General features: G+C 38.6%; 1 protein-coding gene and 2 pseudogenes across 3 annotated transcripts; all 3 read left to right on the top strand.

The window, feature by feature from the left end:
* Window positions 1-68,400: 68,400 nt before the first annotated feature.
* Window positions 68,401-73,213, top strand: LOC149156220 (gibberellic acid methyltransferase 2-like; annotated as a pseudogene). Its single transcript, XR_016263377.1, has 3 exons — window positions 68,401-68,768; window positions 72,149-72,604; window positions 72,722-73,213. The product of XR_016263377.1 is annotated as a gibberellic acid methyltransferase 2-like (transcript).
* Window positions 73,214-75,937: 2,724 nt separating this feature from the next.
* On the top strand, window positions 75,938-77,351 carry LOC149156219 (amino acid transporter AVT6E-like; annotated as a pseudogene). The gene is made up of 2 exons (XR_016263223.1): window positions 75,938-77,038; window positions 77,200-77,351. The product of XR_016263223.1 is annotated as an amino acid transporter AVT6E-like (transcript).
* Window positions 77,352-81,640: 4,289 nt separating this feature from the next.
* LOC149156218 (uncharacterized) lies at window positions 81,641-126,381 on the top strand. The gene is made up of 2 exons (XM_089438008.1): window positions 81,641-82,077; window positions 125,708-126,381. The coding sequence occupies exons 1-2, from the start codon at window positions 81,790-81,792 to the stop codon at window positions 125,882-125,884; spliced, it is 465 nt and encodes a 154-aa protein (XP_089294134.1). The 5' UTR covers window positions 81,641-81,789; the 3' UTR covers window positions 125,885-126,381.
* Window positions 126,382-144,179: the final 17,798 nt, after the last annotated feature.

The following is a 144,179-nucleotide window of genomic DNA, read 5'->3' as shown; positions in this document are numbered from 1 at the left end:
CCGCTCAAACCATTCATTTCATACTTGCAAACATTTCAAAGTAGTATTCATGTAATTCGACGAAAGAAAGGGCGAGGCACTTACCTGTGCGGCCGCGACATGATTTTCTAGGCTTCAGGACGACGATGACTAGATTTGCTTGCTGCTGCTATTTGCACAGGCCCGGAGGTTCCTCTTCGCAGGCTGCTGATGATGAAGCTTGTGACTCGGCTGCATGCGCCCGCTTTATTATTGCATGTTGCAGGCGATTGAATGGTGTACACTCTAGTTGGCTGAACTGCTACGGGATTCCTGTAGGATGTCCTGTAGCAGTTTTTCCTCCTCGGGTGCATGCTGAACGGTGAAGACAGTGGCATCACGATCACGCTCGCAGGGCCCTTGGATAGCTATGATGAGTATTGCATGGCATCTCGGCATCTTTTTTCATTTAAGAATCGCTTCCTCTTGATAATTCAATGATTTGTTTTGATTGTGCAGGTACTTTTATTGCATGTCAACTGGGGTGGTAGAAGGAGGTGACAACAGTGTGTGATGGAGAAAATAGTAGCTTGCATGCCTCCATGTCGAACCTTGGTCGTTAGATCTCCCCACACAATTAGTTCTGGGCCGTCCAAAACTTCTACAGGAAGTTTCCTGTAGAAATACAAAACTTCCTGTAGAAAGTCTGTAGCTTCCTATAGAAGACTAAGCTGTGATGAAATCGTGCCCATACCTTGGAGAAGATGAGTGTTTTCGGAGGAGGTGCTGGTGAGGTCACCTGGCAGCATAATAAGGACCCTTGTCTTTGAGTTGAGGGACCTCTTCTTCCTTCATAAAATACCTGCAACCTGCATGCATTGCCACATTGTGAACTTGCTGTCCCTGTTTTTTGTTTTGTTTTTTTTTTTTTTTTTGAAAGACAGCAGGGGCGCCTCAATGAGGTTTTCACCCTTGCCATCTGCCTTAAGCGCCTCAGAGAGGTTTTCACTCAAGGGTCTTTTTCAAACCTTTTTTTTTTGAAAGACAGCAGGGGCGCCTCAATGAGGTTTTCACCCCTACCATCTGCCTTGGGAGCCTCAGAGAGGTTTTCACCCAAGGATCTTTTTTTTTTTTTTTTTTTTTTTTTTTAAGATCTTCAGGGTATGCCCAAAACAGAGGCAGAACCCTTCTCTATGACCAGCACTGATTTCTCCACAGTTTTGATGAATTCTTGTCTTGAGAGAGGTTTCCTGTAGATCTTCAGTCGATGCCCATTGACAAGCATGGGGATGGCCTCCTCATCAATGGTCCGAATAAGAACAGATCCATTGTCATGACATTTTTCCACTGCATATGGTCCCAGCCATCTGGTTCTCAGCTTCCCCTTGAAATCTTTATGCCTGGAATCATACAACAGCGCCCAATCTCCTGGCTGAAATTGCTTGTCATTGAGGTGTTGGTCATGCCACACCTTTCTCTGAAGTTGAACCACTTTTGAGTGAAGAAGGGCCTGCATTCGGTGCTCGTCCAATCCATTCAGCTGCAATAACCTTTCTTGTTGGGCATGGCTGAGATCTAGGTCCAGCTGAGCTGCCATCCTCAAAGTGTTGTATTCAAATTCGATTGACAACAAAGCTCTCTTCCCATAGACCAGCTCATAAGGTGTGAAGCCGGTTGTGGTCTTCCAAGTGGTGTTGTAAGCCCATCTGGCCTCAACCAGGCGATCTGCCCAATCTTTCCTACTGCTGCTCACCACCTTAGTCAAAATCCCTTCCAATGCTCTATTGGTGACTTCCACTTGCCCATTTGCCTGAGGATGATAGGGGGTGGAAGTCCTATGCTTGATTTTGTGATGAGCTAGTAGGTCTTCAATCAAGTTGGATGTGAACTGGCTTCCTTGATTGGTGACTAGCTCTCTTGGATAGCCAAATTTGTAGAAGATGTTTTCTCTTAAGAACTCAGCCACCTTTTCTTCTATCGCTGCTTTGATTGCCTTAGTTTATGCCCACTTTGTCAGGTAGTCTGTGCACACAATGATGTAAGACCTTTGCCTTGAAGGAGGGTTGATTGGACCCACAAAATCCATACCCCACTTCTCGAATGGCTCAAGAGTCACTTGAGGTTGGAGAGGCATCTCATCCCTTTGAGTCGGTTTCCCCATCCTTTGGCATCGGTCACATTGGCTGATATACCTTCTGACATCTTGATGAAGTGTGGGCCAATAGTAGCCTGCCTGCAGGATTTTGAAGGCAGTCCTCTTTGCTGCAAAGTGTCCTCCACAAGGCCCATCATGACAAGTGAGGAGGATATCAAAGACTTCCTCCTCCCTTACACAACGCCTTAAGATCTGATCAGGGCCAAGCTTGAATAGGTTGCCCCCGATCCAAGTGAATGAGGCACTTTTTCTGACGATTCTGCTCTTCTCTCTTGAGGATAGGTGCGGAGGGAACTGTGCTGAAACAAGGTAGTTTGCTATATCAACAAACCATGGAGAGAGTACTGAAATAGCAAACAGATGTTCATCGGGCATCTGGTCATCCACTGTTCCATCCTCATATGCAGATAAATCCAATCTAGATAAAAAGTCAGCAACAACATTTTCTTTACCTGGTTTGTCAACGATAGTCAAATCAAACTGCTGCAACAAAAGTAACCATCTAATAATACGAGCATTCACATCTGGTTTATTCATTAAATATCTAATTGCAGCATGATCAATATGTACAAAGGTTTGATAGCCAGTGATATAATGTCGGAACTTGTTCAGTGCATGGACCACAGCCAAGAATTATTTCTCGGTTATAGTGTAGTTCAGTTCTGCTTTGGATAAGTTTTTGCTAACAAAGTAAATGGCATATGGAAGTTTTTGTTCAACTTGTCCTAAGGCTGCCCCTGTGGCTTTGTTCGAGGTATCAGTGTGGATGTGGAAAGGTAGGGCCCAGTTTGGACCTCTCAAGATTGGGGCAGACACCAACTTGTCCTTTAATTCATTCAGAGCCCTCTGACAATCGTCAGTCCATTTAAACTCCACATCTTTTGCCAAGAGGCCGAACAATGGCGAGGCTAGCTTGCTGAAGTCTTTAATGAATCTCCTGTAATACCCTGCTAATCCTAAGAAACTCCGAACATCCCTTGCCTTTTGAGGAGGTGGAACCTTCTTGATGAGAGCAATTTTGTTAGGATCCACCTGTAACCCTTGGCAAGAAATGGTATGGCCTAGCACGGTCCCTTCAGTCATCAAGAATTCACATTTTTCAGGACTAAGGGACAGGTTCATCTCAATGCATTTGGTTAGGACTTTTCCCAGATTGGACAATGCTTCCTGGAAGTTGGACCCATAAGGAGTGAAGTCATCCATATAGATTTCCACCGCATCATGGACCAGCTCAGAAAAGATGCTCAAGACGACTCTCTGGAAGGTAGCAGGGGCATTGTATAGTCCAAAGGGAAGAACTTGGTAGGCAAAGGTACCGCAAGGAAAAGTGAAGGTGGTCTTATCTTGGTCTTCCAGGCTGATTTGGATTTGGTTGTACCCGCTAAACCCGTCGAGGAAAGAGAAAAACTTCTTTCCTGTCAGTCCATCCAACACTTGATCTATGAAAGGTAGAGGAAAATGGTCTTTCTTGGTAGCTTTGTTCAGTTCTCGGTAATCCACACAGATTCTCCACTTCCCATTTTTCTTGGGAACCAACACCAGAGGGGACACCCATTCGCTATCCGAGATGGGGTAAATGAATCCGGCATCCAACGGTTTTTGCAATTCTTCCTTGACGATGTCCTTAAGGGCTGGATTCATTCTCCTCTGGGGTTGCCTAACCGGTTTAAAATCCTCTTTGATGTAGATGTGATGGGTACAGACCGAAGGATGGAATCCTTTCATCTCCTTATAGCTCCAAGCAAAAGCATCTAGATGACTGGCTAACAGACTACACAGCTCCTTTTCCTGGGAAGGAGATAGGGAGGAGTTGATCTTTAACGTTCTCTCAGGGCCGAACTCCACATTTTTTACTCTGGGAGTGACAGGGTTGGTCGCACAAAGGTCCACTAAGGTGCTGGCTTGGGCATCCTCCACCAATTCCTCTAAGGACAATGCACTGGGAGGTGGATTCTGGATCAAGGTCTCAATCAAATCATCCTCGGTTGGGGGATCTCCCCTAGTGGTGTCTAGGGTGCACAAAGGTGTTGAGTACACCTCATCCTCTTCTCCTTCCTCCAACCAAAGTGGTAAGTCATGCTCTAATGAGGGTTGGGCAAGAGGGTATAGGACTAGCTGCTTGGACATAGGACCATTTTTGATGGTCATGTTTCCTGCACAACAGCTTATGTAAGCATCTGCAGTGGCTAACCAAGGCCTTCCCAAAATAAGAGGATATCCAGTGAGCTTTGCCTTTGGTTGCAGAACCAAGAAATCTGCGGGGTATTCCCAAGAGTCAACAGAGACCAAGACATCCTCCACAATCCCTTCGGGAGTCACGGTGGAGCGATCTGCTAGTTGTAGGACTGTCGAGGTCTTCCTCAAGGAACCCTGAAGGTTGAGTTTGAGCATGGTATCTCTGGTCATCACATTAATGGCAGCCCCCAGATCAATCAAGGTGTGAGGTATGATGGTGCCATTGATGTGGACATCTACTACAGGACTCCCGGGATCTAGATACTTTGGGTAGATGACTTGTCCCAACATAAGGTCAGACAGTTGTCCTATGACATTGATGGTTGAAGCATCTCTCTTCCGCCTGCCTGGGTGTCTGAAACACTTTTCCTTAACCAGTTTGTTGTATATTGGTACATCTTTGATGGCTTGGAGAAGTGGTATTTTCACACACAACTGTTTGAGTTCTCCCAGAAGCTCGTCCTCCTCTGGGTTGGGTTGTGTGGTGGCTGTTAGTCTCTCAGGAAAGGGTGGAATAGCCTTTGGTTCACTTTCCTGTTTATCTTCCTCATCCTCTGGGGGAGGAGGTTGGCGATCCGGAAGAGTCTTTCCAGACCGCAGATTGATCTCCTGGATCTCCACAGCATAGGTAGGGCATGATGTTTCCCCAGTATATACCTGCTGGGCCTGTCTGTTGTTGGGGTTCGGGTTCGGTTGAGCAGGCATTTGAGGTTGCCTTGGAGGAGCAGGAGGTAATGGTTGTGGTTGAACTGGTGGTGGAGGCAAAATTGCGGGAGGAGTGTTGTACTGGGGCCTCCACCCCGATTGAGGTGCATTCCACTGAGGCTGTGGTTGGGCATGAAAGTGATATGAATGAGTAGTGGGTTGAGTATGGTACTGAGGTGGGTAAGACCATGGAGGAGGCATAGACTAGGAAGGATGAGCAGGGGGACCCCAGGAAGGCATAGGAGTAGATTGGTTGGGGCTGTAATAAGCTTGGGGTGCCCCTTGCATCCCCTGCTGGTAAGGTCTAGGTCCTTGTGGCCTCCTTTGGTTGAGGAAATAGAGAGGTTCGGTGGGGCTTCTGTCCCTTGATACATGGCTTTAAGCCTAGGTAAGGTTGGACATTGGTTTGTGGGGTGGTCCTCCTCACAAACAAAACATACTTCAACCGAATGTAATGGGCATTCGTTCTTAGGGTGTTTCCTTGTACACCTAGGGCAGAAGATAGCCAAGGCCCTCTCAGCTTCTTCTTTCTTCTGCTGGATCCTGAATGTATCCAGTTGCATGGCAATGGTCTGTCTCACCTCACTCTTGAGATCCTCTAATTGATTTGCAAACTCATGTTTGGAGAAAGGAATACCAGCTGAGAGGAGGTTTCCTCTACCTCGTTTCTGGGCTGCCCTAAAGTGGTTTCTAAACACGGTCTTTATGTCCTCGTAAGGTAGTTGGTAAATATCTCCTCCAGCTAACATGTGAAGGGTATCTAAGAGGTCTTCAGGGACTCCTCGGAGCAGGACCAACTTGAGGGATTCAGGGTCAAGTGTGCACCTGGCCCATTTATAGCTAAGTTGGAACCTTTCCTCGTAATCCTCTAAGGACTCATCATTTCCCATGGTCATCCGAAAGATTTCTCCCTTGATTTCCTTGGAACTACAGTAGTCCCGGTATTTGGTATTGAAAGCTTGCTGCATCTGAGCCCAAGTGGTGATACTGTTCCCAGGTAAGCCCATGAACCAGCGTAATGCTGCATCCTTAAGGGTTGAGGGGAAAAGTTTCAGCTTCTGCTCATCTTCAGTATAGTCATATGTTCGACAAAGGACAACAAACTCAAACAGGAAGGTATTAGGATCTTCAGTAGTCAGTCCATGGAAGTGAGGTAAAGTAGAAGGTCTTATGTTCTTCATTTTCATGTCTCCATTGGTCTCTCGGATGGGGAAGGCACCTTCTATTCTCTCATCTTCTCCCCTATTGTCAGCCATAGCTTCAGATGGAATGGTCTCTAACTCTTCTTCTGCTATAGGATCTTCGTATATCTCAGGAGGTTAACCTATAGGTTCTTCTGGATTACTGTCACCAAAGAAGAGAGAAGGGTGACTCAGTGATGTGGTGGGGGTGTTGGGTAAGAATTTGCCTGTTTTATCTCGATTCCTACGAGGCATGAAATGGAAAGACTTTTGATTGCTTTTGTTTTTTTTTTCTCTGGTACCTGCAAAAACTGAAACAGATTGATCTACAACTAACTATCTTGCTGAAATGAAAATGCAGAATTGAAATGAAAGCAGGAAAGAACTAATCTACTTTGCTCAAATGAAATTGCAGGAATGGAAATGCTAGTCTACGCTTGCAGAATTGAAATGCTAATCTACGCTTGCAAAAATGAAATTGCAGAATTGAAATGTTAATCTATGAAAGCAGGAAATGTCTATGCTACTTTTGCAGAATGGAAATGAAATAAACTACTTAGCAGAAGGAGAGAGTAGGAAAATAGAAGAAAAGCAACAATTACTAATACTTTGACGCTTCCCCGGCAACGGCGCCAAAAAGGATGGTGGGCTCCAGTATTGTAGCAATAATGCTACAACTCCTGGAGCTTCCTTCTCTAATTTTATCAACCCGGTAGTTCGTAACAAACTTGGAAGCGACGGTGCTGTATGCACAAGTACTAGCTCTTGTCATAGTTGTCACTTGGTCAGCTGGCACAAGTCCGCTAGGGCTCAAGCCAACTTCTATGAGTTCTCAGAAGAAGCTTTTTAAACGATGAACGAAAGCTATCTCAAAGGAAATTAACCTACTGTAGGAAGGAACTGAGAGCCAACAAGAATCACAAACCCTAGCAAACCCTAATTCTACCAGCTAGTCCTACTGATGCAAAAGGTGGGAATGCAAACTACTGAAAGAGATGCCATTACTTCTAGGGAGGTGAGATGCATGTGTCTAGACTACTTTGATCTAAAGAAAACATATTTTTGTATTTTTGTTCAAGTTGTTGGAATTATTATGTGTGTGCTTCTAACTGGGTCTTGACTGTGCAGGGATAGATCAAGGAGGGAAATGCTTGGAAAAGGTCAGGAAGGCTCAAAGAGGGTCTAAGGAATCCCTAACATCCTTTCAGAGAAGTTCACCAAGTCTGGATGCCAAGCAACCGTGGTTATGAGCTTCTACAGGAAGTTTGCAGGGGTTCTACAGGATGTTCAAGATTTCTACAGGAAGTTTAGTAATTCCTACAGGATGTTCTGCAATCGGATTTTTGGGTGATGGATGAGTGGAAGAGGCTGTATGGATGGATAGGGAGGTAGGAGGGGAGCTTGTGATGGCCTATGGACAGAGAGATGAGATGAATAGGGGGTGTGCAAAGCTGGTTGGTCTAGAGGAGGGTAGAGGGAATGGAAGGCCGAAAAGGTAGAATAACGTGGGTAATAGAAGAGTTAGGAGGCAAGTGGTCTAACTGGGAGATGAATAGATGGCCCAGGCACGGCTGAGAAGGATAAGGGAGTGAGGGAGTAGTACTCCACAGTGTAAATGAAACAAATCACCCATGTCTTGCACATAATCGAAATTTCATCAACCTATTCTAACTGTTTTTATAAAACCAAAGAACAGCAACGTGATTTTTAAGGAAAATCATGCATGGTACTGAAGCAAAGAATCATTCCACAAGATCTGAACGCATGGACATTGCTACAAATGAGAGCATTGCATCAAAGCTTGCATGAGCATGTAGAACAGTGTTTTTGGTGGGTGGCACGGTCTGCAATTCCAGTCCCTAAACAGAGGTGAAAATGAGTGTGCAGTCAACCCTTTTTGGAACTCTGATTAACTCCAATCTCCTTACTCTAATCTAAACTACTGAAGCAACTCTGTTCATAAAACTAACCTACTTAACCACACCAAGAAATTTAACTCAGCAAACTGTGTTTCCAAATGCATGTAAAGGAAAAGAAATACAATGTTGAAAGAAAGGTAACAATACAAAGGAAGGAAGCCTTAGGCTCTCAGGTTGGGCCCAACCCCGAGAGCTATGGCTCCTTTAAGAACTCAGAACTGAACTCAAATCTGCCTGCTTTTCATTAAAAGATAATAGTCATAAGTCAAATAACATGCCAAAAATGGCTTACAAAGAGCAAAACAGAGCTATCAGCTCCTAGTTCAGAATATGCAACAAGGTTTCAAAAGTCCCCATCGAAGGCTACAGCCTCATCATTTATACATTACGAGGGCCAAGCTGGCCTCCTAAATTAGTGGGGTTTGGCTGACCAAACTAAGAGTAATCTGTTGCTTCCTCAAAATCCGTTTGGCTGCCTTCTAGCTCGGTGGTGGTGGCTGTTGGAGCTCGGAGTTGGGGGTGAAGATCACGAGGAAGGCCATTCAATGTTATGGACAACCTTCCTACAAAATCTCAATCCCATCTTGGTTGTCTCCTAGCCCTCATCTGCGTGGTTTTGCTCCATTAAATGTAAAAAAAAATCTGAAATAAACATGTGTTAGCCACCTAGGAATAGTGACTGCCCTCATTCGTACAAATGACATAAATATACTAAAAAATGATGCATAAGTTATGAAAAATGAAGGGTTGAGCAAGGGTAGTTAGGCCAAATGAGCCCAAAATGTTACCAAATTTGGGGCTCATCAGTAACCATTATTGGTTAAGCTTGGCGTGTTCACATGGGATCTAGTGGTGATGATTGTCAGCAGTCACAACAAATGCAAACACTTGGTGGTTATGGTGATCACATGGGGGCTTCGTCCGACAGTTAGGCGGTGATGATGACCTTGGTGGTCACAGCAAACATTTGCAAGTGTTCACATTGACGGAGCCTTTGGTGGTTTAAGCGGTGGAAATGACGGTAGCGTTCAGTGTCAACGGTCATAATAAATGTTGGTTGCATGTTCACATGGGGGGAGGTTAAGTCCGCCCGACCCCCCAACATTGGCGGTAATACATGATAAATAAAACCTGCAACCCATACATGTTAAGTGACATTGTGTAGGCGGATTGGAAACTCGATGCACTATGCTGTGGGAGGTCACAGGGTCGAGCCCGGCCTCCGACCTCTCTGCCATACAAAATTTTACAATGTCATTAGGAGGACACATAGCGGCCGCCGGCTTAGACATGTGTCACCTCGTGATTGGCCCAAACCCAAAACACACGGACCAATTGGACAATGCCAACTCAATAGAATATTTTGAGAATATTTTGGGAATATTCCCCTTGCCACCTAGGTGGTATGGATGCCCAGTCAACATCCTTGTCAGCGTTCTGCAAATTTTTTCCCTGTTTGACAAAATGAACAGATTGCATTTCTGGGAGCATAGGGTGTCGGTTTCATGTGAAACGAGTTGCGTGGGATTCAGGATGACAAGATCTACGTGATCATTCAAGTTCCAAACTATTTTGACAACTTTTAATTTTCACCAAATTTTGAGCTCCTGATCACTCTTCCCCACTGAAAACTTTTGGTCTCCAAAAGTTCACTTTCAATTGTTCAGCATTTGAAGGTACAATTCATTCATTTTTCCAAACTCGTTCATATCGATGATTGTAGTGCCTTGACTTGTACTTGTCTTGTCTCTTTCTCAAGCTCAACTTGAAATATAACTTGACCAAAGAATTCAAGTTCAATGTTCTTCTCAGTTTGTCCATGTCGCTATGGCCATCCACAATAACATCCTTCCCAAGAAGAATTCCGAAGTTCTCATCTGCAAAATCCTTATCGAGGATAAGATCCCAAAAGACTTTAACAGATGAACCAAAACAAGCCTCACATAGTGAATTCTTGTATAATCTTAAGTGATTAACACATTTGTTACATATTGATTGTGTTGCAACTACTCAAACAACAATTTTAAAATGCTTTCGTAAACTACAAATAGAAATGCATTTTACAAGATGGAATAACCTTGACTCTCAAATTTTCCATTCAAATTGACTATCAACAAGCCAAACTAGCATAATAATGCCAAAGAAAACACTATTTCATATAAGTGATTTATTTAAGAACATCACTTTTACAAATTTCCCCCAACTATGAGGATATGCAACTAGTGCAAAACAAAGATTTACAAACTTCAACTGGACAAATAGTCCGCCCATTTCTTACCCAACCAGGTAGATGAACCCTCTATTTGAACTTTTTCTTCTTCTGAAGCTGCTTCAGGGATGGTCGCATCTTGTGTCACTTTTTCTTTTGTTGCTACCTCTTTTGGTGCTTTCATAATTTGCTTGCCTTTACCATGATGAAGTTATGGAAAAAATTTCAGACACTTCTCGACCCAATGCCCATTGATATTGCAGTGAGTGGAAAATTTATTTTGAGCTTCTTTTGGCTCACATGTCTTTAACCTTGGATGAGATTTTCTCTTTTCGGTCTCAATTCCATTAGACATAAACATCTTCTTGATGATTGTTTTTCTTTTATAGCACTTATCTACACAATGGTGAGATGAAAGGCAAAAGGTGCATGGAAACACATTCCTCAACATGTTATTCAAATCAACATGTTTTTTTCCATTATGAAAAGCATTTAAATTAACAAGACGATTATACCTCTTTTTGTTGTCCTTTTGCTTATGCTTCTTGCGTGAGGAACTTGCATGGTAAGAAGAACTTAGCTTTATTTCTTCTTCAACTTGTTCATCTATATTTGGAGATGTTTTGCACTTAAAGTCCTCCTTATTCTTGAGGAACCAAGTGAGTACCAATTATGGATGCAAATCCCAATATCTTGCCTCCTCATGTCCTCTCTTATGGCAAAAGGAACACGATACCCAAGAGTTGTCGCTAGAAGACCATTCTTCTTTTGCAACATAGCCTAAGCCTTAATATTTAGGAATCTCCTTTGCCTCAATTGGATTTTTAATGCCTTGATGATTCACTCCAAGGCCTCCTCCCTTGTAACCCATCTTGGTCAAGAGATTGGCTCCAATACCTTTACTATGTTTTTCAAAGGCTAGAAATGAATTTACATCAACACTTTCATGTAAAGAAAAAACATGTAATGCTTACCATTTTCCTCATCTTTTGATTGATATACAAAGATGTTTTCAAACTCAATTTTGATTCTAGATGTGTCCTCTTGGACTCTTTGGATCCCTTCTTTCAGCTCCTTGAATTTGGGTACTCATAGAACCTCATCCTCCACATCATGTGGACAAAAGGTGCAAACTTGTCCATCTTCCTTCTTTGAGGGACTTTCTACACTAGCATTTTACATAAGAGTTGTAGAAAAACATGAATATTGTGGAGAAGATGGTGGTTTATCACCATTACTGTTACCTTATTCCCTTGGATAACATTCTCCCCTTAGAGGTCTAGAGCTTTCACCTTGCAATTTGGTATTCTCTTCATAGAGGATTTTCACCATTTGTGCCATGTCTAAGAAAACCTTTCTAAAAGCCTTTGCATCCTCTGACAAATTTGCAAACTCTCCTCCTTGGGACATGCTTTTCTTGAAGCTTCTACTGCAACTTGAGGTAGAACTGGTGGTAGAGATTGTAATAATATTACTCTCCTGTCCAAAACCTTCTCCTCACTTAAGCTTCAAAACACATTCACTTGAAAATAACAGTGAATTCCTCCTTTCACAAAGCAAACCAGTGCTCCGATACCAACTTGATCTAAATTTGGAATATTAGATTTCTGTGCTAAGATCCTCATCATAATATAAAAATGTGCTTAAGGTTTATACTCCAAAATAGCAAGTAAAAACATGAGTTTTTATGTGTGCTTTCTTAAGTTAATTTCATGAAAAACTTAAAACATGAAATCAAAATACTAAATGGAAGCATGCATCAATCAATAATACACCAACCATTGTTAAAGGAGTTCACCCCTCCTGGGCTACATCTCCTTGGATCAACTCAAATGGCATGACCCCTTCTCATTATGCTCAATGTCTAGAAAAGAAGAGTACATAAACTGTTGAAATGGAATGGTTAGTTTCTTCTTCAAAGAAACAACTTCTACAAGAATTCTCACTCCAGACACATGTTATCCTATAGTCAAACATGTAAACCTTCAACAAACATAGGCATCTTACACCAAGACCCCATACTCCAACTTCAAAGAGCATAAACAATACCACAATCCACTTGAAGTACATAAACAAGTCTCTGCTCCAAAACACGTATAGAGAAAAGATGAATAAAAGCTACACCATTGATGTGATGGTTGTTACAGAAAGCACATGGAGGCTGGAAAACCCTTGTAACGTAATCTCCATCTTCAAACTCCTCCATAAACTGAATAAACACTCAAGTTGACCATGGCACCCATAGGCTTAAATTTGCAAAAAGCCTATCTAGAAGTGCTAATTGATCCTGAAACCTACTCCAACGAGTCCAAAATGTCAAAATATGGCTATCTAGCCTCTTTTTGCACCGAATTTGGTCGAAAACTCGAGAATTTATGACCTCTCCTAGTTTCTCCACTATTCGCTCTACAAATTGCACAAAATTCGGCACCATCCTACAAATTGGCCCCATTTTCCGCTAACGGAGCAACAAATTCCCCGAATTTCGAGCGGATTTGTAGGACCGTTAACTTTTCAACCAATGCCTTAGAACCAAAATTTGGGTCATATGGGGCCATGCATCTAGGGGCTAGCCCTTGATATTGATTTCCTCTCTCCGACGGTCACAGTAATCATTAGTGGTTAAGCTTGGCGTGTTCACATGGGATCCGGTGGCGGTGACTGTCAATGATCACAACTAATGCAAACACTTGGCGGTTATGGTAATCACATGGGGGCTTGGTCTGGCGGTTAGGCTGTGTTGGTGACTGTGACCTTGGTGGTCACAACAAACATTTGCAAGCGTTAACATGGACAGATCCATTGGCAGTTTAGGCGGTGATGGTGGCCGTGACGGTTGTGGTTAGCATCAGCGGCCACAATAACTGTTGGCCGCACATTCACATGGGGGGCGGTTAGGTCCACCCAACCCACCAACCTTGGCGGAAATACATGTTAAATAAAACCTGCAACTCATACATGTTAAGTGACAATGTGTAGGCGGATTGGAAACTTTGTGCACTATGTTGTGGGAGGTCGCGAGGTCGAGCCCAACCTTCGACCTGTCTACCATATAAAATTTTATAGCGCAATTAGGAGAACACATGGCAGCCTTCGGCTTAGCCACGTGTCACCTCCTGATTGGCCCAAACCCAAAACACGCGGACCAATTGGACAATGCCAACTCAACAAAATATTCTAAGAATATTCCAATAATATCCCCTTGCCACCTAGGCGGTACGGATGCCCAGTCAACATCCCTGTCAACCATCTGCAATTTTTTTTACCTATTTCACAAAGTGAACAGATTGTGTTTCTGGGAGCATACTATGTCTGTTTCGCGCGAAACAAGTTGAAGTGGATTCAAAACGATAAGATCTACACAGTCGTTCAAGTTCCAAACCATTCTAACAACTTTGAAATCTTCGCAAATTTTGAGCTCTTGGTCACTCTTCCCCACTAAAAACTTTTGGTCCCCAAAAGTTCACTTTCAATTTATTTATTTATTTACATTTTATTTTATTTTATTTATTTTATTTATTTTTTATTTATTTTTATTTATTTATTTTTTATTTATTTATTTATTATTTATTTTATTTTTTTGCTTTTGAAGGTACAATTCCTTCATTTTTCAAAACTCGATCCAATCGATGATTGTAGTGCCTTGACTTGTACTTGTCTTGGCTCTTTCTCAAGCTGAACTTGAAATATAAATTGACCAAAGAATTCAAGTTCAATGTTCTTCTTGCCTTGTCCATGTCGCTATGGCCATCCACAACAACATCCTTCCCAAGAATATTTCCAAGTCACTCATTTTCAAAATCCTTATCGAGGATAAGATCCCAAAATACTTTGACAAATGAATCAAAACAAGCTTCACATAGTGAATACTTGTATAATCTTGAGTTCTTAACACATTTGTAACATACTGAATGTGCTTCAACTACTCATAGAACTGTTTTAAAATGCTTTCTTAAACTACAAATAGAAATGCATTTTACAAGATGGAATAAACTTAATTCCCAAATTTTCCATTCAAATTGACTATCAACAAGCCAAAATAGCATAATAATGCCAAAGAAAACACTTTTGCATATAAGTGATTTATTTATGAACATCACTTTTACAAATTGCCTAACTATGGGGATATGAAACTAGTGCAAAACAAAGATTTACAAACTTCAGCTGGACAATTAGTTCGCCCATTTCTTACCCAACCAGGTAAATGAATCGTCTATTTGAACTTTTTCTTCTTCTGAAGCTGCTTCAGGGATGGTCACATCTTGTGCCACTTTTTCTTTTGTCGCTTCCTCTTCTGGTGCTCGCATAATTTGCTTGCCTTTACTAGGATGAAGTTTTGGAAAATATTTCCAACACTTCTCGATCCAATGGCCACTGATATTGCAGTGAGTGCAATTTTTTTTTGAGCTTCTTTTGGCTCACATGTCTTTAACCTGGGATAAGATTCTCTCTTTTTGGTCTCAATTCCATTAGACATAAACATCCTCTTGATGATTGTTTTTCTTTTATAGCACTCATCTACACAATGGTTAGATGAAAGGCAAAAGGTGCATGGAAACACATTCCTCAACATGTTATTCAAATCAACATGTCGTTTTCCAATATGAAAACCATTTGAATTAACAAGATGATTATACCTCTTTTTGTTGTCCTTTGGCTTACGCTTCTTGCGTGAGGAACTTGCATGGCAAGAAGAACTTAGCTTTGTTTCTTCTTCAACTTGTTCATCTCTCTTTGGAGATGTTTTGCACTTCAAGTCCTCCTTATTCTTGAGGAACCAAGCGAGTACCAATTATGGATGCAAATCCCAACATCTTGCCTCCTCATGTCCTCTCTTATGGAAAAAGGAACACGATACCCAAGATTTGTCGCTAGAAGACCATTCTTGTTTTGCAACATAGCCTAAGCCTTCATATTTAGGCCTCTCCTTTGCCTCAATTGGATTTTTAATGCCTTGATGATTCAATCCAAGGCCTCCTCCCTTGTAACCCACCTTGGTCAGGATCTTGGATCCAATGCCGTTACTATGTTTTTCAAAGGTTGCAAATGAATTTACATCAACACTTTCATGTAAAGAAAAAGCATGTAAATGCTTACCATTTCCCTCATCTTTTGATTGACATACAAACATGTTTTCAAACTCCCTTTTGATTCTCGATGTGTCCTCTTGGACTCTTTGGCTCTCTTCTTTAAGCTCCTTTAATTTGGGTACTGATAGAACCTCATCCTCCACATCACGTGGACAAAAGGTACAAACTTGTCCATCTTCCTTCTTTGAGGGACTTTCTACATTAGAATTTTGCAAAAGAGTTGTAACAAAACATGAAGATGGTGGAGAAGATGGTGGTTTATCACCATTATTGTTACCTTCTTCCCTTGGAGAACATTCTCCCCTTGGAGGTCTAGAGATTTCACCTTGCAATTTGGTATTCCTCTCTTCATAAAGGATTTTCACCATTTGCGCCATGTTTAAGAAAGCCTTTCTGAAAGCCTTCACATCCTCTGACATTATTGTAGGCTCTCCTCCTTGGGATATGCTTTGCTTGAAGCTTCTACTGCAACTTAAGGTATAACTGGTGGTAGATATTGTAACAATCTTGCTCTCCTTTCCAAAACCATCTCCTCACTTGAGCTTCAAAACACATTCACTTGCAAATAACATTCAATTCCTCCTTTCACAAAGAAAACCAGTGCTCCGATACCAACTTGATTTGAATTTGGAATATTACATTTCTGTGCTAAGATCCTCATAAAAATATAAAAATGTGCTTGAGGTTTGTACTAAAAAATAGCAAGTAAAAACATGAGTTTTTATGTGTGTTTTCTTAAGTTAATTTCATGAAAAACTTAAAACATGAAATCAAAACACTGAATGGAAGCATGCATCAATCATTAATACACCAACCATTGTTAAAGGAGTTCACCCCTCCTGGGCTACATCTCCTTGGATTAGCTCAAATGGCATGACCTCTTCTCATTATGCTCAATGTCTAGAAAAGAAGAGTACATAAACTGCTGAAATGGAATGGTTAGTTTCTCCTTCAAAGAAACAACTTCTGCAAGAGTTATCACTCCATACACATGTTAACCTACAGTCAAACATGTAAACCTTCAACAAACATAGGCATCTTACACCAAGACCCCATACTCCAACTTCAAAGAGCATAAACAATACCACAATCCACTTGAAGTACATAAACAAGTCTCTTCTCCAAAACACATATAGAGAAAAGAGGAATAAAAGCTACAACACTGATGTAATGGTTGTTGCAGAAAGCACATGGAGGCTGGAAAACCCCTGCAAGGTCATCTCCATCTTCAAACTCCTCCATAAACTGAATCAACACTTTGGTTGACCATGGCACCCATAGGCTTCAATTTGAAAAAATCCTATCTAGAAGTGCTCCTTTGATCCTGAAACCTACTCCAATGAGTCCATAATGTCCAAAAATGGCTATCTAGCCTCTTTTTGCACCCAATTTGGTCGAAAACTAGAGAAGTTATGACCTCTCCTAGTTTCTCCACTATTCACTCTACAAATTGCATAAAATCCGACACCATCATACAAATTCGCCAATTTTCCACTAACAGAGCAACAAATTCCCTAGATTTCCGGCGGAGTTTTAGGACCGTTAATTTTGCCACCAAAGCCTTAGAACCAAAATCTGGGTCATATGGGGACCATGCACCCAGGGGCTAACCCGCAACGCTGACCCCGTCTCTTTGGCGGTCACAGTAACCGTTAGTGGTTAAGCTTGGCGCGTTCGCATGGGAGACGGTGGCGGTGACTGTCAGCAATCACAACAAATGCAAACACTTGGTGGTTATGGTGATCACATGGGGGCTTGGTCTGATGATTAGGCAGTGACGGTGACCTTGGCGATCACAACAAACATTTGCAAGCGTTCACATGGACGGAGCCATTGACAATCTAGGAGGTGGCATTTGCGATCAGTGTTGGCAATCACAATAACTGTTGGCCGTGTGTTCACATGGGGGGGGCGGTTAAGTCCGCCTAACTCCCCAACCTTGGCCGCAATACATGTTAAATAAAACCTACAACCCATACATGTTAGGTGACAATGTGCAGGTGGATTAGAAACTTGGTGCACTGTGCTGTGGGAGGTCGTAGGGTCAAGCCCGACCTCCGACCTGTCTGCCATACAAAATTTTACAGCACCATTAGGAGGACACGTGGCGACATCCAGCTTAGCCACATGTCACCTCCTGATTGGCCCAAAGCCAAAACACGCAGACCAATTGGACAATGCCAACTGAACAAAATATTTTGAGAATATTTTGGGAATATTCCCCTTTCCACCTAGGTGATACGGATGCCAACTCAGCATCCCTATCAGCCATCTGCAAAATTTTTACCTGTTTGACAAAGTGAACAGATCGCATTTCTAGGAGCATATGGTGTCTGTTTCGCACGAAACAAGTTGCGCCAAATTGAGGACGACGAGATCTACGCGGTCGTTCAGGTTCCAAACCATTCTAACAACTTTGAATTTTTAGCAAATTTTGAGCTCCTCATCATGTCTTTTGTAAAGTTTTATGGCAAATCATATGAAAATGAAGATAGGAAAAAAAGTGTATGTGTAAGGGAGATCATGTTAACTAATATTTCTCAATATGAGGGAAGGTAAGTGTTAACTTAGAAACCCCATGTTCTATTGCTTTACTACCGATAAATATATACACTTTCTATAAGTACTTTTATTTTTATTTAAAAAAAAAAAACATAGAAACATTTTAAGAATAAAAGAAAATTCACTTTTCACGAGTAATTGCACTATAAGAGATTTATGTAAACCAAAGCCTTTCTCAAAAAATAAAAGAAAAACTTTAACCCACTTTACTCCATAATCAAAGTTTAAACTTGATAGCCAAAGCTAACGTCCCCATGTCATCATGCATATAAGTACTTAAAGATCTTAAAAGTTATTAAGTGAGATATGCTTGTGCATATAAAATTGTTTAATTAGCATAATGAAAATCATAACATCTAATGCAATATGAGCAGGCCCTATCAAGGCCCAGTCCCATAAAATTAAATTAAAAAGTAGATTAGAGATGGATACAACTCCATCCATGTTATTTTTTATTATAACGTTTCTCATAACAACTTTTGTTTTTTAAAGAAATACATATGAGAGTTTTATTAAAAAAGAAAGCTAAGATCCGACCCAAAAACGTTACATTTCTTCAAAATTACCAGTATTCCTTGCAGGTTTGAGATTGAGCATGAAGGCTTAATCTAATCCCTAAAGTGATTGTCCCGTGATACAATTTTAGTTCTGTTATAACTAAACCTATTTCCAAAAGACTCCTAAGATCCAAATACATTTACATTCCATTTTTCACTACTTTTGATTTAATTTTGACTAGCTTCTAATTTTCCTTGGTGAAATATTTTTTCCCTTCTTTCCCACTTGAATCCAACCTGCATTTTTTATTGTATTTGGTGTATTATCGTTCGATGAGTGAGTGTTATTGTCTTTTGTTTCTTCGTTATTTTCCTAATCTTCCTAGGAAGTTGCTTTTTCTAGTTGTTTTCCTTGTGGATTCAGAGAGGTGTTCGATTTTCACTGAGGTATGTTGCACTCTTGCTGTTGTTGAATCTGGAGGATCCTAATACACATCTTCTTGATTGGTTTTTGTTTCCTTTGGTGGATCTTCTTTATCAATAACTCCTTGTTTTTCATTTGCTTGTTTCTTACCCTGAGTCTCTTCTTCTTTATATACTGTATAATGTTTGCTCTAAGCTCCTTCCCAACGTTTGGGCCTCTAGTTATTTTTTCGGACTCTGTCATTCTACAAATTCTCTAGGCAGTTTTTGATTACATGTCCTATTTCATAACATCCACGACATCGAAATGAAACATTCTCATAATCCAACTTCTAAACCCATACATAGTCTAGAGATGTTAGATTAATCTCAGCACATATACGAGCATAAGTGGTTTTACGAAAAATTATATATTTTGGGTTATGACAATAAAACATCCCCAATGCATTAACAATGGAAGATAATGTTGGAAGATTCCAAAGATGCAGGGGAAGGTTCGGGAGCCTTACCTAAACAGGAGCCATGGAGATTGATGTTAAAAACCAAATCAAAGTTAGGAGACCAAAGCTACATGAAAAAGGCTAGAACTGCCCCAAAATAAGGGCCCATATTCACAAATATTCTACTTATACTCGATCTCATAAAAAACCACAACAAAAAAACCCTGAGCCAAAGGGAAAATATTCAGATCATCAATTAAGAGAGGTTTCCCGTATCAGAAATCTACTTGTGGAGATCGGTCTGTCGTGGCCAAAACCCATTAAATCTGAACACTTAACCTTGTTATGAAAACACAAATTCAACGCTAGAGAAATCCTCTTCCAAAGGAACATTAAGTGTCAGAGCTTCTTGGACAACAAGAAGAACAAATCCAAATTTCAACATTTCAATGTATGAAATCGAGGCTTGAGTTGCCATTCCTTCAATAGATTTCTTCTCTGAATCACTATAATTCACCATTGATCAAGGAGTTGCAGAAACCCTCCCCATAGCCACTTGTTATCCCTCTCTTGATAGTTTCTTTATTGTCAAGTTTTGTTCTTTACAAACATGAATGGATGTAATGGACTCAGATTAATTTGCAATTTATTTTAAATGATAGCCTAAGGGTCTTAATTAAATTTCGTGTAATTGATTTGTGCCATTTATTTAATTGATTATTAATCTAGAACGTCCATACACCTATAATTGGGAGACATTGTTATCTGGAGCATATTTTAGGTGAAATATTAATGACATGAAATTTGCATAGTTTTTATTATAGTTTCAAATCATGGTCTAATATCAATAGTATGGTTTTTAGATATATACAAAATACTCCTAGTATTATTGTTGTTTTGAAGTCCTTGTTTGGCTTCATCGAAGAATCCGTAACATGTTCTTTATTGATTGTCAAATTCTTCAATTATCTCTCTTTCTTTGGTAAGATTGGTATCCTATATGCATTATATAAGGATCTAATTTAGTAACAACAATTGATTAAAGGAATGCATTTATATTTGAAAAAAAAATAGTTCCTTATTAACCACTATAAATTTTCCAATCAAATGGATGATCTTACATCTCCATCCTCTCTCTTCCTTTAGTTTACTGTTACTTTCCCCTTCACCAAATAAATCCCTTCTGCACGTTACTCCACCATCCACAAAAATATAAACACCTTCTTTTGAATTTTCTCCAGAATTCACTTTGGAGTATTATAGTGCATGGTATACCAGAGTCGAGTTGCCTTGTATGGGTAACCATTTGTTACACTGATGATTAATCCTCGTTTATTTTTCCCCCATTAACCATTGCCAACCCTTTTTACCATAACCATTTGGCTTAAGGGGAAATCACAAATATTTAAGTCACAATTGAAACTCCAAGTGCTTAAAATGAAACATTTGTAGGATCTACTTTCTTAATTCATTATTGTGTCCTTAATTATATATTTATAAACATTTACCTCCATACCCATAGCTTGGCATTAGAGATATCAAATATCTTTTAGTTTTTTATTTTCCTCATAGATCCATTACTATATAATAAAGTATGAATAACAAACAAAGTATGGGCTAGACTTCTCTCTCCCTCTCTCCAAATGCACCCTAGATATTTTCCTTGCTCTCTTTACTTCTAGAATTGCCCTATTGAATCCTTTTACCAATATCAAGAGCAACAAAGGAAAGTGGAGGAGTTATTGTCTCAAACCCTTAATAAGGTGAAGTTCTTGGAAGTAATTCAAATCATAACAATTTCAAAAGATAATGATGTCAAACATCCCATTATCCATTTTACGTTAGGAATAATAAAACTAACATATAAAAGCAAGAATTTGATCTATAACCAATGTGACTTGCCATAAACCTTTGATAAATCCAATTTCATTATGTTTGTTGTGCTTAATAGAATGTAATCCCTCTTAGCTTGAACCTATTGCATCACAAATCTACTTCCCTTTCATAAAACCAAACTTTTATCCAGAAATTGCCTTCAATAATACACACACACACATTAATTGCTAAAATTTTAACTAGTATCTTCTCTATACAATTACATAAAGAGATCGGTATAAACTCATCAAAGTTTATGGATTATCCTTTTTTAGGAAATAGTGCTAAAAAAGAAACATTAGAAACTCCAAGCACTTTCCCTTTTGTGTTAGCCTCCTCAATTACCCCTAAGAGATCTTCTTCCAATAGCTCATAAAACACTAGAAATAATTCCACTAGCCATTCGTCTAGCCTTGGACTCTTATCTCTTTTAAAAGATGTTAAGGCAAATATGATCTCTTCCTTTAACACCTTTTTCAACATAGGTGACCTTACAACCTTATACACAACCATTATAGGAATTTGATCTCTACCCACATAACGCACAACTATTGGTATGCTAACACAACAAAAATTTAAAATTGTCACATACAATGAAGAAACTAAGAAAAATAACAGGAGACAAGATATGAGACAACATCAATATTTCATTTTTATTCACATGTACCAAAATTTTCTTATACAATCAATGCTCAATTTTGTTACGTGTTATGCCTTAACATATGCACTATCTGTTTCACATTAGACTCGACAGCTATTATCATCTCCTATGTTCTAGTCTCTTTTTCCAACTTCATGATCTCCTTCATGTTTTAGTCTCTCAAGCTCTCCTCCTCTTCTTTTATTGCCTCCATCCTTTTCTCCTATTCGTTTCATGCCCCCAAATGTTAATTAGAAGGTTAAACCGTCATAGTGGTTTGGCTTCCTCAATTTTTTTCCCAATCTATCCATCATTCCTCCAGATGTTGAATAATCATGATCCTTCAACTCCCTAGCCAATAATAATTTCCTCTTATGGTTCCATAGCTAATAATTATTTCTTTTTTTTGTTCCTCAACTAATCATTTCTTCCTCGCATAATTATACCATTGATTCACCACAAACCTGCTAAGACATGTGGAATTTTTTCAAGTCACGATTCACAATATTCAACAAATTTGTAGTGTAGAAATAACATTGGGTTTGTAACAACATAACCGTAAGGTGGTGTTGCAACAATGTAACAACATGGTGGTGTTATAGCAATGTTATTGCAACAATTATGTCACAAAAACATAATGACATTGTAGCAACATAATAACAAGGTGATGTTGCAAAAATTATATCGCAACAATGGTGTTGCAACACACTTTTTTCATCTCTTAAGCTAGTAACTGAAATTTATTAACGCAGATTGCTTTTGGATTAAATACAATTGTACAAATTTCATCATCAACATAACTCACAAATCATTTAAATACCCTAAAACTAAAATCACAATTGCTTCTATAGCATGATAAAGGTAATTTTTTTTGCTTATTGCAATAATGTGCGAGGGAGTGGAACATTCTCTCTATGCCTAGAAACTGGGAAACTCGACAATGTCTAAAGCATGATCAAGTTGCACTTCTAGATTGATTTTAATAGGAAGTAGGGGATTGGATACATAACATTGTTGCATAAGGACCAATCATGGTAGTGGAGGAGTTGAACATTGGCAAGCATTAAGCACGCCATAGTAGATCCATAAATGTTTGAGACAGAGTGCATAGAGGCAATGGATCTACTTTTATATGCATTGAGAATTGGTTAATTTATTCATGGTGCACATCATTCCATAAAAAATAATAATTCATACACCTAGAAACATATTCCATCTTTACATGTCCAACTTAAAAACAATAGTTACTTTAAGATATTTAGTATAAATTCTCAACGCTCACTTACAATATTTGCTTGAAGAAGATATTGTAACAATGAGGGCAATGTGGTAGCTGCTGCTACACGCGACTCGGCCCTGTAACTCGCGAGATCCGCACTCGGCGAATCTTGAAGCCTACGCGCGTGCCCGCCCCTGCATCCCTCTGCTCCCTGCGGATAGGCCCGCTGCTGCATCCTCCGTCCCCTGCGGACTGGATCGCTAAGAGCTCTTTCCTCTGGTTGCGGTCGGCTAGGGTTTACCGCCGAAGGCCCAGCTTCTGGCTGTGGTCGGCTAGGGTTTGACCTGCTTCATCATGGAGGAGCTGGATCCCTCGCAGGGGCCTTCCTCCCCTTCCTCCTCATCTGCTGTTAAGGCCTTCAGATCCTTGCTAGCCTCTCTACCTAAGAAAAAGGTTGTGGAAGCCACCAAGTTCGTGAAAAGACTTGAAGACATTCCTGAGATCGCTCTTCCTCCTGAAGGGCCGATTCAAGTAGCTTTGTCTCTGGCGGATCGCGCTCGGGTCGGTCTTTTTACAGGTCTCTGGCCCTCCCCAAAATTAACAGAGAACTGGGTTGCTAGAAACTGGGCTCCTCTGATCAAGAATAAGGTAACGTCTTACTTCCTCGGAAGAGGATACTTCCTATTTGAATTTTCAGATAAAGAGGACAAGGATCTAATTTTCAGAAATGGCCCCTACTTCATGGGGCCTCAAGGGTTGTATCTGAATAAATGGACGCCAAACTTCGATCTGGCGGTGGACGTGCCCTCTACGGTCCCGGTTTGGGTAAGGCTTCCTAACCTCCTGATCCATTGTTGGAACTGGGATTTTTTGAAACACATCAGAAACACCCTTGGGAAGTTCATAGATAAGGCCAACAGCAAGGACCAGTACGACTGCGCTAGAATTTGTGTGGAGGTAGATATGGAGGTCGGATTACCAGAAGCCATCAAAATAAGGGTCGCCCCTTGGACGTATGTTCAGAAGTTGGACTATGAACAGCTGCCGTTCAAATGCCAGAAGTGTCAAGTCTACGGACACTTCGCTAGAGATTGCCCGACCAAAGCGGTAGAGGAAAAAGGGAAGGAAGAAAGATGGAATCAGGAAAAAAGTGTTGAAAAGTGTGCAACAAGAAATGCTTGTTGAGAATGCAACAAGATGATGGAGCTTAGTGGAAAGGAGTCGCCTTCACTAAGTGGTCCCGCAGGCAAATTATGGCGCAAAGTCTATTTTTAGACTATGTCTATTTTTAGACATATGGATCATGGTCTATGAGTTGCAGGATGTTGTTTATGGATGATTGGTCATGTTGGGAAAAATAGATGGACTTCTATTTTTGGATCACAGCAGGAGTGATCAAAGTCTATTTTTAGACTGCTAGTCAAAAATAGAAAAGTCAAATATTATTGTCTCATAATAATATTTAGACTATAAACTTTATCTTATCCTCTTGGAGCACTTCAGTTTGAGCTACAAATGTGGCAAATGCAGTTGTCAGAAGGAAATACGCTTTCTTTGTGGGTCAGTTGAGCTATTGCATGCAGGACATCAGTTAGAACTCATGTGGTTGAGTTCTGTGGAGATGGATGAGTAGTTAATGGAGTTGTGTTCAGTTTGACTTAGTTGAACTAGTTGTATTTAGTCTAACTGGCCAATAGACTAAGTGATGAGTTGTGTGAATTAGTTATTAATTAATTCACTAATTATTAACTCATAATGCAACTGAAGAATACATCAGTTAACTCAGTGCATGTACAGTTCAGTGGAAACAGGTGTTAGAGGTTGAGATTGCTATCAGTTGTGACTATAGTTGTGCATGAGATTTTGCACAATCAAAGGATTGAGTATGCCCATGAGAATTGCATATGCCCATTGATATAGCCTGTGCTCACATGATTTCCAGTGTGAGTGATTTTCCCAAGGTAAATAGAACTTGGAACGAGTTTGGATTCATTCATTCTCTTGCAGGATTGTGCAGTGGAGGCGGGCAGCAGTGGAGGAGATTTGGAGATCAGAACTGAGATGTATTGTGTGTAACAGGTGGAGATAGTACTGAGTACTTGTGAGGAGTATTGTACTATGTAATGTTACATGTTCTCAATCATTAATATGCAGATAGTGTGGGGTTTTCAACTGTAAGCTTTCCCCAGGTTACATACTGTGTTGATATGTGTGATTGATGCTTCTATGTGCGCATGTTATTGTTTCTGCTTCTATAAATTGATGATCAACGTAGAGGAGGCTATGTATTATGCATGTATTCCACAATAGTGTATAATCGGGATAATCTCTGTGAATATGTGTCATATTATTCAAAATTTCTACATGGTATCGGAGCGAGCTGATTTGTAGAAGAAGTTCTACATGATATCAGTGCTGTATTGATCATCAGATCTATTATTCAGAAAGTGTTTACATTTTATTTCTTCAGGCAGAGTCTGTGATCGGGCCAGGTAGCCTCTGGATTCATCCTTCTTTTGGAAGGTGAGATATCCGGTGAATGCCCATACAGTCGATCTCTGTATGAGAAATACTTTGTTCTCGTGAATTTTAGATCAGAAGCGGTTGAGTTTTTTGAGCTGGTGGAATTTGAATTTGCAGCAGTGTTTTCTTGGTGTCAAAGTTGAAATGTCTTTCAACGGATTGCGATTGGAGTATGCCCTTGAGGGCAGCTCAAACTATATTGCATGGAAGGACAGGATGGAGGTGGTGTTAGATGATAATGGGTTGAAGGAGTTCATAGATGCGGATGTCCCAAAACCTACTGATGCTGCTCAAGTCAGGGATTGGCAAAAGAAGACAGCAAAGTGTCGAAGGATTTTGTTGGAGGGCGTGAGGGATCACATTGTGTCCAGCCTCCATGGAAAGGCTTCTCCATATTTGATGTGGAAAACGTTGACAAAATTATTCCAAAGCAAGAGCGACCAGAGGAAGTTGGCGCTCAAGGATAAACTGAGAAACATTAGGTGTAAGAATGGAGACAGTATGCCCCAGTATCTCACGAAGTTCACCCAATGCCGGGATGAGCTGGGAAGTGTGGGGGTAACTGTTGAGGATGAGGATATGGTGAGCCTAGCACTCCTTGGCCTTCCTAAGAGTTGGCATAGCTATTAGGACTCGGTGAATGGAAGGGAGAAATTGCCAGGATGGGAGAGACTTTGGTCGGATCTTGTGCAAGAGGAGATTAGACGGCGCACCAGAGACAGTTCTTCATCTATGCATGATGAGGAGAACTGTGCCTTAGCAAGTAAGGCGAAGAAGGGGAAGGGGAAGGTTTCTCTTTCCGAATCCAGTTCTTCTAATGATGGGAAGAAGGTTGACAAGTCGAAGGTGTGATGCTTTCGTTGTCATGAGTTGGGCCATTATGCTACTAATTGCCCAAAGAAGAAATCCAAGAAGGGATCCGGGGAAGGATCTGAAGGTGAGGCACTTGCTTCACAGTTTGAGTTGGATTTCACACTCTTCGCATGCATGGTTTCATCCATGATGGGAAGTGGTTGGTTTCTTGACAGTGGAGCTTCTTTCCACATGACCGGTGACAAAAGTTTGTTCATTACTTTGGAGGAGAAAGATCTCCAGATACTCATAGCGATGAGTAATGATGAGAAGTATAGTGTCTCAAGTGTAGGCACGGTTATTTTTTAGAGGGAGAATGGAGCTCGCCTTACCTTGACCATGTCAAGTATGTACCAAGATTGAAGAGAAACTTGGTGTCGATCGCGATGCTGGAAGATAGAGGCTATGATGTAGTCTTCAGTGAGGGAAAGGTTTTCCTTAGACACATCATCACTAGACAGGTGAAGCAGATTGGTTCACGGGTCAAGAACCTGTATGCTCTTGAGGTTCAAGATGCATGCAAAGCCTTGAGCAGCAAGGCAACTGATGGAGTTGAGAGGGAGCGTATATTACCTCTCAACATGCAGAGCCAGAAGAAGTTTCAGACGATTGTGGAGGAGCCACGATTGGTGCAGCAGCTTCAGGAGGTTGTGGAGCAGCCACAACAAGGGAAGCTGAGAGGAGATCGAGTAGAGACATCTACTCATGCAGAGACCTCCAGTAGGGGGAAACTTCGAGCCAGGTGGGCTGAGGGATCGCATGCAGCCATACCTCCAGGTAGGAGGTGGGGTGATGTGGATTGATCGTCCCAAGGAGGAGGGGCATGATCCTTGAGGTACCCAACCTCTTGGATGAGACCTTGCTACGGGAGCCCCGATGTGGAGTAGCAAGAACTGACTGATTGGCTAGAGACAGATGCGGATGGAGCGGCAGAGAGAGCGATAGTGCAGGGAATCCCAGGACAGCGCATAGCATGCAGGCTGTAGCAATGCGAGAGGCATAAGTGTTTTGCACAGTGCTAGGTGGCACAGAGAGGTGTGAAATGGTGCGAGATGCATGGGGATGTTGCAGTAGCGCAGATGTCAGAGAGGGAGCACTTGTCAGCAGCAGGTAGAGCTTCAGCATCAGAGTATGTTCCTAGCCCAACAGAGTGGTCAGTTGGGAGTGTTTTTGTTCCAAGTGTTGTTGGAGCAAAGTGGACCGGGCAGATGTGTTGCATGCAGAACATTCGAGAGTTACACGATCTGGTTTGAGAGGAAGCCTTTCTTGTTGAGAGGGAGTGTTGAAAAGTGTGCAACAAGAAATGCTTGTTGAGACTGCAACAAGATGATGGAGCTTAGTGGAAAGGAGTCGCCTTCACCAAGTGGTCCCGCAGGCAAATTATGGCGCAAAGTCTATTTTTAGACTATGTCTATTTTTAGACTATGTCTATTTTTAGACATATGGATCATGGTCTATGAGTTGCAAGATGTTGTTTATGGATGACTAGTCATGTTGGGAAAAATAGACGGACTTCTATTTTTGGATCACAGCAGGAGGGATCAGAGTCTATTTTTAGACTGCTAGTCAAAAATAGAAAAGTCAAATATTATTGTCTCATAATAATATTTAGACTATAAACTTTATCTTATCCTCTTAGAGCACTTCAGTTTGAGCTACAGATGTGGCACATGCAGCTGTCAGAAGGAAATAAGCTTTATTTGTGGGTCAGTTGAGCTATTGCATGCAGGACATCAGTTAGAACTCATGTGGTTGAGTTCTGTGGAGTTGGATGAGCAGTTAATGGAGTTGTGTTCAGTTTGACTTAGTTGAACTAGTTGTATTTAGTCTAACTGGCCAATAGACTAAGTGATGAGTTGTGTGAATTAGTTATTAATTAATTCACTAATTATTAACTCATAATGCAACTGAAGAATACATCAGTTAACTCAGTGCATGTATAGTTCAGTGGAGACAGGTGTTAGAGGTTGAGATTGCTATCAGTTGTGACTATAGTTGTGCATGAGTTTTTTCATAATCAAAGGATTGACTATGCCCATGAGAATTGCATATGCCCAGTGATATAGCCTGTTCTCACGTGATTTCCTGTGTGAGTGATTTTCCCAAGGTAAATAGAACTTGGAACGAGTTTGGATTCATTCATTCTCTTGCAGGATTGTGCAGTGGAGGCAGGCAAGCAGCGGAGGAGATTTGGAGATCAGATTTGAGCTATATTGTGTGTAACAGGTGGAGATAGTACTGAGTACTTGTGAGGAGTATTGTACTATGTAATGTTACATGTTCTCAATCATTAATATACAGATAGTGTGGGGTTTTCAGCTGTAAGCTTTCCCCGGGTTACATACTGTGTTAATATGTGCATGCTATTGATGTTTCATTGTTATTGATGCTGCTAAATTGATGATCAACATAGAGGAACTTATGTATTATGCATATATTCCGCAATAGTGTATAATCAAGATAATCTCTGTTGAATAAGTGTCATATTATTCAAAATTTCTACAAAAAGATCCAAAACTGCTTTCAGGAATACTGCAAATACTAACTCCAAAACCACACAATGGGGCCCTGCTCAGCACCCAGCCATGGAGAGCCAAGGAAATAAATTTGAGATACTGGGATCTGAAATCATGAAGACCCAGGAGACTGAAACTAAGAAAGAAGTCTCCCCGCCCAAATCTAAAAGCAAACCAGAGAGATCAAAAGGGCATATATCGGAAGAGGAGGAGGAAACCCAAGACTCCGAGGATTCAGAGGAAGAAGGGGAAATAGGAGATTCGCATTCTACCCCCAGAAGATCTACAAGAGGCCAAATGTCATCAAAAGAAAAAAGGGAGCAAGAAACATACAAAGACAAGCTCCAGGGCAGCAAGCCAACGCTAGAGAAACTTCTAGCAAAAACTTCGAAGACGAAGAAGATCCAAACCTAGAGCTCCAAAGGAGCTCACCACAACAAAAGTAAATGATGAAGATAGTCTCCTGGAATTGTAGGGGAATAGGCTCCAAATCCAAAGAAGAAATAATGAATAGTCTAATAAGATTGGAAGCCCCGGACATTCTTCTCATCCAGGAGACTAAGCTGGAGGATTTAGCCTTCCTCCAAGCAAGCAGAAAGTTTTGGAAAAAAGATGGAGCGCATGCAACCTCTGCCCGTGGAGCATCTAGAGGTCTTGGGTCGCTCTGGAATCCAAATAAGTTCTCCCTTATCTCTGAGTCCCTGAATACTCATTGGATTTTGTTAAAACTGCAACATTTAGAAACTAAGGAAACTATTAGTTTGGTCAATGTATATGCCCCTAACAATGCAGGTGAAAAGCAAACATGCTAGAACTCCATCAAAATCTTGGCAGATCTGGAAAGTTTGGAAAACATTATCATAGCTGGGGACCTCAATCTCACCCTCCTTTCGTCAGAAAAAAGAGGAGGCAGCATTGTCAGAGATCCGGTAAGAGAATCAGTAGAGGACCTCATGCAAGACTGGGATCTTATAGATATCAAGCCAACCGTTGGCAAGTACACATGTTCAAACAAGAGGGTTGACCCGAGACACATAGCTGCAAGACTGGACAGATTTTTAGTGCAAAGCTCCTTTCTACTCCTTGGTCTAGAAGCCAGATCGCATATTCTCCACAGCAGCATATCAGATCATAAGCCCATCAGCCTTGAGCTATTGACCACTAAGGACTTGGGACCTATTCCCTTCAAATTCAGGTCCTTATGGATCAAAGAAAAAGATTTTATGGAAAAAATCAGAGAGTGCTGGAAGAAGCCAGTCAATGGATCAGCGTTCTTTGTTTGGGAGGAAAAACTCAGAAGAGTTAAAATCATGCTGAAAGCTTGGGCCAAGACCCTGCCTAATCTGGCACATCTTCATTTTGAAACAGCGGAAATTACTAAGGCTGAATTGGAAAAGGAGGCCAAACTTCAACAAAGTTTCCACAAGGCCTGTCTGGTAGAGGAAGAATTCTGGAGGCTCAAGTCTAGGAGCCTCTGGCTCAAATATGGAGATAGAAATTCCTCATTCTTCCACAAACAAGCCCAAGCCAGGAAAGGCCGCAACTCCATCAGCAAGATAAAGGAAGACAATCAAGTTTTGAAGGATTTTATCAGCATAAAAAAGGCAGCTATAGCTCACTTTGAGCAGCTGTACAGAGAAGAAGCTGGAGCTAATGTCAACTTTGCCATGTTGGACGCAATCCCTATCATGATCTCCTCTAAAATGAACCAGTCTCTAGAAGATAAAATCACGCTAAAGGAATTTAAGGAAGCCATGTTCTCAATGGACCCGGACAAAGCCCCGGGCCCAGATGGTTTCACGCCCAGGTTCCTCCAGGTTTGTTGGCAGATAGTAGAAAAGGATCTTTACAAAATGATACAGAAATATCAGGATTATCAAAAGATAGGTGGCAACACAAACTCAACCTTTCTTGCTCTCATTCCCAAAGAGAAAGGAGCGAATTCTTTCAGCAGATTTCGCCCAATTTCCCTTTGCAATATTGGGTATAAAGTCATCACTAAAGTGATAGCCAATAGATTGAAAAGGATCCTCCCCAAAATCATCCCGGATAACCAAGGTGGATTTATCCAAGGCAGGCAATTGGTGGACAACTTCGTGCTGGTCCAAGAGGCGATCCATTCCAGTGTTCACCACAAGGAGAAAGGTATGGTTGTCAAATTAGATCTTGCAAATGCTTTTGATCGTGTTAGGCATAGTTTTTTGTTTGATGTTTTACAAAAAATTGTGTTCGGCCCAAGCTTTATAAAATGGATTAGAGCCTTCATCTCAGAGCCATGGATTGCCCCACTGGTAAATGGAAGGGCAGTTGACTTCTTTAAAGCCTCTAGAGGGCTGAGGCAGGGGTGCCCCCTGTCCCCTCTCCTTTTTGTTCTTTAGGCCTATGTTCTCAGCTTCTATCTTCAACGCAAACAACAGGATCAAGAATTAGCTGGTCTTTGCATAGCTAGAGGGGTCAAAAGCATCAACCATGCGCTCTTCGCGGATGACACCATTTTGCTGGGGCTTGCATCACCGCATTCAACGTCCAAATTTAAAGATGTCGTGGAAGAATACTGTAAGATCTCGGGCAGTGTTCTAAACAACGCCAAATGCCACATTTACAGCTGGAACATTCCTGCCTCAACTGCGAATTCCATTCCTCGTTGCCTGGGTTTGCAATCTCTGTTTCATGGTCCTCGTTCAAGTACCTGGGCTTGCCCATCTTTCACTCAAGGGCGTCGGGCAAAGACTGGTTGTCACTGCTAAAAAAATTTAAACTAAAACCGCAGGTCTGGGGGTCCTCATAGCTAAATTTAGCAGGGAAAGTAGTTCTCATAAAATCTGTGCTCAACAGTCTTCCTCTATTTAAATTTTCAGTTCTATTGGCACCTGTAGGAATTATAAAAAAGGATGGAGGACTTAATCAAAAAAATTTCTGGAAGGGAGGTAAACACAACGAGAAAATATTTTCTTTGATAAATTGGGATACTATCACTAGACCATTCCAAGAGGGAGGTTTAAATGTTAAAGATCTCAAGGTTCAAAACGTGGCCATGGGAGCCAAAATAATTTGGAAGATCATAGCTCCAAATCCTAGCTGGGTGCAAATTGCACTATGGAGAAATACTTCAGAGGACCAAGAACTCGATGTCTAGACCAACCCAAGAACAAATTCAACACCCCTTTCAACAAGTTCATCAGCAAAACCAGTTCTTTGATTAGAAATCACGCATTCTAGGTTCCAGGCAATGGAAATTGTATTCATATATGGAAGGACAACATTCTCAATAGACCCCCGCTGGCTGAAGTATTGTGCATGCCTTACTTGCAGCGCTGTACGACAGAAGAAAATATCAATACGCTGTGGGATCTATCTAATTGGGAGGAAAATGCGTGTGTCGGTTGGAAACAACTCGCTACTCCTGCTCATCTGCGTTCTGATCTGAATTCTCTATCCACACACTTACATGGGCTCGCTCCAATTCTAAAAAACAAGCATGATGTGAGAGGCTGGGGAATAAATCGAACAGGTTACTCAGTAACCCAGGGCTATGCCAAATGCCTAGAGAGGCCTCATGTGCCCCCCAACCCTGCTCCCTGGACTGGCATTTGGAGAATTCCTTCAATCCCCAAGGTTGATCACTTCTGTTGGCTCCTTTGTCACCAGAAAAAATTGACTGAAGACAGGTTGCAGAAAAGGGGTTTCTATGGGCCGTCTAGATGCTCCTTATGTAAGGAAAATCCTGAATCTGCTCTACATATTATGATCGAATGCAGATTCATATCCTCTATCTGGCAGGAGCTTCTAGTCCCCTGGATTCATAATTTCACCCTCCCATATTCAGTTCCTGAATTATTTGCAAATTGGATGACCAAATACCCAGGCCACCCTCCAAAAAATAAAACTGTCAGGTCAGCAGGGAGCGCTTTACCAAAGTTTATCAGTTGGCAAGTATGGTTGGAAAGGAACCGAAGGATTTTTTGTAATAAAGATCAGGATTTCAGATTAGTGGCCAATGCAGCAAAATGCCAGCTAGCTGAGTGGCTGGAAGACAAAGGGGATGATGCTAACTTAAGCCAGCGGGACATTGAGCTAGGATCTGCTCTTAATCTCAAATTCCCAAAAGCAAACAGTTCTCCCCCTTCTTGCAAAGATTGGCAAATCAGGAAAAATGAATAAGAATTCCAAATCTGGATGTCCAACCAAATTCTTCCATCTCTCTTCTTTGATGGGGCTGCCAAAGGGAACCCAGGTATTGCGGGAGCAGGAGGTATCATAATAAATTCAGACGGATTAGCTATCCACAGATTCGCTTGGGGCCTAAGCCACTCTACAAGCATTCAAGCAAAAGCGATGGCCCTCTTCCAAGGATCCAAATTTCTCAAAGAACTGGGCTATAAGGAGGCAAATGTCTTTGGAGATTCCCAGGTAATTATCCAAGCATTGGCGAACAATTCCAACTTAGCAGACCTGCAACTTGCAAGGATAATCTCAAGGATCAAAGGTATGACAAAGACTATGAAACTGAATTTTTTCCATGTCTTGAGAACAAACAACAGAGAAGTAGACAGAGAGGAAAACAAGGCAGCTCAATTAGACATTGGCTCCCTTCTCAGAGATAATGAAGTTCTTTGGGACCCAATTCCCTAAAGTGAAATGTTTTTTTGTCTCCTTCTATATCAGTTTGTTTGTATCTTCCATCTGGGGAAATTAGCAGCAGAAACCCACTTTTCCGGATGTAAAAAGAAGAGGCTATTAAGAGTAGAGGGCATAGTTCGCTGGTTGAAAAATCAAGCAGAAAATCTACCTGCCTATTGTAACCGATTTCATGGCTTCTGGTCGCCCAGTTAATGAAAGCTCATACCCGTTTCTGTTAAAAGAAAAAACAATGAGGGCAATGTGTTTTTATGTCATGGAGAATATTTATATTTCATTTTTTTTCATGGGATTTTTTTAAATAATGAATACTACTATGCTCAAGTTGAAATGCAATTTTAATTATACAAAGTTGTTTTTATACAAGCCTATATCCATCTTAACCCTAGATCCATCAAGTGTCAAGAGGGATCAAATATCTTGAGGCACAAGATTCTTTTAGAGTGCAAAACAAGAGGAAAGGTTTATACATTGAGATTTGATCCCTCCAAATGCTTCATAGATCTGGAGTTAAGATGTATTTAGGTTGGTATTTTACTATATGTTGTTAAATATAAAACACATGGTTCGGTTTCACAATCCTTAATTATGCTACCTTGTCGTACAAATGGATGTGATATTCATCATCATTGACATATTGACACTACCTTGTAGTACAAATAGATGATATATATTTTCATCATTGACATGCTCTTAATACCTAAAGTTAACCAAATAGATGGATCTTTACTTTTCATATTATGTAGTCATGTTGAAGTAACACTTCCTTGATTGCTTAATCACAAGAAACTAAATGCCTCCATTACTGAGCCAAGAGTCAAGATTCTCTTTTTAGGAAAAATCCTTTCACCTTTTTTCACCACCTATACTATAGTTAGATTGTTGCTTTTTTCTAGACTTAAGAGAAGTTAAATAAATGCAAAAATACAACTATATCCATTGAATAAATAAACTTTATTAACCAAATAGATGGATCATTACTTTTCATATTGTGTAGGGATTTTGAAGTAACACTTTCTTAATGTTTAATCACAAGAAACAAGGATATTGTAAATGGGGTAAAAATACCGGTTGCAGAGAAAATAGGTCGTCGAGAGATCTCATTATATATGTCATTGAGTCGGGTATGACAAGAATATTAGTACATGTATGTTGGCAAGTTTTATCCACAAAAATTATTCCATATATTCCTATGTATTATGATACTTTGTCATTGCAATTATACATCTTACCATGTTAATGTTGCTCAAAAAATTTGAAAATTGTTTAGGACTAATGTTTTTTAAAATATGTTCTTCAATTTGACTTGCTACTGCTCAAACATTTATCCTCCCCGAGACGTGCCAATAGCATGTGGTTTAATATGTTATTAAAAGAATGGATGTTTGGGATTTCTATTAAAGTAAGGAAGAAGGAAAGGCCTTTCTCTCACCTTTTTCATCCATGACTCTGCTCAAGCTAGGCGAGATACAATAACAAAATGCTCGACGAATGAGGACCAATTCTCAACAAAATCCTTTCACCACCTATACTATAGTTTGATTGTTAATTTTTCTAAACCAAAAAGTTAAGTAAATACAAAAATACGACTATATCAATCAAATAAATAAACTTTAAAATTAAAACACAAAAATATGAGTAATAATAATATAACTAACTATAATATTAATATTAATAACCTTTCACTGTCAAGTGTTTGTATGTCGAGTGCTGGGGAGGAATTGTTGTCATCCTCCCTACCCAGTTTTGATTCTCGATTCATGACATGTCTACTCCCTAAGAGCCTCTTGTAATGTTGTCTATGTAACGAGATTACCCTTTGGATTCCTTAGCAATAAGGTGTTATTTATTTATAAATAAATAATAATAGTTTTTTAAACATATGCCTATATTATTTTAGTGTTTCCTTCCTCACTTTGAAGGTATGTTAGTTAATTTTATGGCTAAGGTAGAAAGTTTCTTTAATCCTTAAAACAATGACACAAGGAAGTTTCCAAATAAGTTGCGATATCATGATATGGCATTTTCATTCTTAAAAATGATTATAAAATTTAACTCAAAGACGTTCATAAAGTTAGAATAAAGTATTCTTTGCACGCAGACACGCTCTCACACACATACCCTTTTTCCCTTTATTTTTTAATTATTATTTTGCATTTATATACTTTTCATAAACTACTAGAAAAAAACATAGATTTGTTACACACTAAGAGATTCCAAAAAACAAAACAAAAAGGAAAACATGGATTTGTTACCCATTGAAAGATTCCAAGAAAAAAGGAAATTGTCACTGTAAATTAATAGATTTATTCTTTTATCAAAAAAGTTTTTGTTTTTTTTTTTAAGTATTTGCACAAACTACATTATTGTTTTATTTCCATGTTATTATCTGTGCCGTAAGTGGATAAACACAATTGATATTACATTGACTTCGAATTACTTATAAGATTGACTACAAATTAAAGTGTTATTTCTAAAGTTAACATTTTTTTTTTGACAAATTCGGTTGCTATATTAAAGGCTGAAAAAAGAGGAGTCAGTTCTCCTGGAGTACAATATGTTCTTGGTGATTTGGATCAAAGGAATTACAAAATGGGATCTTTCCTTGATCCTTGTTCTGCTGGTTTTACCTCTAAAGCTTCCTGAGTTGCTATAGATTCTTACATATTGAAATGACCAAAATTTACAATTGCATAACATCTTTAATCTATTTCTATGTGGCTTATCTGCCTTGCCGTGGACTCTTCCGGATTTGGGTCCGGTTCTATCTGCTTAGCACTGGAGGAACTAGTTGCTGCCTTGTTCTTTTTGTCCATCATATATTGAAGTATTACTATGGATTCCTCAGCATGGCTACAACGGTTCGACAGATTTCTGAATTGCTCATGGGGAGCGGCTACCCTATGCAAAAAGAGATCTATCTCTGCTCTATATTTATCATTGATGGTGCGATATTGATCCTCCATTCTGGTCTCCAGATTCCTGACCTGATTCTCCAAGGTGCACTGTTGCGCCCTTACTTCCTCCAGTTCCGCTTGCAGGTCCGCACAATGGAAGCAATCCTCGGAGCGAGCCATGCTTTCTTCAGGGTTGTTGCTATTCAGAATCCCTGCAGCAAATAAAGAAACAAAAAACAAGGGAGCACGGGCTTGCTGGAAGGCGTTGAAGGTCAAAAAGGAGCAGGGAGGGGCTGTCTAGAGGTTCTGATAGGCGCGAAGGGAGTAGGGATAGCTTCTGAGGGAAATGTAACAAATCGTTGGAGAAGACGAGACAAAGAGGACTTTACAGAACTGTTGCTCGCAGAGGTAACAAAGCACAATGTGATGAGAAGGGCGATTTGAGACATAATAAATAGGAGGAGAATGCGTGGATCGAAGGTGGGAAGGGGTCATGCTTATTGCGTTGGAGGTATGGAGTATCTGCAGTAAGGACTGGAGCGTATCCTGCAAAGCTTCAGGATCGGGTCCGAGAAGACGTTTACTGGCTGGGGTATTGAGACTTTCAATGCTCTTGAGCGTTTCACGAATTTCATATCTATTCAAAATCTTCATACCATAAGCTGTTCTGTTGTCGGCCCAGATCGCATGATTCATCGCAGTGATTCTGTCAGTGATGCAATGCTTGCTGCCGAGGAGATGTGACTGAGTCATTGAAAGGGTTGGAAGGACTCGCTGGAGTTACAGCTCAGAATGCCGATGGGTCTTTCGCATGCTTTGTTGGCACGCTCATTCACTTTTTTATTCAAGTTACGGAGAATATGGTAGTATTTTATATCTTCCATTGCCTAATGGAGGATCTGGTTGCGTCTATTGATTTGCTGAAGGAGAGTATTTGGTGTATTCTACTGATGCACCATGAGACGAAAAATGACTGAGGAGTCCCCAAAAACCTTCGCCTTTTTTATTCCTAGTTTACATAACTGGGTGAGGCCCTGGAACAGAGCTAATGCTTCAGCTCTGTTGTTAGAGTTCTTCCCAAGACCCCATTCGTAATGGAGAATACATTCTCCATTGGCGTTACAAATCAGCCCTCCTGCTCTAGCTAGACCTGGATTTGACTTGGATGCCCCATCGAAAAATAAGTGGAAGATGTTACAGTTGCATATCCAGTTAGCAAATTCCTCTTCTTTTAGTCTCAGTTTCCATGTACTGACTTCTCCTTTTGCCTGAGTCTCCTTCCTGTGGGTTTCCTGAGCATTTGGATTGTTCTCCAGGATGTAACTGATTAAGTTTCGCTCCTCTATGCTATAGTTTGTTGCATCAATCTTGCCGGCGGTGTTACTTGAGATTGTTTCCAGAGCGAGTGTTTTAGCTTTGTAGCAAATTTTACGTATGCTTGAGCCTTTATCCTGGAAGACTTTATGGTTTCGAGCTAGCCAGATGCGCCAGAGTAGAGTGAGTGGGAGGGTGTTCCATACTCTCTTCACCAAACTACTTCTTTCTTTCCATGGGCAATCTTTCCTCCATTTATATATTGTTTCTGCTATAGTGGGCTGGGGCTCCCAATTTATATTTCCTATTAAGGCCATTCTCCCCCAACAGCCAACAGCAACTGGACACTCTATGAATAAGTGGTGCATCGTTTCCTCTGCTTTACAACAGTTCAGACATCTGGATGGACCAATTATGCCTCTTCTTCTTAGATTTTCAGCTGTTAGAGTTTTACCTTTCAGTAGGAGCCAGATGAAGAATTTTATTTTTGGAGGAGCCTCTGATCGCCATACTATTTTCCAATGATTCCAAAGGCTTATTTGGTAGATGCTATTACAGAGGTATTGATGACCGACTTTAACTGTATAATTTGTTCCAGATGCATCCCATCGAAACCCATCCATTTCACCTTCTTGAATGGGAGCCTTGCTGTGAAGGAGCATCTTCAGAGAGTTGAAACTAGATTCTAATGCATTGGGAAGCTCCGGAAAATTCCAGCCAATCCAAACATGGGAGAGGGAGTCCCAACTTGAGATTTGAGACAAATGGTAGAATCCTTTATTGTTAAGCCAGTTTATAACAGGAGTTGCCTCTGCGTTCATGCCCAGAGGTTGCTGCCCCAGAATTTTGTCTGTTCCAAAATTAATGCTGGTTCCCCCGCCAGGGACTTTCGAGATATTTTGATGCATAAGTGGAAGAGCCTTCTTGCAAAGTTTCCAGATTTTTGTGGATTCTCTGTTAGGAATGTTGGTGTCTAAAAGTTGTTGTCTTGGACAGCTCAAGTATTTTACCTCCAGTACCTTTTTCCACCACACTGTAGGTCCTGTGATCAGTCTCCATATAATTTTTGCGCCAAAGGCCAGATTTAGGAGCTTTGGTGATCTGATGCCAAGCCCGCCTCTGTCTTGGGTTTGGATTACATTTTTCCAGCTAACTAAGTTGAACTTATTCTTATCAGTTTTCCCCCCTTGCCAGAGGAAATGTCTAAGAGCAACTTCCATTTTATGATGAAAAATAGCTGGAGCTTGATATAAAGAAAAGCGATAGATAGGAAGTGAAGCAATACCTGATTTAAGGAGAATAAGCTTGCCTGCTGGATTAAGCCACATTGTACCCCATTGCTGCACTTTCCTCTTAATCTTGTCAAGGATTCCATTCCAGGTTTTGGCCTTCAAGGGCCCCATGCTTACAGGGATACCTAAATAGGAAAAGTGGGTCCATTCCAGGTTGCATGTGACTCCAAATATGCTTGCAATGTTGTGTATAACATGATTTGCAGTGTTCCATCCATAGATGCAACTTTTGAGCTGATTGACTTTGCCTCCGGAATACTCCATGAATTGGTCCAGGAGTTTCTTGAATCGCCTTGTTATTGTGGTGGATGCTCCCCCAATTAGCAAGGTGTCATCAACAAACTGAGAATGGTTAATATTCTTTGCTCCATTCCCAAATTTGACGTCAGTAATGAGCCCTACTCTGCGATTGTAATCTAAGGCTTGGCTGAAGGATTCAGCCATGAGGATGAACAGGTAAGGAGAAAGGGGGCATCCCTATCTTAGCCCCCGAGAGGATTGGAAAGCTTCACAGGGCCTCCCGTTGATCAGGGGGGATATCCAGGGCCCAGAAATGCAGGCTGCAATCATGGTGATGAAGGATGGCTCGAATCCCATTTTGTATAAGACAACAAAAAGGAAGGAGTGTCTCACTCTGTCGACGGCATTTACAAGATCCAGTTTTAAGACAAACCCTTTTTCCCTCCTAGTTAAGCTTGAGTGGATGGCTTCTTGGACAAGAAGAATGGAGTCGGTGATATGCCTGTTGGGGAGGAAGCCTCCTTGATTTTCAGAAATCAAAGAGGGAAGGAGAGGTTTGAGCCTGGTTGCTAAGATTTTGGAAATAATTTTATAAGACGAGTTACATAAAGAGATGGGTCGGAATCTAGAAAAGGAGGAGGGGTGGTTTTCTTTAGGTATGAGAGCAAGATAAGTGGAGTTAGTCAATCCTCCCATCTTTCCTTTTTTCATCACCCAACGGATCATCTTTATCAGGTCTTTTTTTATCATTGTCCAATACTCCCTAAAGAAGCAGATGGGGAATCCATCCGGACCTGGAGCCTTGTCAGGATGCAAGCTCCAAATAGCTGCCTTGACCTCCTCTTCCTCTATATCTTTGCTGAGCTTGTTGTTCATTTCTTGAGTAACCCCTTTGGGCAGATGTTGGAGCAAATCTGAATAGTCTTCCTCCTCTTTACTTTCAGTTAGTAAATCCCTGTAATGCTTGGTGGCAGCTTTCTTTATAGTTTCCTGAGTGCTGTATCGATTTCCTTCATTATCCGTGATTATGCTTACTGTATTCCTGAGCTTTCTAACAGTAGCTTGTTTGTGGAAGTATGTTGTATTTTTATCTCTTGCTTGAAGCCAAAGTTGCCTAGATTTTAGGCGCCATTTTATCTCTTCCTCCCTGTTAATTTGGCTTAGTTGTGCATATAAGTTGCCTTCTTGATCTTTGTTTTGCTAAGATAGTCCTTGTGCTTCTATTTTTTGTTGGACATCTTCTAGCTCTCATTTGACTTTCTTTTTGTTCTCTTCTCGTTCCTGATAGCTGTCCCTAGCCCAAACTTTTAGTGCCTGCTTGACTCTTTTAAGCTTTGATTCCCAAATAAAGCTTGGTGAGCCTTCGACATGTTGGATCCATGTCATTTGTACCACTTCTCTAGCTGCTGGCATCCGGTTTCAAAGGGGCTGTATTTAAAGGGGATGGGACCAAGAGGGCAATGATTTTGCAGAGTCAACGTAATAGGGTAATGATCAGAGGCTGATGTGTTGAGAATATTAGCGTAACCCGCTGAGAAAGAGGAGAGGAAAGCTATATTGATAAGAAATCTATCTAATCGTTCCATTATGTTACCAACACCGATCCTTCGATTGCTCCAGGTGTATCTGCGATTTTTGGGGATAACATCAACTAAATCGTGCTCCTGGATGATGGTTTCTAGCCGACCTCTGGAAGGATCTGGAGTGAAAGTGCCTCCTCTTTTTTCATTGGCGTGAAGGATCAGATTGAAGTCTCCTGCAACTATGAGATTGTTGTTTTGTTCCCCTTCTATGCTTGCCTTCAGATCGTCCCAACAGATTTATTTTTCTCTGTAATGGTTGGGAGCATAAACGTTGTAAATGGTTACTGTTTGACTGCCTGTTTTGTTGTCAAGGGTGGTTTTGATCCAGTTCTGATGAATGTTGGTAGAGCTGCAAACCCATTTGTTGTTGTCCCATATGGTTACAATGCCTCCGGAAGCTCTTCTTGCTTCATTGATGCTTCCAAAAAACTGTCTCTGCTGGCTTATTATTCTTTTCATCTCATGATGATCTTGCTTTGTTTCCTGTATTAGCATGATTTCTGGTTTTTCATTGTGAATTAGTTCTCTGAGGGCAGCTAGCTTGGAGGGGTGCCTTAAACCCCTGCTGTTCCAAGAAAGAATTTTCATCATGAGACATTGGGCGTGTGGAGAGGTGCTCGCCTCTCTAGGCCTTTACTGCTTGTTTCTTTTTCCTGATGCCCAAGAATGAAGGATTCTATTGGGGTTTGCGTGCCCATAGCTATATCTTTTTGGGCGCTCTCATCTCTCTGTTGCCTGGTTGATTTTCTGCCCGGTCCCTGTTTTTTCGAAACATCAGGATCAAGAGGGGGCTGAGAGGAGAAGGAAGGAGGGTGCTGAGAGATTGGGGGTTTAGAGGAGGGGTTGACTGGGGCAGATTCTACCTCAGAGAGGATAGCGAAGGGATTGGTAGAGGGAGGAAGGGGTGGTTCAGGGGGTTGAAGATCTGAGGGTAAAGGGGAAGAGGAGGAAGGGCGCGGATTGGATGGTCCAGGGATTTCAGGATCCAAAGAAGGCTTGGAGGGGGGGGATGGTTTCTTCTTTTTGACAGTTTCCCAGTGGCCATCCTGCTCTTCATTGTCTACATTAACAACTTTTGTGCATCTATTAGCGAAATGTCCATATTCGTGACATACCTTGCATTTAAAAGGAATCTGTTCGTAGTCCAGCTGCTGGATATGGCTCCAATCGTCCACTTTCAGCTTTATCGCTTCCGGCAATCCTCGACCTAGATCCACTTCAACACAGATCCTTGCGCATGCTTGCATGTTGTCCTTGGGCTCACTGCGATCGATGTACTTGCCAACAACATTCCCTATTGCCTTGACTGAATCATCCCCCCAGCAGTGCAGAGGAAGGTGAGGTAGGCGAACCCAGACTGGAACAACACTTGGGATATCCAGTTCTGGGTCGAAATCAGGGGTCCATTTGTTGAGATAGAGTCCCCTTGAGTCCATGAAGTATGGCCCGTTCCTGAATATCAGATCTTTGTCCTCCTTTGATTCAAAATGAAATGTGTAATACCCTTTGCCACAAAATCTGATGGATATTTTCCCTTGGATCTTGTCTGACCAATTTCGCTCGACCCATCTTTGAACTGTTCTGGGCGATGGCCAAAGCCCTGTAAACTGCCCGATTAATCCTTTCTCGGCAAGGGAAAGTGCTGCCATACGGGGAATAGTTGGCGGCAGTTGAACTTCCTGCAGCACATCGAGTTTCTTGACAAATTTCGTGGTAACAAGTCTGGGTCGTTGCGGGGGGAGGGACTTCACCAATTCAGAGAACGCTCTTTGCAGATCAGGATCCTCGTGGGACGGATCCGAAGGGCCCATGGCTGGGCCAAGGCCCAGGCCGAAGAAGATCTGTGATCAGAGGCACGCGGTTCAGGAACGTGCGCAGCGCAGCAGCTCAACCCCAAAGATTGTCTTACCTTGACATCCCTTTTTTTCTAAAGTTAACATTAGTAAAACTATTTAAAATAATTTTTTAAAATATTTAATTGTATTTATCCTCAATTTTACTAGTTGGATGCTTGTTTTTTTTATTGTGTAATCATACTAGTTTGTACTTCTACTAGTCCAACGATGAAATTGTTGTACAATCCAACCTACATATAGATTCATGGAAGATATGAACAGATTTTCTGGAATAAGATAATCATACCAAGATTTTACTTTGCAGCCAGTTCCGAAATAAAATTTATTATTTTTAATGATGTTGGCTTAAAATGTTTTGTACAATAGATTTAAGCTATCACATCTTCGTATATGTAGTATCAAGGCTTTTTCTACTATAAATTCTCTTGTTTTATGACGTAATAAATGCTGAATGAACTTAGATAGAAACACAATAGAATAGACACATCGTTCACTGTGCAAATCTGTCAAGGTAATCAATATCCCCTTTGATATACGTAAGATGGTTGTATGAAGTTGGATGATCTTTCTTGTGATACAAGTTTTGTCGAGATCCTATATATATTCTGCCCAGAATTTGACTATTTGAACAATTCAATGTAAATTAAGTGGAGAACATATAAGGGAGGACCAATTGCTCTCTCTTGCCTGAGGCCTCTTTGTCCAAAATATTGGATTGCAGTTTACACTCGCACTAATAAGTATGGTTAACTTGAATTGCTTTTTTTTAATTAATACAATATATTCAATGTTTTAATAATTTATGTATAAATCACAAGTAAACAAGAAACAAATTTGAATAATTTCCCTCTCTTGAAATATTAAAAATATAAAATTATTTTTCAACTCTTAATATTTTTATTATCTTGGACTTATCTGCATACCAAAATTTGGTGTGCATCACTCTCGTCTTCATAGCTATTTCGTTTTTGTCATTTTCCTCCTAGAGAGTAGGTGTTCTTTGGAGTTTTCAAAAAGAATTTTTTCCCTTGATCTTAGATAGGCTTTATTGAGTTTTTGTAATGCAGAAAATATATTTCTATTTTATTTTTTTGATATAAGGTTAAGAGCAGTTAATGCTACAAAGTAACTATTGACTTTTTAAAGTGTATTTTAATTGTTTTATGTTTTTATTTTTGATTTTATGTTGTTATGCATTCAACTTGATAATATTATTGATAAATGCTTTTTAATTTCCGTATCTTTAGAATTTGAAATGTTTGTATGGAAGGGAGTGGGCGTCAAGGTAGTGCAATTTTAAGTCATAAATTTGATAATATATATTATATGGTTTTACTTGGTGATTTTAAAGTGGTTTTATGCATTTACTCAAAACAATTGTTATGAAAATATCGATGTTTTCTGGTTAATAAATGAATATAAACATCGATTTGATATACAACTAGGTTGTAATCTTAAAATTAAATTATTATTATATTTTATTTTATTTTGTACAATAAATAATTTTTCTAAAAAAATTTTCAACGAATAGAAATATATTTTTAATTTTTAATGAATACAAACTTCTTTCCACACTATAGTTCACAAAAATACTATAAATAGAAATATTTTTTTTACTAACTAATTTTTTTCAAAAACAATTATACTCTTAACTCATATTTAAAAAGCATTGTTAAATACATTATTCTAACAATTATAATATGTATTATTAATGTAGAGAGTAAAAAATTTAACAAATAAAAGAAAATTAACTACAATTAAAGTCTATTATCTATATATATATATATATAATTTATTTTTAAGTGGTCAATATTTATTAAACATTATTTATTTATTTATTTTTTAATTGCTTCATGTAAAAATAATCACATAAATTTGGTTTTCTTCGCCACTTTTTCATTTATTTACTTTGGCTATATCTAAACTAAGCGGTAGGGAGTGCCAGCGATGTGGCCTTGTTAAGTTTTACATTTGAGAACTTTTTTACATATGATAGATTCCATTTTTATCATGTTTTCTAAAGATGATATTTTTGTTTTTAATATATATATATATATATATGTTTTTATGGTGTCTTGTGTGGGAGTGTTTAAATCTCATTGGGATGTGGAAGAGCTTGTTTTCTTTAAACAAGCTTAAAGTACATATTACAATATGAATAAAAACGAACATATGATATTGTGAAGCATCAATTTACTGGAAGACAACCAAGCAAACAACAATATTAAAATTGGAGCAATAATGATACTATTTAACAATGTAGCATAAAAAATATAATAGAAGGTTGTGCATTAGAGATAGACATAAGAATATCATGTTATGAAACATTAATTTATTTGAAAACAATTCGACAGACAATGATGTTTTTTTAAAATAGTAATGAGTAAAGATTTTATGAAGTTTGCACCTGGGTTGTATAAAAAACCGGGAAATTTACAATATTTCTAAGTCCAGATTCTATGACATCATAAAGATTTATGGGAGGTTCTACCTCCATTTCACAAAAACCATGAACTACAACCTTCCTATTGGCTTGTTTACAACTGTATATCTTGCAAAATGGACCACAAAGGAACACATTTTTACAATAATTATTTATTCAATGTGAGGGGGATCTCTTGACATTGCATCCTCCAATTCAACATTTACATTTCCTTCTATTGGTTGTGTTCTCGCTACTAAGCTTGGCCTCAACATATTCTCCATTTGACTACGAAGAGCATCAATTTCATCATTCTTACGGTCCATCTGTTGCTCCATGGCAAGCAACTTGTCTGATTGATCCACTACTTGGAGGGAGAGTTGTTGAATAAGCTGCAAAAGAAGGTGGCAGTTAATGTTGTTGGCTACAGGCTAGTGGGGACAAAGAGGGCACTTTGGGGGATCTTCCCCTTCATCTTGATGTCTGTGAGAGTCCATTAGGTCCTTGCAGTCATTCTTCTCCTATTTCCGAGCTTGTCTCCTTGCAACACTAATCTAGAGCCCTCACATAAATGCCACCAATGATGCAAAGAGACAATGCCTTCTATTGAGCTTGCAAACAGAATAGGAAACTTGAGCCAAGTTTGGAAGAAAAATATTACCAAATTCGAAGCCAATTGCAAGGAGAAATCTTGTGAGTCCTTTGTACTATTGCTTCCCTTTCGTTTGGTTTATTGGGTATGCAATCTCGCCTTGCCTCTGTCTAATGCCACCTGCATAGGCTGACAAACAACGATGTTAAAACTAGATTAAGTATTCATACTATTTAGTAATGCTTAAATTGGACTAAGTAAAGATGATATTACATCATTTCACAATAAGGAAATTATAACATTTGGTAAATCTCATGAAGGCCTCCTGGCCATTAAAATCATTAGTGATGAGTAGCTTATAACTCTTTATTAAGGGTTAGCTTATGAACCTTTATTCACCAATGACCATCTTCATGTTTTTAGGTGAGGGGCCATATCATTTTATCATATCCTTATTTGTATCATCTTGGAGACTTGGAACCCTTTATTAAAAGACAACTTGTGAACTTATATTTATTGAGGGTTTTAAATTAGGGAACCAAAGATTTTTTCATCAAGCTCTCCTTTGCACAACCTTGAAGGCTTGCAACTTTTTATCAAAGGCCAGGTTATCAACCTTTATCCAATAAGGTTTTTTAATGAGGGGCATATGATATTTTAATCAAGCCCTCCTTTGCATAACCTCAAAGGCTTATAGAAGTTGTGTCTTACCATGGACATACTTAACAATGTTATTCATATAGTAATGCTTTATAAAGCACCTTTTTTCTCTCCACTATCCATGAGAATGCTTTTATTATAGAAAATAAAATATCACTTTCTTCCCCCCCCCTTAATTTTTTCAAAAAAGTTGAGTATACACTGAGAGGTCATATCCATAGTAGCATATCCATTACATATCAACTATGACCATTTAGAATTGTCTAATAATGATCTTCTAGCCCAGGAAAGAAAGACACTTAGCACAGGTTGTGTTAATTTTGGTAGCTAAGGGACAAATTTCCTCCTTTATACAATATTCCTCTTCAAGGAAGACCCCTTCTAGCCCTTGGAAGAATTTAATTTGGTTAAGGAAAATATAACTTTAATTTGGAAACCCACATGTGCACAAAAAAGATAGGTCATCCCAAAAGGAAATTGGGCACCCTTGGATGGTTATAAATACAAGTCAAGTGACCCTCATTTGGAGATCATCATCGAGCATATTCTTCTTCTCTCTTCATTGATTTGGCTCGCAAAGGTTTGAGGTTGGTTCGCATAGGTCTAAAATTGCAGGGTCTGAAGCTCACATGTGTGATTAGGGTTTTTGGTTCTCAGCCACAGGGATGCTACAAGATATTTTTGGTTGCAACCGCAAGCTAGCAAGCTTATGGGTGTGGTTGGAGGGTTTCAACTGCATGCACATCTCCCTCTTCGTACGGTTGGAACCTAGGGTTTGATTTAGACAACTGACCGTAGAGTCTGACAATTGATGACAGTTGACCACAGGCTGGTGAACAATGATTTTGATTAGTATTATTGCTGGGTTCATCTTTGGGATATTGTTTGGTTGATTTTGTTGGATAGTCTTGTGGATAAAGAATTGGATTATTGTACTCTCTCTTTGTTGAATCATTCAATGACAATCTAATAAGAAGAAGAATTTGAAAGGGTTTCCCCCCTTGTGGGGTTTGCCATGGTCTCCGACCAATCCTGGTGTCTCTATGTGTGAATGCTTTTCTTCTATTGTTCCTTTATGTTCTGATGCATTGATGATGATATTGTTCTTTCTATATAATTGCATATGTTGTTGAATAATGTTATGATGTTATGGGGTGAATTCAATATGTAAATAATGAAATGCAATTATCTAAAGTAAAGAACAATATAGTCGTAAGGAAAAGTAACAGGTTGATCATAAATGATACTCCATGGCCTCCATCTTTAGGCCATCCCAAATTCATTTAGATTGAAAATGCCCCAAGACACAATTGTGGAGCTTCTTTATATAGTCGATCTGCCTTTTCATTTAATTCTACATATACATGGTTGACAGAGGTCCACTAAAAAGACACTAGATTGTATTTCATGGAGAATACTAGCAAGAGAAGGAATGTTTACTTTTGTAGCTTTGTGGGCCCAATTTATGACTAGTTTGGAGTTCCCCATGATCTAAAATTTCTTTACTCCTTGATGATTTACAGAATAGAGAAGGGTCCAAAGAGCAGAGAATTCACCCTTCATGTTGGAGCCTCTTCTTATAGTGTATTTGATATGGAAATAATGTTTATGATTTAAATATAAAGTGTTCTCACTCCACATTTAGGAGGAAATCCTTGACTAGCTCCATAAAAAAAATCCGAGGAATTTGTTGATCCAAATTAGGTATGGCAAGGGTTTAGATTTTTCTTTTGCACTTAGGATCATTTTTGAATTCCTTGCACGCTGTTTCAATGAATCATTTAGAAATTTATGGTGGAATATGGTTTTCCTAGAAAGTGACTAAGTTTCGAGCCCACCAAATGTGATAGACAAAAATAGGCGGGAGAAACGCAAAGTATTTTATTACAATACCCTGTAACTAGTCCAACACACAATCTGCTAGAGACATTTTATTCCAGCTTTCCGAGATTGGGGAGAGTGCATTCATAACTAGGGCCCAAACCTGGACTGCGTAAAGAAAAGATATAAACAAATGAGGCATTGTTTCTTCTTCAATTTTGCACAAGGAGCACTTATTTGGCCCCACCAAACCTCTTTTGAGGCCATTATCCCAAGTGAGAGGTTATTGTTTAAAGAAGTCCAAAAACTCCTTCTCATCTTTCTCTGCCAAGGTGAGAATTTAACATCTCCTCTATAAAGTGTTTGCTTTCCACCTTTATCCACCTTTCCCCACAATCTCATTCTCACACCTATCCACCAAGATGAGAGTTTAACATCTATTTTATGAAGTAAAGAGTTGAACAAAGGTGAGAGTTAAACATCTACTTTATAAGTAGAAAGTTTATAGTTTAGCGTCTACTTTATAAAATAGACAATATAAAGTTTGGCATCTTACTAAAAAGATAGTCAACGACATTGTTACTAGTACGTTTCAATATTCTCCCCATTTTCATGAGTTGAACCAATGTGAGACTTGAGCATATACGTTATGAAGCCAAGAGTTTAGAAGGGCAATGTTGTTAATACTCTTTTCCACCATTTTCACCATCATCGCGAGTTGAACCATAGTGAGCTTTTAGTATTTATTTTATAAAACTCAAGGTTCAAGGTTTAAAGTTTAGATAACAATGTCATTGCTACTCGTTTACACCATTCTCAACCAACATAAGACTTTAATGAAGTAGAGAGTTTGATAAACAATGTTGTTACTCCTCTTTTCCATCATTCTCACCATTACACTGAAGTGATTCTCACCATTATACTGAGCTGAACCAAAATGAGACATCTACGAAAATTTAAAATTTATCGTTTATTTTATATAAAAAAATTTACAATTTAAAATTTAACCTTTACTTTATAAAACATAATTTAGATTTACACACTCAAAAAAATTATAAAATTTAGATTTAAACACTTTGAAACCCATAAAGTATAAATTCACATATTAAGTAAATAGTTGGCAATATTGCTACTTTTCCTTTTCACCATTGTCATGCATGTGGGATTTTGTTGCTATTACATGGACTTGAAGGTCAACCTTCATAAAAAAAAAAGATTTGCATCGAAAATGTTTTATAAACCACCTTATTATCCTTGCCACAGGCTAGGGTATAACGTATTCAAAAATACGTTGACCCTTCAATTAAATCCATGTTGACCAATTTTTTTTGAAAAACATATAAAGTGAACATTAGAACTTATAAATATTTTATTTTTTACAATTATTAAATTAAATTTATCTAATTTCTGATTGGTGCAAAAGAGAGGGACTCTTATTTAGCAATCATTACTTCAGACTAGAGTATAGGCTTTACATACAATAGACATTACTTCTTATTATGAAATTAAATTGACAAATCATTTACACCATGTAGACCATGTAGAAAATGATAAGTGACATGACATGTTATTGTAAATATTTTTTATAACTATTTACAAATAAATAAATATATCTTTCAATAACTACCTATTTAAATATGCATAGACTTTATATACAATAGACATTACTTCTTATTATGAACTTTAAACTTTATCTTTAGTACAATTAAAAATAATTATATAAAATATAAATATGCCTAAACTTTATATACATTAAATTTTGTTGCATCTTATTATAAACTCAAGTACAATTAATTTTTTATATAAAAATTATATTTATTGAATCTGCAATGTCAAGGCACTTAATTTTCATCGTCGTCATTCGAACATATTGTTACTGTGAATCAAGTTCCCAGCATCGAGATGGATTTCAGTGTTTCGAGGTAATCAATTCGCTAATTAAATGCTTTTCGGTGGCTCTATTCTCCATCACGGTGTTAATATATTATCCATTGTAGTAACTAAATGTTCTTCGTTGGCTCTATTCTCCATTTCGTTGTTAACATATTATCCATCATAACATTTTCGAGGTAATCAATTCACTAATTAAATGCTCTTCGGTGGTAGCCCATACGATAGTCTTATGGCGATGACTGCAATACAGATCGCCCATTTTCATGTCATTACATTATCTTTATTGCGAATCAGGTTCCAGCATCGAGATGGATTTCAGATGCAACCTATCCTTTTGGATAATCTGTGATTAAATGCATATCAGAATTTATACTCTTCTTAATGGAAAGAAAATAAATCACTGGAAGAATAGAGGAAAGAAAATAAATCACTAGAAGAATAGAGGTAGATCACTAAAGAACTAGAACTCCTGTAGCAGGTAGCGGAGGTAACGAAACTGACATTGACCAATATCACCAGAAAATAGAGGTAGCAGGAACTGGAAAGACCATTTGTAGCATCTTCGCAACTGATTGAAGGTATGGCTTCCTACAATATTTGTGCCTTTGTTTTTCTCTCTGGTTTTCTTTTGTTTCCTCTCTGGTTTTCTTTTGTTCAGTTTGCTGATTGTAACTTTCTTTCCTCTTTTACAATTTCTTTCCTCTGTGTTGTTGTGTAATAAATCAACTCACATTGGAATGTTATACTTACAAGTTATAATATTGTTGCCTGATTGGCATGGAAATTTGTATGGTTTTCAACAAGTTTCTTTAGACATTGTGTTATAACTAAAAACTACATACAAATTTTAAAATATAAAACAGAAAAAATGTTAAATATACATATCTACGGGGATTTTCCTGATATGCGTTCACATTGTTTATATCGCCATCTTGTGAAACTTTATAAAACAAAAAACAGAGGAACGAGTCATGTATTCTTACCATATAAACAAAATTTTGCTAAATACTTCAACGAAGTCTTTGTTATACCAAAATGCAGTTTGGGCAAAGCATATAACTCTTTTCTCGGGGCACAAATAAATAAATTTTGCTTTAGTTATAAAAAAACACTAGAAAATAACTTACAGCAAGTTCAGAGCCGAACCTGCAAGGCTACATAGTCTTGTTGTGAAAAGCCTAGTTGATGATCTTCCCATATTCAATTCGCTCCCCCATAGCATCATGTACATATATACCTGGGGTCCCTAGTGTGTTTTTCTTGACCCCTTTTCGACTGGTTTTTTCTCAGCCTAGCATTGTAGGGCCCTAACAAACTTCGCCACCGACGTATGCTTATCAGCATTAGACCATTCGACAGGAAAACCATGTTCACTTCTGACTCTGGCTTGAGCTTCTTCCTAGGAAAAGCTCGAAGGAAACCCTCATTGTTGTTTTTTTTTCTTGGTAGAAGATTTTGCCATCCTGGACGCAATAGACAGCAAACAAAATAGGGAATATATGGTCTTCTAGTGTAAGGCTTGCCTTCAGACAAAAATTGCAAGAATCAACACATGAAGCGAGCTTGAATTACTTCATTTGGAGAATGTATTGGCTGGGGTCGAAATATCACAAACTTCTCAGAGAAACCATGCATGTGCAGTTCAAACCAAGTTCTGGCACTTCACCTCTACAACTCTCTGCTCAGCTTAGAAAACAAAAAAATCCTTAGGCACAAGCTTTTGGGTTTCAAACTCCATCAATTGAAGTATGGAAGCCCATGCAACAACACAAAAGTAAGTTTGATAATCAAAACCAAAACACTTCCTTTACGATTAAAAAAAAAAAAACAAAACAAAACAAAACAAAACAAAAAAAAAAAAAAAAAAACAAAACAAAACAAAACAAAACAAAAAACAAAAAAAAAAAAACAAAAAACAAAACAAAACAAAAAAAAAAAAAAAAAAACAAAACAAACAAAACAAACAAACAAAACAAAAGAACAATTCATAAATGTACTAAAGAGAACCTGTCCGAGGATTGGAACAACAAGCAGACTAGAGCGTTACCACTTGGAAGAATTTAGAGACAGCTGAGTGAAAAATCGTAACAATGAATATAGAGAAAACATTTGTACCATAAATACATCTTATGGGACACTAAGTGTTGGAAATAATACTGAGCGGGGGGGGGGGGGGGTGAATCAGTATTATCAAGTCAATTATTTTTCATTTCATAATCATATTTGCATACGCTACTTCAATTAGTGAAAATAGCGTATATACACAACTGCAGTTAAGGAAACTCACGTATAACTTGCAGACTTATAATTTAATTTATTCTTCAGATGTTGATCATTAATCTGTGTGTCAGAACCATATAAACAGTAACCAGGAACAGTAAAACAAAACAAACAGTCACACACAAGAACACAAGATATAAGGTGGAAACCCAATGTGGGTGAAAACCACCTGCTGCAATTCGTCTCTAAACTTCTTTACAATGTTTCTGTACTGGTGCAGTCTTGTACTAGTATGCAAGCTTCTACTTGCAGAAGGCTACAACCTTCTCTCGTTTTCCAGCTTCTCCTGTAAGAGAGCTACAACCCCCTTAGCTCTTGTACTAGTTGATGTACTAGTACGTAGGTGCTGACCTACAGAAGGCTACAACCTTCTCTTTTCTTCCAGGGACCATGTTTCATAAATTTTCAGACTAGATCCATCAATAACAATAATCAAACATCAAATACATCTGCATCTATCAATCTCCTTTGCTCCAATCAAAATTGAATCAAACAATTACTTCTCTGAAAGTTGTAACCAGAATACAGTAACAGTAACCAAAAACCAATCCTGAACCCAGAACACTACAACAGTAAATAGAAGTAGCTAAAACATATTTCATGAGACGTACGCTACTTCAATATGCATAACCTGCGTGCATACGCTGTTGTATTAAGGCCAACCTCCATATACGCTATTTTGAATTACCGAACCAACGTGTATACGCACCTTTGCTTCGTTGAACCTGCATACAGATCTATAAAAGATAATATTACCCTTTTCAGTTATTCAGACATTAGTAATACCTAGATCATCAGATTTATAGATCAAGTCATGCGCCAAATATAAAGGTCAAATCACACAAAAATACTTCTCTTCAATCCTTAAGATCTTGACCCATCAATAAAAATTGTCCTTCTTCTTGCGCTCAGGTTCCTCCTTGATTCAGATCCAGCTATATACCATAATCCTATGACCAGTATTCTAGATCTTGCTCTTCATAAGATATTCACTGCTTGAGCGAATGCCTTTGCCAAATGATCTCCTTCCCTTTTTTATAGTCTTAGGCCTTACTCAATACCATGGTCCAAAACCATAGAGAATCAATACCATGGATCCAATACCTGGGTTTAACACTTCGGATGAGATACCATGGTTCAAAACCATAGGTTCAAATACCATGGATAAAAAAATAAGTTTTCCCACATGTACGTGTTTTTCCTTGCATGAAAGTGTGTGCATACATATACACGCCTTATGATCGTCGAACCCGCATGTATACACGACTTTGTTAAGAGGAACCTATGTATATCTCTTATTCCTTCTTTCTGAGAGCGTGAACTGTGATCTGTCATCTGAGTGAGTTGTCATCAAGGACAACACCTGTGTCATAGCGCCAAACCTGTGTCATAATGCCAACAATCTCCCCCTTTGGACTTGATGGCAACCCCAAGTCACTCATAGTCATTCTCCCCCTTTGTCATCAAGGGCAAAGGGTTATGCTCCCCCTGAGTACATGCTGAAATCTCTGTTGTGCTGTCCATGCTCCCCCTGAATGTAGGCAAGGTCTGTAAGAAGATGTTTTACAAGAAGAAACATGACTTTATACATCATAAATGACCTTCCTATCACCAAAGACTCTATTCATACATCCATATCCCAACCAAGTGGGGATATACCAATATTGACTCATCCACCCAACCAAGTGGGGATACACCAAAAGTTTACACATGATAAAACAAGAACATTACATCATCCATCCTAGGCATAGTGGGGAAACCAACATAAGTCGTTACATGACCTTGATAATAAAAGAAATATAGAGACTAATTATGTAAGACAAGACTATGATAGTCATCAGCAACTAACATCAGCAACATTTGTCAATCATCATCAAAACCAGCAACCATGATCTCCCTCTGCACCTGTTCCACCTGAAAGAAAATGAACCAAGATCTTCTAAGATAATGCCAACAATGCATTATTAGAAGTATATGCTCCCCCTGAACCTGTGCCAGATGGTCTCTGTCAGACCCATATCAGACTCTTTTCATCCTGAGTCTGGCCCCACTGCTTGTCTTCAATCCAACATATACGCGACTGTATCCACATATGTACGTAGATACGCTTCATCAAATTCACGTCAACCATTGTTCTATGGAACAGATAATTTCAACAGCAAGATGATGCATCAACTACTCCCAGCTTTTGTCTGAGGTATTCAAATGTCTCCCTGGGCAGTGGTTTGGTGAATATATCAGCAACTTGTTCCTTGGAGAGAACATACTCCAATTTGACCTTTTGTTCAAGCACTTGTTCCCGGAGAAAATGATATTTGATAGGCATGTGCTTTGTCTTCGAATGCATGACTAGATTCTTTGAAATACTGATTGCACTTGTATTATCACAAAAAATGGAGATAGGTAGAGTACAAGTGATTTGAATATCTTGCAATGTTTGCATCATCCAAAGGAGTTGTATGCAGCAAGATGTAGCAGCCACATATTCTGCTTCAGCTGTAGATAATGAAATTGAGCTTTGTTTCTTGTTGAACCAAGATACTAATCTAGAACCCATAAAGAATGCACCACCATTAGTGCTTTTTTTGTCATCCACGCTTCCTGCCCAATCTGCATCTGTATATGCATGAAGTGTGAGATCTGTGTCTCTAGGATACCATAAACCATGGTTTTTTGTTCCTTGAAGATATTTGAAAACCATCTTAACTGCTTGAAGATGTGCTTCCTTTGGATTTGCCTGGAATCTTCCAACTATTCCCACTGCATGCATGATGTCTGGCCGGGTACCTGTCAGATAGAGCAAACTTCCAATCATGGATCTATAGTTTGGTCGATGCACTACTGTTGATTCATCATTTGCGCTGAGGCTGCATCATGTTACCATAGGAGTACATACTGGTTTTGAATCCTCCATCCCATATTTCTTCAAGATCTGCTTGAGGTACTTGGGTTTGTGATAGAAAGACATCGTCTTTGTTTTGTTGAACTTGTAAACCAAGAAAATATGTGAGCTCACCAAGTAAAGACATTTCAAATTCTTTCTGCATCACCAACGCAAAGTTTTGACTCATGGTTTCTTCATTGCTACTAAAGATGATATCATCAACATACACAACAAGTATTAGCAATTTATCATTATCAATTTTTATATATAGATTGCTATCTGTTGATCCTTTTGAAAAACCTTGTTGATGGAGGTATTTTTCCAATCGAAAATACCAAGCCCTTGGAGCCTGTTTAAGGCCATAGAGAGCCTTTTTGAGTCTGCATACAAGTTTTGGATCATTTCCGAGGATGAATCCCTCTGGTTTCTCAATGTACACTTCTTCTTCTAAGTCTCCATTTAGAAAAGCAGATTTCACATCCATTTGATATACTTTGAACTCCTGAAAGCTAGAAAGAGTAAGGAACATTCTTATGGCATCAAGTCTAGCAACTGGTGCAAAATTTTCTTCAAAGTCTATGCCTTCTTATTGAGAATACCCTTTATAAACAAGTCTAGCCTTGTTTCTAATAACATCTCCATTTTCATTCAACTTGTTTTTGAATATCCATTTTGTCCCTATGACATTCTTATCATTTGGTCTAGAAACCAACTCCCAAGTGTTATTCTTTTCAATCTTCTCAAGTTCTTCATTCATGGCCTTGACCCAACATTCATCTTTGCATGCTTCACTTACATTTCGTGGTTCAGTGGAGGAGAGCAATGCTAGATAGCTTGAAGCTTCTGAAATAGTTCTTCTTGTTTGTATACCTGCCTCTTTCTACCCCAAAATTTGAGTCTCTGGATGATTCTTCTGGACATACCTGAATGGAGTCTTTTCTTCTATTCTTATCTATTCTTCTGGTGCGTCATAGGTTTCTTCTTTATCATAAGTCTGATTTGATGTTGAAGGATAGTCCTCATCATCTTCGAAATCTTCGGATTTTACTTGCCTTGGATTGTTTCCTTCTTCATCAACCACTACATCAATACTTTCAACAATTTTTCCAAGTCATTTATTGTAACACTTATATCCTTTGCTTTGGGGAGAGTAACCAAGGAGAATGCCTTCATCTGCTGTTATGAAACCAGCTCACAAAAAGATAGAAAAGATAGATCAACGCCTTAGAATTCAGCCTCTTCGAGGGGGCAACCTCCTTTACATTACATAAATGAACAATTCTTGGATGATACAAATGAAAATACCTCCTTTCTATATATAGGAGTCTAAGTGGTCCCAATACAATCAAAGCCTACATAACAATAATATTGTAGGGCACAACAATAACAATAGTGGGCTTCTATGTGGCACAATAGTAACAATATGGGCACTACATGGGTACATCAATATAATAAGTGGGTTGTACTAATAACAATAAGGGGTTACACTAGTAGTATAGGGGCCTAACATACCCCTCTCCTTCAAAAAGCGTTGTCCTCAACGCTTGAGTAGTTCTTGATGCTTCTGTATAAGATTCTTGTCCTCCCATGTGGAATCTTCAGCGGGTAAGTTCTTCCACTTGATGAGATACTCTGAAATTGATCGATTTCGTAGCTGTCGGGTTCTTGTTTCTGTGATTGCTCCTGGTTCCAATATGATTTTTCTTTCCTCTTCAATTTCTGGCAATATTGTTTGAATTGGGATCTTTTGCAACTTTTGAATAAGTGGCCATACTTCTTCGTTCTTCTTCCATTCATCCCTTGCTTCGTTTATCCAATCTCGTTGGATAATATAAATAGCACAAAACAATGCTTCCACATCCTCATCCTTGAAGAGTCTTCCCATTCGGTAAGGTCGCCATTTTTTAAGTGCATGTAGAATTCACCATGCATGTAGGAGGCATTTGATTCTGCGATCTGATTCATTTTCAACCAAGGCTTTGAATGCTTTGAACTTTTCAAAAGCTTTGTCTTTATGCTTCAGAAGTCCTATCCAACACATCCTATAAAAGTCGTCAATGAACAATATGAAGTATTCTTCTCCTCAAGGTGACCTTTTCCAAACTGACATGATTTGCATATTGTATTGTCTGGGATTTTGATGTCAGGGAGATCACGAACCGCCTGATATTTGCATGCTTTCCTTATCTGAGAGAAGCTTAGATGCCCCAATCTTCTGTGTCATAGCCAGTGTTCACCATTCTTGCTTAGATAGCATTGTTGTTGTCCTCCCTTGAGTATGTATAAATTATTTGGAGTTCTTATGCCTTTGATCATTGTTTCTCATGTATCAAGCTCACGAACAATACATCCATTTGATTGAAATATTACCTCATTTCCTTGATCACACATTTGACTAACACTTAATAGATTATGCTTTAAGCCATCAATGTACATAACATTTCCAGCTTTGACCTTTTCTTTCAAAAGAATAGAACCTTTACCTTTTATGAGAGCAGGGGTGTCATTTCCAAATGAGACCTTCCTTTCCTTTTCCAAGGCACTATATGACTGAAGTTTTTCTTTATCACCTGTCATATGTTTCGAGCATCCACTATCGATGTACCACTGATTTTCCTGTCCTTCCGCATACAAGGCTATACCACATCTTTCTGGTTGCAGTTCTTTCTTTCTCCATGTTTTGGGACTCATTGAAGCTTGCTCCTTCTGAGTTGTTTGCCGAAACCTACTCCTGCATTCAGAATCTTCATGACCGAAGTTGTTACAAATAGAACATTCTATTTCATTTTCAAGAGCAGAAAAGTTATTATAGGTTCTTTTCATGATTCCAGTCACACTTTGTTGATTTCGTGCTTCTCTGGTCATGATGGTCTTGTAGGCAACACATTGAGCTGCTTTGTGTCCAAAGTTATGACAAGAGAAACATTGGTCATTGAAGAAATTCCTGCGATTATCAAACCTACCGTCCAGGTGATTGTAGTTTCCATAGACATTCATTCTTGAGGCAAATTGAGAATGATTTACCTGCGGTTGGTTGTAGCTTCTGTTCATCCTTGAAGTAGATTGCCCCCGATTTACTTGGTGATCTCTGTTCATCCTTGAAGTATATTGACCCTGATTTACCTGGTGATCTGCTTTATGCCTTTGTTGTCGATTGTCAACCTGTTCACTTCTCCTTGCTGCATCAAGATAACTTTTGGAGGTGGATGGCTTCTGTGCTTGAGATGCTTCTTTAGAATATCCAAGACCTGTCTTGATTAGAGGAGAACGCTGCACTTTGATAATCTCATCTAAAGTTTCAGATCCTTTAGCAAATCTAAGATTTAGAGCTTTTGTTTTCTCAATATCTTTTCTAAGTCCCACAATTTCACATTCTAACTTTTCATTGTGTTTTTCCCTTTCAGCAAGTTGGAATGTTAGAGTATCTATGATCATACTCTTTTCTTCTAAACAGATTTTAAGTTTAGAAATTTCTTCATAGAGATCATCTTCATCTATAGCATCCAAGAAATCATCATCTTCAAAAGCCATCAAAAGTCTATAATCATTACATTGCTCATCTTCATCACTAATTGAAAATCCATCACTGTCTTCATGAGTATAATAGCTCTTCTTACTTACATTATGTTTTCTGTTCCATCTAACTGGTTCCTTACCTTTGTCAAGCTTATCTTTATGAGGACACTTGGCTGCATAGTGACCGACTCTTCCACAAGCAAAGCATTTGAAAGGTAGCTTACCTCTGAATCTTCCAGAACCCCATTGAAGGTTCTTGACAAAGTTTGATTCTTCCTCTCCTTCTGACATATGTCTTGACTCATTGTAATCTCCTTTTCCTGAAGCTTTGAATGCGGCTTCTCTCCTGTCTGATGGTCCCCTTTTTCTCATTTCGAAAGCAATTAGGATTCCATGCAGCTGTGACATGGTAATGCTCTGTAGATCCTGTTTTTCTTCTATGGTAGAAACTTTTGATTCAAACTTAGAAGACAAAGATCTTAACACCTTTTCAACCAAAGTAACTTCTTTTATTTCTTCACCCAAGTTTTTCATACGATTAACAATCTCATCTATACGTAAGAAATAATTAGCCACACTTTCATCATTCTGCATTACGAGATTTTCATATTGAATTATGAGAGTTTGTAGTTTTGCACGTTTTACCTGATCGTCTCCTTCATAGCTCAGAACGATCTTGTCCCATATTTCTTTTGTGGTTTTGAGCTGCATAACCTTGACAAATTCTGATTGAGATAAAATCCCTAATAGAGTATTGGCAGCCTTTGCATTTGTTTCATATTGCTTCTTACCAGCCGTATCTGTAGGAGTTGCTGATGGAAATGTGTATCCTGCTTCCACGATATCCCAAACTTCTGTACCAAGAGATTGAAGATAGGCTGTGATTCTTACCTTCCAATAGACGAAGTTGCTCCCATCAAAGATTGGTGGCCTGATAGATGCCTCTTTTTCGTAGTTGCTCATGATGATAGATCTTCCTTCAAGCAATCAAGCTTCTTCTGAAGGACCCGCTCTGATACCAATTGTTGGAAATAATACTGAGAGGGGGGGGGGGGGGGGTGAATCAATATTATCAAGTCAATTATTTTTCATTTCATAATCAGATTTGCATACGCTACTTCAATTAGTGAAAACAGTGTATATACGCAACTGCAGTTAAGGAAACTCGCGTATAACTTGCAGACTTATAATTTAATTTATTCTTCAGATGTTGATCATTAATCTGTGTGTCAGAACCATATAAACAGTAACCAGGAACAGTAAAATAGAACAGACAGTCACACACAAGAACACAAGATATAAGGTGGAAACTCAATGTGGGTGAAAACCACCTGCTACAGTTCGTCTCTATGTTCTTTCAATTAGAAATTTCTTTTTACAATGTTTCTGTATTGGTGTAGTCTTGTACCAGTACGCAGGCTTCTACCTGCAAAAGACTACAACCTTCTCTCATTTTCCAGCTTCTCCTAGAAGGGAGCTACAACCCCCTTAGCTCTTGTACTAGTTGATGTACTAGTACGTAGGTGTTGACCTACAGAAGGTTACAACCTTCTCTTTTCTTCTAGGTACCACGTTTCATAAATTTTCAGACTAGATCCATCAATAATAATAATCAAACATCAAATACATCTGCATATATCAATCTCCTTTGCTCCAATCAAAACTGAATCAAACAATTACTTCTCTGAAAGCTGTAACCAAAATATAGTAACAATAACCATAAACCAATCCTAAACCCAAAACACTGCAGCAATAAACAGAAGTAGATAAAACATATTTCATGAGACGTACACTACTTCAATATGTAGAATCTGCGTGCATATGCTGTTGTATTAAGGCCAACCTGCGTATATGCTATTTTGAATTACCGAACCAGCGTGTATATGCGCCTTTGCTTCGCTGAACCTGCGTACAAATCTATAAAAGATAATCTTACCCTTTTCAGTTATTCAGACATCAGTAATACCCAAATCATCAGATTTATAGATCAAGTCATGCGCCAAATATAACAGATCAAATCACACAAAGATACTTCTCTTCAAGCCTTAAGATCTTGACCCATCAATAGAACTTATCCTTCTTCTTGCGCTCAGGTTCCTCCTTGATTCAGATCTAGCTATGCACCATAATCCTATGACCAATATTCCAGATTTTCCTCTTCATAAGATATTCACTGCTTGAGTGAATGCCTTTGCCAAATGATCTCCTTCCCTTTTTATAGTCTTAGGCCTTACTCAATACCATGGTCCAAAACCATAGAGAATCAATACCATGGACCCAATACCTGGGTTTAACACTTCGGATGAGATACCATGGTTCAAAACCATAGGTTCAAATACCAAGGACTAAATACCATGGATAAAAAAAATAAGCTTTCCCACATGTACACGCTTTTCCTTGCATGAAAGTGTGTGCATACGTATATGCGCCTTATGATCGTCGAACCCACATGTATACGCGACTTGGTTAAGGGGAATCTGCGTATATCTTTTATTCCTTCACTTTGAGAGCCTGAACTGTGATCTATCACCTGAGTGAGTTGCCATCAAGGACAACACCTGTGTCATAGAGCCAAACCTGTGTCATAATGCCAACACTAAGCTCATAGATGGCAACAAGTTATGATAGCGGAACACTAAGCTCACAAAGGTCATAGGTGGCAACAAGTTATGACAGCGGAACAATAAGCTCACAAAAGTTATGACAACGGAACAAATGATTGAGGGTATCAATGGGAAATATCATAATAATATTGGGGATTAAAGGCCGCGTCGTAAGAGACATAAAAAAATCTCATTGCAACCGCCAAATATAAATTAATTCAGACACATCAATGATTGTGTTTCTCAGGTAGAATGCAGATACAAAAATAAAATATCGCTGCAATCGGGATTTGCAAGAAACTGTTTCTTCTTGGAATTACAACTCCAAATGTGGAAGGAAAAGAAACTTTCATGCATAAAATTTTATATCTATTGTAACTCTATTTTATATCGAGAAATGGTTTTTAATGTAATGCGATTATTTTGTTCTCTTTATTGAAGTTTATGAAATTGTATTGTACTATAATAAAAATGCTGAAATTTATGTGCAATATTTGTTTTTTTAAGTATTTTTATATTTATGGTTTTAATAGTCTTCATCAATCAATTTTTCATTGCTTTGCATTTTTACATTTATGGTTTTAATGATGTTTATTTATATATTTTATAATATTTTAAATTAATAATATTTATTTATTGGGACTTCGTTGAGAGCTCTGGCGATTTGAATCTCCCGCGCGCTCCTGCCTTCGCCCCCCAGGCCCTGCCTGGCTGGGCCTCTGCACCTCGATCCCCTCCCGTGCTTGTCGTTTTCGCTGGCCCCTGCCCTCGGGGACCCAGCCCCCCTCCCGCTTTGTTCCTTCGTCGCTCCCTGCGGGCCTGCAATGGCAGGGCCCGCCCCCCCCCCCCCCCCCCAAGTTACAGAGAATCACGAAGAAATTTTTGCCTCACTATTTTCTGAACCCTCAGATGACAGACCTCGCCCCTCAGTAACAAAGTTCATTAAAAAGCTGGATGAAATCCCAGAGGTTAATCTACCTCCCTCCCTTCCAAGGAAATCTGCAATAGCTCTTGCGGAAAGAGGTCTAGTAGGCCAGTTCACCGGCCTTTGGCCCTCCCCGAGATCAGTTCAAAAATGGGTTGAGCGCAACTGGAGCGCAATGATCCAAGGAAAGATCGCCATCAGATTCTGTGGACGTGGATACTATACTTTTCTTTTTGAGTCGAAAGAAGACAAGAATCTCATCTTCCGTAATGGACCTTACTTCATGGACACAAGAGGACTCTATTTGAACAGATGGACCCCGGATTTCGACCCGGAAATGGATATTCCAAACGCAGTTCCAGTTTGGGTGCGGCTCCCCCACTTGCCGCTTCATTGCTGGGGGGATGAATCAGTAAAAGCAATAGGAAATGCAGTAGGAAAATACATTGACAGATCTGAACCAAGGGAGAACATGCACGCGTGCGCAAGGATCTGCGTTGAAGTAGACCTAGGGAAAGGCCTGCCAGAAGCTATAAAGATAAAGGTGGATCAATGGATGCACATTCAGCAGCTGGACTACGAGCAGCTCCCCTTCAAATGCAAGGTATGTCACGAGTATGGCCACTTCGCAAATAGATGTAGTAAGTTAAAAGCAAATGAAGTTGAGAATAATGAGGAAAATGTTGAGGGATCATGGGAACATGTAAAAAGAAAAAAGCCCTCCCCCATCCAGGGAAACATCTCTAAAACCCCTCCGGAATCAAGCCTCCCCCCCCCCCCCCTCCCCCCCCCTCTAACCCAGCCTTCCCTTCATCCTCCAACCCCTTTGAATCCTTATCTGCTGAAGAACCTTCCTCCCCCCGCCCCGTCCCCTCGTCCAGCCTCTCCCCGCTCGATCCCTTCCCCTCCCCCCCTCCCACCATTGAAAGAATCCTCACTAGAAACAAATCGAAAGAAGCCAATCAGCCCTCAGATCCCCCGAGAAAAGTTGGTAGGAAGACAAATAAAGAACTCAGAGATGAAACAGCTGCAAAGGAGATGGCAACGGGAACACAACAACCTATGGATTCATACCTAGGCAAGCTAAAAGGGAGTGGAGAAAAGGCAAAGGAGAAGTCCGGATCCCACCCAACAAATGGTAAATAATGATCTTGGTCTCTTGGAATTGTAGGGGGATGGGCTCTTCCGTAAAACTGAAAGCAATCAAGGATTTATTAAAACAGGAGCAGCCAGACTTTCTCCTTATCCAGGAGACCAAAATCACCGAGCAGGACTTTCACCACCAAACTCAACATTTTAAAAATTTTACAGGTCTATCAATAGGCTCAGATGGGGCCTCAGGAGGAATAGGAACAATATGGAGTAAGAATAAATGGGAAATCATCAACTCACAACTATGCAACTGGTGGATCAGAACAGACTTGAAAAATAAAGGCACTCAGGAAGTTTACCACATCTACAACATATATGCTCCAAATCATTACAGGGACAAAGCCAGCTGCTGGAATACCATAGAGGCAGATCTCCTCTCTGTTCAAAACAGTCGGATAATTCTTGGGGGAGACATGAATTTAATAAGACATGTGGAAGAAAAATTTGGTGGAAATTATCATGCAGACTCCTCACGAGACAAGCTAGAATCCATTATACAGTCATACAACCTGATCGACACCCCTCTGTCAAATGGCAAATATACATGGAGCAATAAAAGATCAGGATCTCACAATATCAAGGAGAGATTGGACAGGTTTTTACTTCAGGAAGGAATAGTAGAAAATTTTCAGTCCATCAAGAGCCACTTAATTCACGCCTCAGCATCGGATCACAAGCCTGTGATTCTCATTCTGGATAAAGGAAGAAATTTGGGGCCACTACCCTTCAAATATAATAAAATTTGGGACCTCCAAGAAGACTTTCGCACCCTTATACAAAACCAGTGGGCTAAGGAAGTAATAGGATCGCCTCACTTTGTCTGGGAAACAAAATTAAAACAGCTACGGGCAGTCATAAAGCAGTGGGCAAAGGAAGCGGCGATCTCTGAAAAGAAAAAAAAATCAGACCTGCTTACAAAGATGGAGCTTTGGCATAAAGAGAAAGAGCACATTCAATGCTCAGTCGAGGATTTAGAGCAGGAAAAAAATATGTATAGGGAACTCTACCGACAAAACCGCGTAGAGGAAGAGGAACAAAGAGTGAAATCTCGCTGCCTATGGCTGAAAGCTGGGGACAAAAATACCACCTTTTTTCACAACAACATCAAACTCAGGAGAGCTGGCAACCAAATCGATAAAATAGAGGCTGATGGGAAAGTGCTGAAGGATCAAGAAGAAATTAAAAATGCAGCTTATAATCACTTCAAGGCCCTCCTCTCAGCAGCTCCTCAACAAACCGACAGCGCTGACTTTCTCAGTACAATAGAGCGCAAATTATCAGAGGATCATAACAAAGAGCTGGAGCAAGACCTCACAGAAGAGGAAATCCGAGTTGCGACCTTCAGCATGCAGCAAGATAAGGCTCCGGGCCCGGACGGATTTACGGTTGCATTCTACCGTCAACACTGGGAAATAATCAAAAAAGACTTTGTGCGAATGATAAAGAATGTTTTCAGAAATCACAAGCTGGGAGAAAATACCAAATCTTCCCACATTGCTCTGATCCCTAAGGAAGCAAATCCCCTCTCGTTTGACAGGTTTCGCCCCATTTCATTATGCAATGTCTCCTACAAGATTATAACAAAAATCCTTGCCAACAGGCTCAAGAAATTCCTCCCCCTTTTAATATCTGAAAATCAGGGAGGCTTTGTTCCAAGCAGGCAAATAACAGATAATGTCATATTAATCCAGGAAGCCATACACAGCAGCCTTAACAGAGGAGAGCGAGGAATGATAATCAAACTTGATATGGCTAATGCTTTCGACCGTGTGGACCACTCTTTCCTAACTGCAGCACTAAAAAAATTTGGGTTCTCAAACAACTTCATCAGCATCATCAATGGGTGCATCTCCAACCCCTGGACTGCCCCTTTGATCAATGGTCGACCTAGCAAATACTTCAGAAGCTCCAGGGGGCTGAGACAAGGATGCCCCCTCTCCCCATTCCTATACATCATCATGGCTGAGACCTTGAGTATTCATCTAGAACATCTTCGCAGCAACAAAGAGATCACGGGAATCTGCATAGAAAGAGGGATAAAAGAGATAAATCACTCGCTCTTCGCGGATGATACTCTCTTAATTGGGGGAGCCTCTAGTCTAATGGCAAGGAGATTTAAAAGAGTTTTGGATGCTTTCCTTTCAGCCTCTGGGGGTAAATTGAACAATAGGAAATGCAAAATATATACATGGAATGTTCCTTTCCAAATTCAACAAAGAATATCCTTGATACTGGACATCCCAATGCAAAGGAATTGGAGCTCTTTCTCCTACTTGGGTTTGCCTCTGGCTAAAGAACCTGTCAAGGCTGAGGTCTGGACAAAACATATAGAAAAGATGAGAGGTCTTCTTCAGAGTTGGGGAGTCTCTTGGCTCAACTTAGCAGGCAGAACAATTCTCATCAAGGCTGTTCTCTCAGCCCTCCCAATCTACCAGTATGCGGTAATCATGGCTCCGGCCAGCACTCACAAACATATGGAACTCATCATGCGAAGTTTTCTCTGGCAGGGAGGAAAACAGGAGTCCAAGAAATTCAGCCTTGTCAAATGGGATCAGGTAACTCTTCCTTATGAAAAAGGAGGCCTCTCCATTAAAATTCCAAGTCTTTCCAACCAGGCTCTGGGGCTCAAATTGATCTGGAAGATTCTCTCAGGCAAAGGATCGTGGTGGGTGGAGGCCATAAAAAGAAAATACCTCAGAGGCCCGAATTCTAACATTCTCACTGAAGCAATTGTAGACAGGCCTTGCACCCCGATGTGGAGACTTATCAAAAAAGTTCTGCCTCACTTTAGAGAAAATGCTTCCAAACTCCCAGGTAATGGAAAGGATACCAAGATTTGGTCTGACAGAATTATGGGTTCAAAACCGAGAAACCTCCTCCAAGGCCTCCGACCCCTGCAAGAATGGATGGAAGAACGAAAGTTAACCTCCTTGTTTGACATATCTATTTGGAACCAAAACAGATGGCTCGACTGGAAGGATCTGCAACCCCCCCTCGACCTCAGAGATTTATGGCTCAATCTTAAGCAATCTCTTTCTGGTTCTGCTCCAACCAATATGGGGACTGAAGATAGATATATCTGGGACTCCTGTGGAGGGAATTTCACGGTGAAAGAAGGATACAAAACCTTGCAAAACATAACCCCTTCAGCAAATTGGAATCTCCACACAGCTGCTTGGAAGTCAGAATGCCTCCCAAAAGTGAAATACTTCAATTGGACACTCCTTAAAGGGAAAATTCTTACAGCTGAGAACTTAAGGAAAAGAGGAATCCAGGGTCCTTCGATATGCTGCTTCTGCCGAGCAGAGGAGGAGTCCATCCAACACACCCTTTTACTCTGTCCCTTAGCTCAGAGCTGCTGGAAGCAGGTGACAAGCCCCATGGAAACCCGCGAAAGTTTTGATCAGATCTCCAACCTTCAGAAAAATTGGAGGAAAAGCTACCCCTTCTCCAGGAAAGGCAAGCTCAATCTAATCAGAGTGTGGAAATGCATCCCAGCCACCCTCTGCTGGCATCTCTGGCTAGCCAGAAATAACTATGTTTTCAACAACAAACAGCCCAACATGGCCAGTATCCTTGCAAAGACAATCGCCAGCATTTCTGAAACTATCAGCACAAACTACATAGCTCTTCCAGATCAGACGAGCTGGGCTCAAGAAGAGAGAGATTGGTATAATAAATTCAGCCTCAACCACATCCAAAATCATCTCCCCCAGGCTAAAGTCTACAAGAAACGGTCTAATTGGAAACTCAGAGGATCCAAGGAAGAGGTAAAACAGTGGATCCTCAATCAGAAGCGCCCTTTTCTTCTCTTTGATGGTGCTTCGAAGAACAACCCTGGGAAAGCCGGAGCAGGGGGCATCATCAAAGATCACAATGGGAAAACCATTCTTAGCTATGAATGGGGACTGGGGAATGCCTCCAATAATGCAGCTGAAGCCTACAGCCTCCTACTGGGTACCTCAATTCTGTCTAGATTGGGAATTAGGAACGCAATAATATTGGGGGACTCGGCCATCATCATCGCCGCTATGGTTACAGGCAAAGAGTTCATTAAGGAAGGCCTTAACAACATCAAGACCAGGATTCACGACAATCTCAGGCACATGGGAGACTCAACCTTCTTACACGTTCTAAGAGAAAACAATACAGAAGCAGACTCCTTAGCAACCAAGGCTGTCAGCAGACAGCAAGGACAAATTCGAGAGAATGAGAGGATATATGAAAAGGCAATCCCGTAGTAGATCAAGCTGTCAGACAGCCTACCCGATCAGCACCCTCAGAATCCGTCCTTATATCAGTCATTTCAGCAGTCATACCTTCCTCGATCTTCACTACGCCTCTTTCACTATGCTTTCCCTCCTTTGCTCCATCGTGACCAGTACAAAGTATCCTCTTATATCTCGTGCTCTCCTCCCTTTGAATTCTGGTAAACGTCCCCTCCCCTTCCTCATCGACTGCATCAAGAATCTTGAGCAGGATATGCACTCAGTCCTTTTAAATAAAAATAATCCGACCTCTCATCATGGCTGGCCTCCCCCATTCCTTTATAACCACCTCCCTTCTCCCGACTGTCACAGAACACTCCTGCTTTATCAGAAACAGCCTTGGAAAGCTGTGCGTTTAGAGAGGAGCCTGATCGTTCTCAGCAGCAGAAGCAAACAGTGCGCTTATCCTCCCAAGCCACTGTTGTCTCACTCTCGGGCTCAGCTCCCCAGCATCAAGCGAGGCAGTCCTCAAAGCAATCACGAAGAGCTCGCTCCCTACACAGCTCTCAGGTATAAATCGTGCCATTCCCAGACTCTTTGTTTGCTAACTCTTTCCTACTTAGCAATGGCAGAGCCCTCAGAGAACAGAAAGCAGAAAGAAGCTCAGGAGGGCCATGAACAGCAAGAGAACCCGCTGGATCGTGTGCTTGGAAACAATACATGCACTCTCTGTAAACAACACTGCTTCATGATCGCTCGGTTCATTAAACATCACAATGAACTCAAAGAAGACTTCCAAGCAGACAGCAGGTCCAAGAGGAAAAAACTAGAAAAGCAAAAAGCAGAGATAGAGAGCCTCAAGGAGAAATGCCAACACCTGGAGGAGGCCATCACTCACATAAAGACTATCGCACAGAGTATGCAAGCAGAGGCATCTACCAAGGCAAGCATCAAAAAGGAGCCCCAGGTGGAAGACTCGGTTAATCAGTTCTGGTAAATAATCATATGTCCAGCAAAGTTTGCCTTCTAGCTGGCCTTTTTGTCCGGCAATATAGCCGCTATCTATTCCAACATATTTTCTTTAAGTTTAATTCTCAGAAGTCAAGGGCTGCGATCCTATTTTGGACTTCTTTTCTCCTTTTCTCTGCATCTTATGTAACAACACCTGCTTAATGCAGTTTTTTATAATATAAGAGTAGACGATCATGTTAAAATATATATATATATATATATATATATATATATTTATTTATTTATTTCTTTACTTTGTAAATTAAATTTAATTACTAAATAATATGAAAATTAATTTAATTAATACCAATTTTCCATGTCACAATCCAAAAATCATCTCTCTCAATTTTTAATTCCACAATGATGAAAATTCTGCTAAGTGTAACACTATGAAATTTATGTGAATTACAATCTAGATGATTAATTTGGATAAAAAGTTAAAATAAAATATTAATATTAAATAATAAAATAATAAAAATTAGTTATTTAAATATATATAATAATATTTTAATAAGTAAATAATCTAATATTTTTAGAATTAATTTAAAACGTTAACATTTTTAATAATGAGTATTTATAATCAAAATATTTATATATTAAATAGAATTTGCAATTTTTAATTTTGAAATATTTTTGACTTACTCTATTAAATAGATTATAGTTGTTGTATTAAACAATTTTCTCATTGCTCAAAGAATTGTATATTTTTTGTGGTTATTTAGCTATTTATTTAGGGAATTTTCCATCGGTCATCTTACTATGACCATAACCAAATGATCCAACCAAAAATTTCCATTAAGAAGGTTGCTCTTCATAGTAGAGGTTGTTGAATTTTTTTTCAAATAATATTTATCTAATATTTATTCTACTAGAAATAAGAGCTTTAATATTTAGTAATTTAGTTTTTAGAGATAGTCTTACTAAATATGTTATTCCTTCGGTGTATCTTTGAACCTTTATGAGCAATTTCTAGTTTAATATTATTCGTAATTTTCTTGCCTAGTCATGCTCTCCCTTACTCTCGCCGGTCTAAAAAGTTTGTGTTTGCTTATTGTACTATTTAAGAAAGGACCCATGACACTTTAAAGAGAACAGAAAGCAATGTCCAAAACAAACATTCATTAACGTCCTTCCACCGTCCGCTCTTTCTTTTCTCACATTGGTTGTTCACTCAGCTTCAATCTGTTCATCTCTTTCTTAGTTCGCTCAGCTTCAGCCCTTTCTTGTTCGCTCAGCGAACCCCTTCAGCTCTTTAACATCACATCACTTCACTTCTTTCTATCTGTCTATCTTTCTTTATCTAGTTTGGTATAGATTGATATGGATTTATAAGCTATATAGATTGGTATATAGATTGGTATCGAGATCGGTATCGTAGAGAGTATCGGGTATCGTTATAGCGGTATATATATATCTGTTGGCAATCAATCTAATCAATCCAATCAATCAATCTCAATCTATCTCTCCTTCCTATATCCATCACGTAGACTTCACTGAACGTGTACACTTCAACAATGTGCAAGTATAATTTTAATGTGTTGTCTTCTTAAATATTTTCCCACAATGATTTATGTCAAATTCCCACATCTATTTCTCATCTTTTTTATGACTAAAATATAGTTGGACTTATTTGTGTGATTGGATAGTTAAAAACAAGGTAAATAATTGATTTTGTTAATGAGATTTTGAATGGCACCCACACACAATCTAATTAAAAATGCTCTCCCTGTGATATGATAGTTAAAGCAAGGTAAACAATTGATTAAATTTAAAATATGGAAGTATTATTTAAATTATATTTTAAACAATTTCACTAAATTGTCTTATTAAATGATACATTTTATTTTGAGAAATATAGAAATTATAAAAAAATGTAATAGTTAGCTAAATTATTATTCTACAATACTTAGGTTACATAATTTTTAATTTATTGGTTTTTGAAATACACATTTTTCATCTGCAAAGATTTTAACATATTTTTTTCAAAGTCTTTGATATAATGGTTAGTTAAATTATAATTATATATTGTTTAAATGACATTTTTAATATCAATTTTGCCAAATACTTTATTCATTTTGAAAGGTCATAAGGTAATTAATGCAAATGTAATTTTTTTATATATATTTTTGAAAATACATGTAATCTAGTTATGTAAGTCATGGTCAAATTGTCACTAGTTAATTTTGCCTAAAATCAAATAAAAATTAATTGAAATATCTTTAAATTATTATGCATTCAAAAAACACATTATTAAAGTAAATATATCATAATTTTAATAAAATTCAAGCTTTTGTGATCCATATTTTGATTTGTAAATAATTTTGGAAGAAATCACATTGGTAGATTTAGGTCTACGCGTTTCTAACCAACCAATGTGGTTCATCATTAAGATTTTTGAATACATAATAATTTTTCAGCTTGTCCTGATGATGAACCAAATGGTTGGTTTGAAATCGACATAAATCTACCAATGTGATTTCTTCCTAAATTATTTTCATATCATAATTTTGTTAAAATTTATATCACCTAAAAATAATAAAGTAATTGTGTCTTTATTACATAAAACATTACAATGTCAACATTTTCTTAATTTATTAGTTCGTTTGTTTATTTTATTGTGTTTGATAAAAATCTCTATTGAGTGTTCATTTCACTTGTGTAGAACATATACTTTTTTTTCATGTTTAGTATATTCAATATATTTTTGATGTTTATCTTGAGCATATTCATATGTATTGGTACAAATGTAATTTTGTGTAAAAATAGAATTTGACGAGAGGTTATATATATATATATATATAGCACTTTTAGTTAGCACATTTCCGATGCAATATAACAATAATTTTTTTTTTATTTTTGGTAGAAATATTTTTTGGTTTGGAAGTATAGTTATAGAATTTTGGTTCCAAAGTTCAAATACTATAAGTCCAAGGTCATTCCAAATATTTTATGGCTACTAAAACACACTTTGTTCATTCATATCTGTATTTATTATTTCTTACTCTAATTTAAAGATACCTAAACTAAGCAAAAATATCTACAACTTAACCCTTCAAATATCAGTTAATTCACACTTTCAAAATTTAATAATTAAACTAAGCCACACTAAACGCTATGCGGCCTTGTTCCACATTATCGAATCAAATATAATTAGGCCGATAGGCCTTCCTTTGAAAGAGACTTTCGTCGTCCCTTTGTTCCTCATGCTGACACGTGGCGTTGGAAGCACAACCGGGAGTTCTGCAATCTCGTCCTGACACGTGGTTTCTGCAGCCGATTTTACAGTGAGTTGTTACCCATTTTACGCCGGAGTTCCAGGATTATTGTTTAACGGGAGTCTCTAACATGTGAATCTTTCACAGCGGCATTAATCTCCAGGGAATTCTTCACATGTACTCGGGCAATGGCGATGCATGTTACGCCGAAAACTCTGACAGGCAGAGAATGTCTTCCAGGTATTGCAGCTTATGCTTGAGGCAGCCCTTCAGAAGCTTGCATTTCCCAAAGAGGGCCCTCCCAGAATTGCAGATCTCGGTTGTGCTACCGGTACAAACACGGTATTAGACTCTGATTTCGTTGTCAAAACACTAACAAATCTGTCTAGGATTGGCCATGGCGGGGCCTTAATGGCAGAGTTCCAGGCTTATTTTTCTGATTTGCTTTGCAATGACTTTAATGGGCTTTTCAGTCTGCTGGACCGGCGTGGGCATTCTCGCTATTTTGTTGCGGGTGTACCCGTATCCTTTTACAACGATGTGTTTCCGAGATCGACCATCCATGTCTGTTTCTCTGTCATGGCGCTTCATTGGCTTTCACAGGTCAGTTCTGCATCATTATTGTTAGATAAAATTAATCTGGTTTGATGATCATAGGTTAAACCTTACTGCCAAATTATTTTATGAACTTTGTGAATGATAACATTATCATTATTGCAGGTGCCTCAGGCTGTTGTTACGAAGAGTTCGCCCTTATATATATATAATAAGCGAAGAGTGTGGATCGACAGAGGCAGGCAGGATGTTGCAGAAGCTTATTCAAAGCAATCTGAAAAGGACCTCAACACTTTCTTCAACTGCAGAGTGCAGGAAATGGCACCGGGAGGCGTGCTTTTCTTGTGTTTGATGGGGAGGCCCGTTACTTGGCCTCCTGCACAGCAAGTCTCCGCGGGAGGCGAATTCTGTGGCCACGACTTTGAAGATGCATGGGAAGAGCCAACCAATTTTACGTGTGTTGTTTTATTTTTTTGTTTTTGCAATTGTTTTGGGTGTCATCTTTTCTCTGATGGTTAATTTTTTAATTTGTTTGTTGCATGGCCATGCTAATTCTCTGTTCTTTATGTTCCATCTTGTCTTCATTGTTTTAATTGTTTTCACTGTTATATTTTCTCTCGGTTTAATGTCTTGGTTTAGTGGTGGAGAAATTGAAACAGCCCAGCTGTTGTAGATTCCATATTTCATAGATAGAATGGGTAGTAGATTTTACAGATAATTACGGTCGCAAATGGAATGGGCAGATTTCACAGATACAATGGCAACGGCTACAGGAGAGGGTAAGGTATGATTAGTTTCATTTATTTTGTTTTTGAATATAAATTATAATATGTTTTGTGTTCTTAATATTTGGCGTGCAGGGGAAAACTAGGCAGGCGACATAAAACTGGGCGTGCAGACTAAAACCCAGTGTCCATCACAAAACAGGGCATGCACAGACTTAATACACGGTGATGGTTACCCATTTTACGCCGTACTCTGCTCCGTTCGATCTATGGAATTCAGGGAGGTTGGGTGTAAAATCTTTCCAATATTTACAAATTGGCTCCAAAGCAAGGATCTCGGCAGCTCCTGTAGAGATGAATTTGTGGGAGAGCTCGTAGGGTTTGATCACCAGCGTTCTGCAATCTCGTTTTCTTCCGGAATGAGCATTGGAATTTTTTGGCTTCTTTTTTGTGTCGGAGCCCCTTGCAATTCCTTTTCTTTAGTGCTCTTATTCCTTTTCCAATTTTCTTTCCTATTTGTCTTCTTCTTTCTTCTTTCCTATTACGCATTTCTTGTTTAATATTGAAAAAATGATTATAAATTGTTTTTTTATCTCAGGTTTGCCTGTGTCTCCTCTGTAATTTCCTGCCCGGATTTTTCCAGGGACAGTATGGCCACGTGTTGAGCAGGATTAACTAATGGTTAAGAAGTTGAATATTTTTCTGAATTATGAGCTGGAAAAATAAGGGTTCGGTTTTTTGCGCACTGAAATGTCCGAAGGCCTTACCATTTGCAAATGCGGTTGCCGCGTTTTTCTTTGAGGGAATCAGACCTTTGATTTGCTCCATTTCCCTCTTCTTTGGCATTTGATAATTACTCTCAATTTATTTTTGCAATTTTATTTGCTCATCATTGTTGTGTTCTTTGCAGGTTGAGGAATTCTTACCAGTGGAAGAGGGCTACTGATGACAGCGGTTTTATTAGCGATGGTAACGAGTTTCAGTTATTTTTGTAGACTCTCACGCGTCTTCTGTTTCTCTTTTATGGTTTTGGAGCATTTTTTACAACGATAGAATTTGTGTTTTCAATGTAATCTCTGTGCTGCCTACAATAAGGACATCCCTATAGCTGTTACTGATACGCACGATTGTGCCGTTGATGCGAAGATCAACATGAATTTCGGTATGTTTTCTGGTTTGTTTTAATGCTTGTTTGATTGTCAAATTTGGTATCGGTTAAGGTTTTACGAGCTGTTCTATTTTGCATAAATTCAAGTTTAATGAGAGGTTCCTGAAGTGAAAATGTCCTCTGAAAGGTAAAAATCTTAGATCCTTCACATTTCAACTTTTTGTATGGTTTGTTTGTGAGTTTATGTAGAAGATTGAATGCCTCAAACATTTATTTGAACTTATAATTTCAGTGGAAGACTACCATCGATCTGGAAGACTCATGTATTTCGAATCAACAGGTTAGGGCTATATGGTGTTCATTTGTTATATGTGTTGATTTTGTGTATTAAAATGGAAGAAGTTGAGTATTTTTCTGAATTATGAGCTGGAAAAAGAAGGGTTCGGTTTTTTGCGCATTGAAATGTCCGAAGGCCTTACCATTTGCAAATGGGGTTGCAGCGTTTTCCTTTGAGGGAATCAGACCTTTGATTTGCTCCATTTCCCTCTTCTTTGGCATTTGATAATAACTCTCAATTTATTTTTGCAACTTCATTTGCTCATCATTGTTGTGTTCTTTGCAGGTTGAGGAATTCTTACCAGTGGATTTAACAATATTTGCACTTTCATCTTTGAGAGTTCCAAAAACCCTGCATCTGTAATTTAGTCTTTTATAATTCTTCTACATAGAGTCGTTTATAACTTTGAAGCATTGATCATTGATGAAGCCCTAGACCTTTTGTTGCAGATTTTTTATGCTCGATATGTTGGAGAGCTTACATAAATCTCTTAATGTTATAAGGAGGGTTTAAAAAACTTCCCAACTGGAAAATTTAGTCTTCACCCATAAAGGAATAACCAAATTCCCCTTCTCTTTTTTCTTAACTACAGGTGTGCCTAGTAATGTATTATCATATATGAAGATAGATAAAAACAGCTATAGATTTAAAGTAATATATATGTATTACAATGTGTAAAGATGCTAATTTAAAACTTACTCATGTTCCAAAATGCTTTCTGGTGTTTTCTCCCCCGAAAACTTGGGAATTGGTGGAAAGTGTGTCTTCTTTAAAATTTCCATAACATCAGAATTCCTCCGTATCTCATCACCTTCCTTCTCACCAGAGCTCAAATGAGAACCTACAAAACATAAGCTTGTCTGATAGAGCGACATGCTAATAGAGATGGAACCCTGAAAGCGAGTGTAATCGCAATCAAAGAATTGATCAGAGAAAAAAGAGTGTTCCATAATAGATAGTGCCATTAAGTGGCCCTTCGTAGAGCTTTTGACAATGTCCTATGAGACGCAATATGAGGAGATGCTGTGTATAGGCTGTCAAGATACTGCTTTGTGCAAATTTATCCTAGGGTTTTCCAGAATTATTTCAATCAAGAATGGATCAGGGCTTAGTCCTCTGTTTGGAAAATTGCTTTTCTTTGTAATTTAGTATATAGACATAATTTTAGAATGAAAATAAAATTATGGCAGCAAGCTATGCAAATAACAACTGAAGCAGACTTTAAACAGAAGCAGATCTTATCATTCATTTCCCCATCAATAGCAGATCTCATCAAACAGAGGAGGCCAAAGGACGATTTTCTATTTTTCCTGCAAATCAGGTAATCAAAACAATTCTCAATATCTCTCGGGAAATTTCAATCAGGTACACAATGCAGGGCCGAATAAAGCACTCGTTCATCGAGCTGCAAACGCAGGACATATCGCTGGACAACGAGGCAGAGATCAAGAAGTCTGTCAATGGGGTTACCTCAAAGGCATTGCGTTCGGAAGACAGTGATGCTTTACCCCTATTGTCAACAGAAAAATCAGGGATAGCAGAAGTGGCGTCTGGATCTGGTATCCCTAGTGCAGTTTTCAATCTGGCGACGACTGTAATTGGTGCAGGAATTATGGCACTGCCTGCAACAATGAAAGTTTTGGGTCTGCCATTATGCTTTGCAGTGATAATCCTGATGGGTATTCTCTCGGAAATAAGCATTGAGTTGCTGGTCGAGTTTTCTGTTCGCCTGAAAGCTTCTAATTATGGTGAAACTGTTGAATCTGTTTGTGGGCACTCTGCCAGGGTTTTATCAGAGATTTGTATTATTGTAAACAATGCAGGGATTATGATTGTTTATTTAATTATCATGGGAGATGTGATGTCCAGATCTTCGCATCACCAGGGGCTTTTTGATCAATGGACAGGAAAGGATGGGTGGTGGAGCGATCAGAGATTGATAGTTTTCATCACAATGGTATTTGTTTTGGCGCCTCTCTGTGCTCTTAAGAAGATAGATTCATTGAAATTCACATCTGCTGCATCTGTTGCACTTGCAGTTGTTTTTGTTGTTTTGTCATCAATTATTGCCTTTGTTAGGCTTATAGAAGGCAAGATCGAGAGGCCTCGGCTGCTTCCTGATGTTGGGTCCAAAAGGGCAATTTAGGATCTTCTCGTGGTAATCCCAATCATGACCAATGCATACATATGTCATTTCAATGTACAACCAATCTATAACGAAATGCAGGATAGAACGCCTGCTAAGATGAACAGGGTTGGAAGGATCACCACAGTGCTGTGTGTGTTGGTGTACGAATCTACTGCAATATCAGGTTATCTTCTATTTGGGCAATCTACAGATTCAGATATTTCGTCAAATTTTGACAAAGACCTTGAAATTCCTTTAAGTTCCATTCTTGATAACATTATTAGGGTTAGATATGTGCTCCATTTGATGCTTGTTTTTCCTGTGATCCATTTTTCACTTCGGAAGACAATGGATTGCATGGTCTTCAAGGGATCGAAGCCCCTCTCTGAGAGCAACAGGAGGTTTGTCATCTTGACTATCACTGTTTTGGTTTTTCTTTACATGGGATCTACTTTGATTCCCAATATTTGGGTAGCTTTTCAGTTCACAGGAGCAACCACAGGTCTTTCTTTAGGTTTCATATTTCCTGCTTTGATAGCCCTGAGGTCTCACCCCAACCAACGAGAGGAAAGCTTAGGATTAAGGAAGAAGATTCTCCCGTGGGCTATGCTTGTCATGCCATTGGTTGTGCGCATTATAGGAGTTCTTGGAAATCTTTTAAATCTTACCACTGGAAATAACTAAATATATTCTAGAAGTGGCGCTATGTTGGGAAGGGCCTTATTCTTATAATGTTATATCTCATCAGCCTAATTTTTTTCAAGGCTTGCTGAATCAGACAGGAGAACTGAAAAGCACTTTGTGATTTATCCATGCACATAATTGAGTATACAGGCAAGAACACTTGAATATGGGATGTAGACACAGTCTAATTCCATGAGTTATAGCTCGCTTTTTCATGCCAAGTGTCCTGCTTGGGTTGTACAATCTGCAGTTTAAATTGGTTTTAACTCTTTTTGAAAGCTGAGAGATATCATGTGTTAAAATGCATTCTTCTTGCTAGAGTTGAAAAAACCCTACTCAAATACATGGATGTTTGTTTTGTTCAGCTTCTGAGCCAAGCAGTATGATCTCCTTCTAAAGGCCTACAATTATTTTTATGTTGCATGCTTTTAAGTATGATAGTAGTTTGCCCAGGAAGAAAAACTTCAACAAATGAGGATATGCAACTGAGAAACAGAGTAAAGGAACATGATTGATTCATGGATGGGGAAACAACCTGCAAAAATTAGAAACCATCTTTCTTGAATCTTCATTGACTTGAAATCATACACTCATTGACTTGAAATCATACACAGGTATGATTTTTTGGTCATTGGTATTGCCAGTTTAGTATATTTATATTTTTGCAGTTACATTATAGGCATATGAGAGGCCAACATGTTATTCCCAAAAGTTTTAGTACACTGCAGCCTGTTTTATTGCTCCTAGAGAGACTCTTTGCATGCACTATCGACTTTTCAAGTTTGGTACCATACATACTCACGGACATTCCTTCATCGGGTTTAAATAATTTGTTGACTGCATGGAATTTTAGGCATTTTAAATCATGGAGGCTTGCATGTTCATGCTTTGGTGCCACAGCCTATAATTCTTGATGTAATTTTTGTTGTCTAATAATGGAATATAAGATGCATTTTCAAAGCAGAAATACCTTTGTTTCCATAGCTTGATGGATTCCACCCAAACATAGCCATGTTTATGTGCATGGGACCAATCGTTGCATCATGAAGCGCTGTATATTATGTGTGCTTCCTTGTACATGATATTTTACATCCAAGGATAACTGTTTCTTATCTATGGATTTGATTCCGTTTCCAAAATTCAAGTTTACTGTTGCTTTTTCATATATACTTTTGATATAATTCTTGAAACAATCTTTTACATACTAGTGTAGCTGCTTTGTTAGAGTCGTTCTCCAGATAATTTATTACCATGTTGGCATGCTATTTTTACTAACCCAACAAAATTAGTAACCAGTCAAAATCTCATCCACCTGACACAGGATCAAAACCCCAGGTAATCACTATAACCCTTAATTTTTTCATGCAAAGCCCACCATCATCCATCAGTAGGTATCCAAAGATTTAAACCGAGGTGAACAGCATAAACAATGAGTCCCAACCACTCGGTGTAACCATGACGGCCTACCACTTCACAGCATTATGCACCTCACAATGCATCATTAATTGTTGTATATATTGGACACATGCACACATATCGACAATATATCTACACATATACAACAATTAAAGCATTGCTCCAGGATGCCTATTGTTTACCACCAATTTGGTGTCCTGTACTTTCCTCTGATCTATCTGCCTTAAAGTCATTAACTATTCACTAAAAAAAAGTATTTAGGTTAATGTGTGAATTGCTGTAATCACGATCAATACGTGGAACTGTAGTAATCAGCGTCAGTAGCATGCAGAATCCACAACTCAATCAGCCCTTATTAGGCTGATAAAATAACAAGAAAATATCCATACAAATATATAAGTTGGGCTGCTTTTACTAAAAGAAGAGCAGGGTAGCAAGGGGCAGTGCCCATTGGTTTAGTGAGAACTTTAAATGAATCACCTATACATAAGTGGGGCATACACAATTGATATCGATCACATATAATGAAAAGTCAATGCTGCAGAATCCACGACTCAACCAGCCCTTATTAGGCTGATAAAATAACAAGAAAAGAACAATACAAATATATAAGTTGGGCTGCTTTTACTAAAAGAAGAGCTGGGTAGCCAGAGGCAGTGCCCATTGGTCTCAGTGAGAACTTTAAATGAATCACCTATCCATAAGTGGAGTATACAAAATTGATATCGATCAGCCCAACCTATCCAGGTCTCGCATGCATTTTTGCAAGCTTATTAACAACTAACTAGTGACATTGTTTATAGGGCTTTTCACAACTAACCTTCTGTGATAAAAACTTTCATCTTTATGTTTATGGGGTTTTTCACAACTAACAAAAACTAACAACACCATTGTGAATATTTATTAATAATCACGGATGGTAATGCTTATGGGGCTTTTTCGCAACTCATTTTTTAGCTTAAAATTGATAATACCATTGTGATAATTTGTTAATAATTAGTAACAGTCATCGTTATGTTTATAGGGTTTTCACAACTTACTTTTTAATTTAAGATTGACAATACCATTGTGACAACTTATTAACAACTAGTGACGGTCATGTTTATGTTTACAGGGTCTTCCACAACTTAACTTTTTAGCTTAAAATTGACAACAGCATTGTGACAACTTATTAATAACTAGTGACAGTCATGTTTATGTTTATAGGGTCTTTTACAACTTAACTTTTAGCTTAAAATTGACAACACCATTGTGACAACTTATTAATAACCTGTAATAGGCATGTTTATGTTTATAGGGTCTTTCACGATTTAAAAACAAATATTTACGTTAATTAATTCCTCTAATACTACAATTGCAATTTTTGTAATTATTGGTTTCAATAGGGTTAGATGTTACCTTAGTTGGCATTTCTATGTTTGGAATAAACCATTTTTGGCTCCCATGGACTACAACTAGAGTTGGAATAAGGAAGGATCTTGATGAGCCTTTTGTGTCATTTCTGTGAACTAGCTCAATGAAGTTGTGCTACTCCCAATAGAGTATATATCCCTCCACCCATTGCAACATGGATTCAACATTCCATAAACAAGTGAACATTGAGAGAACATACTTGCTTTTACCCTTTGATTCTCCCTTGTGCACCTTGAGTGCCAATTTAGAACATTGTCGATTACCCTATTTAGAACAACTCTCCTATTCCCAATCTCCATCATAAAATCCATCATTTCACCCTTGTGAACAAGTATACGTAAGCTCTAATCTATTTTGGATTAAATAATATTATATTAAAAAATAATATTGTATTAAAAAATACAAAACAATTAAAAAATAATAAATAATATTATATTAAAAAAATATTAAAATTAACTAAATTAAAAATAATAAGAATTAATAATTAAAAAGAAAAGTACCTCAACCACACACTCCATTACACATTATAATGACACTCCATTACACATTATAATGGAACTCCCTTAATTCCAAAGTTAAATTAAACATATCTCAAAGTTAAATTGACCAACTCTCTTAATTCCAAAGTTAAATTAATTGTATCTCAAAGTTAAATTGACCAATTTCAGTTTAGGCATGAATTGTTAAATAATATGTTATCATTAGAAATGACTATATATCAAATGTAGGTATGAAATATTAAATAATATGTTATCATTAGAAATGATTATGATTATATATGAAATGTATGTATGAAATAATGCGAAAAAGGTTAAATTTAACATGAAAATAGAAGGAAATAATTCCATTAAAATGTTAGTACATGATTTTTATACTAAATGGAAGTCAAGGAAAAAAAACCAACCATTTTGTTTAGTTGATAAAAACATATTATTTTATATCTAATAATCGTAATGAGAAGTAAATTGTGGAATTCATAAATGTTAATCATTAAATAATTAATTGTTAATAATTTTTTCAAAACAATAAGATTTAATTTTTAATTATTATATTTTAAAAATTATAATATATATTATTCATTTTTGTTATGGGGGTCCTTCATTTTTATGAGTTGAATACATATCTATAAATACATTTTTTTATCATTTTTCCAATTTCCATACTATTTTTCTAATTTAAAAAATCTATCGACCTCTTTTTTGCATTTTTTTTTTGCACTTTTTAGAGCAATTGCTAGTGTTAAATATTATCATTTATGGTTGTTCTTTCTTGTTTAACAAAATACGGAATAAATCAAAACTACTACGGGGAGATTTTCGAAATGGATGTAAATAGGATCTCGACACTACGAATCTGACGTTTGCACAAAGAAACCTTGAACATTCTTAACGAGACACAGAGCAAAGGACCAGGAAAGGGAAAATGCAGGTGGTGAAGTCAGGAATTCGAGCTTTGGTCTCTCGCCCATGGGCACACACATGGAAATCCACTTTAACATATGCGTCCATGTACTCCTTGAGGGCAGCAGAAGCCAGAGATCTGTATGGCAGACATGCCCATGAACGTTCATTGCTGAGGGGACATCTTGTTCCGGGAAGAAAGGAGTATACCCAATTGGCTTACTCCCCTGCAACTTATCTGGACAAGCAGGAGGTCATAAGCAGGGTTCTCGAAGTCTTCAAATCTTTCCCTCAAGTCGAGCCTTCAAAGGTATGTTGTTAGGTTTTTTATCCCATCTCATTGCGTATGGGGTACTGAATTTGTCTGCGTTCCTTTATTAGATTAGTTTAATCAATGAAGTTTTTCTTGGTTCATCATTGCATTAGCAATGTGGTTCAGGGTCTAGGGTTTGCTGTAAGGGTTCAGGGACATGCCTTATCTCAGGGCTTCACGGTTCAAATCCTGTGCCCTCTTGTGTATTGCCATTGGAGGTCTTGATTCGGGCAATGATCTGAGTTGGTCCGAATTTTTTATCAGTATTTGATGTAATTCGTGTATCATTTGAAGCCAAATGGGTGAATGGCATCGGAGCATTTGCAGGCACACAGCCATGCGGGTTCATTAGTTCTAAGGCAATAGAAATTGCGATTTAGATTTTAGAGCTACCAGTGGAGTTGGGATATCATGTTGCATAATCTAAAGTTGTGGTTATACCCTTTTTTCTCCCGGAAGTTCATCCAGAAATACACCAAGGTTCAGGGCTGTCCGTGACTTTTCTCCCCTTGGGAAAAAAAACTCGTGATTTTATTATAAGTGATTAAAAGTACACTCATCAGATGCCCCTTCAGGTCTGTACGCGACTTTTAAGTCGTGTTTTAATTACAAGTGATTAAATCTGCACTCATCAGATGCCCTTACGGTATTCACACTTACTTCGAAACGGAGAGTTCCAGTACATGCTGATTAGTTCAGCCCTTTCCAGCCCTATAACAAGGCCGAAACAGTAGCTACAGATATTTGATCTTCGAAGCCCTCTTCAATGATAATATATTTCTGGGTCTCTGGTCATCGGATAAAAGGTCGAGGATTGTGCTCAGCAATGAGCCTTCCTGTAGATGCCGTATTCCAGTGTCCATCAGGAGACCTTCCCTTGATAGGGTGTCAGCCAAGCAGTTCCTCTGTCTGTACACTTGCAAGAATGGAACTTTATTAATTTCATCTTTTAAATTGAGAATTTGCTCAGAGATAGGCCTCAGAGTCAATATTTTCATTGCAGCTGCCCCTTCAACCAATTGATAACCATCATGAAATCACCCATTGTTTGCAATTTTTGTGTACCATTCTCCAACAACTAGCATGAATTCCATTTTCATTGCCTTTAGCTCTACTTCGTTGTTAGTACTTTTGCCAATACCCACCTTAAATTTGACATAGTGTGATTTTGACAGATAAATAATCTGTCTAACTCCTCCCAGAGGGCTCCCCCTTTGAAGTGCTGTCAAAAAATGCCCATGATCCAGATTTATCAATTTCTCCTACCACCACAATCCTAGGAGGTTTTGTGTCAGTGTGCTTGAAGTTTCTAATTATAGGCAAAATTTGGGTAGCACAAACTTGTTTGGGGGCAGTGGGGTGTGTGGGCAATATCTGCCCTTCAAACAAACTGGAGTTTCTAGCCATCCAAATCTTCCAAGCCACCACTGGAGGCAAAGCTTTATAAGGTGTAGTTATACAGGTCTTGCACCATTGACTCGAGCACTCCTCCACAGACTGAGCTTGCCATACATTCCTGAGTCTGATCAGAACGTCAAATTTCTTCCAAGCAGAACCAGCAAAACTACAAAAGGTTAACTTATATGACAAATTTTCATCACAAACATGACAAAGTAGGCACCTTCTAGGGCCATTCCAGCTCCTTCTTTGCATGTAGTCCCGTGTTGTTACTTTGTGCCTGAGAACTAACCACAGAAAAATTCTGTCTTTTAATCAACACTTGAATTTCCACGCCAGTTTGTATTACCATGCTTCTTCCTATAAATCCTCTTCTTCCCCAAGAGTAAATATCCCAATTTTGGCTAGTATTCTCCTCTCACAGAATTTCTTGACCAGACCAATACATTCTCTTCCTCCTTGATCCTAATATGACTAGATTTTAGAGCAGATCTATAAGCTTTCTAAAGCCTTCTCTCCTCACCCTACAAATCTATTGTACTAATTGACAATCATTCTGGACTGAGTTTATAAGATATGATACTTGCTATGAAACCAGATTCGTCCCCTTGACCCACCGTGTCACGAATCGGGCAAATTTTTATTCGGTCAGATTCTTGTCCTCCCGAACATGTCTGGTCGTGTCCGATCGGGACACGGTCGTGTTTCGATTCTGGGACACGAATCCCGAATTTGGGCATTCCACGCGACATTAAAATTGCAGTTTTGCCCATTCTTTTTTCACATTCACTTCTTTTGTTTGCTGTGGGTGTTTGGGAGCAAAGAGCAAAGGGTGTGGGAGCATTTTCATCATATGCAAATGCAGAGATGACATTGGATACAGAGGAGGAGGATGCAACAGAGGAGAGCAGTGGTGACCATGATGATGAGTACAATGATGCTGATTTTGATGATGAGGATTGATGACTCATGAGCTACCTACTGCCTTGAGGCTTGTAGTTGTTTTGTATTTGCTATTTCTATTTGCCATTGGCATTGCACTACCTATGTAACACATTTTGATTTTGATGACTTAATGAGAAAACTACAATATCTTTATCTTACTATCTTGTCTTTCTCCTATTGGATCATTGATGAATTGAATATGTATTATGATTTATCATTTATGTCACAGTTGTATTTTTATGCATAATGTTATTTGTGTCATGAATGAGAATTTGTGTAAGAAATATCTAATATATATATATATATATATATATATATACATATATTTTAATAAAATAATATATAACGTATCCGAACATGATGAGAATTTGTGTAAGAAATATATATATATATATATATATATATATATATATATATATATATATATTAATAAAATAATATATAACGTATCCGAACGTGGCCTGTTCTGAGGGGTCAACGTGTCTGTATTTGACACTCGAATCCCCATGTTCGTCGTGTCCCGTGTCCCCTTGTTAGGTGGCATGATAGATAGAAAAGTCCTCTTTCTCATGGGGCTCCAACTGTTTCCATTGGCATGCTATAATTTTCACCACAACTTACCTGTAATCTTTCTCAGTCTCAGTTTGGACCCACCTCTCACCTTCCAAAACAACCAATTTCCAATCAGAGAAAAAGCTAAAACCACAACCTTCTAGATCACAGAAGACTTGTTATATGGTTTAGTGGGAGTTCTGATCAAATATTACACTAATAGAGGCTCTATATACTTTTGAGTGATCAACTTACCTCAGAGCCATTTATCCTCAATAATTCTTTATATACTCATAGCCACCAAAAATCTTGCAAAACAATCAACATTCTTGATACTCCAATCCCCCATTTTCTTAGGAACGACTAATTTTTTCCTTGAAACCCAAGGAATGATTTTTCTCACTATTCCCTGCACATGAAAATTTGGAATTGAGTTTTTTCAGTGTTCTAGCATCCCCTTGGGAATAAAGGAGAGATACCCTGTACACAGGTATTACTTCCAATATATACCTCACCTACACTAGTCTACCTTCCCCAGATAACCACCTATCACACCATAAAGATAATCTTTTTCCTACCTTCAAAATCATGCATCTCCAATCTTTTTTGGTATAATCATTAGGCTTTAGGTGAAAGCCTAGATGTTTGATCCCTTCCTGTAGTTTTACCTGGTCATTAGGAAAAATCTGAGCAAACAATACTCGACCCTCTTCATACCCATAGAGGAGACTATTGATTTTTCAACATTAAGCATCCTTCTAGTTGCTAGACATGACAGGTCCAAAATCTCTCAGAGTGTGTGAGCATTTCTTCTTGAGCCATCACAAGAAAGTAGAATGTCATCTACAAATAACAAATGGGATAAATATAGTGTTCTACCCATTCTGGTGCCTTTGAGACCTCCATTACCTTTTTCCTCCAAAAGAACTCTAGTTAAATCCTCAGCTATTAGCAATAAAATAAAGGGAGATAAGGAAAAACCGTGTCTTAATTTTTAAACCTATTTCAGGTCTAAAGAACGCAAATGCATATCCATTTATCAAGATAGAAAATAAAATAGAAGTCATATAATTCATAACCTAATTAACAAAGCCAAGATTGAAACCTAGGTGCATTAGCATCAACCTCAAGTGGAGCCTACTAACTTCGTCATAAACCTCTGGAAAGGTCTACCTTGATTGCCATAACTTATATTCTTTTTCTTTAATTGAATGGAAGGCTTCTTGAGCCACTCCAATGGTTTCATGTATTGGTCTCCCTCGCAAGAAACAAAACTGTTCATGTGAAATGGTCCTGTACAGAAGTGACTTGACCCTCTTAGTGTCGGAAATCCACGAAAATTTGCAACTGCTCTAATGAACAGTTTGAAAGCTAGTTTCTTTTCATTAGGACACAAATTTTCTCTACTTATTTGCAGTGTAATAGGAACAGAAATAAACACAATCACTCAATAATCAAGACGCATAAATTTCTAGGGAACCCAACTGGGAAAACCCTTTGCTTGTTTGAGAATTTTATTGATAGAAGAATGAACAATAGATCTCTTACAATACAATATCACCTCAATAGAAAACACAATGGTTCTCCTTGCCTGAACTAGGCTTGAAACACCTGCAAGTAGCCTAATCATGCCTCCCCAAATCCTTGCACACTTCTTAGGCCTATTTCCTTGCGCATAAATCCCTATTTCTATGTGCATAGGCTGCTCTTATTATTTAGGGAATTCTCCCTAAATTCTTGAGTAAATTCCAGGGAAATTCCTCCTCAAATTTGCACACAAGTTTCTCTTGCACGCTCTTCCTCTCACAAGCTTACACACACAAACCTATGCTCTCTATGGCATTGTGCCTTCGTCCTCCTTATAAACAATTCACATAGGCTAAATCTGGCAAGTTGTATTTTAGGAAGTCGACTTGTGATTGATGAGTTAATTGAGTCATACTGATTCTTGTAACTCGTCTAGTATCAATCAATGTCACATGGTTCGGGTTCGAATTTGAATTCGATTACAATTAAGTTCGATTTGAGTTCGAATTTTTAGATGAAGTTCGTATGAGGTTCGCCATTAAGTTCGTTTATGTATATAATTTTAAATATATATATATATATATATATATATATATATATATATATATATATATATATATATATATATATATATATATATATATATATATATATATATATATATGAAAATATGAAATAATTAAAATTACATAAATCTTTTATATTCATTTATAATTAATATATATTTATAATTTTAATCATATACTATATCAATAAATTTATAATTTTCAAATTCCAACGTGCTGCGTCATTAAACCTATAAGTAGGCTTAAAATCATAACTAACAAAACTGATTCGGAAAAGCACACGTTGTGGAATAATATATGGTCTAATTAATGCTAAATTCTACTACAAATTTTGGTTTAGCCGTTTTATCGTATCGCGCTTAAGATTCATACAACGAAGAATTGGTTTACGTTCTTTCTTTTTCTTGAAAGGAAAGCTTCCATGGACACATACATTTTGTTATAATTTCTCTCAAGAACTGAATCAACTAAATAAAGAATCGGCATATCAAGGCGATGACGGACTTAAATGCCCAGAATTTAACTTCTAAAAAAAATGTTAGGTGAGAAATGTCCCAGCAGGACTCGATCCCTTGCGGCAGAGGTGCGAAGCCATCCTTCGTTAAAATGTTTCGGTAAACAGGGCAGACAAAAGGCTTGCCGATTTGCACTTTCTTTCCCTCTTCGATCTTCACCACAAAATTTTGAGTCTCCTCCATACTTGAAGCAGCAATCTCCCTGCTCCTTCGCGTCTGCTATCTATTAAATTTTTTCTTAGAAATTGTGGAGCCACGAGAACGCTATCTGTAACCTCAATGCAACAAGAACTAATATAAAGTCGAATCTTCTCGAACCTAAATGAACTTTAATTTTTTTTTTGAAATTCGCCGAATTTCGGACCTCAATATTTAGGTTCGACGAACCCTGTGACACTGGTCTCAATTTAGAATTGAGACTCAATCACTTGTTCTTTTCCCAAATCTAAGTCACACTAGAAGATAACCACTGAGCCTTCCACTTCTGTGCATTAGACAAACCGCTTCATTAATTGTCCTAACTCATAAGAACTTGCCCTAACTTTTAGGAACTCTCCCTATCTTTTAGGAACTCGTGCATGCTAAGGAAAACTGCTTCTTGGTCTCTTTGACTAAGGCACAAGTCAAAGAAGGACCTTTCTCGCTACTATTCTCAACACTCCCTCTTAGTGAGGAAGGTGCTTATGGAAGAACCTTGTCCACTTGGATCTGTCTCCAACACTACCACTTTCTCCGCTACTACAACTGCTTCCTTTGAACTAGAAGACTTCCTTACTTTCCTCTACGGAACCAGATTTGAAGACCTATTCTTTCCCACCATATTCTGCAAATCCATCAGTTCAGTGATAAGTGCCATGTACCCTATGTACCTTTGTGGCTGCTTCCTCTAGCTAGAAGTGATACTGGAAGATTCAACTCTCTTTGATCTTCGTCAACCAAATCCTTTGCCCACTTGGCTCAAACTTTCCCTATACTGGGAGTCTCTTACTGAGTGGCTGCCTCCACTCACCCTGGGCTATGTTCCTCATCATCCTGCTGGTTAGCCCAATTGCCAATTAGCTTAGACTGAAACTGATATTTTGGCTGAGGCTCCATCTTGAGAGCTCTATCCTGCTCTCACTCAACCACCACTTCTCTATTTTGAGCTCTCCTTGCCTTGCTGCTCAAGGCTGCATCTGTCTCTACGCGCAACTTGTAAAGATTCTTCACCCTCACACCTATCTGCTTCTTACATTTAGAAGCTAAGTGCTGGAGGGATGCCTTATCTCTGCTGAAGATGATATCATATCCTTTGTCCTCAAGGATAGCTACCGAAACAAGATTCTGCCTCAATCCTGGAACATAGAGAACGTCTCTAAGATGAAGAGGATTACTTGAATCCCTCTGAAAACTGACAATACCAACTCCTTTAGCTGCATACTAACCATCATCTCCTAGCTCAATCTGAAATTGCATGTTCTTCTCTTTCAGGTGGTTGAAACTCTTCTTGCTCCCAGTCATGTGGAAGGATGCTCTTGAATCAATATACCATATATTGCTATTTGTTGAGCTTTCCATGTAGAAATTAATGTGTAGATTCAAAACTGCTCATGAAATTTACTAAATGATAAGACTTGAAGCTACTCTATTGATCTGTGGAAGTTAATTCATCATCTAGAGCACAAATGATAGACATGCAAAAGGAAATATCACACATGCACAAAGATTTATCTAGGGGAAAGCAACTGCTCAAAATCCCTTACTATCTATATTGCATTAATCAGAGAATATAGATGAAATACATATGCTTGCTCAAGCCTGAGCACACCCTGCAAGTGTATAGTCTATCCCTCTGCCTGAATGACTGACTTTGGCCAACACTTAGACAATTTTCAAACCCTCCAAGCTCCTATTTCCTTGCGCTGTTCCTCTGGGAAATTGGTCCCTATTATTTAGGAATTTCCCACTATTGAATTGTGCAATTCCTCTAGGTCCTTCCTCTGATTGCATGCACCACCTGTACACATTGGAATATGCTACAACTGATAGTACATTGCCTTGGAATCTCCATCTCAATTGGGTAACTCGAATTCTTTGCATGCAACAATTATTTTGGGTTGATTTATTAGTTAATTGGTTGATCACTGAGTGTGGTTGAAGTTCCACTTCCACAACTTGACCTCCACTAGTTCTTCTGATAGTTAGAACTAGTTTAACTGACAATAACTCAAATTAATTGAAATAGATTGCTACAAATTAGCAATCAAACATACTGAACTGAACTCAAGCTTCCCCAACTCGAATTAACTGAGTTAACTGAGTGACAAGTGCCATGTCACCTCAGTTAACTACCTCCAAGATTTTTGTTGAAATAGAAATTCGAATTTTCTCTAGTTTGACCAAGGCAAAGTCAAACTGAGATTTTCTTACTGCATTTTCAACATGCCATGCAAGCAATCAATTAGAAATCTTTCTTGAACAGGGCAAAAAATGCATCTACCTCCACTGATGCAGCTACATGATCTTCACTAGACTCCTTCTTCTGCTTAGGACACTTAGTGGCATAGTGTCCAAACTCATGGCATGGAAACACTTGATCTTGCTTAGTCCTTCTTCTTGCCCTTTTCACTGGACTCGACCTCTCCTTGGCCCTTCTTGCCTTGACAGGCAAGGTTCTCCTCGGTCACTGTCATAATTGATCTCCCTTCTATGGTTCCCCTTCGAATCTCTTCCTATATGCAGTCAATCCAAAACCTTTCCCCATTTGGAAAGTTCTCTCTCCCACTAACAACATCTTGGAACCCTTTCCAAGACTTGTGAAGTCCGAGCAAGGAAAAACTCACAAGGTCATGATCAAATACAATCACGCCCACATGACCCAGTTCATCTCCTACCTAAGTGAACCTTGACATATATGTGACGATGGGCTCATCCGCCTTAACTTCTCCTTAAGAGCAAGCTTATTGGTTTCACTGGTACTCTGATATAGTTTTAAGATGGCATCGAACATCTCATGTGCTATCTTCTTCTCATGGATATGAGGTACCATATGAACTCAGGCCCCTTCTAGAATAATCCTCCTTGCCTTGATATCATTCTTATTATGCTGGGCCAATTGCTGGGGATCTTGAGGTGGCGCTATTGCCTGCTTGTTGAATTCTCCCACCCCATTATCTTCCAGCACTGTCGTGATCCTGCCCTTCCATGGAGTGAAGATCAATACTCCCTCTAAATAGTGATTTGCTCTCAACCCTTAGTCCACCATCCCGCTTTCCTAGAGAGCTCTCCAACACTTGCCCACCAACAACCTTGTAATCCTTCACAAGAAGGTGTACTTGGGGCTCAAATAATTCTGCCTCTTCTATCATTCTTGTAGTCCTTCACAAGGACTAAACTTAGGGCTAAATAGACAGTCTCTAGCAACCCTCCAATTTGCTCTTAAGCTACCACCTACTCTTTCCCAATCCTGGACTCTCACTAACCTAGCATCAACACCATACTTAAAGTAGATTTAACATACCTTGAGACGTTGACTTCTGTCCCAATATTCTGGACCTATGCGGTATAAATGTTTGCAATCTTTGGCCTTGGTTAGGGTTGCTGTAGCAGCTACAACAACCCTCCAAACTCACCTCAATCTGATGCAAAACATTTGCTCCTCCCTCCTCTATCAAGTCCACTCTTGTGTTGTAATTATGAGGCTACTCGACCCTTTTTTCCAGCCTCTTGTTAGGCCTTATGACCCACCCAAACTAGGCTACAAGAGCTCAGCCTCCTGCACAGAAATCTGTGGCCTGATCTTGAAGAAATTAGCCCACGAACCTAACACAAAATCTGCACAAAATGTCCTCCTAGACTTCAACTAGCATTTGCCTTTCTTCTCCTAAACCTGTCATAAGAACAAGACCTCTCCTTAACTTCGGCTAGAGCTTCTTAGGCAGCGATTCCCTCAAATGTCTTTCTCTTATGATTTGATGCACTTGTGATTATCTTAAATTTGTTCAAAGACCTCTGGTACCATGTAGAAAATCCACGAAAATCTACAACTGCTCTAATGAACAATCAGAAACCCAGTTTCTTTTCATTAGGACGCATATTTTTCTCTACTTATTTGCAGCGAAATAGGAACATACATAAACACAATCACTCAATAATCAAGACACAAATTTTTCTAGGGAACCCAATTGGGAAAACCCTTTGCTTGTTTGAAAAATTTATTGATAGAAGAATGAGCAATAGATCTCTTACAATACAATATTGTCTCAATAGAAAACAAAATGGTTCTTCTTGCTTGAACTAGGCTTGAAACAAATGCAAGTAGCCTGATCCTGCCTCCCCAAATCCTTGCGCACTTTTGAGGCCTATTTCCTTGCACATAAATCCCTATTTCTATGCACATAGGCTACTTCTATTATTTAGGGGATTCTCCCTAAATTCTTGTGCAAATCCCAGGGGAAATTCCTCCTCAAATCTACGCACAAGCTTCTCTTGCACACTCTTCCTCTCACAAGCTTACACACACAAACCTGTGCTCTCTATTGCTTTGTCTCACCAACTTGTGCTCACAAAACAATGATGTACAATGGTGCCTTCGTCCTCCTTATAAGCAATTCACATAGGCTAAATTTGGCAAGTTGTATTTTAGGAAGTCGACTTGTGATTGATGAGTTAACTGAGTCAAATTGACTCTTGTAACTCGTCTAGTCTCAATTTAGAACTGAGACTCAATCACTTGTCCTTTTCCCAAATCTAACTTGCACTAGAAGACAACAACTGAGCCTTCCACTTCTGCGCATTAGACAAACTGCTTCATGAACTGTCCTAACTTATAGGAACTCGCCCTAACCTTTAGGAACTCACCTTAACTTTTAGGAACTCGTGCATGCTAAGGAAAATTGCTTTTTGGTCTCTTTGACTAAGGCACAAGTTAAAGAAGGACCTTTCTCGCTACTATTCTCAATACTTAGCAATAATCTTTGATATAATTTTATACATGCAATTGCAAAGAGAAATAGGCCTATGTCTCTCATAACTGATTGGGTTAACTGCTTTAGGATTAAGTGCTATGAAAGTGGAATTAAAGGTTGCGAAGATCTTTCCATTAATTCTTGATTCCTCAATAACTCTCAAAAGATCATCTTCCAACAATTTATTAAACCCTAGAAAAAATTTAGTAGGCCATCCATCCAGACTTGGGCTTTTGTCCTTGGCGATTCTTGGTACCGTTCGAATACACCAGATTCATATGCAAGAAGGGCAAGATTATCCTCTCCCCTTTTAAAGGAATGTAGTGCTGAATTTTTGTAGCTATGGTTGGTCTTCATAATCTATATTTTTGGCCTTGTAATTTATAAAGAATTTGTAAGACACATTACTCATGTCATTTTGATTATTTTGCCCTTCAAAGGATTATTGTAAGACATGTTCTTCATGTCGGATTTAAAAGAGAAAATTTGAATTTTGAATTTTGAATTTTTGACTCCAAAACAATCAAGTCGGCCCCAGTGAAGATACACACCCATTTGTGAAGGCAAAACACTATATAAAGGCATTCGACCTCCTCAAAGGCACCATTTGACCTCACACAAGAAAGACATCTTCTGGGCATTCAAGTGAAGGAGAAGAAGGAGAAAGGAAGAAGGACAAAGATCTCTCTCTCTCTAGCTTGCATTTCTCTCTCTAGGCCCCGCATGTGTAAATTCGAGACAATTTTTTTTGGGAAGGTTGAAGCTGTAGGGCCAAATTGTAGGGCCAAGTTGCAAGGCCAAAATTTAGGGCAACATATTTTGGGCAGGCTAAAATTCTGGGCAGATCTGAGAGGGACGAAGTTTGAAGGGAAAAAGTTTTGACTTCGCTTGACTTGAGGGTTGGAGACCAGGTTTAACCGTAGACTGTTGATGTCATAGTTGACTAGCTGCATTAGATGTATCTCTTGTTGAACTGAAGAATTTCTCTAAGGAAAAGGTTGTTAGGTTTTTCCCCCAAGTGGGTTTTCCCAGGGTAAATCTTGTGTTCTTTATTGTGCATTGTGATCTCTACTGTCTTTATGGTTTATAGTTGAATTTTTAAAGTGTATTTGCTTAATGATAAACTGGAATTGTTAAAAGATCTATATCATTCAAAGTAATTACTAGTAGTTCATAAATGTTGTGCTTGTATCTGTTGCACTTGAAAAATCAACATTGTTTCAGAGCTTTGGTGACGAAAAGGACATAGAGATCACTCTTGAAGAAGTTTTGGTAAGAAATCACTCTTGAAGAAGACCTACATCTACAATCTACTTGCTTATTTGTGATCATGGGTTCCTCTATGAAGTCTAAGAACAAATTAGAAGGAGCCTCAAACTTTAGGGCTTGGAAAACAAGGATTGATCTTCTTCTTGCAAAAGAAGGTCTCTTGGGTATTGTGAAAGGCAAGGTCACTAATCCCAAAAAAGACGAAGAGAAATCAAAGTTTGAGAAAGATGACATCACAACTATGAGCATCGTTGTAGACTTTATCAAATATCACTTGATTCCCTATGTTTCAAGTCTTCAATCTTCAAACTAGATGTAGACTAAAAACTTCATGGGACTCATTTGCAGTAGGCATATTTGCTGGAAAGGAAGTTCCAAAGTTTGAAGAGCTATGAACAGATTGTACTTAAGAAGAATCAAGGCTGATATCAAAAGGGAATATTCAAAGGCCGAATGAAGGCGATTCTCAAGCATATGCAACACTTTTCAAGAAGGGTGGAGGAAAAAAGAAGTTTGTTTTCCAAAGAAGAAATGAAGGAAGAAGACTTGAAGGTAGAAGATCTGCTCCTCAAGGGAAGAGAGACATGTCAAAAGTTCAATGCTATCAATGTCACAAATATGGTCATTTTAGACATGATTGTCCTGAAAGATCAAATGATAGAAAAAGAAAGGGGAAGTAGCATGCTACCATGATAGACTTGGATGAACTTCCAAAGAAACCTAAGAATGAAGATCCAGGTAATAAATAATTTTTCTATTTCTTTGCTCTTACTGGTTTTGTTGTAGATAGTGAAGACTTGTGGCTAGTAGATAGTGGTGCCTTAAGGCACATGGCGGGAGACAAAGACAACCTCACAAATCTATTGGAAAGAAGATTACCACAAAAGGTGGATCTTGGAGACAATAATAGTTATGCAATCAAAGGCATTGGGAAGACACACATTGAACTAGAGTCAAGAGACAATGTTCATCTTAGCAACATATTATATGTACCAAGTTTGAAGAAGAATTTGGTTTCTATTTCTTGCTTGGAAGACAAAGGAGATAGAGTAGCCTTTATTGATGGCGAAGTTATTGTTTGGGCCAAAGGCTATAGCATAGATTCCGCTAGAGTAATTAGAGTTCATGAAGGAAGGTTGTATAGACTTTTGAAACAACCTACTTAGGCACTTACACATAATGATATTAATCCATGTCAACCTCATCTCCATTGTAAAGCTTTTCCTTCCTTAAAACAAATGGTTTCAGGTGTTCCAAATTTACAGGAAGAACATGAAGGAGTATGTAAAGGATGTGCGCTTGGGAAGAACGTAAAGAAGCCTTTTCCAAGCAGTGAAAGTAGATCTAAGGAAGTTTTGGACCTAGTCCATTTTGATGTATGTGGTCCAATGCCGGTAAAGTCTCTTGGAGGCTCTTTGTACTATGTAACATTCATTGATGACTTCTCTCGTAAGATGTGGATCTACTTTATGAAAACGAAAGATGAAGTCTTTGACAAGTTCCAGGAATTCAAAGTTGAAGTAGAAAACTTGAAGGGAAAGAAGATCAAGATCTTGAGATCTGATAATGGAGGAGAATATACCTCCAAAGGGCTCAGTGCCTCTTGCAAAGAAGCTGGGATTAAGAGGGAGTTGATAGTCCCTTATAATCCAACAAAATGGAGTTGTTGAAAGAAAGAATAGAACCATTGAAGAATTCGTCAAGGCAATGAAGCATGATGAAGACCTGCTTATGTTTTTATGGTGTGAAGCATCAATGACAAATGTCTACGTTCAAAATAGTAGTCCTTATCGAATCTTGGTAGACAAGACTTCTGAAGAAGTGTTCATCGGACAAAAACCCTAGGTTGGTCATTTAAGAATATTTGGTTGTCCTATTTATATTCATGTACCTAAAGATAAGAGAAGGAAGTTAGAGTCTTTAGGAAAGAAAGGAATATTCGTTGGTTATAATGAATCATCAAAGGTATATGGAATATATATTCTAGGACAAAAACAAGTTGACATTAGCAGTGATGTGACTTTTGATGAGAATGTGGTTTATTGGAAGTCTAAAGAAGTGGACTTTGATGAGGACGGAGAACATGAGGCTCCCAAGGAAGAAGGATCTGGTCCATCAAATCCTTCTGAACATCCTGTTGACTATCAAGAAGAGCCAGAAGGACCAAGCAAACAAGTGGACCCAGTTGTTGTTCCTAAAATCAAGATAAGGCAAGCTTGGTTGAGGTCCACTTTGTAGGAAGCCGAAGGACATGTAGCACCACGTGGTTCCTTCAGGGAAAGCAAGAGTCCAAAAATGTATTCTGGTTATGCAACATTGATGACTAATCTTAGTGATGTCGAACCTTCCACCTATGAAGAAGCAACTAACCATCAAGTTTGGAATGATGTGATGTCAGAAGTATACCAATTGATTATGAAGAATGATGTATGGGAGATTATGCCGAGACCTGAAGGAAAATCAATGGTGTCCTCCAAATGGGTATACAAGATCAAGCATTCAATGGATGGCGACATCACAAATACAAGGTGAGATTTGTGGCTAGAGGTTTCTCCCAGAAAGAGGGAGAAGACAATGATGAGACTTTTGCTTCGGTTACTAGGTACACTACCATTAGATCCATTATTTCTATTGCTTCTTCTATGGGTTGGAATTTGCATCAAATGGATGTAAAGACTGCTTTTCTTAATGGCGTGATTGAAGAAGATGTGCACATAGAGAAACCCCAAGGTTTTGAGGTCCATGGAATAGAGTCTCATGTTTGCAAGTTGAAGAAAGCCTTGTCTGGACTTAAGCAAGCATCGGAAGCCTGGTATACATGATTTGACAAATTATCTGATGAGACTTGGTTTCTCCAAAAGTGATGCTGAACCAGAACTATACTTCAAGGTCGAGAAAAATGAACCTGTGATTCTATTATTATATGTTGATGACTCTTTCTGACAGGAATGGAGCATCTGATTATTCGGTGTAAGAGGGAGCTAGCTTCTGAATTTGATATGAAATATCTTGGATTGATTCACTATTATTTGGGGCTAGAATTATGGCAAAAGCTCGACGAAATCTTTCTTGGTCAAGGAAAATATATGATCAAGATCCTGCAAAAGTTTGTTATGATGGATTTGCAAGTCGATGCCGACTCCCATGGTTACTAATTTGAGAAATCTAAGACACTTTGAGTCTGATTTGGTAGATCCATCCATGTATCGGGCGCTGATTGGCTCGCTGATGTATTTGGTTAATACCAGGCCAAACATTTGCTTTGTAGTGAACACACTGAGCCAGTTCCAAGTGCAACCAAGATACGATCATTGGATTGTAGCGGAGCACATATTGAGGTACTTGCGTGGTACGATTGAATTTGGTTTGAGATGTCTCAGATGGTGATATACAACTGCAGGGCTATTCATATGCAAATTGGGCAGGGAGTGTTGAAGACATAAAGAGTACATTCAGAGGTTGCTTTAGTTTGGGCTCTGCTATGATTTCATGGATGAGCAGGAATCAGACATTTGTTGCACTTAGTATTGTCGAGGTAGAATATATTGCAACTATCTTGGCGAGTTGTGAAGCAGTGTGGCTTCGGAAGTTACTCGCGGGACTGTTTGATCATGTGCTCAAGCTGACCGTGATATATTGTGATAATCAAAGCTGCGTGAAGCTGTCAGAGAATCCATGGCAGATCGAGGCACATCGAGATCAAGTACCACTTCATCCGTGACATGGTGCAGAAGGGAGCAATGAAGCTCTAGTATGTCTCCATTGATGAGTAGATTGCCAGTATTCTTACAAAGCCTCTGTCCCAAGTGAAGTTTGTATACTTCGGAGACAAGCTTGGACTTGGGGAGAATACCTCTCTCATTGAGAGGGAGTGCTGATGAGATAACATCTTAGATTGGTATTCTTCCTATGTCAAGTAATGTGACCTGCATTAGAGAGATTATCCTCGTGTCAAGTACTTTGACTTGAATTAGGGACAATGATCTGGCAGAGGATTGACATTCTTCATGTGTCATGTATGACTTGGATTGGGAAGAATGGTCCTGGAGCATCAATCTTATTTAGCATCGAGCCCAGAATTACTCTAATAAGAGTGTGGCGTTTGGCTATTCACCATGTGTCTAGACATTGACTTGAATTATGGTGAACCAAGACTAGTCTAGATGTCATGTGTTCAAGTATTGACCTAAATTATGGTGACTAGTTGATGCTAAATGATCTACCATGTGTCTGAAGTATCGACCTGAAGTATGGTGAGGATATACCGTGGTTTGAGGTACTAACCCAAATGATGCTACCTTGATGATGTTGTTGATTTACCATGTGTCAAAGATGTTTGACCTGATTATGGTATTTGGTTGATGTTATTGGTTTACCATGTGTCACATTTGTGACCCGATTATGGTGATGATTTGTTATAACTTTTTCTTAGAGAAATTTCTTCACATGTAGAACATCTGTCTAGTCATTATGAATACCTCCCTAGCTAAGAGAAAGTGTTGAATTTTTGTAGCTATGGTCAGTCTTCATAATTTATATACATCTACCTAGTCATTATGAATACCTCCCTAGCTAAGAGGAAGTGTTGAATTTTTGTAGCTATGGTCGGTCTTCATAATTTATATTTTTGGTCTTCTAATGTATAAAGAATTTGTAAGACATGTGCTTCATGTCATTTTGATTATTTAGCCCTTGAAAGAATTATTGTTAGGGCTGCAGAAGGTGTCCACAGGCATAAAATGTTGAACAAGGGTCTACTTAGAGGAGCCAAGGGTCTGTTAAGGAGGCCGAGGGTTTGATAAGGAAAATCAGGGGCTATAACAAGTCTAGCTTTATGGCTAGGCAGTGGATTGAGGAGCCTTAGGGGCCTGTTAGGGTTTGAACATAAGAGGCCGTGGGTTATCTGAGCTTGGGTGAGAGCCTTAGAGCTTTAGTTAAGCTTGGCCAAATTCTGGGGAGGGTTGCCACAGTTAGAACCAGAGGTCTGGTTTAGCAACACAATGAGGAAAGATGGCAACCAAGGCCTAGAGGAGGAAGATTGAGGCTAGTTGAGTTGAACAACAACCTGAAGTCTGGTGGTAGAGGGCCTAAAGGAGATGGTCATTGTCAATAGCAAGCAAGAGAAGACTGTAGCAGCGAAGTGAGGCGGCTACAACAAGGACAACAAGAGGTACTGTGGACTGTGGGCTAAAAGGAGCAAAGCCCAGGTGAGTAAGTATCTTGCTGATTGTGATTTGTTGGGAAAGGACAATTGATTGTATTTATATTTGGGAAAATGAGGACCTGATGGACTAGGCCTCAACCCTAGTTGTATTGGTCAAAGGAAAGATTGTATATTAGAATTGTATTGGGGTTTGTAAAGGGCCACGATCCCTGACATGAGAGCCCTATGGTTTTCTTATTAAAGGACTGAAAAGGAAAGTTATTTGGGAAAAAAATACTCTGTATTGTTATTCATCTCATTGCTATTATATTTTGCTGTGCAAGGTGTTTTTCGTTGGGCATCTTCAGTGTGTATGTGTTCTAGCTAGGGCATAGACCTGATCTACTGTGCAAGGAAATTTCAACATGTTATCAGAGCTACTTTGAAGGGTAGCTAGATCAGATTGTGCACAGGATCAATTCTTGGAGGGAGTTGTGAAATTGTTGCAAGATGTTGTATAGACATGGAACAAAAGGTTCAACAGAGAACATGGAGATGTGGTCTTGATTGGTTTGGTGACGAGGCAGGATGGGAGTTCTGGTGGATTGGTGGCGAACTCGGTGCACAACAATATGTTGTGTGGTAGGTTGCTGATGATGGACTTCTGTTGACTTGTCAAAGTATGTTGAGACAGTTTAGGTGCCTTGGCAAGGAGTGCTTTGGCATGGATGAGGTAGCTCTGTGTGGATGGCGGGTTGATTGTGAGTTAGTATCCTCATTAGGTCGGAGAGTTGCACATCCAACAATGGAGCCATGCACATATGGGGTGTTTGACCTAGGAGGATGAGGATGCTTGCAGATTTGAGTTGCGGTGGTCTAGAGTGGACTAGGCCTAGGGTTCAACCACAACTCGGGACTAACCTCGAAAGGACACAAGTTTAGTTGCAAGCCACCACTCTCAGGGAAGAAGAAACTTGAAAAAAAAACTTACATTTTCACTGACTGTTGAATTCATGAAGAAACTTTGACTTCAAAGAAAGGCCTACACTCCTGCTGAGCCGCAACCAACCCCATGGCTGAAATTTTTTTCGGGATCCTCATTTTGCCCTAGCCATAGGAAAACTCAGTGAACCTGAACCATTGATTCAGATGTCTTTGAACTCTTTATTTAATATTATAATTATTATATATAATATAGTTATTAATTCATTATATATCCTTTTTCTAGAGAAAAAATTCCTGTAATTTTACTATCGAGAACAAAATTACAACTTTAGATGTTGGAGGCCATTCCAAATGGCCAAAGCCCAAAGAAGTCTGTCCTCATCAGGGAGACTAAAATTGCATTCACAGAAGAAAAGCACAGAAATATCATTCGTGTTCATGCACAACGGTCACTTTCTTTCAGTCTTAAAGGTATCCGTATCATTAACTAAGCTTTTGAAAAATCTGCAAAACTGGTCCTGATTAAGCTTCAATAAGGCAAAAAAAACCTGCTCTTAGCTGCTGTAGATATTAATCTAAATGGAGCTAAGAGTCATGAAGAAATTCTGATTCGGTGTCTTCATGATATTCTTTGACTTTCCATAAGCTGTGGTCCAGTGCCAATCTAGCTTTTGGGAGGAGATTGACATCGTGGCTTTTGTCCCTGAACATATGGTCATAAGTGATGTGAGTGAAGAGAGGCAATATGCTGTATGTTTTGGAACAAAGTCTTTGTGAAAATTCGGAAAACCCCGAATCCTATTGTAACAACTGATAATGTTTCTTCTATTTGTTAAATTAGTCAAATAAATTACGTGTAGTTTCCTACATCAAACATAGAAACATATACATTGCAGCATTCACAAATACAATAATGTGGAAGAAATAAAAACACTGGAATAATAGATGCACACACAATAAATACTTTTATTTTTGGACCAATGTCCATGGAAAAACCCAACTTGGGAAAAACGGTGCAGCAGCTGAGGGTTTTATTATTATGCAGTAGTAAGTCTGAGTACAATTTTATGGATGCTCAAATCTAGGAATCCATATAGAGAAAATGAATGACAAACGTCTAGTGAGAAAAATCTCACTTCCATCGGTGATCCGACATTGACCTTAGCTCAAGATGAGTTGCCCCTATTTGCCTTTGCGCTCCCTTTGCGTCAGCATGTTGGGGCCAACATTTCTCTCACTCTGTTGATTAGTTGCTGCTCTGGAAACTCGATCTTTTGGCTCTTCGGGCTCCCACTCCGGCTCCTGCCTCTGAAACTCGACTTCTCCTCAGCAAATACGGATCTCCCTCTGAAGCTCTGCGCTGCCTCTCTACACTGCGTCAACCTCTCTATGGAGTACGCTGTCTCTCTGCTATGCAATCACCGGACTGGAAAACTTCCTTCTGGCCTTACTATCCCGACCCCTCTCTCATTGCATTGAAACTACTGAATCACCTCATAGCTTCTACTCTAGAGTTCGATTTCCCAGCGATATCAAATACCTTCCTCCTAAGTGTGTTGTTCAAGTGCCCATCAAGCTCCTTCTTATAATCTCTCATCGGAACACCAATGACCAAGATTAAAACATAATCAAGGGCTAAAATTAACTGGGAGTTGATCCTCATCTTTATCTAGAAGATTCGCACCAGATTTAATCAATACCCTTTAATTAATCACATTTCCTAAGTTTAGACTTAGGAATACATTAAAAATGATTAATTATTTTAATTAAATCACCTCTAGATGGAATTTTCCCAATTTGGGTCCTAGAGGACGTATGTGTCTTAGCCTCTTTGGAAAATATCGAGGCTATAGCACATCCGATGCTACAAAAATCAACACTCCCTCTTAGTGAGGAATGTGCTCTAGTGTAGCAACCCGTTGATGCATCACTCCTTCTCTGCACCATCTCTTGCTGCGCCGTTGATGTCTGGCTGCTGTTGCCCACCAACTACTGTGCAACTTTGATGAAACACTGCATCCGTGCTGCTGCTGGCCCTGCTGAACTGCTGCTAACACTGCATCTGCACTGCAACTCCCTCTCCATTTGTTGTTGTTGCAACTGCAACAACTACAAGGGAAAAGCATCCAAAATACTGAACTAACTGTGGTCAATATGATGCATCTGCCACCCGAGTCCTGATTGTTCTAGACTCTGCTCTGTCACTGTGGCACCTGACTGCACCAACTGCCACTGTTCCATCTTGTTACTGCATGTCTTGGGCTCCCATAGCAAGGTATTGATTCATGAGGTGGACCTCATCAAGAATCCTTCTCATCTTGTAGCTCTCTAGGGCTACAACTCCAAATCACCCCACCTCACCCCTGGAGGTAACTCGATGATTATGACAATCTCTTCCTCCAATTTGGAGGACAACCTGTCAATCTCAGCGGATGCAGCCTTCTGATCCTGCTTCTCCTTTGTCCTTCTTTCTGAGAGGACATTGAGTGCTGTAGTGGCCAAGCTCACCATGCCCGAAGCACTTGATCATGGAAATGTCTCCTGCTGCCCCTTAAATGCGAGGGCCACATATTTTTCCTCCTTTACTTGCTTCGTCCCACTGCTGCTGCTAGCACCACTGATGGTGCTCTTCACCAGATCTCGCCTCATCTCCTCCTGCTGCAGATCAACCCACATACGTTCCCAATCCGATAGTTTCTCTCTGCGCAGGATACTTTGGGCAAAGACTTGCCATTCTTCGGAAATGCTGTTCAAAGCTAATCATACAAACTCTGTAGGTTGGGGCATTGTCCCTACTAAATCCATCTGATCCCAAACATCCTGAAGCCTAGTAAGGAAGCGGTCTATACGTTCCCCTTTCTGCATTCTCTTGCATCTCAGCTTCTCCTCAAGATACATCTTTTGTCGCTCGAAAGATTCTTCGTACAACGTAGCTAGTGCTTCCCACATCTGCCGGGGAGTATCTTTGCTAGCTATGTGAGATACTATGCGATCTCGAACCCCATCGAGAATCAACCTCTTAGCTTTCGCCATTTGCTTCTTGTATTTCTTAAGCGGATCTGCATCTGCGGGTACAACTATCACACTATCAATATAAGTTTTGAGATCATGTTTATCTATAAAGTAGGAAATTCTAGCCTTCCAGATCACATAGTTGGAGGCTTCGTCCAAGCGATCTTGATCTCTCAACCCAATTGATGCCATCTCTCTAAAAATTTCAAATTCCTCCTCTTCTCCTCTACGCAGCTGTTGCCAAGCTATTCGCACTTCCTTTTGGAGTGAGAAATCCTGCACACAGCTACTGTTGCTGTGCTAGGAAAAATACAAACTTCTTGGCTAGAAGTCCCCGAGGAAAGAATTCCCTCAGTGTGTGCTCTTCCTTCCTCCTGACGCTATTTGCACTAGCAACTGCTGCAAAATTTGCGTCCTAGCTGAAGATCTACTCTGCAAGGAAACTGCTGCTACTCCCTCTGCCTTTGGTACTCTTTGATCTGGAAAATTTTGTTCTCTGTTGACTCACTCAGAGAAAAAATTTCCACGAAAAACTGACCCTCTTGGCCAAGGAAATGCGTTGCCCCTGGGGTTTCGAATTGCTACCTACGCAGAAATTCGAACCTCCTTCCTTTCTGCTTTGAGCTCTCTGACTTCTATCTGTGCTTTGATATCATGTGAAAATTCGGAAACCTCGAATCCTACTGCAACAACTAATAATGTTTCTTCTATTTGTTAAATTAATCAAACAAATTACTTGCAGTTTCCTACGACAAATATTGAAACATATACACTACAACCTTCACAAATACAATACTGCGGAAGAAATAAAAACACTGGAAGAATAGATGCACACACACAATAAACAACGTTATTTTTGGACCAATGTCCCTGGAAAAACCCAACTTGGGAAAACCGGTGCAGCAGCTGAGGGTTTTATTATTATGCAGTAGTAAATCTGAGTACAAATCTATGGATGCTCAAATCTAGCAATCCGTACAGAGAAAATGACTGACAAACGTCTAGTGAGAAAAATCTCACTTCCACTGGTGATCCGACATTGTCCTTAACTCAAGATGATTTGCCCCTAGCTGACTCTGCGTTGGCCTGCTAAGGCTAGCGTCTCTCTCACTTTGTTGATCAGCTGTTGCTCTGGAAACTCGATCTTCTTACTCTTCGGGCTCCCACTCTGGCTCCTGCCTCTGAAGCTCGACTTCTCCTCAGCAAATATGGATCTCCCTCTAAAGCTCTACGCTGCCTCTTTGCACTGCGTCAACCTCTCTGTGGAGTACGCTCTCTTTGCTATGCACTCACCAGAATGAAAAACTTCCTTCCGACCTTACTATCCATGCCCCTCTCTCACTGCTTCGAAACTATTGAATCACCTCTGACAACTCACAACTGATACTCTGGAGTTTGATTTCCTAGCAATATTGAATTCCTTCCTCCTCAAGTGTGTTCTCCAAGTGCCCATCAAGCTCCTTCATATAATCTCTCGTTGGAGCACCAACGACCAAGATTAAAATATAATCAAGGGCTAAGATTAACTAGGAGTTGATCCCTGTCTTTATCTAGTCACACCAAATTTAATTAATACCCTTTAATTAATCACATTTCCTAAGTTTAGACTTAGGAATACATTAAAAATGATTAATTATTTTAATTAAACCATCTCTAGGTGGAATTTTCCCAAACGATTTCTGGGTCTTGGAGAATGCATGTGTCTTAGCCTCTCTGCAAAATCTCGAGGCTAGAGCACATTCGATGCTACAGAAATCAAGAGTCTTGAGAGAGTAGTTCTACAAAGCTTGTGAGCCCTTCATCGAATTTACAACCAACATAGAGTTGCCATAGATGTGTATGTGTATGATTTCTCCCTCCTGAGCAAGATGTAACAAAAGTTTAAGTGCTATGAGTTTAGAACAATTATTGATGGCTTACCCAAGGCCAATAAAGGGAGATTTTGTGTGAGGCTGAGAGGTAGATGACCGCACCAGCTCCTCCCTAAGATGGGTCACCTTGGGATGCACCATCAAAGAAGGCCTGGGGATGTTCTGTTTGAATCTGAATATCTGAGCAGATTGATTGAGCCAAAGTGTGAGGAATGTGACAAGAGTCTATAATGGACAGGCTATCAATGTCAATTTTTAGAGTTGAAGAGTCCTCATTTATAAAATGACGTGATTTTGAGCTATCCATACACCTTATGAGGGGGAGGGCTTTATGCTGTTTCTTATGCTGCAAACTCAACCATTTAAGAAAGGTATCTTCAATAGAGGCACCTTCCCATATACATGTTCGACCCTAAGATTTGTGAATCTCATCCCATACAAAGGAGATGAAGGGGCAAGCAAGAAAGAGATGAAATGCATTTTTGTATCCTGGTGGCATAGACAACAATAATGAGTTCCTTGAAAAGATAAGTTTTGAAGATTATCCCATTCGAGAGCCTTGTTGTGGATTAGGAGCCACATGAAAAGTTTTGCTTTTGGATGGCATTTGAGTTTCTAGATTTTTCCCCCACAAGGGAGCAGGGTCCAACTGGTGTTCTTGTTTAAGAGCAATGTAACTAGATTTTGGAGTGTATCCCCTAGTTGAATATGGGGTCCAAATCAGTTGATTAGGTTGTCCTGAGAGGGTCACATAAATGTTGTGGAGAGCATGAGTGTATTCATCTCAATAGAGTCCCAACTCACCTTCTAAATTTTGTTGTAGACTGGATGCTTGATGAGTTTTACCCTTGACATAATCCTACCGAGAAATTTGATTTAGGAAGTGAAAACCTTTACTATTGAGACTTTGTATGAGTTGGTCCAGAAGGAGATGATTTTCCATACTGCCAATCCATGGGTATTTCCCAATAAGGACCCTCGAACTGTCACCAATTTTCCATTAAAGTCCATGCCCTATGAGAGGAAAAGTCTGAATGATTGCTTTCCAAATGATGGAGCCATGTCGTGAAGAATTTTTTGGATCCTTGATCCAATCTTCAATCGAGGTTTGGCCCATATATTTGGATTTTGTTGCCTGGGCTCATAATCTGCTACCACACACGCTAGTGCCTTGGAGAACATGAAGATGTCTTTAAACCCCAACCCCTTAACCTTAAGGCTTATGCTAACTTTTTCCAGGACATGAACTATTTCGGCCTTCTTGTTTTCTTGTGGAGATGTGACTCTATGGTGTACTTTGCTATTTGAAGCTATTTCCTTGGTGCTAGTGATGTTACTTTGGAGCAATAAAGGCTTGTACATGCATTCTATCTTGTAAGTGTTCCTTGGATTTTTATAAATTTTTATTCTTGTCTAATGTGTGGAATGGTTAATTATCTAGGGTTTCTAGTGTGTTAATTATTGTTGAAAATCATTGATTGGAATCTAGATGATAGCATTGTATGCATTACTCACTAGTAGAATGTGAATGGAAATCCCCTTGGTGAACCTTTAAACTAGCTCTGTCAAGTGATTTTTCTCCTTCACAAAAGTAATAGCTAGGGTTTTGAGACTTAGGGTTTCATCATTGCCTTACTCCTTGCCAAGAATCAACATATTTTACAGTCCCATAGGCTTCCATCACCCCAAGGACTAGGCATTGGCCTTGTCACTTTGTTGATCGCCTACGAAATTTACCATAAATCTGATTTTCTCTCTCCTAATCTGATTTTCGTCCCCTTAAGGATAAGCTGCTAGCTAGGGCCTGGGCATGAATTGGACTAGGGTTAAAGTCTTTGGCTTGTCGAAGGATTCAACATCGGAAGGAATGTTGGTTACCTCAAAATCATCCCCTTTTGGTGGCTAATCCATCCATTTCAAGGTTAAATTCTTTTGCCCTAGGTAGATATTGCCCTAGAAAAAGCCCTAGTTTGCCCTGGGCTTCAACTTGGGGCTTGTTGAAGGCTTCTTGTTCCATTGGTTGTTGATATTCATTGTTTGGAAGCCTTTTCTTGACCTTGTAATCTTAGGTGTGTCCTTTAGGATTGCTATTTCTCAAGCCCTAGATCATTTGCCAAAATAGGCCTTGTTGGGGGATGCAAATTGCCCTATCATGTTTGCCGAGCCTTGTTCTTCGGACGAGTTGCTCTCTATAAGCCTAGTTTGTCACCTTATTCCTTGGACTTAGCATATCCCTCATAGGTGACCTACTAAAGGGAAGCCTCCCTAGTGGTGAAAATCCACAAAAGAGCAGGAGGTAGTGGCTGTGGTGACAGTGGGCCACACCTCATTGTTGTCCCTTGCATTAGTGTTTGCCTTGTGAGTTTTCCCCTCACAAGCCCTGCTAAATTTTGAGGCAACACACGGTAATCCATTTGTGACTACTAGCCTACCACTAGGGAGACCAGACCAGTGGCACAGAAGGGCTGCTTTTGGCCAAGTAAATATTATATCCAATAAGAAGAGAGTCTAAAAAAATCTAGAAATGTACCATAAAACTAAATCTTGTCATCTACTTGGATTGCGGCCTTGCTATTTCTATTATGGAAAACAAAATTGATAAGAGAACAGTTATCTGGATGGGGAATCCACCTGAATGGTATCTGGTGCCTTTGTATCCTCCTAAGAGTTGGAGAATTCCAAATTAGCTACATTCTTGGCCAGCATTGAGACTTTGTCATTGAGTTCCCTTAGTTGCATCTGCAGATCATTGATACTAAGCAAGATTTCCTGTTGAGCTTCCAACTGTCCAACAAGTACTTTACCGATTATTGTTTTTATCTGCCAATATAGGTCTATAGTCTGAATGTATCTGGTCTGTCTAGTACAAGTGTTCCCTATTTCAGGAATCCAACTGTCAACCTCTTCCTCCACTTCAGTATCCAAAAGAGATCTGTGCCCCAGTCTTGCTTCTTGCCTTGCATTTTGGATGTCCCTACAAATCCCTGTTGAGTATTTTCCATATATATGCCATCGCAGACTGTTTTGCCACCTGTTGCGTTCTCAGATAGGGAGCATGCCTATTGCCTAGACGACTGACATGTTGACTCTTGGCATCTAAGAACAGGGGAAAGGAGACAGGGTTGAGGTACAAAGCAAGGGAGTAATATGGGACAAAGGCACCTGCTTACGTGGTAAAATGTACACAATAAACACTGAGTGCCACAGGGGAGGAGCCAAAAGATGCCAATGGTTTACAGGAACAAAGTTGAGGACCAGAGGGAGGATCGAGACCCAAAGACTCCTTACATTGAAAAGTGGAAGGGAGATATAAGATGCACGCACTGTAGCCAAGAGGGCTGCTAGCAGTCACCAACAAAATAACAATTTTTCAATCTAAAACCCACGGAGGAAGTAGGACTGTGAGAATAAAGCAGAGAGAGTCACACCACCTATGAACCAGAGCATAAAAACACAGGCTGGGAAACAATCTAGCCTTGAATCATTTAGGAAAAGGCTTGAATTATTGGCACCAAAATAAACCAGAGTACATAAAAGCCAGGAATGCCAAGTAATAGAAGAATAATAATGCCAAATCGTGAATGTTTCTCTTACCCGAAACCTTCTAAAGTTGCCAACTTCCCAGATGCTTTCCCCATTGTTCACCATGAGAGCCAGGCTGTCGTGTCTGTAGCATGTGCTATGATGATTCATTGAGGGAGAGGTCACTGAACTGTGTCACCAGAGAAAATCCAGTATGAAGAAAACCACAAGCCCGCATGCATGAACCTCACGTTTAGCCCTCTACCACGTGGGTGGATCATTTATCCACTGCTTGGGCTGGTGGCTACCTTTCATACTGAGCTTAGACAGTCCCATGATTTGACACTCAGGGCGGGGATAATGTTGTGTATTATTAATTGTAATTACTATTTATTATAAGTATGATAAATATTATATATAAAAGTTATATATTTAAAAGTGTGTATATTTTATTTATTTATTTTTAAAAAATATAAAAATGTATTTGACATTTGTATTGTTTGTACTTGCCATTCCCATGATTTGACACCCAGGGTGGGGATAATGTTGTGTATTATTAATTGTAATTATTATTTATTATAAGTATGATAAATATTACATATAAAAGTTATATATTTAAAAGTGTGTATTTTTTATTTATTTATTTTTAAAAAATATAAAAATGTATTTGAGATTTGTATAGTTTGTACTTGCCATTTCCATGCAATATCCAGATCTTGGCTTTTAAAAAAACTGGAAGATCTGTATACATATCCTGGTAATTGATCCAAAATGAATTTTGGATAGACTCCTAAGTCCAAGTGCTCTTCATTGAGGAAAATGAAAGTCCAAGGAAGTTCTTGGAAATAGCCCCATTGTAGAGATCTTTTTATTCTGAATCTACTGCAACTTGAATTGGAAAAAATGGACTTAGGATGTAGAAGTTATCGCAGAAAGAAGATGTCTTATGTTTTTTAGAAAAAGAGGAAAAATCCTCTAAAATGGGCAAAAAAAACCCTTATAAAGGGAAATCGCATCGGACCAGGGCAAAAGAGCGGACTTAAGTGGAAAGGGGAGAAACCCCTGATCGTCGATCCTCGACATATCGGGTCGGAGGCAGACATGCGATATAAGGACCGGGCTGATGCGATACTGCGATCTTCGAATCGACGAATCGACATCGACAATGGCATGAGACTTAAGGCGGGACTCCGGGCCGAGCGATATTGCGATCGCTGATATCGGTGTCGGCGGATTGGCGTCGGCATAGGCCATGCCATATGGAAAGACCCCGGGACTTTGCGATATGTGATTGCGACATGTCGCATCGCAAAATCACATCACAACAATACAAAGGAGCGGGGCCATATATATATGCGACTTGCGATAAAGCCAGACCCGACGGGTCTTATCGGCCCAAATATATATATATATATATATATTTTGAGTTCTGTAAAAGGAGTGTTTTAATGCAAATTCACGTTTTCGTTAAATAAACGAAATACAAGGGGAATGCGTTGATGCGGTGCGACCGGACCCAAAAGGGTTATAAATGCAGCTGTATATTTTTTTTCAAGTCCCGACATGAGCCATTTTGTCGGGATTTCCTGTGTTTTAATGTATTTTGCAAATACAAAGGAAACCTCGGCACATGGGCACTTGCAACTTGCGATAGCGATTGCAGGCGGACCCGATATGAGTCTAGGGCGGATTTAATGATATTTCAGGTCCGATAAACGACAGATTAGCGAATTTTCCCATGTTTCACAGTGTTTCTCTGTGTAAACAGGGAACAATTGTTTTTGGGGATTTCAAGTGCCGATGTTTCCTTTTGTTACAAAATAGGTGGCCAACATCCCTGCAAGCATTTAGCAATGATTGCTAATGCTCAGAGGTGGATTTGAGCAGACAGTGGCCGGGAGCCATAGAGCCCAGAAGAGGAAAACGAACGAACAATGCTGATTGGCTTAAAGCCACAGAATGACAAAGAAAGGAGGGGATAAGCAGAGAGCGAAGGCGCAACTAAGAAAAAAAACAGGAGGCTAAGCCAAAGCAGGAAGCTAAAGCGAAAGAGAGTAGCACAGAAAGGGAAGGCAAAGAGAACGCGGAGCTAATGCGCAGAGCAGCCGAGTGGAGTCACTTGGAAGTCAAGTGTAAAGCTCGAGCGCTATCATTTGCAGATAGCCAGAGCGAGAGCCGAGAGCTTCAGAGCCAGGGAGAGATAGTGTTCTGAGCCCATTGTTCCTGTGTAAAACAGTGGAGTTGAGCCAAGAGCTTGTAAAAGGACTTTGCCATAATCCCAGAGAGCCTAGTCGAGTTGACTAGAGCTCAAGGAGATGTAGCCCAAGAATTTTGGGTGAACTCCACATTAATTTGCTGTCTTATGTGTGATGCTTGTTGCTGCATTGTTCAATGTTATATGCTTTATATTAGTTTAAACAAAATCATTTACAACACATAAATAGTTTAAACAAACATAAGCCTACACCCATTATTTCCAAGCACATATTTAATTCCGCATTGGTTAATCATAAAGACTTGGGGATATTTAAGCTTTGGAAGTGGGAGAGGTCCTTGCAAGTTAGACAAGAAGCCTAAGTGCTCCATTTTCATATCAGGTGGTATCAGAGCTTGAGGTTGGTTAACCCCACCTTCAAAGAAGGTTATATTAGAATGCTTGATTGACAGAGCAAAGATTTCTTGTCTGAAAGGTGTTTGGGCAGTCAAGGATTGATTGTTTGATTGATGTATGCTTGTTTGTAGACTAACTATTGTTTGAGTTTGCAGAAGTGAAGGGTAAGCTATTGCTAGCTCAGTCCAGGAAGGACAAGAAGGAAGAAGGGCTGAAGACATTCTTCTATCCCAAAGTATCTCAGAGCAATCCTTGAAGCACAAGAGGTTTGTTGCAAAAGGTTGCTTAAATAAGCTCTTTATTAATCTTGTTTGAAGTTTTTTTGTTCATTGGCATAATGACAACTTCTACAAGTGTATCCTCGAATTCCTCTTGCATCACAAGACTTTTTGATGAATACATAAAGCAAGACTTGTTCATTATGATGGGCAAGGTGAGAGAAATGTATGAGGATGGCAGGAAGAGTAGCATACTTAGAGAGCAGTTGAATTCCATGAAGGAAGAGAAGCAATTGCTTTTTGACAGACTGCAGGAAGTGGAGAGGCAACTTCATATTGCAAATATGAACCTGAAGAGGATGCATGAGTTGGAGCCACAGCGCTTTGTTGCCAAAGAAGCCTTGGTCAAGTATCAACGCGAATAAGAGGTAAACCATTCCAGTTGGTCTTCAAATTCTTTTAAGAATGCTTATATTGGTTCTTTTGAAAAACATACTAGAGGCATAGGTTCCAAGCTAATGTCCAAGATGGGCTATGAAGGAAAGGGCTTGGGAAAGCATGCACAAGGTATTGTTGAACCAATAATGGTTGAGGAAAGACCTAAGTGTTTGGGTTTTGGCTATAGACAGTCTTATGGAGAGAGTTCCCATGAAGGCCATTGAAATAGCTCCAAGAAGGAGTTGCATTGTAGAGTGTGAAGATTGTGTTCAGGAGGAATGCAATAGCTTGAAACATCACTTGCAAGATGTAGGTGTTCAGAAGCACACACTTGAACCAGGGAGTTGTGGAAACTCTAACAGCCTTGAAGAGATTGATGGTGTTCCAAAGGGAGCCATTTCTTCATTTGCTTCACTTCCTCATGAAGGCAATAAAGGTGAAAGAGGCAGGTATAAATCTGGTTCTAATCATATTCCTTTTGATTTTGCAAAGCATGGTAAATTTTCACATAAGCATGGGAAAATAATTGCATGTTCCTTATGTGGTTTGGATAACCATCATGTTTCTAGATGTTGGAAGAGAATGGCCACATACAGGAAACTTTTGAAGGAAAAGAAGCAAAAAGCCAAAGGTCCATTGGACAAGGCAAATCATGCTGTCAAGAGGATGCACATGTGTTGCACTTACTGCCATAAGCAAGGGCATCTTGTTGAAAGGTGTTGGACTCTGAATCCAGTAATGCTTCCACAAAAGCTGAAGAAAGTGGAAAGAGAAGATGACAGAAATGGAAAGGAAGTTTCCATGAATGATGTGTCTCAGGATGATTCACATGTTGATGCTGATGTGCAGACAAAGGAAAGACCTTTGAACTGGATTGGTAAGAAATGGTTAGAGTTCTTTTCCAATTAAGGATTGCATGTCTATTGATGCATCTATTGGCATTTCTTTGTTGATGAGATGCGAGTTGCAGGTTTCTACCAAGATGGTGAATGGAAAAGATTGAGTGGGAGACTCACTTTGTTGCTGCAACATTATATTTCATTTCAGCTTCAAAAGTACAGTGTGCTTAAGTGAAAGTTGAAGGATGAAATGCATGCATAAGCATGATGTGCATGAACACAGGGATGTTGATGTTTTCCTTGTATTTGAACATGTATGTGTAATTAACTTGCATGGTTGATTGCTTTGACATGCATGTGATGCAACGTTGACTTGAGGAAAGTTGACTTGGTCTCCAAGATGGAGATAGTGATGAAATGTTTCATCTTTTGAAAAGAGTCCTAATGGTCCTTTTCTACATGCTTGACTTGAAGGGTCATTTGTTTTTGAACGCATGTTTTGTGGGCTTGTTGTATAGTCCATCATTTGTATGCAGATGTAAGACATGGATGTGTTCACAAGATGTGAAATCTGTTTCTTTTATTGAAGCAGGAGTTTAGGCCATCCAATTGTTGTCTGTGTTCCTGTTGTGGTTAACGATTGCTCGTTGACAACTTTGCAAACAAGTATAAATGAAAGTTTTGTGGAACAGGTGTATTTCACATTTATTTGAGCCACCTTGCTTCAATGATCAAGGCAGAGAAGTTCAAACTACCTTCTGTGACCATCTAAGCAGGAGTTCTGTAGGAAGGCAAAGAAGAAGGCAGCTCTTCCCAGGAGGACCAACACATTCAGGAAAGAAAGAGGTCAAAGGCTTTGGTTCAAAGGCACTATGCAAGGCAAGTGTATGTAGGCTAGAAGAAGAGGGTGCTGTTACTCTCAGGTACTGTTCAGATCCGTATATCAGTCTTTTGGAGACCAAAAGTTCTTTTAGTGGGAAGGCGTGATCCAATATGGATTTTGGATAGACTCCTAAGTCTAAGTGTTCTTCACTGAGGAAAATGAAAGTCCAAGGAAGTTCTTCGAAATAGCTCCATTGCAGAGATCTTTTTATTCTGAATCTACTGCAACTTGAATGGGCAAAAATGGACTTAGGATGCAGAAGTTATCGTAGAAAGAAGATGCCCTATATTCTTTAGAAAAAGAGGAAAAATCCTCTAAAATGGGCAAAAAACCCTTATAAAGGGAATTCACATCGGACCAGGGCAAAAGAGCAGACTTAAGCGAAAAGGGGAGAAACCCCCGATCGCCGATCCCTGACATATCGGGTCGGAGGTAGACATGCGATATAACATAAGGACCGAGCCTATGCGATACTACGATTGCCAAAATCGGCATCGACGATGGCATGGGACTTAAGGCGGGACTCCAGGCCGAGTGATATCGCGATAGCCGATATCGACGTCAGCATAGGCCATGCCATATGGAAAGACCCCGGGATTTTGCGATATGCGATTGTGAAATGTCGCATCGCAAAATCACATTGTGACAATACAGAGGAGCAGGGCCCTATATATATGCGACTTGCGATAAAGCCAAACCCGACGGGTCTTATCGGCCCAAATATATATATTTTGAGTTCTATAAAAGGAGTTTTTCAATGCAAATTGGCGTTTTCGTTAAATAAACGAAATACAAAGGGAATGCGCTGATGCGATGCGACCGGACCCGAAAGGGTTATAAATGCAGTTGTATATTTTTTTTTTCAAGTCCGATATGAGCCATTTTGTTAGGATTTCCCGTGTTTTAATGGTTTTTTTAAATACAAAGGAAACCTTGGCACATGGGCACTTGCAACTTGCGATAGCGATTGCAGGCGGACTCGATAGGAGTCTAGGGCGGATTTAATGATATTTTAGGTCCGATAAACGATAGATTGGCGAATTTTCCTGTGTTTTACAGTGTTTCTCTGTGTAAACAGGGAACGATTGTTTCTGGGGATTTCAAGCGCTGATGGTTCCTTCCGTTACAAAACAGGTGGCCACCATCCTTGAAGGCGTTTAGCAATGATTGCTAATGCTCAGAGGGGGATTTGAGCGGACAGAGGCCGGGAGCCAGAGAGCCCAGAAGAGGAAAACAAACAGACAACGCCGATTGGCTTAAAGCCATAGAATGTCAGAGAAAGGAGGGGATAAGCATTGAGCGAAGGCGCAACTAAGAAAAAAACAGGAGGCTAAGCCAAAGTAGGAAGCTAAGGCGAAAGAGAGCAGTGCAGAAAGGGAAGGCAAGGAGAACCTAGAGCTAATGCGCAGAGTAGCCGAGTGGAGTCACTTGGAAGCCAAGTGTGAAGCCCAAGAGCTGCCATTTGCAGAGAGCTAGAGCGAGAGCCGAGAGCCAGAAAGCCGAGAGCTTCAGAGCCAGGGAGAGATGGTGTTCTGAGCCCATTGTTTATTTGTAAAACAATGGAGTTGAGCCAAGAGCTTGTAAAAGGACTTTGCCATAATCTCAGAGGGCCTAGTCGAGTTGACTAGAGCTCAAGGAGATGTAGCCCAAGAGTTTTGGGTGAACTCCACATTAATTTGCTGTCTTATGTGTGATGCTTGTTGCTGCATTGTTCACTGTTATATGCTTTATATTAGTTTAAACAAAATCATTTACAGCACATAAATAGTTTAAACAAACATAAGCCTACACCCATTATTTCCAAGCACATATTTAATTCCGCATTGGTTAATCATAAAGACTTGGCACCTCTATCATATGGTTCATGTTCAACACAAAAACTCAGCACTTAACATGCCACCACAGCCCAACTGATATTTGCCCATATGACCACCAAACATATCTTACTTAGAATTGCATGGACCATGGATAATATTTTTTATGAATCTACAGCAGTTTACTATATTTATTTTCCTGTCTGAGATATCATAAACTAAAGTGGGCTTAAAGAACATTAATATGCACAAAATTGGGTCTCTGACCCTTTTGACAACAGTAAATACACCCTTTTTTAAAATGAAATGCCAAATTACCAAACTTTGATTGCCTATTGGGACAACTGCAACAAAATGTACAAAGCACTTAAATTGGATGAATCTATAGGAATATTTAAAAATATACATTTAAAGTGTCTGAACTTTTTGAAACTGTATGTTTATCTCCTGCTGGTTGATTTCCTTTCATTGAACCCATGCAAAAAACAATTGCAATATGACCAAATTTTAATTGCCCATGGTTCAGACTTCAGCAAAATATGCAACACACTTCGATTGCTTGAAAATATAGGAAAATAAAAACTACATTTAAAGTTTTGAAATTTCTGAAGCTGTGTGTTGATCTTCTGCTGGTCAATTTCCTCTTCAATATATCCATGCATTTATCTCCTTGAGATTTTCTATGATATGCCTAAATTGCAGCACATTCTCCTGGTTATGGCATGAATCAGTGGCATCTGGCTGCTTTCCTTTGCTTGAAATGAGCTTACAGCTGCATGTCTTGTTTGAAAGGACACGAGAGCTGCTTTCCTCTGATTTTCTCTTCATGATCATTTTCTATAGCCTTTTCAGCTGACTTTTGCTTGCATTTTCTTTCTGCCTGCAATATGACTCGTGTTACATTTATCATGCATTCATGATTATGGTCGATTTACATTTCTTCTGTCCATGGTCTAGTGAGATTTTCTGCAACCATAATGTTTGCAGTTGTCTTATGTATGACATTTTATTCAGCCTCTCTTTTTGTTGTGTTTGCATTGTCTTACCTTGGTTCTGCTCTTCAGTGACTTGGTTCACAGCATTTCTTTCAGCAAAATTTCTCAGACTTTCTGATCATCTTCACTAGAAAACATAAGGCGTTTTCAGCATTTCGGGTTTCATAGGATGTTCTCCAATTCTCTTTCTATGCAAACATTTCACAGGAAACTATTCTGGTCTCCACTTACCATAAGCCAATTTACCATACTCCAATAGACATTCAAGAATTAGAAAACTTGCACAAATCCAGGGTAAATTCTTATTGCTCCTGAATAGATTAGGGTACTCAAATGAGGGTTCTTTCTGATGTCTCAGGGGCATGGATATAGTTTATTTTTTAAAGGACAATATCTATAGTGGTAATTATACTTGGCTGAATCGAAGCATCCCCAATTTAGACCAGAGATGATATTTTTTCATCTTTAATTCTTGACTTTGCTGCTTAAGGTATTCTACCAATTTTATGCAATTCCTAGTGAGTTTCCTTTCTTTATAGTACTCATCCTTCGTGACACCACATTTATTTGCTCACTCTGACATTACTTGTCTAGGACAGAGTTTACACAAATTCACTTTATATCTTCTTCCTCCTCATCTGCTACTTCTAATTCTTATAACATGCTTTATTTCTGAAATTGTAACTTTTGGAACTTTGCATCAAAATTAAGGCACTTAAATCTCATACTTTTTTTCTTCATTTGAGTGAATACTAGTGGCATAGTGTCTCTAGCTGTGTGTCCCTTTTCTGTATCACTTTTAGGTTTTTCTGCAAAATTAAGGAATGCTCCTGCTTAAAGATTGCATGGTTGTTTACAACCAGTTCCAGTAAGAAGTGCCCTACTCTAGATCTGTTATTTTGCTTCTACTCCTTACTACCACATTCATCCTTGGAAGTTATTTCACAAGGATATTGAACATGTCCCTTCCCCTTTTCTGTATTTATAACATGATGAGAGGAGTAGCTTTTCTCTCCAATATCTTCACAACACTGTTTAAATACTTTCAAATCATCTCACTGTTTTCCAGGGTACCAGCTGTATGGGTTTTGTCAGCATTGAGAGTTACAGTGGTTATAAAATGTTGATCTTGCAAATTTGGATGCTAACATTGTGGATCCCAGATTCCTTGAATTTTTGAATATATAATCTAACCTTCAATCTCTACAGCTGCCTTGCTTTATGAATTCTCAAAATACTGCCCAATTTCATATGATCAGACATCATGTTGGTTGTTTCAAATTCAACCTATTAAATCTGCTTCATGACAAGGAATGGATTAGACAACAGCTCTGCCATTTCTGATATCACTGTGTTTCACCACAGGATAAAGACGGTGAAGGTTGAGTAGCCTCTTTTCTCAGTATTTCTTGATGTTTCATATTATCACGTCATGTATTCATATTTATACTTTACTAAATATAGAGATGTAATTCCGGCATGCATAAGAATTATGGAATCTACATGTCAGATCGGAAACTGTGATGCGTATTTAAACTATCTCAACGTTTCAATCCCACCCAGGGTTCATCTTCAGGAGTTCTTGAAACTCAAAGGAATTATGATTTCTCTTTCTTCTTCTTAATACATAAAGGTAATCGCCACATGTTTATTGATATGGCTACAGAATGAGTCGGATCTATCAGATTTTGTAATGTTTAGACCCATGGATAAAAACATATCGCTGTTTATTCTGTTGTGAAGGCGATGTTTAATGACAGCAAAGCCAGGAATTACCTTAGAGTCCTTACATCTCTTTAAGAAAGATAAATCAGTAACTCTGTGAGCTAATTTAATGCGCGTCCTTTCCAGCAAGTGACCTTATTCAGAATTTCCCATATGTGGAGGTATTTAATTAGATTATAAACCATCTTTTTCACGCAGTGAACATGTATGCCAGATTGTAAACTGCGTTCTTGAATCTAATTACTCCTATTATATATAGCCAGTAAATCCTTATGATATGGCCTGCTTTTGTGATCATTTTGAGCCCAAAAATGTACATTTTAACCAGTCATACTGATAAAGAGGGGGCAGATTCTTTATGGTTAGGTTGTTTAATGTGTAATTTCTTGTGTTCTTACTATATTGGCTAAAGGGGCTCAAGCTCTGTTAATTTGAACTATATTATCAATATAATATTAGTAGCAATAAGGTGTTGGCATGTTTTCCATGATTCAGAGCCTATAGGTAGGTGGGAGTGCAAATATTTGATCTCTAGCACCATACATAAGCAATGTCATGTCACCAAATTGCTGAATATGGTCATCATCCATAACAGAAATGGTGACCTACTTACACACAGGGGTCTTTGTTGAAAAAATAGAGGTTGCCCCTTGTCTCTGTTCTACAACCTATCTTGGCCCTTCATTCAATATAGGAACATAATTAAGAGTGGGGCAAGAGTCACATACTCATTCTATGCAGGAAGATTGCATGCTATTCTCTTGAATCTTGATATGTTCTTTTGACTAGCTTTTCCCTCAGTAGGATATGTTGCTTCCACTGTATGCAGCCAAGAGGAAATCACCAAGGTGATCTAGAATTTATTCAGGCAGCCAATCTATAGTTTAAACCAGTTATACACCTACTTTTGAAGTCACATTCTGTGAATTGATAGCTTTCATAGCAGAGTGGGAGTGTTCTTGATATTCTCTCATGAGCAGATAGATGGATGTGGATAAATATTGATCAAACAAGCAAGTGGGCTATTAGTATGATTGAAGAGAGGAGCATTAATAAGATCAACCAAGTATATATGAATAGGCCAAAGAAGTTTATCATTATATAGGGTTACAAACTTACAACCCATCCCACAATCCCAGCCAGGCTGCATCTTGATCCCAAATCTAGATGTGTTTTATTTCGGCTGATGTGGGGATTTTAGATCACACTTCAACTTATTCTGAAACTATCTATGAAAGGCTAAGAAACTGAATTTGCTCCCCTGGCCTAATGTGTCCCAAATCGGACATGATTCGGTGGGACATGTGTCCTCTGGATCATGTCCGAGCATGTGTGGCAGAATTTTTCCCTCTGTGTGCCTTTAAAAGTGCGATTTGGCCATTGTATTCTTCACCAAAGTCATTGTGGGTGAGCAAAGGGTGTGTGAGAGCTAAGAGCAAAGGGTGAGAGCAAAGAGCAAAGGGTGTGGGAGCATTTTCAAGGAGATTCAAGCAACATGTAAGTGCATTTTCTCTCTATTTTTTTGCATTTTTATTACAGCAGTTTGCATGTGCATTTCTTTTACAAATTTGTGCATTTTTTGTTTATTTTTTATAGCATTCATGGCTCAATCAAGGGCAGCAGGGAAGGGGCAAAGGAAGGGGAAGAATGTCTCCATTGGAGATGCCCCTCCTGTTCCAATTTCATCAGGGTCTGCTGCAAGTGTTCCCTCTATTGCAAGTGGGGCTACAACAACAGCTTCAAATGTTGAGGGAAGACAACATCCTCAAGATAACAAATATCGCTTGTGGAAATATGTCATAAGAGAGCAAGGGTCAGGCAACAAGATGAAGGGAGGAGGCAATGCTGCTTGGAAATACAACTATTGCAACATTAATTTCATGAGCACATATCATCGTGTGAAAGCTCATTTATTGGCCTTACCAAGTTGTGGAATTGCAGTTTGTACAAAGGTGCTTTTACCAAAGAGGAAAGAAATGGAAAGAGAGACCAGTGTTGGTATGGCAAATGTGGCTGCAAAATCTAAAAAAAACAAGAATGATGATCCCCTTCCATTCTTGAGGAAAAGCAACAACCAATTCCCATTTGGGAGTTCTGGTGGGGGACAAGTAGCAAAAAGAAAGGCAATTGCACTTGGTCCAATGGGCAAGATTTTTCAGACAGAGAAATGGGCAGAGTTTGATCTCACCATTGCCTTTTTTTTTCCATCATAACTTCATATCCTTTATTTGATTACAGTGGAATGGACAACAAGGTTAGCCTCGCGACTCGCGTTACATGGGGTCGATTCTGACCGCTACCTCTATAACCACTAGGAGCTGCGCCTGTCTTCTATACAGCTCCAGGGTAAGTCCGAGGGATTTGAACTTGTGACCTTCAGTACGGAATCTACCTTTCTAACGAACTTCACCGCATTGTGATTACCAACTCACCTACCCCCGTGGGGCTAACTTCATATCCTTTAATGTTGCACACTCACCTCTATTTATTGAGATGTGTCGAGCTCTAACTCAAGGAGATCCATCAGGTTATGTGCCTCCTGGGTCAGTGAAGCTTAGAACCACATTGTTGATGAAGGTAAAGAAAGAGGTGGACAAAATGTTTGAGCCTATTAAATCAGCATGGCCAACATCTGGAGTTAGCATTGTTTTCAATGGATGGACAGATCTAGCACGACACCCACTCATTAACTTCATGGTGTCTTCCTTGAATGGTCCAGTGTTTTTGAAATTAGTGGATGCCCTTGGACAATACAAGGATGCACAATATATGGGTGAGTTGTTTATTAGATTTATTGAAGATGTAGGTGTTGATTCTTGTGTGCAAATCATTACAGATAATGCACCTGTTTGCAAGGTTGCTGACATGATTGTGGAAGCTAAATATCCATGAGTGTTTTGGACACCTTGCATTGTCCATTCATTGAACTTAGCACTTAAATCTATTGCTTCTGATGTGCTTTGGATTGGAAGCATTATTGAGGATGCACGACATATCTGCAACTTCGTACAAAATCATACAAATGCCCTCACTATCTACAAGGAGTACACCAATCTATCATTGTTGGAGATTGCGGATACGCGGTTTGCCTCATCATTCATCGTGTTGAAGAGGTTGAGGGAGGTCAAGATAACTCTTGGGGCCATGGTTATTTCAGAGTTTTGGTCTTTTTGGAGAAAGACAGATCAAACAACCTCAAAAAGAGTGAAGGACACAGTGTTAGATGATGCTTGGTGGGAGAGGGTAGATCTACTTATTAAGATCATGGACCCTATCATTTCTTTGCTTCGATTTGCAGATACAGACTAACCCATCCTAAGAGAGGTTTACGAGGGATGAGATTCCATGATTGAGTCTGTGAGGAGCATTATTGTATAGAGTGAGTGCCCCGAGTATGAGACACCATCAGAGGCCTTCTTCAGCACCATATAGGATATTCTTGTCAGCAGATGGGACAAGAATTACACACCTTTACATTGTTTGGCTCACTCATTGAATCCAAAATACTACAACCATGAGTGGCTGAGTGGTGGACCTTCCCGAATATTTCCTCCTCACATGGATGGTAAACTCTCACAGGGGAGGAAATATGCATTTAGGGGGATTTTTCAGGATAGAGCATCCCTTGATGAGGTGGAGGATTCCTTTAAAGACTTTTCCACTGGCACTGGTCGATTTGCAGGTAATGATGTGATTAGAGACAAGGGGGCTAAGAAGCCCTATTCTTGGTGGGCAACTCATGGGGCAACAAGCCCTCCTCTACAACAGTTAGCCATGAGGCTCCTCTCTCAGGTGACTTCATCCTCTTGTTGTGAGAGGAACTGGAGCACATATGGGAATTTGTATAGTGTCAAGAAGAGCAGGCTTGATCAGTCCAAGGAAGAGACAATGGTGTATGTGCACACCAACCTTCGTCTTATTTACAGGAAGAGCGATGAGTGGTTGAAGGGAAAGACAAAGATGTGGGATGTCTTTCTTGATGATATGGGTTTGGACAACAGCGTTGAGTTGGCATTGGCCAACTTGGATCTCAATGAGCCAGTGCTACAACTTGTCACATTTGATGTTGGTGACACTGTAGAGGGGTCATCCTCCACACTAGTAGATGTAGAGATGAATTTGGATACAGAGGAGGAGGATGCAATAGAGGAGAGTAGTGGTGACCATGATGATGAGTACAATGATGCTGATTTTGATGATGAGGATTGATGATTCATGAGCCACCTACTGCCTTGAGGCTTGTAGAATTGTAGTTGTTTTGTATTTGCTATTTCTATTTGCCATTGGCGTTGTACTACCTATGTAACACTTTAATTTTGATGACTTAATGAGAAAACTACAATATCTTGTCTTTCTCCTATTGGATCATTGATGAATTGAATATGTATTATGATTTATCATTTATGTCACAATTGTATTTGTATGCATAATATTACTTTGTAAAACTTACATCCAGATGAAGATCTATGTTTGAATCAATGAATTTGTATCATGAATGAGAATTTATGTAAGAAATATTTAATTTTTAATAAAATAATATATAACGTGTCCTAATGTGTCCTGTTCCCGGGGTCAACGTGTCCGTGTTCGACACTCGAATCCCCACGTCCCTGTGTCAGGTGACTTAGATGAAAGGTTAGCTTTTGTATCCTTCTGCTACTTATTCATTCAGGGTGCAATTTTTTGAGGTGTAAGGGAGATACGTTTCCCAATTGCATCATGTGGAAGAGGAATCTCGTTACTTAATTGGCCCCCCCTTTGATAATAACACGTCCAGGTATTTAAAGACGCAAGCACGACCTTTTTCTATGGTTTAATCTTTGCTGTAACTGTGTATTGGTTTAAGTAATTTTTCTGATGTTTCAAGTCCTACTCCTATGAATCATCTTCAGAGCCTTAAGGATGAGAAGATGGTGATGCCACAGGTGAATAAATAGTGTTGAAAATTTGATGGAGAATGCTGGCTGATAATCTTAAGAAGAAAATTTGCCAGTTATGTGCTTAATATGCTGGTGAGAGTTTGATGGAGAATGTCCGTTCATGTTAGAAAAGAGGAAATTGCCAATTACGTTAGTTGACTATGTTGGGTTTCTCATTAGTATCTATATTAGCCACAAGAGGTCAGCTTGGTTGGCGAAAGCAGTCTAGTGCAGCCCATCAGGGTTTAATTCCACAAAAAAGTGGCTGGCACACTCTTGCAAGGTGGCTGTTGATTACTGAAACCATCATGGCTGTTAAGTCCTAAGTCATAGGGTTCATTGAACTTGAACCTTCAGGTTCAGAATTTCATGAACCTAATTTATTTTTGAAGTTTGTTGCTGTTTGGCGAACCTCAAAGCCGAACCTAATGCTGAACCAAATGAAACCTGAACCTAATGTTGAACCCAAACCCAAAGACGAATTTAGTGACACAAAAAAAGGTTTGGCTTGGGGTTCTAATTAGAGTTTTGACTTTCCTAAAAGAAATTTAAAAAATGATGGACCTCTTGGGTGCACAAATTGGTTCCAACTCTAGCATGGCCTCCCGTGACATTTCTCCATCATAACCCCTCTATTTGCCTCCCTCTGTAACCTTTGTAACCTGTGAGTTTTGTCCTTTGTAACCTGTGACCTCGGGCTGCTGTGTGTACACAAAGCGCTGTACAGTGTAAACTAAGGCTCTCCCCTTGTCCACCATTCAGATTCTGCTGTAATCCCCGCCTCGTTTGACCCCTAGTCTCACCTAAACTCTCTTCCATCTGCAGTCCGCTGTAATTGTAGGCTGTAGCTTGTAGCCTCGCTTGACCCCACTTGGCCTTGCTATCTCTGCTCGAGCTTCAGCCTGGTTGTAGGCTATAAATAATCCTGAGCCATCCTCACTAAACCTAGGTTCGAGTTCAACTAAACCCTGAGCCACCCACATTTCTTATTTCTTTGTGTATTGATGCTCATTTCTTGTTCTTTTTATGTTATATTTCATTCTAAATTATATATATGTATATATATTTGGAAAGTATATAGCCTAACCTAAAGACAATCCTCAGTTGAACCTTATCGGGAAATTTGAACCCAAATTGAACTTAATCGTAGCTGAACCCGAACTGTGCGACTTAGGTTAAGTCAGGCCAGCTGTTACCTGCCTTGATGAAAGCATATACGGAAGCACTTGCCTCTTGATTGTTGGTTAGTGCTCAATATGTAGTCTAAGGGAGCTTTTTCAAGCTTCCATTATTATATTAATATAATATTGTAAACATTATTTTTGTATATAAGATTTATCTTAATTATTTATATTTCTATTATGTAGACATTAATAATTTAAGGGGTAATGCAAGTTGCATAGATTTAAGGTAAAAATGAAAGCACCTAATTGTTTGATTTAGAGATTAATTAGGTTTAATTATTAGGGTCAAAAGGGAGGATTTGTATACTTTAACAAGGAAAAACATAGTTACTAATGTTCATATTTATGTAGAATAATGCGATGGTGGTAAGGCAAGTTGCATAGATTTAAGGTAAAAATGAAAGGACCTAATTGTTTGATTTAGAGATTAATTAGGTTTAATTATTAGGGTCAAAAGGGAGGATTTGTATACTTTAACAAGGAAAAACATAGTTACTAATGTTCATATTTATGTAGAATAATGCGATGGTGGTAAGAACATTCCTTGTTAGTTTGTAATCTTCCATAAATACAAACTATACTTTCAGCTCTAATTCACAGAATTGCCAGATATTATGGAATCAACAATTGTTACAGAAACGAGTCTTTCCCTGGTATATCTATTTAAATCGCACATGTAGTATGCAGCATGAAATGCAAGATATTTATAAGCTCGAGTAAAGAAGGTCAACCATGGTAAACTGAGCTTTTTATACATGGTTTGGGCCTCGTTATGTTAAGGTGCAGAGGTTAGATGAATGTGTGCTTGTGCCTGTGCACACATGTATTTATTTATCTATTCAATCCACTGGGAACTAATTCCAATCTACAATGAAAAAAGGTACTCATCCATGATTTAGAGATATAATTGGGTCATGGGAACGTTGCTTTGCAACTCCTCCATGCCATGCATGAATGAGTGCAACTAATAGGTATTCAAAATAAAAGATATCTAGCTCTTTGCAGTCAGATACAGTATGCCTGTGTTTTTGTAGATTATATTTGGTGTACATGTTAGATGCTGCGTTCTCAAGCACTAAAGTTTAAATGAAGCATCCTCGAAAGTGTGAATATTGGGTGGATAGGTGACAAAGTCCAGAGCATATAAGTTTCCTGTCTGATAAGCATGGGGACTTGAAGGAAAACTGTAAGGTCATTACTAATGGTAGTGACTAAAATATGTTTTGGTGAGTGCCCTTTTTAATATTATGTGCAGGTTATCATGTGAGGTGGACCACAGTCTTGGGTTATGCTGGTGAGCTTGTCAAAAGTTAGAACCATTAGATTAGGAAGAGCACCATGGTAATTCAGGGAATGTACAAAGTCTTGTCAAAGTTGGTGCTAAGTTGCTAACATCCACTTTTGCATGATCTCTTATTTGTTTCAAGCTGGTAACTCTTGGGAGATATTTTGGTCTATTTGATACTTAATCCATTCTAAAATTTCTTTTTGGCATGGGCTTTTGGTTATTTGTTTTAGACATGGATGTTTCAAGTTTGAACTGTGAATAGGGCCTAGGCCTTTACATGTCAAATAATTTTCCAGTGAGTTTTTTTGACTGAACATCCTTGCCATTCCTTTTCTCTCAGTAATTTGCCTGAACACTATAGCACAAGATTAATATCACTTGATTTGCTTGGAGCACCACAAACATTGAACATTGTTATGTCATTTTTTGGTTCGCAAAACTACTTGTCCAACATTTTGTTGTTTATTTGATCAAGGGGATTTTATATTTCTATTCTTTGCAGGTCGGATCATCAGCTCATTTCGAGAAAGATCTGAGGCTAGATATTCTGGATTCTGTGGAAATCATGATGAAATTGGAGGATGAATTTGCTATAGACATTCCTAATATTGATGCTGATAAGATGGTTTCATGTGCTGATGTCATCAATTATGTTACTGCCCACCCTCAAGCCAAATAATTTGCATCACTGGTTTTTTGAAACTTAGATTCCTTCAAATACAATATTTAAAGGATTGTTTGGGTGGATAGGGATCTGCATAAGGATTTACAACTTGGTGTTTGATCCTATGGGATTTGACTACCAATTCAGAAAATAATTGCACCTTTGCAATGCCGAAGTCTTTCTAGGTTCTACATTTGTCTCTTTAGTTCTCATGGGATGCTTCTGCGAAATCAGCCTAGTAGGTTGACTTCAGAGTGCCCTTTTTCACTGCAGGAAAGATATAAAAAACCTCTGTAGTTCTGTTACCAGCCCGAGTTTATGGAATAGACAACTATCTTGAACAGGAGCGTGAGACAATGTCAAGGACTCATGCAGCAGAAGGTTGAATGTGTTTGAAATTCTTTTCCTTGCTATTCATCTGGGAATTATGTGAAAAAAGCATCTCAATGTTGTTAATAGTTTTGTTATGTTTTCATTGTGGAAGATTTGGAAAAACCTTGAATTATTCTGTATTTTCGGACTCTTGTTTGTTGTTTAACCATATTTTCAGTGATCATGTCACAGAATCAAAACCTATGTTATAATATCAAGGGTATAGACTTGTTGGCATTATTATTGATAGGAAAATAAGATAATTAGGAATGACTAGTATCCGATTCCATTCGTAAGAAATAATTTAACATAGAATTTTAAGCTTCTGAACCTGTGCAAGATTATTAGTATCCTGTTATTTTTCGGTGAAGTTGAATTTATTTACCCCTTGTCATGTCCAGGTGCCACAACCGTAGTAGCTGAGAACACAGTTAAAATAAAGCAGCAAGACACAGGAATCAGTGGTGTTAATTGCTGCCACAAGAGTGTCAGTGTCACCAGCAAGGATGGAATCTGAGACCTCCTTGTAGTGAATTTTCCTCTTTGCATTACTACAAGTTCATGTCCAGCAAGATAATTACTAGCATAAATCCATGTTAACCCTTGATCTATTAAGCATTGAGAGAAACCGCAGGTGCAAACCTCTTGACACTTAAAAAAATCTGGGGATAAGATAGATCTATGCTAGTTTAACTATTTATTTTTATTTTATGGTAACCTCCCATTCTGTTTTGGTATTAGTTTTTTTTTTGTTCTTAATTATTATTTAATTTTTGGTTTTATAATTTTCTTATTTAATTATTATCTTATTAATATTTAGTTTTTTTTTTCTATTTAATATTTATTTATTTCTAATTATTATTATTTTTCCATTTTTTTTTCTATTCCACTAACCTACACGTGACATATCTTTTTCAACTCCTTATGCCTCTAGGTGCAAATATTTTGCCAAAAGGTGTTTTTGGGTGGGTAGTAGGTACCTTGCTTCTCCACGTGCTAATATCTTGCCAGAAAAGGTATTTTTGGGTACCGTGCTTCTCTAGGTGCAAATATCATGCCAAAAAAGTGTTTGGGGGCAATCTTGTTTCTCTAGGTGCAAGCATCTGGCCAGAAAGTCTTTCGGGCAGATTTATTTAGAATTATTATTATTTTGTTTGGAATCTTGAAATTGGGTCATTTTGTGATATGTACTAGTAGTAACTGTTTCCCAATAATCTGTAACTAGAATAGCACTTCTGAATCACCCTAACATCTGGTAGAACATAGCTATTCATCTCCAGCATGGTTGCATTCAAATGAAAGGGAATCAAAGTTATTGGCAACTCATTTGTGTAGTGTACCCCATTATGTTTTATTAGTTTTAACGAGATTAATTTCAGTTAAATATATTTGTTATCTAGGATAATCCATATGCCATGTTTTTAGTCTCAACAAGTTTAAATTCCCAAGCCTCTCTTATTCAGTAGTATTTTATAAGATAGGTTATGGTATACTATCTACAAGTTTGTAGGCCTAGACTATATGGGGAGGTATGACTGATAAATTTCAACTGAAAAAGGTGCCTAGTGCCAAATATGGTTGTTTTCAGTGCTTTGCAAACTACTATGTTTTGTTAGTTTCTGTGGCTCAGATAGGTGTTTTAGTCTCAAATGGTGTCTATGAGGCTAAGAATACAGGTGGATTAATTATCTCCAATAGCCAGGAAAAGTTTCTAAGTGAAATGTCTTAATTAGATTTAATTAGCCAGTTTTAAATATTTTCCAAGTCTAACTTGGGGAAATGAGCTAATTAATCGGGATTAATTGTGACAAATTGATTTTGCTCTGGTGACTTCTAGAAAAGTGATTTAAGGAAGTCAATATGATCTTAGCTATCGATTGTGATTAGATTGACGTCATTGATTCGTCAACGAGAGATTATAAGAGGAGATCGATGGGGCTTTTGGAGATCATTCGAACAAACAAATTTGCTGTGATAACAAGGGCACAATGATAGCATGGGAGACACCAGCAACAGGGTTTCAGCAAGAGAAATTGAGGAGAGAATTTCTGGAGAAATTCTTCACATTGATTCCAGTTTTCCAAGAGCAAGGAGGCTGAATTATTCTGCAAGAGGAAGGCCGAGTTAGGCAGTGCAAGTAGCCAGTTTATCAAGTGTGAGTTGCTGGAGACTTTTTTTTTGCCAGTTGCTGGAACGATATTCTGGAGGCAGAGCGAGTGGGTTAGTCGAGTTGCTGGAGGCAATATTACTCATGAGATTGATTTCCCGGAGGCAGTGCGAGTTTCTAGGTAGACCAGTTCGAATTTCCAGTTTGCCAGTGTGTGTTGTAGGAGGAAGTGTGAATTGCCTAGGAAAGGTCGAGTTTATTTGTAGAGGGTGATTTTTGATTTCCCTGTTCGATTTGGTCAGCAGTGAAGATCAATTAAATTGCCAGAGCTTTGCCAGTGAGAGGCAAGAAGTTCATGTAATTCTCATTTTGCTGAAGAAATTAGAAAGCCCTCATGAAAGCAAGTCCCTTCACCAACTCCGGCCTCTGGAGTTTTGGTGTTTGGAATCGATTTGCAAGTAGCCCCACCCGTGTTCTTGGGGTTTTTTCCAAGGACTATTTTGTCCAAAAATATCAGTTCCCAATTTGTGTGCCTTATTTTCTCGGTTTCTGTGATTTAATTTGGTGAAATTGCAGTTGTGTTTTTATTCAGTATTTGCTGTAAGTAATTTACAGAAGACAAATAATCTTTAAATATAGAAGAATAATCACCAGTAACTGCAATAGAAATTTCACATGTTTCACCCAGAGTGATATAATGGAACACACCACGTTTGGTGGTCATTGGTTTGAGCTTTGACAGAAACGAATTTCCGTCATTGGTTTGATGCTTTGATGGAAACCGATTTCCAAGTTATTTTTTTCACCAGTTTTAATTTAATCATGCTTATTCTAGAACCACGTTAATTTATAGGAAATTTGCCATCAAGGATTTAGCCAAACTAAAATTATTCAATATAGATTTTGATTCAACAGATTCTGGCTAATGGCTCTTTTGGTTTTTGTTTACGAAGCTGTTTGAAACGTGCATATGTTATAGGACTCGCAGGAAAATGATTGTAAAATTACACGGTTCGATATGAATGTAAATCCATCCAAGGTATGTTCCAAGTTCTGATGAGAGTACATAGTGATATTTAATGAACACAATGATGGAGGATGGAGGGTATCTGGATAAAGTTCTGATGAGAATACATTTGGTAGAGAGATATTTAATGACCACAATGAAGATGGAGGACGGAGGGTCTATCATGGTTATACCCTTTGGATAAAATAGGATGCTATTAGACGAGACCACTGTAGTTGCTATTAAGTATGTTTCTATGTCTATTCTCATGGATGCTGGAATGTTATTAGAAAACAGCCTGGAATTAAGCATCTGTAACAGATTATTGCATCTATTGAATTATGTCTCAAGGTGTGGGTAGATATTTCGCCTCTTGATATGGTTGTTTTTACTGTAAAGATTTGAATGTTTGAAGATGTTGATTAAAGTCATTGTAGACAGAAGACATTTTAGACCAATCTGTAAGTAGGGCAGAAAGTTGGAAGAGGACATTCTGGACAGCTTTTTAAAGTAGGAAGATGGACGATCTCCAAGTATTACGAGGATGCTAGAGCTTAAAATATGGCTTGAACGAGACCCGTTGATACAGTGGAAGATAGAAAAGCTTACACTTAAAAGTGGGGTCATTTTAATAAGGAAAACTAATAAGTATCGTGGACTGACGTGTTTGCCCCTTTTATGTAACATTGTAATATAGAAATCTAAATACGGGATATTCAAGTCCTCTGCGATTTAACAAAAAAAACTTTGTTAAAATGATTAGCAAGAGAGGTTGCTACCATGTTTGTTCACGTTGCCCTCCGAGAAGGGTGCACACAATTTAGAATCGAGATGTGGATACCATATTTGTGTATTTTGGTATCATAATGAATGTATCCTATATGTTATTTACCACTCTATACAATGACGATTTCTAATTCTCTTATTAATGTTTTAGTTGTACATGTTCAAATGATTTAGTTGTTGCAGATGTGCAAATGATTGGTAATATATGGCATTGCACTAGTAACATAACTTGGAAAGCTTCTTTAGAATACATATCTGCTTTGATATTCATCTTGTCTTAGAAAGCTGATATTCATCTTGTCTTAGAAATTGTTGCATGGAGATCTATATTAATTGGGCTATAACCTCTTTTGTTAAATGAATTTGTGTTGTAAAAGCTTATGCTTTGTGGTCATTTCCACCAATAAAGGTAATAGATCTGAAACAACCATTTTGATATGACATAATTTATTGAACGTTATTGAAATTATTGGTAAATTATATATCAAATTGTGGTTGTGTAATTTTTTTGCAGGGAAACTCCAAACTTGAGGTTGACCTTTAAGAACTTGAGTTTGACCTGTAGGTTCTGACATTCATGAATGGCATCTCTAGTAAACTTGTCGATGGCACTAGTATGTCTCACTCAAAAGGATTCGAAACAATACCCTTTTGGCATGAGACTTGTCATATTTTGATATCTGTCTTCTAGATCTATCAATTAAATATATTAATTGCCAACACGTTTCAAACCAACCAATGTGGTTCGTCATCAGAAACCACATTGGTTGGTTCCAAATGCGTTGGGAATTAATATATTTATGTGATGGATCTAGAAGACAAAAGCTTACATTCAGATATCTTGTCATATTAATTGAATGTTTCTCACAATCGTGAATGACATTCCTAGTAAACTTGTTCATAACATTAGTACGCCTTATCCAAAAGGATTAGAAATGATATCTTGTTGGCACGAAACTTGTCAAATGCACCATCAATATTAGTGACAATTGGCTGAAATAACAGTTTTAACTGTGATTATACAAATCATCTTTAAAATGGCAATGAATTGCCTTCAAATTAGGAAATGTATACAAAATTGTAAAATCAGGGAATGTATCAAAAATTGTCCTATGATACAATTTTTTGTTTTTCTCACTTTATATTAAAATAAAAAGAAGCTCTAGCATGATTTGAATCAAATATAACCTTTGTCATTATAAACCCAAATCTTGAGTATAATATATTAGTTGAGAGAGATTTAATCGGCATTGCCTATTGACGCTACAAATGTGCCCAGGCTACAGATTCTTGCTGGAATCTGGTATAAAAATAAAAATAAATCAGAATGCGAGTGTTTGAATTGTTTTTTTGATGGTGGAAATGGATTCAGCACCATCAATAATCCCTAGGCACCCAAAATCCTGAAGTTTGACAGTTGTAACCTGTATTTTCAAAAAATTATGCCGGATTTTGTCATAATCTTGCCGGAATTTCCATTATTTTCTGGGCTAATTTGTTTGTTTTTTAGATTACGCTTATTTAATCGACCTTTCAATGAGTGAATCAAACCCAAGTTCTTTTGAGAAGTTGCTAGAAACTTTGAATTTGTATCCGGATCACAACAAAAACATGCCAAAATATATTATTATTATTTTTATTTAAATAAGGTTTTGATTTATTGGTTGTTTGACTTTTGATTTGAATGATTTCTTTTTAAACCACTTAATTTTATATAATTAGTTTAGATCTGCAAATATTTTAGAAGTTTTATAAATGTTGTAACACTTCTATGTTAGAATCAATACTACTTGTAGTGTTCATTACTAAAATGAACACTACTTATATATCGAACATTGATAATAACAAAATATAAAGAGATAAACATCATAATATAAGAATAATTAGAAGAAAATTGCAAGGCTTTTGCTTGTTGGTGGTGTAAGGGTGCATTGTCTAGGTGCGTTCAAAGGGTTACCATAAAAGGTTGCAATGCCAAATGTTGTTTACTTGATCAATGAACAAGTGGTAAGCCATTTCAAGTTGCATTTATATGAGTTGGGATGTCATGAGTACATGAGTTAGATGTGTGGATCCAAGGGGTTGAGTGTTCCTTATTCATTGGTATTATCTTTGGGTGCACTATTGTTGAACATAGTTGGGTGCACTAGTTGGATATGGATGGTTGACAAATAAGGCACCAAGGAAGCAAAGTTGAGGGATGGCACTTAGATTCATTTTAAAATGAAGGGGCTTGCAAGTGCCTAACAAGTCATATAAAATGAGGATGCCCCAAAGGTGCTAAGGCATGGAGGAAACATTGGCCATTCACACAATTTTAAAAGAGCTTTGTACTTTGTACTAAGCTTAGGGGTTATCACATTAAGGTGAACTGCATTAGCTGAGTGAGAAGAAGACAAGACTCACATGAGGTAGCAGATGATTGCTTCAATTGTGGTATTATAAACAATTGTGCCTTGTGTAATTGTTGTAGGTAAATGAGCCATAGGTAGTTGGTCACGCTCCTTTGATGTACAATGTAACATTATTCATATAAATACAGTTAAATCATTTGTCTTGGGTGTCATCTATACTTGTGTATTGTGGTTATTTCACTTAGGATGATTGTTATGTTCCTTACTTTGCTTTGTGTTGACTAAATATAAGTATTACTTGGATGCTTTAAGGTTGTAGTTGGACATGTGCCTATCGTTGGGTGAATTAAGCTGGTTTGGATTTAGTTTTGTGTTAAATGAACTATAGCTTGAGGAAACGTTATGGGTAGTCTTAACTAAAGATGTATAATATGGTTGTAGTAAGTGCAATTGGTCAATCCATTGTGGCTGAGGCAAGGTAGTGTTGCACAATTGAAGATTATGAATAGGAAAATTTCATGAAATACTTTGGTTTGTGATATGTGGTATTAGAGCTCAACTTTTCCAAGAAGTTGGTTATAACACTTTGTGGAACACTTTTCACCACATTTTGGAATGAATAAGTGCGTTGGGAGGGTGGTTTGATCAATTTGAGATAACTTTGTGGTCGTTTTTTGGCAATGACAATGCTTGGGAGACTTCGATGTTTGTTGAAGCAACACGTGCTAGAGTGACCCCTCTTTCAATAGTTGTTTGGAACAATGTCAACTATGGTTGGACACTGGATGAAGGTGGTCAAACTGTAGCTTGGCTTAGTGTCCTGCCACATCTTAATAGTGTATTTTAGTCAAATCAAGATGCATGCAACAATGATAGAGGACACACTTGTTTCTTGGGTTCAAATGTAATTGAGTAGAGGTGTTCCCCCATAGGCCTTTTGAAGATGGCTTTGAATGGTATCCATTGGTAGGCCACTTTAGGTAGAGGTAAAAATCTTGTTTCTTCTTGTTGTTCATTTCCTTTAATAAGGTGTGCACTACACAATTTTGTGGTAGATGGAATGGAGAAGCTCTTCTTGGAAAAGCCTTTGTAGTGGATAGGAGTCTTCGCTGGCAACCTAGAGTAAATTTTCGATCAACTTTGTTATGTGGATTTGATCATCATTGGAAGGAAAACATAAGGGTTGGTGGTTTTTGGTGCTTCATACAACTTCTTGAAGAAAGAGTTGGCTAGTGAACTTGGACTTAGAGCTTGATTGTGCAGTGCTTCAGTCAAGGTGGTCAATTCTAAGGTTAAGGTAGTAGTTGTGTTGGACACATATTGTCATTGATGTCAATATGGCAGTATTCGAGGAGCAAACGGAGCCAAGAGGAGCCAAGAGGAGTTGAACTCATATATATATATATATATGTGCATGCATTTAAACAGCGTTTGGGGACCATATATGCCAAAGTACAGGAGCAAACAGAGCTAACAGAGGACGAAGATAGCCATCAGAGCAACAGAGGAACAAGCAGAGCTATAAGGACGCAGATAGAGCTATCAGAGGAGCAATGGGTGCATTTATATTATCAGGAGCTATCGGGCCACAAAAGAATTAGATGTATGCAGATACAGGCGGAGGAGCATATATCATACATATGTGTTTTTAACACTATCGGAGACGCAAACTTATATATATATATATATATATATATATATATATATATATATATATATATATATATATATATATATATATATATATATATAAACATTTATGCTATCGGGCCCGTAAAACCCATGAATGCATGTTTTTACACTATCGGCGGACAGAAAGCCCATATACATAGGCTTAACACTATCGGGAAGCGGAAAAGGCAGCAAGACTAAGTATAGGCAAATACACTATCGGGTCCAGAAAACGGACTTGAAAATATATGCATGGGAGTTTTGGGATCCTATCAGGTACGACACCTCATATCGCATCGGCACGTCGGTATTATATATCACAAGTGGTCCCTGCGACACTAAAACCTCCAATTGCGATAAAGTATGTGGACCCGCTGCGATAGTGTAATACGACTTAATGCATTATCGCGTCCGTTGCTATATCGCAAGCCGTAAAGCCTTGCCACATGAAAACGCCGATTGCGATAAGGCTGCGGACCCGACGGGCATATTAACTATGGTTTAATACCATATTGCATCCGCCCATCGCAATGCTACACAGAGGGTTGTCCGACTACAAGCGCCGATTGTGATAAAGCATGTGGACCCGATTAAACATTATAACATGGCTTAATATAATATCGCGTCAAGTGGAGGATTGGCCGTCGATCATCGGCGATGCACATGGTCTTGATGTATAAAGGACCTTCAGAAGTCTACAACGTTGATTGCGATATGAACTGGACCCAATACATGAATAGGTGCGATTGTGATATTTCATCAAGTCTGCGTTTTAGTCTGTTTGACTATTTTTCTCATATTATTTTTGGCTTGCGCGGGGTGTTTTAAGCCAAAAGGCTTACGATGGCTGTTTCGATGGTTCAAAAGGCTGAACGTCAGTTGAAAGGGGTGAATCATGGCGATTATGATTGCGATCGGGACAAAACATCTCTGTTTAACTGAAAGAACTCTACTTATGCTCACAATCATTGCCTAAAGGAGCACTGTTACGGTAAACCGGGAAGATGTGTTCTTCGTGGATCATTTGGACCTGTATAATGAATTTACGTGTCCCCAGAAAGTCAGTAAACTTGCACAGCGCAGAGGAAGCCGCAACGACCGAGGAGGAAGCCTAAGAGGTGGTGTAAGAGGAAACGAATGGACAGAGGCATGGGAATGAATAAAACAGTAAAAACAGAGAACTGTGGTTGTTGTTGTTGTGGTGAAGAACTAGAGTGCGAGGTCGCAGAAGCAGCGGAGGCAGTACAAGTAGCAGAAGCAACAGAGGCAACAAAGGCAAGAGAGTAGGAGTGAAGGAGGACCTCAGCTGAATAGAGATTAGCAGCATACCACTTTATACCAAGGTTGGGTTGGAGCCTCAAAACTGAACAGGACTGAAGTTCTTAGGGGTAGGTGCTCCTAAGTGCAGAACCACTGCAAAACAGAGTTGGTGCTTTGGAGGTTGGAGCCTCACTGAAGTCCAAGTTGGAGCTTGGCAACTAATCACAATATGATATATTCTTATACTGTATTTATTTCATTGCATTGTGTTGTGTTTAATAAAAGAATTAATTCTAGCTGTTGATTTATGTGTTCTATATATATATATATATGCTTTTGGAAATAACTAGAACAATTAAAAAGAAATATTGATTCACCCCCCCTCTCAGTGTTTCCAACAAGTTGCAGTTGTATTTGCATTTCGCATATAGTTGGACAAATGGAACAATCACATGGACTATATAGTATTGTAGATGGATGATTTTGAAGTCTTGCTTAAGTAGAAATTCCTAAGGAGAATGTTGTCAATTCTCATGCTAATTATGGACAAGTTGGTGATACTTGGTGGATGGAAAATTTATGTTGTGCACACAATAATGAGGAAGTTGGATGAAAAGGTGTGGATTGAATTTGCTTTGAGCATGAAGAGGACAACTAGGTGTTTGGACTGAATATTTTGTAGTGGTTAATAGAGAAGTGGATGAGGGTGAAGTAAGGGCCTCTGTTTCACTAGCACTTGCTAATATTTTTGGATGAGTTTGCAAAATGGATACCTGATTCTTGGCCTAAAGTGTTTTTGACTATGTGCAACATTGACGACTTTATTGAGCTTGAACTAGGATTTCAGCCTTCGATTAGAGCTCCATATCAATATTTTAGATATGAATTGGAAGAGTTGAGGCAATAGTTGATTGAGCTCATTGAGCTAACTTCATCAGACCCTCTAGGTATTTGTATGATACACTAATTTTCTTCTAGGACACCATAACTCATAACATGCTTGGACAATTGTGCATTTGAACAAGCAAAGTATCAAACACCAATACCCCTTACTTTTTGGTAGCATATTGTTTTGACAAGTCAATTAAGGTTAAGGTTTTCTCAAAGTTAGACTTGAGGTAGGGATACTACCAAGTAAAGATTGTGGAATGAGATAGACACCATGTGGGGCAAGATATGGCAGTGTTGAATTTATGTGTACTTTTTTGGCTCGTGTAACTCTATAGCCATCTCTTACACCTTGAGGGATGATGTGTTCAAATCATTCTTGGACAAGCCAATGGTCATTTACTTAGAAGATATTGTGGGGCTTAGTGAGAACATGGAAAGACCATAAAAGACATTTTTTAGAAGTGCCTTAGGTATCAAGATAGGATTAGTTGTATTTGAAGAAGTTTGTGTGCTTTTGGCCATACCAAAATTGTGTTCTTGGGTCATTGGATTGGACAAAATTGCATTCACATGGATTTTGCAAAGATAAGGGTGATTGATGATTACAAGGAACAAGAATAATGCACAAGTTAAGGAGTTTCCTTGGTTTGGCTAACTAATATTGCATATTTGTTGAGGGTACTTTAAGATTTCAACACCACAGAGTGATTTGTTGAAGAAGAAAGATCATGAGATTGGTTGAAGAAGTGCCACAAACTGTTTTATGAACTAAAGTGCCATTAGGGGAATATTGAGGTAAAAAATGGGTCTCAATAAGAAAGTGTACTAAAAAATCAAATTTATAAGAACTAATAAGATTCATGATGATGATTTCATCCTTAGAGATAAATATTTTTGGAGAGAGAAAAAGAAAACTATTTTTTTTAAATTGTATTTTCAACTTATCTTCTTATAGGTTTACTCAAATTTCAAGTGTGGGCACTCATTGGATGCATATTTAAATTTCACATTCAATGAATACCCACTTAGCGTACTTTTGAGTAGACCCACACCGATAAAAAATGAAAATACATGAAAACATGTGTTTCTATGTGGGTCTACTCAAAATGAAAGAAACATGTTTTTTCATGTATTTTTAAATTTTCTCGATGTGGGTCTAGTCAAAAGTACAAAGAGTGAGTACTCATTGGATATGAAATCTAATTCCACATCCAATGAGTGCACACACTTGAAATTTGAGTAAACTTATTGGAGATAATTCTAAAATACAATTAAAAATAGTTTAATTTCTTTTTCTTTATAATTTCACTAACTCTTCTTTTATTAATTTTATTATTATTTTATTATTTCCTTTGTAGGCCCATTTTAGACCTCAAAGTTCCCCTAATGAAACTTGTGTTTAAAGCAATCATTTGAAGTGGATATTGACGAGTTCAAACAAGGTATAAAATACTGAACTTTATTTATAAATGTGGGAGCATAAATCTTTCAGAGCACTATGCACTATATATGCATTTTCCAGAGTCTTAATTTCCTTGGCTATTTTATCCTAACTCCTTGGGGGTCAGGGGAGAGGAAGGGGAATTTATATTTATTGTTTTTTTATTTCAACTATAAAGACATTTGTATAATAACTAATTTTCAGAAGATCTAAATTATACTACAACAATAATTACAACAATCAACTTTCAATAACTTGTACTAAATTCAGCGACATGAATTAATTACAACAACGAATTGAACTTATCCAACCTATTGATCGCTATAGTCTTTGGTATGCAAAATTGGTTTAACTAGTCCTAATTAATTACAAAATGGAATATGTCCTATATTATCCATTGCAAGAAATTATTAATTCTATGAAATAAAGATGGTTAACTAGTTGCAAATAATTGAAAGCAAAAACCTCTAAATAAACCAAACACACTTATTTAATATAAAAATTGTACAAAATTGAGAACTAAAGGAAAATATGGGATCACCACGGTTGTCGAGTGGCCCTTGATTTAAAATTCATTGTATGATCCATTGAGGGAAGTTCAACAACCACGAATAACCAACATCGCGATTCATTAAAGAGTTCCATATTCCAAAGCTTGGAAATCACAATGAACCTTGTTTTTATTTTTTCTGCCTTTTATTCAAAAACCAAGTTTGATCAAGTCATTGCTTGAATTTAGAAAAATTACTAATTGAAAACTGAATCAATTTCCTCTCCTTGAATTGAGAAGAAATACAAGATAATCACTTTCAAAAAGGCAAGTCATGGAGAGTGGCCCTTGCTCTATAATTCATTGTATGATCCGCTGAAGGAAATCTAATCAACCATGAATATGGAGTTCCAAGATTGAGTGAAGAATTCTAAATTCCAAAACTTGTAAATCACAACGAACCTTGCTAAGTTCTTTTTTTTTCCTATACAAAAATCGAGCTTGATCAAGCAGTTGCTCAAATTTAGGAAATTTACTAATTGAAAATTGAATCATCCGCCTCTCCTCATATAGAGGAGAAATACAAAATAATCACTTGCAAAAAGACAAGTGGTGTTAACAAGTATTTGCAATGACCACTTCATTAATTACATGATCCACAATTTACACTTGAGCCAAATTACTAAATGTATGTAATTATGAATACTTAATGTGGATGATGTGAGTCTAATAAGTTTTCTTTGGCAAAATAGTAAAAAAATATTTACACTTATTAAACAAAACCACTGTTGTTGAGAAATTGTGTAGTGCTTGAGCCTTCTTTTTGTAGGTGATTTTGCCACTGAGAAACTCTGCAATAACTGGTATTTCAACATTAACATTTTGATATCGTTGAGAAATTATGCATCAATGTTGCTGATGAAGATCCTACAACAATCAATCAACAATAAAAACAAGATGACTTCCTTTTGAGTCTTGCAATTAACAAGTTAACCATTTTAAACACACAAATAATGTAATCTCATTTAATTTCCTAGTAAAACTCATTCATTTGTATGCAAATCCAACGATGAAAGTATAGTGTATTGGAATAGTAAAATGAGGTGAAATTGTCTAATAATAGTAGTGGAAGGATTAAAACATGAGGATGAAGATGGAGAAATTTATGATTGGAAAAGGATAATTGCTAGTTTGATCATACCCATAGAATTACCTTATTGCATGTCCTTTGGGAAATCTAATTTGGATTTGATAACATAATTTGTGTATGTTGATTTGCACAAAATGCTCTATAGTTTTGAGGAGCTGACTACGTAGTTGTTACATGTTCATGAAACAGAGAAACCTTTCCAACATTTCTATCAAATCTTATATTTTCTTCTCTTGCTATTTTATAATAAGATATTATGTATAATCTAGGATATGATACAAAATCAATGAATTTTTAAATCAAAATTGATTCATTGAAGCCTTAAATCTCTGACAAAGTTAACATATACTTTGTTGCAGTACAAAGATGAATATGAACTAGGCAAAGAATGAGGTTCTATTTGTTTGAGTGTATCATCTAGCACATTCTATCTCTCTTGACAGGTTGCTATAATTAACTATTTTGAATTGTTATAAAAACTAATGAATTATTTTATTGCTTTACTTTTCACTTGAATTATAGTTGCATGCATCCTCATATTTGATAACTTTGCAATGATCTTTGAAAACTTTCGATATGGAATCTAACTCTAGCCTTATCCAAAGATAAGCAATAGGTTACTGTTTTATAAACTTCTAATTCATTGGTCCTCTTTACCTCATTTTCAATAACGTATTTAAAACTCTTAAACTTACACCCCTGATATAGTGATTAGCATTCCAGAGAGTACCATTAGGCAACAAGTAGTTATGTAAATAGAATTCACAAACCATTTTTTTTCTTTTTTGGCATGCTAGAAAAATAAATGGCACAAAATGTTTTTACTGTGGATTTCTATTCAATAGGTAGGTTGGACACTATTGCTTCCATTTGTAGCCTCAACTATTTCTCCTTTAAATAAATAGCATAAACCATTGAAGGTGGTCTATACATAATCATTTTTGATGCCAACTCCCTCATTTTCTTTATCCTTTGTTTCAATTCCTTTATTCCTCATCTCTTTCCTTGCTTTATTCTTCATAACTATGTTTTTCCTTTGTTAATTTTTGTTTTTTGTTTTTGTTTGTTTTAATCTCCATATTGTTACAGTTAGACTACTATAATATTCAAACACTCTCTTTTTAAGATTTCAATATCCTTTGTTCAACTTCCACAGGAATATTACTCTTATAGATATAGTGTATTGGAAGGGAGTAAGGAAGAAATGAGGTTCGAGCCATTGAACTTGAATTTGCCTGGACTCTGCCTCAGAGTATCAAAAGGCAACCAAAAGGGGATGAGGTCTGAGACCAATTCTGAATTAGACATTTTCCCACTGTTATACTTGATAAATTGCTTAGGGCATTCATTAAATGTAGTGGAATTGAATTGAAGGATGCAACATCGCCTAACTTGTCTTCTCCTCCTCGCTATATGCGAGATGAAAGTCTTTCATATCACCATATGAAAAAATGAGTCAAGGTCGTGTGATGCAAGGTGCAAATTATGGAATTGGTTGTTCATATTCTAGTCACTAATATGTAGAACCCCCACAACCCGCCACTTATCTTTTTCCTTGATGCATTATTAGCTTTTTCATCAACTACCGAATTGTGCTTGAAGTATATGAAACCAATCCAATGGTTCAAAGGTGCTATAGTTGTGGTGGATCTTGGCTAGGATAAAGGTGAGGTGGATTTTTTGATACCATATGTTTTATAACTAAATTGGAGTCTCTGAGCACTATTAACTTCCTCTATTAACTTCCTCCTGTACAAACTAGTGGCTAATTTGAGACCTTGCAAAAGTGCATAAGATTCCGGTCGGTTGTTAGACATGGCTCCAAGCTTCCATTCTTAAATGGAAATTGTTGACCCCCTAGCGTTGAGCATTGCCCCTCTTGTCACTACCTCCCTTGACATCGATGCTATGAATGGTAATACACCACACTAGTTATATTTCTTATTGTTTTTAAAAATCAATATTTTACAAAAAAATATTCTAACTTGTAGTGGCACACTAGATGATATACATACAGATGTATCATATTCATGGATACATTTATTGCTATATGATCCCCGATAAGATTTTGTCTTTTTTTTTTTTTTTAATTTTATTTTATAACACAATATTTTAGCCTACCTTAGTGCTTGTGGTGGGGTGATGCACCAACACTTTCCTTGAAGGTTATGCACATAAGTAAGGTGTTTTATTTATAGTGTAGGGACAATGACATGAGGACATAGTGTATATGTGCCTTTGCATTGTGGTGATCCTAGGGCTATTCTAAATCCAGGAGGAAGTCTACTTAAATTGTACAAATGACAGAGAATACTTACAAAAGAAGCTAAACAAATAAGAGCCACAATGTTGTAAAGCCAAATTGTCTTTGCAACAAAGGCAAAGGGTTCATGCAAGTGAATTTTCATAAGAAAATTGAGAAATAGGAAATTGATCAACTTTAAAGTCCTTATAAGCTTAACATGTCACATATGGGATTTGAAATCAGATGGGGGATAACATCATTTCTCCCAACCACACAAGCTACATCTAATTGACAAAACCTACCCAATAGCATATATAAATAATTTATTGAATGGCATCCCCATCCTAATATTGATCATGAACACCACTGGCATTGGTTATGTCCAAGCTACATCTAATTGACAAAACCTACCCAATAGCATATATAAATAATTTATTGAATGGCATCCCCATCCTAATATTGATTATGAACACCGCTGGCATTGGTTATGTCCAATTGTGGTCACTTTACCATAATAAAAATTAGTTTCACCCCTTATTTCGAAGATATTAGAAAGCATTCCCCACCCACACACACACACACACACATATATGACTAAATATTTTAGATTGCCTAAAAAAAGTACATATTAAGTCATTGAATTATGGGCTAGTTGATCATTGGGGAGACTTGAATAGACCCATAATTTCAATCTTCTCAAAAGAGCAGAAGACAAGCTTATGCATATAGATACAAAAATTAAAAACCATGAACTAGAAATAGGGCCTCTCGGGCCTTTTGTAGACTGAGATATACAAACAAATATCATGGAGAAATAAGGATAGGGAAAAAGAGCTATTCAAGAGGATTTATCTAAATTTGTAGCTTCAACTATGGGCTCCTTGCTGCTACTAGGAGAGCATCCTAGTTCAGGAGGAATGCCCATATGTCTCTCAATATGACCCAACCTTTGATTCAAAGCCATCAATTGGTGTTGCATGTGATTCAAAGAGAGGATAATGTCCTCTCTACTCTCATCTATGTCCACCTGGACCCTATCAAGAAGGAACTTAAGGAGCCAAAATATGTCCACCGCATACATGCATTGCTTGTAACACGCAAAGTGTGCCAACATCAAGAACCTAGTCAACCACTTCAGCTAACACTTCTGTGTCTGTGAGGGTGTCTCTAGTTATCCAATTCTCGCTAAACCTGAGCAAGTTCCTCTTGAATAAGTTGAGGAGTGAGCTCCCTGAACCATGCTACAGAACTTTCATGTCTTACATGTGCCCCAACGCACCCACATTCTTGGTAATGAGCTTCTCCTCGACGAACTCGAACCCTCTGATGTGGGATATCGATAACACTATATGAGACACAGATCTAGATGAGGGCAGGGGATCCCTTTGACTTGGGATATGATCAAGAGAGAAGGAGAGACTCGTGTGGAGATCAATGCCTAGGGACATATTTTTCCACCACCAATGGCCTAGGAGTTGTCATTAAAACCCAAAAATAATCAACCTCAAAGTGTGGGAAGGATGCACTCGTTGCAAGGATACCTAGTCGCTATATTTGTCCCATGACACTTGCTGCCATTAAACCAAGGATGATTAGGAAATTAAGAGAGCACAACGAGAATATAAACAAACTTGCATTAACTACTCCCAAGACCGTTCGCTTGCAGAGGAATGGTCTCCACAAGATGATCTCGTTGGATTAGCACCCGATTAGATAGAGTTCTTTCCCAACACAACCCAAGCTTGAAAAATAATCAATAGAAATAGCCACCGAAACAGGCGGAGGACAAAACTGACAACCTACCGATTTGTGCTAGGAGCAAAGCCATCCCCCATATTGATAAAATAAATATAATGCACCTATCTCTAGCAAAAGCCCTACTTTTCGACACCATTCCCATGCCCTAAAGTATGAGATAGAGTAGGGAGTTGTTCGGGTAATAATGCCAAGGAAACCAATTAAGCAACATGCCTTTGCAATCTTTCTATTCGTGATAATCATTGGATTCCCTTGCAATGAACCCTTGGGATGAGACTGACTCTCTCACAAAGTAATTATTATTAATTTTTTCTTTCAAACAAATTTAGCTAAAATTCAAATTTTAAATTTTTTTTAACAAAAAACTCAAAATATGTAGAAGATATCTCGATAAATCTATCTACCTTGAATAAACTCATATACTTAAATTAACATATTTAATAAAATAGATGATGCTTACTTGGCACAATCGAAGAATTGGAGATGCTGCTTTAGGTCGGTGATTGGATCGATTTCTCATCAAGGAACATTTGATTCGGGCTCTGCCAAATTATCGACAATGGGTGGGAGTGGGTGGAATCTTTGACCATTCTCCTATCTTCCTTGAGCTCTCTGGGCCTTTCCTAAGCCAAGGGCTCCCTTTAAATTCAAATCCTCATGGTTATTGAACCCTGATTACATCAAGTTGGTCACGGATTACTAGCACTCCCATCCTCCATCCAGGGGGAGAACTATAGCTGAGGGCTTCTGTCAAAATTTACTTGAGATCAAGAGTCTTA

Source organism: Pinus tabuliformis, chromosome 9, assembly GCF_031772625.1.
Source record: "Pinus tabuliformis cultivar Carrire ecotype Pingquan chromosome 9, CPIR1, whole genome shotgun sequence".
Lineage (NCBI taxonomy): Eukaryota > Viridiplantae > Streptophyta > Pinopsida > Pinales > Pinaceae > Pinus > Pinus tabuliformis.
This window is presented reverse-complemented; position numbering and strand designations above follow the sequence as displayed.

Excerpts from the sequence above, each read along its gene's own strand:
- LOC149156218 (XM_089438008.1), top strand. The coding sequence starts at position 81,790 with ATGCAGGTGGTGAAGTCAGGAATTCGAGCTTTGGTCTCTCGCCCATGG. Across the intron at positions 82,078-125,707 it reads CTCAAGTCGAGCCTTCAAAG|GTCGGATCATCAGCTCATTT; the intron begins GTATGTTGTTAG and ends TATTCTTTGCAG.